General features: G+C 37.1%; 2 protein-coding genes across 3 annotated transcripts; one reads left to right on the forward strand and one right to left on the reverse strand.

The window, feature by feature from the left end:
• Positions 1-52419: 52419 nt before the first annotated feature.
• On the reverse strand, positions 52420-83149 carry LOC140508006 (uncharacterized). The gene is made up of 4 exons (XM_072615772.1): positions 83144-83149; positions 79717-80429; positions 78909-79071; positions 52420-52542 (listed from the first exon to the last, which is right to left on the reverse strand). Exons 1-4 carry the CDS (start codon positions 83147-83149, stop codon positions 52477-52479), a joined length of 948 nt encoding a protein of 315 aa, XP_072471873.1. The 3' UTR covers positions 52420-52476.
• On the forward strand, positions 79882-112686 carry ETS2 (ETS proto-oncogene 2, transcription factor). Of its 2 annotated transcripts, none has more exons than XM_072614994.1 (10): positions 79882-80012; positions 90579-90650; positions 95700-95820; positions 96963-97082; positions 97637-97837; positions 105110-105193; positions 106137-106361; positions 106769-107036; positions 110018-110132; positions 110996-112686. In XM_072614994.1, exons 2-10 carry the CDS (start codon positions 90579-90581, stop codon positions 111209-111211), a joined length of 1422 nt encoding a protein of 473 aa, XP_072471095.1. In that variant the 5' UTR covers positions 79882-80012; the 3' UTR covers positions 111212-112686. The 2 variants fall into 2 exon arrangements, with proteins under 2 accessions (XP_072471095.1, XP_072471096.1); XM_072614995.1 differs by lacking the exon at positions 79882-80012 and adding an exon at positions 87556-87801.
• Positions 112687-144179: the final 31493 nt, after the last annotated feature.

A 144179-nucleotide genomic window follows, 5' to 3' on the forward strand; every position in this document is an offset into this window, starting at 1 on the left:
GATAAAAGGGAGGGTACATTGAGGGAAAGAGCAATCAGAATGCAAGGTATTAGGCAGTGGGGGGAGGGGAGTGATGGGGAGAAAAATTGGACATATTACAAAGTGAGGTAAAAGCAATTAGTGTTAAAACAATTGACTGAATTAGTTACTGAGAATAAGCCAATGACATCTTTAGTTTGGGGAAAAGAATTTCAGTCTAAATTTCCTAGAGGAAGGTAATGGGTAAAATTTGGCATTGATGGAAAAGTTAAGATTTTAATGGTAAATTTGATTTTATGATTGCTATTTAATCAGGAACTAGAACATGTATAGAAAGGCATGTAAGCCACTTAAGACTTGCCTCAAAAGATGTTCCTTAGCCAAAGTGAAATTATAATCATATTTGAAACTTGGTTATTGGAACTTGCCATTTTTAGATGCTATGGGACTATTAAGCGACTGTTCTTCTGATTCTAACTCCAGGTATGGGTAGCAAGAAAGGTGTTCTGAGCCTCCAATCCATGATGTCAGTAAGCCTGTGAGATGCTGGTATGAACTGCAAAAGGTGATCTCATGGGAAGGGTGGGAGAGCAGCTGTTCAGCCTGGGCTGAGGTAGGATTCTCCTGACTCAATTTCCCCACTGACACCTGGCAGACTTTAAGTCTGAATGAATGCAAGTGGACAATCTACTCCTGCCTGGAACTGACATGAAGTTGGGGAGATATTGGTTCCCTGCAATGTCCCTACTGTTAGTGTCAATTTCCTATAGTCAAAAGGTTTGTAAGCTTAATACCAGATCTATTAAATTATAAATTGTTGGTAGGGGAGCATAGGAGTTTAAGTCTAAAATTAAGCTATTAGACTTAGGAGTTTAGATCAACAACAATAAGTTAGGGTCCTTTAATTCTTAGTAATACTGTGGAAACAATTAGTTCAAGGGCTTGTGAAGTTAGCATACATAAATATTATTTGTGTCTCGGTTAATGGTTAAAAAAAATTTTTTTTGTCATCTATATTGTAAATACTTTAAAAAGAAGTATCACCTGACCAAAAGTTGGAATTGTTTTATGCAATATGAACTGTGTTAAAAATGAAAAAGAAAATAAAAAAAAGAAAAAGAAAATATGCTCAGTATGCAAGCAAAACTTACGGATCTCAAAGACAGGACGAGCATTGGCTACTTCTATCTGTCTATCTAGATATGTCTCTGTATATATGTATGGAAGTAGATGGTGTATTTTATTATTAGTCTTCTAGAATCTTGATCAGTCATTACACTGATGAATAACTCTTTCAAAGTTGTTTGTCTTTACAAATTGTCATTCTATAAATTTTTCTCCTGCTTGTGGTTATTTCACTCTGAATTAGTTCATTTAAAAAAATTCCCAGTTTTCTCTGAAGCCATCCTTTTCATCATTTCTCACAGCACAATAGTATTCTGTAGAGTTTATATACCATAATTTATTCATCCATTCTCCAGTGTATGGGCATCCCTTCAGATTGCCTTTCTTTGCTACCTTAAAAGATGCTGCATTTTTGTATATTGTTGGAATATGTTTTGTTTAAGAAAAATTCACCCTTAATTTAACTTCTCTCTAATTGTCCTTACTCCATCCTTCCTCCCACTTATTTTCCTGTTGGGTGAAATGTCTTTTAGTATTCAAGTGTATGTGGGGGGTTGGGGGGGAACCTTGGCTACTTGAGATAAGATAGTTTGTCAGCTACTCCCTCCTTGTTAATATCAATGTCTACATTGCACTTCTTTGTAATGTGAAATAATTTTCCCAACCTTCCTTTCACTCCCGTCCCTATTGTATTCCTCTTCTCTTTCAATTCTTCTCTTAAAATCATCAAGATATAACAGAACAGCTCCCAGGCTTTCTGTTTCATTAGATTTCCTCTATGACCTCTCATGATGATAGTGCTTATAAGGAGATATATATGTGTGTGTGTGTGTGTGTGTGTGTGTGTGTGTGTGTGTGTGTGTGTGTGTGTGTAGGGGTGTGTGTGTGCGCATATAGTCTCTCCATATGTCAGTGTAAGAAATTTGTCCATGTTTTGTCCCTTAAATTGCTTTTTACCATGTTCACCTTTCTATATTTGTCATGTTTTAAGAAACTTCTCAGAGTTTCTATAAAGCTCTGGTCTTTTCATTAGAAATGCTTTGAAGTTTCCTATTTTATTGAAGATTTATTTTATCCCTTGCAGTTTTTCTGGGTAAATTATTTTTGGAAGCCTGTTATATTCTTCTGCAATATCATCCCTATTTCTTTATGGTTATGGCTATTAAATCATGCATGATCCTGACTGTGGCTTCTTGATACTTCACTTCTTTCTTTCTAGTTGCTTATAGCATTTTACTTTGACATGGAAGGTCTGAGTCTCAGCTATAATGTTCCTGAGAGTTTTCATCTCAAGATCCTTTTCCTCCATAAAAATTAGCATAATTGACTGAAACATTGAGAAAGTCCAAAAACATGTGCAGCGTGTAACCTCTGTGAACCTACCACTTCCACCAAGTAATAGGTTAGAGGTGTCTTCTCATACTCAGTTTAGTCCTGCTTGCTCTTTATAATTCTGTTACATTTACCTTTTTTGGTATCATCGTTATTTACACTTACATTGTAGTTGCTTTGTACATTGTTTTCTTGGTTCTGCTACTTCACTCTGCATCAGTTCATAAAGATCTTTCCATGCTTAAGTAGCTTCTATTACATTTATGAAACACAATTTGTTTACCATTCCCAGTTAATGGGCATCTACATTATTTCTAATTCTTAGCTATGGCAAAATGTGCTGCTATAAATATGTTGGGAGTCTGTGGGAACTTTTCTCTTATCAATGGCTTTCTTAGACTGTGGTTCAAAGTGTATGGACATTTTAGTCATGTTATTTGCATAATATCAAATTGCTTTCCAAATCATTGTACCATTTCACAAGTCCACTAACAATGTGTGCCTATCTTTCTGCAATCCCTCCAACATTGGCTATTGCGATTTTTTTTTTTTGTCATTTAATAGTGCGAAGTGAAACCTCAGAATTGTTTTGATTTGCATTTCTCTTATTAGTTATTTGGAGCACTTTTTTTCATGTGGCTGTGAAAACTCAGCAGCTTTTTTGAGAGCTGTTTGTTCATATACTTTAACGATTAATCTATCAGGGAATAGTTATTTGTCTTATATCTAAGACCAACGATTCTTAATTTTTTTCTCTTCAATCTCTTTCCCAAATCAGTTGTTTTAGCTATAAGATGCTATACATCTTTTCTATTTTTATTTAGAATTTTGACTTTGTTTTTATATTTATTATGGTCTCATGGAATCACTGACTTCTATTTGGTTCTTTATGATTTACAGAGAATTTTTTACTTGGGTTTGTATTTCTTGTGCCAGTCTGCTTCTTCTCTTTCTGATTCTTTTTTCCCATAATTCTTATTTCTTTTCCATTTTTCTCTGTAGTGTTCTCATTTTAATTTATTTAAATTTTTAATTTTTAAAAAAAAACTACTTCATCTCTTCCAGGAATTCTAATTGAATTTATGCCAATTTTTCCAACAAAGTTTTGTCTATAGATATTTTGTTATCACTCATTTCTGAGTTTTTGTCTTGAGAATCCCTTTTCCCCATGACAGCTTTTTGTGATGGTGTTGGGTTTTTTGTATTCTCTTTCTTCCAGTTTACTTTATGGCTTTAGATTTCATGTTGATACTGGGCCCTGTGCACCACTAGAGAGAAGATTTGGGCTGGTTCCATTACTGCTTTCTTGAGGTATTGAGAATTGTGTTGCTCTGAGATCTTGGGAAGAACTCAGACTTGGGACCTGCAAGCTTTAAGTGTTTCCAAAGTGGGCTAATCAGGCCAGATCATCATGATGCCCCCACCCCAGTCTGAACTCCTGACCTGAGTTTGGGTCTAAGGTAATAGCCCATTGATGCTGGCCTTAGCCACCATAAACCAGCTGGGAAGCTCTGCAGCCTAAGAGTGACAGAACTACAGACACAAATTTGATATGACATTCCTGACCTGATTCCTCTGAAGGCTTCAGACTGAGCTAGAAGTTGATCAATAAATGTTGATGAAAACTATAAACTAATTTATGTTCTTCTCTGATACTTTTTAAACAGAATGAGTAAATTTCAAAAACCATTTAAGCACTTACTATGTGAAAAGCATTATTGCTAAGTAATGGATATATAAATGGATGATTTAAGAGAGTCCCTGTCCTCAAGGAGATAATGTTCTAATAGGAAAGATAACACATATAAAAGGGTTCAAGTCAGATGGAAAGACCCTATGGCCCTTCAAGTACAGTGGCAAAGTGGTTTGTAATTTACTTTCTTTAATGACATTTCTTCTGATAAGCCACATTTATTTCTGATACTGAACCATTTGATAATACCACTTTTCTAGATCTTTATTTGCTATTATGTCTGAGGGAGCGGATTCTGTAGAATCTGAAGAACCAATTGCCAAATAGCAGCTCCACAAGGATTCATTCCCTGGATGATGATCATTAGGGCTGTACTGGCACTCTTGGAGCTGCTGCTCTTTCTGGAGCTCTTATGCTCAGAGTCCTAAATTATCTGTATCAGAGTCTAAGGAGAAGTGGTTGAGATAGGAATGGTGGATTACCTGCTCTAATCTTCTCTCTCTCTCTCTCTCTCTCTCTCTCTCTCTCTCTCTCTCTCTCTCTCTCTGTCTGTCTCTGTCTCTCAGGATAGGTTATTGTTTTCAGTAAATTGACTTTCATGCTTTGTAGGTGAGTTGTCTGGCAGTAGGTTACTCCTAGGATGATTGCTGGGTTTTGGGGGGGAAAGAGAGATGGGGAGCTGGCCTGGAAACAGGAAAGCTTGGACAATGGTACTCTTCCCAAGAATCTTCAGAATTCATTTTATGGAAATGGTAATTGATCAGAAGTTGGTACTGGGTAATGGTGAAAACGGCAGGTTCATTTTCAATCGTGGTTGCTCCTTTTAATGAAGGCTTCTAAAATAGAAGCAGGGTCAGTCTGGGAGACACTGCTGCCCCTAGGGTTAGTGGGCTCAAGATCTTGGATTGTTTCCATTAGGGTCAGAATTAGGTATATAGGGAAATAAACACTTTCAGATGTAGCTAATGTTTGGATTTGTTTTGTTTCATTATACTTGTTTTGGATGATAAGGGAAAAGTTGTTCTGTGGGTGGAAGAAGTCAGGTTGGTGATGGTGATGCCAAAACAAAAGAAATAAAGAAAAAAGTGTTAATGTAATTTATATATACATACATACATACATATATATATATACACATACACACACAAGAAAAGAATGAAGTTCAGAAGGGATCAGAGATAAACAGATCAAGTATTAGTATGTAGTAATAAAAAGTAACATTGGGTTTTTTGCTTCATTAGGCTAAAAAGATTTTACATGAGTTGTTATCAGATTTATTTATTATTGCACTAGTATTGATTTCAAATATGGTTTGTCCTATTTATTGTTAAAAATAAGACTGGACCTAGAAAAAAAATAGATAATACTTGTTTTCCACACTTCCTCATTCAGGGTCATCTGAAAACAAATGGCTCCAGTAACTCTCCCAACACTCTTCAGGCTTCCAGTTCCCTCATAGCCTCACCTCCCGGATGCCCAAATCTGATAAGATCATTGGCTAATAATTTAGAATCAGTCACAAGCAACTCCTAGGACCATAGATGGAAGCTTGGAAGGGACCATAGAAGTCACCTAGCCTAACAATGTTATTTATACTTGAGGGCCAAGGAGGTTAAGTAACCTGTAAAATTTGACTCCAGATTTAACAGTTACCACTTCTTCACCATGTTTCTTTCCATACCTTTAACACTAAAACTTCATGTAAAAAGACAATTTATGGAAAACATCTGCTTCTTCCCAGTGGCTGGATGGAAAGACCAAGTTTTTCTAAAAGTATTAAAAGATGCACCTTATTCCGTATATACCTATACATTTTTATTAAAATTTATTCCTTTGCATAACTATATATGACAATTAAATATGTCATTTGCCAGAAAATCCGTGTATTAATACAGCTTACTATAAGCAATAACAAAAATATCTTAAATAATATCATAGTGTTGGACTTTTTGTCAGAAGAGTTTGAGTTCAAATCTAGTCTTTCCTGCTTAATTCCTACGTGATCATGTACAAGACAATGAACTACTCTGAGCTCAGTTTCTTTTTGAATAAAATGGATGTGACAAAATCTGTAGTACCTACCTCAAGGTTGTTGTGAAGTTCAAAGGTGATTTCATATTAAAATACTTTGCAAATTTTTAAAAAGCTAGATAAGCGCTAATTATTAGAAGTCAAAATTCTGTATTAAAAGTGTTTCATTTTCATATCATGCAAAACTCCTCCACAGTATATATCACATGTATGTATATTTATTAGAATCTTATCAGATATCTTGTTGCATGATGTAACAACAGATATAATTTGTTCAACAATATTCTACTTATTAGTATAAACTAAACCATGAACTAAGAAAACATACATTCGTCATTATTATGAAGGATATTCTGTGCAAAATTCCAGTGGAAAATGGATTCCCCACAAGTGGCTAGTTCTTCCAAATTATCCTGTGTAGATGAATTGTATTGGTTGCATCAAGACCTATACACAGCACATTAAATCTACAGCCACTCAAAAGAAATTTACTTAACTACAGGGGAAAAAGAACTAAATGAATATCTATTGTCTTCAATATACCATGCAATTGTACAGACAGACCATTGATCTAATTTATCAATTTATAGATTTTGATTATATACTGTAGTTGCACAAAGAGCTAGGAATTAAGAGAAAGAAAAAGAACTTGTTTACATTTGAGAAATAATACAGTATTTTTAATTAATTATGCTAAACTACTCCATGACTAAAAACCCATTTTCTTAATTCTTACATCTATTCAGTAACAAGATATAGCTTCAGATCATTGTAAAAAACATTACCTCAAATGAATCAGACAAGGAAAAAATTACACCCAAAGGAAAATGCTGGGCAGACATACATAGGCTACAACATTTTATCAACCATTTATGGGCAAGAACCAATATGAAAGATAGCTCGGAGGAAATATATGATAAGAAAAGGAGGTGATCAATTATGTAGTAAGGGCAAGGGACAGTAAACAGACAACTTGAATAATGTACTAGCCTCCACGAAATATTAAAATATCTAAAGGTCCTTAAGCATTTTAGGTAGCAGCTGAATGATGAAGTAGATCTGGAGTGAAGAAACCTTGAGTTCTAATTTAGCCTCAGACACTTACTAGCTATATGACCCTGTTCAGGTCACTTCATGAATTTGCCTCACTTTCCTCAACTATAAAATGGTGGTAGTAATAGCACCTATATCCTGGGGTTGTTGTGAGGAAAGTGAAAAGTGCTTAGCATAGTACCTGAGAGAACTTGGATAAGAATCCTACAAAATAGGAAGGTAAGGATGAGTTGTATGAGATCATGGATCTTTTTGAAATATATATACTAACACCTTAGAATGATGAAGTAGTAAGTTTGTATTCACGTATACATTAGTTGTTGGTAATCAATTGACTGCCTGTACTTAAGATCATTTTTTTCTACCAAGAGAAACAGTGATTTTCCATTTACTAGGTTTTAGCATAGTTTATTATATTAAGAGATGGATACATTTCATCGGGGTGGACTGGAGCTAGCTTGTCAGTTTCTAAGAACCAATCATTAAATGTTCTGTGTAAGTATTTGTACCTCAGAAATCAACAAATACTATGAGTTGAGACAATTGTTTTATTCATTTCTAGACTTAAGAAAGTGATGGAGAAAATAACTAAAAATGCAATTATTAATGAAATAATGATTAATAAAAATTAAATTAATAATGCAAATTAAACTTTAAATTGTGTTGTGCATACTTTTTTGGAGAGCCAGTTGTTAAACATTCACCAGAAAACCCTTGCATCTTATCATAATTCTCACTGTTTTGAAATCTTGAACAATGCTTGTTGTCATTACTTGAACAAAACAAAAAGATCATTGTGTCACTTTTGTTCAACTATAAATTTATATGAAATATAAATTACTATAGCCAGTTTCTTTTAAAGATTGTTTCAAACTATGTTCATTTTATTGCTGCTTGTTATAAAAAGCAATATAATTTTATGTTTAACTTCCTAAATCCAAATATTCCCACAAATATACATTCCAAATTCCTTTAACTTCCCTTAGTTTTTTGGTATTACTTAGTTCAGTAACTTCCACCAAAATATCAATAATAAAATACATTTTTCCTACCAGTTATATAAAGTAATAAAAAGAAATAGTGACACAATATCCAAAGAAAGCTTTCCTCCTCTGTAATTTAGTTCAAAACTATGATGCCATTACATGCATTTAAAAATGTAAACTTTGAGAACCTTGGCACAATCCATAAGTAAAATAAAAATATAAGCTTGCTATCCTAAAGCAATCATCCTAGATTTTGTTCCTTTGTTTCCTGTATCATAAGGATGGTGATTTTTTCTGGCTGGAATTACTTTACATCTACAAAAAAGATAACATGATAACAAGAAAAATGTCTTCTAAAAACCTCCAGAAATATAGGTTATACATTAGACACAGAATTGTTTTTGAAAGATCCGTCTTGGATCCATTCTGTTTTTCTCAGGATCAAATACTAGTTTTCATTCCTTAGAGTCAATGTAAGGACTTGAACCCTCCTGCGTTTTTGTTGATTATAGAGAAATTCAGGTGAAGAATTGCCATGAAGGCTGGGACCTCCTCTGCAGATTATACTCTTAAGGAGTTGCCTTGCGCAGTAAAAGGTTAAGTGGCTTGCCCAAATTCACAAAACCTATGTATGTCACAAATGAGACTTGAACCCAGTCTTTATAGCTATGAAGCTAGTTCTTTATCCACTATGCTAGGCTCACTGTAAAAAGCCATAAATTAATTTTAAGTAGACTCCTTAAAATGATTTAAGCACATATTTTGTAATTCTCATATGCACTCATCATTATTGTGAAGTAGTAAATAGAAGTAATTAAGAGGGTGAGGTGAATGGAGTGCTGGACTTGGGAGACAAACATTTACTAGTTTTGTGATCCTGGCTAAGTCACTTAACCACTACGTCTCAGTTTCCTCATCTGTAAAATGTAGTCTTATTTCATAGGGTTTTGTGAGGATCAAATATAAAGTTCTTTGTAAACCTTAAAGTCCCATGTAGGTGCTAGCTATAATCAATAATATGATTATAGTAAAAAGTCATACAATTATAATTTTCTTGACTACTTCAGAACACATACCAAGTCTAGGCCCTTACTTTAATTGATCAAATACTGCTTCATATATGCAAACTGGCATTCAAGATTATGTCATACTTCCAAAACTAGAACTTAAAAGTGATTCTAAATAGACAAGCTCAGTCTAGAACTTTGTTTTGGGAAGCATCTTTTAATTTGAGGGGATTGTCTACATTTTGCTTATACTTAAATTTAAGAAATTAATTTTACATAGTCTGGCTATGCTTGCCCCCAGATTAATAATGAAATATTGTGCCTTATCTCTTGATAAAATTGCAGAAAGATAAATGAAATGTCAAGTTAAGAAAATATTTACTTTGTACTTTCACCCCACTTCCCCAAAAGAATCTTGTAATCACACCATTAACGGTGCTAAACCAAAACTAAGGTTTAGGAGTCATTTTTTGTATTTTTTTTTTTTTTGGCTGCTGAAAGTTGTGAGTATATTTATGGAAGTTGTTTGTAATAAATTAATTGCCTTTACTTAAGATCAAAGCTCTTTGAACCAATTGGTGGAAAAAGTTTACATGATTAAAAGAAAGCTGATTTGGGATTCAGGAAGACCTGGGGTCAAATCCTCCATTTAACACATACTCTGACTATGGGCGAAGAGGCACTTAGCCTCTCCATGACTGGGACAACAGTGAAAGGTGTTTTCCCAATAGGAGTTCTCTATAATAATAATACTATACATCTGAAAAATTTTTAAATGCATAGCTAATAAACCTTTTGTCTAAAAGTCTAAAGTTATGAAGTTAGACATCGAAATACTAAAGACCTTATTTATGGGTACCTTGGTTCGGAGGAAGAACATTCAACTAGAACTGGATTCTACATCCAGTTGCCTTTCATTCATTGTGTGGTTGTCTTAACATTTCTCTAGGCTCCAGTCTCTTCATTTGTTACACTGGATTAGATCATTTAAAAATGGTTCATGATGCTAAATTGTTCAGTGGAACTCCATGAAATCGTTTTTGTTGTAGAATAATTAATCTGCCTTATGAAGCGCCACCACTAAGGTACAATTGTCAGTTTTTATTAGATTCTGAAGTCACAAAGTACTTTTCATGACTTTTTTAAAAGAGAACAGTCAGTACCTGTTCTCAACAATACAGTGATCCAAGACAATCCCAAAAGATGAATGATGAAACATACTATCTGCCTCCAGAGAAAGAACTTCTATTGTTTGAAGACTAATACACGGTACTTTTAATTTTCTTTCTTTCATTCTTTTTCTTTTATTCTAATCTTCTTGTACAAAAAGACTAGTATGGAAATGTTTTGTATGATTGCATATGTATATCCTATATCTGATCACCTACATTATCAGGGAGGGGGGAGGGAAAAGGGGAAGGGAAGGAAGGATAGAATTTGGAACTCAAAACTTTTTTAAAAAATTTTAATTGCTTTAATATGTAATTAGATAAAAATAAAATAAATTAAATTTCAAAAGGAGAGATCAGTATAATTTTCAATGATTCAGATATTTTTGTAGTGACAACTAACTTTTCTATATAGTCTAGAGTAACATTTTAAATAGTTTCAGATTGTTTAAAAATGGACCATAAAGTAAAATTACATTTTGAAAAATTGCACCTAAAAAGAGAGCATGTCTTCAATCACAACCAGAAATAGAGCAAATAAAGCAGTGTTCACTTAATAAGTTCACCTGATGACTAGAAGGCAGGCAACTGCCTCAGAAATGAAGTGTAATGATTCAAAGGACTTTTAAAAAAAAAAGATTTTAATTCAAATGCTTTTCAATTGATTGATTGATAAAAGAAAAATGTCAAGTCAATCTGGGGTTGGAAAAGGGGTTCATAATCTCAATCACTCTTGGTTTCACTAATAAATATTTTTCTTTTTTTAAGCTAATTTTACCACATATTGTTTACCATGAGTGATATGAATCTATGTATTCATAAGAATGTAAATTCCCTTATGTGAAAACCAACAGACAACCTTGATTAATATCAATATGATACATATTGTATCCTGAGTAGGCACTGGAGAAAGACTAGGAAAGAGGCAACCTTGCTATAACAAGAGTTGTTGTGTTGTTACATGCTTTTATATTATTATTATTATTATTATTATTATTATTACTTAGAAACCAATGAAAATCAGTACTAATGCTGATTTTTAGAAAACAAAAGATAATTTTCTGAGATTTTTTAAAAATTCCTAACCTATAATATAAGAAACCTGATGTGGTATATACATTAGAAATAAGGTGAAAACCAACCTTGAAATTCTCACTGTGTAGCATTTTTATCTTTTAACTTATGATTTGTATAATTTCTTGCCTTCTGTTTGGATTTCTAAAAATTCCCAGGTAAAATCTGATACAAGCATATTTTTAATGTAAGTATTTTAATACTTTAAAAAAAACTTTGAAAAGTAGGAAAAATATTTATATCCAAAATCACAAGTTTGGAAAAAGGACAACATACATTAAAAACATATGATTATAGGAAACATTCATTGGCCAAAAAATACTCTTAGTAAAACTCATAATGATTACTCACTAAAAAAATCAACAGAATACTTCTTTCAACCTTTTATTAAAGTGAGTGAAATGAGCTGTTGTAGAGGAGGAAACAAATAGACATTTTTAAAGTGTTTGAATTATATTAATTCACAAGTATTCATAAACTGTTTAGCAATTTATATTTAGAACTAGTTCCTCATTTTAGTTACACAGAAGCAAACTGATTAAATTACAAATTTATAAACATATCACAGTATTTCTAAATTTTTTCTTTATGAACATAGCCTTACATGTTATCAATATGCCTATTTTTTTCTATTAGTCCTAGATTATTGTTTCAACAATTTTTAAATAAATTCCCATATTGTATGATGATCAACTGTGAATGACTTAGCTATTTTCAGTAATACAATGATCCAAGATAATTCTGAAGGATTTATGGAAAATGCTATCCATCCCTAGAGAAAGAATTAGTGGAGTCTGAATGCAGATCAAAGTATGTTTTTAAAATTATTTTTCTTGTTTTTTTTAATTTGATCTGGTTTTTCTTTCACAATATGATTAATATAGAAATATATTTTGCATGATTGTACATATATAACCTATACCAAATTGCTTGCCTTCTCAATAAGGGGGGAGGAGAAGGAGGGAGAGAATTTTGAACTCAAAATTTTTTTTAAATCTTAAAAATTTGTTTTACATGTAATTGGGGAAAGATAAAATACTAAATAAATAATTTTTAAAATAAATTCCCACTCACTTTGAGTCTTATTTTTCTCTTTGGTTTAGCATGCTTTTTAAAAGTAAATTTTCATTACTACAACTGCTAATAATAATAGCTAGTGTTTATATAGCCTTTCAGGATTGCAAAATACTGTGTTTGTGTTATATCATTTTAACCTCACAATTGTGAGGTTGCTGCTTTTATTTTTCCCTTTTCACAGATGAAATTGAAGATGAGATAGGTTCACTAATTTGTCCTGGATCACACAACTCTTAAGTGTCTGGAGTAGGATTTAAATTTATCTTCCTAACTCTGAGTCCAGCACTCCTACCCCCTGGGCTACCTAGCTACTACTGACAGCACCAATAGTCTACTGCCAGTTATGTCCATAATATATTGAAAGTGGAGTCTAAGGAATGTGATAATTCTTTACACATAATCTCTTAGAACTAATACAATATTTTGATGGACTATAAATTATTCGTATAGAATGTAAGATATGAAAATACTGTTCCACTAATAACATTTATGGTAATAGATGTTCCTTTGGGTTCACTTAAAAAATATTTCAGATTAACAGATTAAAATTTTCTGAAATGTAGAAGAATTTAACATATAACTGGCATATGCTCCTATACGACATAAGAAATTTTATATTTGAATATTAAATTAACTTCTTCACATAGTAACAAACTTTTACTAAGTCCATACCTTAATCTTAATCCAACAATAACAAAAAAACTCACACTATTCATTGGTTTAGATATATTCTAATTACATCCTAAACTTTCCATTACATTAATTGCATTCTTAACTTTATTGTTTTAAGTTAAATCTTAATCTATAATATTTTACAGGGTCATTATGTGTTTCCAAATACAGATATCCTCATTCTCATTCAAATGTCAAGACAGATGCTATATAAAACAGTGGATGAGAAATAACATAAACCTGACCCTAATGAATTAGGTGGTAGTTAATCACTAATTACTAGGAGGGAGGAGTACCTCTAAGATCAAGAAGAAAATGTGCGAGATTTGAAGTCAGAATATCCCAGTTCAAATCTGAACCCTGCCATTTACTACCTATAGGAGTTTGGGCATGTCTCTTGGGTTTCAAGTTTCTTCATCAGTATTATAGGGATAGAGTAGTACAGATAATTTTTAAGGTTCTTTTCAACTACAAATCTATTATGCCATAAAGAGTGTGCATGATCATAGACAATTAGAACAGGTCTAAGAGGACATCAAGTCCAAATACTTCATTCTACAGATCAGCAGAGAGGTAACAGAGAGATTATGTGACTAAGTCATGGTTGGTTGCATATGGTGTGATATTCAGAATTTTAATAGAGGGTATCTGACTCCAACCCTTGCTGGATATTTTTTCTTTCCATTACACGACTGGATGAAGGAAGAAAAGGAGAAGGAGGAAGGGGAAGACAGAGAATATGAAGACTATCTGTCGTGAAACTATTAAAAATTTTAGAACAAAGTAATTGACCAAGACCTATGATGGAACTAGGTGGTGCAGCGGATAGAACTTGGGGCCTGGAATCTAGAAGACTCCTCTTCTTAAGTGCAAATCTGGCTTCAGACATAGCTAGTAAGCTGTGTGACCCTGAGCAAGTCACTTAATGCTGTTTGCCTCCGTTTCTTTATCTGTAAAAATGAGTTGGAGAAGGAAATGACAAACTAATCCAGTATCTTTGCCAAGAAAACTCCAAATGGGGTCATGAAAGAGTCAGACTACTGAAAAGACTGAACAACAGCTTGGTCTTATATATAAGAATATAGGTTCTATGTAAAAGAAGTATATAGAAGATAATAGTAGGATAATCATATAGTTTAAAGGAAACTTTCTTTCAACCAAGGAAGAATGGTAAGGGTAGAATCATCCTTACTGTCAGGTCAAAAAAGAACCAAAAAAAGAACTGACAAACCATCTATTATATTGCCCTGCTATGAGATTTCTTACCTTTTCCAAATAAGCATGGAATTTATATTTTCCTTACTGGACTGACCAAATCTGTTCCATATTTTTGTGCTGTATTTTGGGAAGCTACCCTTTTTCCATCACATCCTAGCAAGCTTCTCAGGTCACTCTCCATTCTTTGTGATGGAAGAAGGTAGTGAAAAAGGGAAATTTTTCTTATTTCTTCCCTGAACTGTGTGTTAGCTTGCCCAAAGGAAGAAAACTTGCTTTTCTACCTCTGACATCTATAGGAGGTCCGAAGTGATGGAACACAAACACACACACACACACACACACACACACACACACAGGAGCAAACTACTGGATGAAGCTGAGGGCAGAGAAAGACTAAACTTAATTGACTCTGGTTCAACCACTGTCATTTTAAGGGTGAAGAAACTTTGGCCCAGGGAGGAGTCACACAAGCAGCAAGAAATAGAACTCGAACACAGATCCTTTGTGCCCATAGTGGACACCTACCGAGACTGAGCTGTCTTAATTGAAGTTAATTAAGCCTTCAGAAAGTGGAAAGCGCAGTTTCACTGTTATTACGCAAACATGCCGGTGCTCACTGATTTAACAACGCAGCTCAAGTTTTACTTTGTTTCCCAGAGGCATCCTCATGTTCTAGCCCCAGTTGGACTAGAGAGGAAGGGAGGGAAGGAGGAAGAGAGAGTGGTCATCTCTCGTCCTTACTCCACCCCTACTCCTGCCCCCTAGTCTGAACCTGCAGTCCTCATTCCCACCAAGAGATCCTCTGTCCCAATCTTGTTTTCTCTCTCAAAAGACTTCAGTCTCACTCCAGCCATCTGTCAAAACTTTTCCCTTACTCTTACTACTTAGGGTGATGGGGCAGGAAAGAGAGTGGTAGGGAGGAGGTAATGGGGACGGAAAAGGGATTGACATGGCTTAATTGACTTCCCAGCATGTTGCAAGTAGGAAGAAAAAGTTGAAGAGGGTGAGAAAAAAGACAGGCAGGACTTACCACCGGAAGAGCAGGGACCTGGACTGAGTGAAAAGCGGAGATGCTGCTGCAGCCGCCCAGGGAAGCATTGTGGCTGCAGCCAAGGCGCGGGCCGGTGGGTTTGGAGGGCTTGGGTGGGGGAAGTGTTGGCCCCGGGCTCAATGAGTCTCTTTCTTTCTCCAATCATGGATGAATGCAACTACCCAGACTCTCAACTCTCATTACCAAAGTGTAACTTCCAGGGACGGGATGTGTGTATGTGTGTGTGTGTGTGTGTGTGTGTGTGTGTGTGTGTGTGTGTGTGTGTGTGGACTCATACATGTGACAACTTGCTATATGCTCTATTAATAGCTCAGAAGAAGAAGAAGAAAAATGAACTCAAAAATCTGCCAAACAAGAGTGGCGAATCTTTTTCTCTCTGAAAGGGATAAGAAGGGCAAGAGACACAGCCTGAAACTGAAATCAAAGTTTGAAGGTTTGAGAGGAAAGCGAAGGGGGTGTAAAACTGTGGGTGGAGAAGCTGAAAGAACATGTTGACTAATACTGGTGTTATATGACTTGTCTAGTTAAGCCTGGATTTCTATAACCACCTTTTGTTATAAATGACAGTGTCCATAAAACGACTGGTGAGAGGGGAAGAGATAAGTGTAAATGTTTTCCTTGGAGAAGGAAAGGAAGAAAACATAGGTACACACACATATATGTAAGTAGCTCAATAGTATCAGCTTTTCTGAGAAGTAATTATGCATATGTACACAGAATTTTTTTAAAAACTGAAAACATAAGAAGTCAAACTACTCAGATTATGAAAAATTTTCAAAGAATTATCCTCATTTTAAAATAAATTTTAATTTTAAAAGTTTGCTTACCTATATATTTCTTCATTCATTTTCTGAGTGATATCCAAATCATTCTGGGTGATATCCATATCAGTAATATAAGTTCCAAGTATTTCACATTGTCTACCTTCCTGTCCTGACTAAATGAAGAACTAGCAGTGTTGGTATCTGAACCCAAACAGCCATGAATAACTGCCAGAAAAGAAAGCTAAAAGGAGAAAAAGAAGGGAAGAGGAAAATTAGGCACTCCTTTAATATAGAGAAATAAAACCCAAACTGCTTCAGCTTTTAAGGCAGAGCAGCATAATCTATTAATTGGTTACTATTAACATGCCTCTTTTTTTTACCTTAGTACATAGAAGTCTGATTGAGAGTGAGGAATGTTTTCAATGAAAGTAGAGTTATTTTAGCTGCAGACATGTTTACATTTCTGTGGTTTAGTCTATAACTTTCTCTTTTTCTAGCTTACGAATTCTGCTCCATGAAGCAAAGCCCTTAGCTCCCAGACATTCCAAAAAGTCTGCCAAAATAATAGAAAAAAAGAGAGAGGAAAAGCGCACACACACAGACCCCCAAGTCTAGGTCAAGATCAGAGTTGATTTTGAATATTGTGAATAGGCCTCCCTCTCCACTCTCTTTCCAGTTAAGAAAATTTTCAGGGCTCCATTTCCTGTTTGCAAGGAAAAAAAAATAAAGTGGGTGTAAGTATTGACTTTTTTTTTAGAATGCCTTTTCTAGGACCTATAGTTCTAAGGAAACCTTTAACACTATAAATGCCAAAAATACTTGCTAATTTGCAATTCTACCATGCCCTTAAGTTCAATAAATATTTGTTAAAAGACTCACTAAGTAAAAAAAGCACTACAGGATACTGAAGACACTAGGTGGGGGAAACCTTCCTTTTTCTAATCAAGAGTTGTTAACTCATCTGTGTATAAATTTGAGGGGCTCTATGAACATGGATGAAAAAAATACATTATTATTTTCACTAATATCCAACTGAAAATTACCATTTCCTTCCATTGTTAATCCAGGCAACAAACCACAGTAGAAGAAGCAGCTCCTGTGACTTTGTCACAATAGAATCAGAATTTCCATGTGACGTTATAATTGAAAAACTATCAGATGTCCAATGGGATGTGTTGCTTTGTCAAAGACCACTCCAAAGTTCAATATTTTATTCAAATTAAGTAACAATAGCCTCAAAACTAATGTCTTAAAAAATAAAATTTAACTTAGAATTATCAGTATTTTAGATGCATTGTCCAGAGATTTAGTGAATTAATAAAGAAGCATATCACAAATTTGTTTTCTAAGTATTTCTATGATTATGTATCATTAGAATTGGTTTCCTTTGCATCCTATGCATTTTATTCTAGGATTCCAGAGTGCTTAAAGAGAGCACGACACAGAAAAGATTAACTGTACCTATTTTAGAATCTCTGTCAATTTTGTAGTTCAGGTGGAATTACTTGAAAGAATTGGAATAGCAGAGTGCTATGAAATGATGTGGATCTACAGCACCTTGGGAGTATATGGCAACAAAGATCATTTTTTAAATGACAAAAATAATAGCTACCTGGCAGATAAAGTCAAAAAATCAATAACTACTTACAATGTGTCAGATACAAATTAACTAGACACCAGGGATACAAAAAAAAAAATCAAAAACAATCCCTGTCCTCAAGGAACTTGTATTCTCATGAGAGAGACAACATGAAAATAGCTGTGTAAAAAGAAGATACACAAAAGATAAATGGTACATAATCTCAGAGGGAAGATACTAGCATGAAAGGCAATTTGGAAAGACTTATTGAAGGTAGGATTTAAGCTGAACTAAAAGGAAGCCAGGAGGCAGAAGTGAAAAAGAGCATTCCAGGCCTGGGGGTAAAGTGCAAAGGCCCAAAGTTGGGAGATGAAGTATCCTATTCAAGAAACAGTTTTTTAAAAAAGTGTTGCCCAATCAGTCAATATTTATCATTGTTGTCGTTCAGTTATTTCAGTTATCCAATTCTTCATGATCCCATTTGGGGGTTTTCTTGGCAAAAATACTAGAGGGGTTTGCCATTTCCTTCTCCAGCTCATTTTATAGATGGGGAAAGTGAGGCAAATAGGGTTAAGTGACTTGCCCAGGGTCACAAAACTAATAAGTGTCTGAAGTCAGATTTAAACCCAGGAAGATGAGTTGATCTACTGCATCAAATGCCAGGTACTGGGCTAAGTGCTAGGGAAGCAAAAAGAGGCAAAAGACAGTTCCTGCTCTCCAGGGGAGACAGCATAAATACAAAGTAAATGCAAAGCAAGCAAAGAAATACAAAGTAAGCTACATAGAGGACAGATGGAAAATAATTAACAGAGGGAAGGCACTGGGATAAAATGGGATTAAGAAAGGCTGTCGAGGGTAAGGTTTTAATTGGAACTTTAAAGATGTCAAAGAAGTCAGTAGTTGGAGTGGAGGAGGGAGAGCGTTCCAGACACTGGAGACAGCCAGAGAAATAACTTCGAACTGAGAGGTAGAGTATCTCGGTTATGGAAGAGCCAAGAAGCCTTGGATTAAAGAGTGAGCACAGTGTAAGGACCGGAAAGGTAGGAGAGGGTTAGTTTTTGAAAGGCTCTGGATGCCGAACAGAGCATTTTCTGTTTGCTACTGGAGGCAATAGGAAGCCACTGGAGTTTATTAAGTAAGGAAGTAAGATACTTAGATCTGCACTTTAGGAAGTGGGTTGAATGGAGGATGGATTGGAGTGGAAAGAGAATTGAGAGAGGCAGACCCAACAGCAGGCTATTGCAATCATCCAGGTGTGAGGTGTGTAGTAACAGTGTCAGAAGAGACAAAGAGACGTTGTTGGATGTTGATGGTGGAAAGATGAAGTTGAAAGGGGAGAGGAATGGAGAGAGAGAGAGTGAGGAATCTAGGATGATTCCTAGGTTGTAAGCCTGAGGGACTGACAAGATGGTGTTGCCCTCTATAATAATAGAGAATATCAGAGATGGGGAGGGTTCAGAGGGAAAGATAGTAAGTTCCATTTGGGGCATGTTATGTTTAAGATGTCTACTGGACATTCAGTTTGAGATATCTGAAAAGCAGTTAGAGCTGTGAGATTTGAGGTCAGCAGAAAGGTTGGGACAGAATAGGTAGATTGGAGGATCATCTGCAAAGAGATGATAATTAAATCCTGGAGAGCTGATAAGATCACCAAATGAAATAGTATACAGGGAGAAGAGAAGAAGACCCAGGACGGAACCCTAAGGGACACCTATGGTTAGAGGGTATGGTCTGGTAGAAGATACAGGAAAGGAGACAGAGAAAGAACAATCAAATAAGTAAGAGGAATACAAGGAGACAGAAGTGTCCGGAAAATCTTGAAAGAAGAGATTATCAAGGAGAAGGTGATACATGGTGTCAAAGGCTGCAGAGAGATCGAAGGACAATGAGAACTGAGAAAAAACCACTGGATTTGGTGACCAGAAGATGATTAGTGACTGGAGAGAGCAGTTTGGTGGAATGAGAAGGTCAAAAGCCAGACTGTAAGGGGTTAAGAAGAGAGTGATAGGAAAGAAGTAGACTGCTTATTGTAGACAGCCTTTTTGAGGAGTTTAGGTACAAAATGCAGAAGAGATAAAAGCCAATAGTGGAGAAGGAAGGTCAAGTGAGGGTTTCTGCAAGATGTGGAAGAGTGAGCAAACAAAAAAAGAACCCCATCATAAAAAGCTATAATTTTGACAGATGCTCTAGACAAGACACAAACCCCAGAAGAACAGAATGATTCTCAAACATCGACAAGCAAAATCTTAAATAAAACTATAAGTTGGGCACAAATTCAATTAGAATTCCTGGAAAAGATGAAAAAATAGGAGAGAGAGCGACAGAGAAAGAGGCAGAGAGACATAGAGACAGACAGGCAGAGAGAGAGAGGGAGGGAGAGGGGGGGAGGGAGGGAGAGAGAGAGATTACAATTGGCATCTGGAGAGAATAGTTTTAGGTGAATTATGAGATCAGCAGACAGAATATAGAATATATAGAAGACAGTAAGAAAAGAAAAAGTAGAGGCACCAATAATAGATGATTTTCTCAAGGAGTTTAGCCATGAAAAGGAGAAAGGTATGAAATAATAGCTGGTGAGAATGAACAGATCAAAAGACAATTTTTTAAGGATAGGGAAAACATGAATGTGTTCGTAGGCAATAAAGAAGCAGCCAGTAAACAGAAAGAGATTGAAGATTGGTAAGATATCATAGAGGATAAGGTTATAATCTGTCAGAGAAGACAGGATGGAATGGGGTCAAGGGGGCATTAGAAGGGTTAGTCTTGTCAAGAAGAAAGGTCATTGCTTCATGTGAGATGGAGTGGAGGTGAAGGATGAGACAGTTGACGTAAATATTTGAGTGATATGGGATTAAGGAAAAGAGGGAGTTCTTGGTGAATGACCCCATTTTTCTCAGTAAAATATGATGCAAGGTTCTCACTTGAGAGAGCAGGGGAAGGGGTACCATGGGACTTTTGAGGAAGGATGAAAAGGTGTGAAAAAGCTGCCAAGGTGAATGGGATAGTGAATCAGTTAGTAAAGTATGAGCTCTGCCTTGACGTAGTGAGATTATTGTTGAGATTATGTAACACAGATCATAGTAAACCTAGTCTGCACAGTATAAGTTTTCTCCAGCTCTTTTCAGTAGTACATAAATAGGAATTAAGGCAGCAGATGATGGGAATAGTACAAGGTAGGGGTTTGGCAAGTCATAATCAGTAATGGGAAGAACAGGTAAGGGGCTTGAGTTTAGAGGTTAGTGTAAAGTTTAAGTGGTTCCCTAAGAGTTCAAGATAAAGAAGGGAGGAAAATGTAGAGAATATGGGAGTGATGGTCTGAGAGACAACTGAGAAGTAGAACTGGAAATTATGGTGAGACCAAAAAAACAGGGTTAGAACTTGTGAGATAGTTAAAACAAAGGTGGAATAATGAAAGATGATCTCAGAAATTTCAGATTTCATGGACATGGAAAGTAGAACATTTGTGTATGATAGTGAGAACAAGGGTTTTGTTCTTTGAGATGGAGCAGAAGAGTAGCTCATGGGAAATGAATAAATTGAAGGACTGAGAAGTCTGAGTACTGGAAGAAGTATTAATATGCATGTGGAAGTCCTCAAGTAAAAGGGCAGGAGTTTGGGAGGAGAAAAAGACCTAGCTAGGCACTGAATTCATTGAGGAACAAAGAGGACTGATAGGTAGCAGCTACCAAAATCTTCATTAGATGATAAATGGACATTGAATGAGTAAAACCAAAGACATAACTAAAAGATGGTAATAGAGGGTGAACCTGGAAGTGGCAATACATGTTCTAACTCCCCCACCAAGAGCAATGAGTTAGGGATATGAGTTAAAATGGTATTAGTGTATGCGAAATTCACAAAGGTTAGCCAGGGATTCCATATCATTAGTAGAAAGCTGGGTCTCAGCAAGTGACATAAGAAGGAAGGAATGACCAAAGAAAAAAATGAGTTTGTTATCTATGGAGAAGGCATTTCAGAGAGCATTTAGTGGAGGGGGTGGGTAGATCTGGAGTGGGACAATGGGAGGGTAAGGTTGAGGGGAATGGAAATAAAGGAGTGAGTGGTGGGAATTGGGGAATACAGTATACAATGATAGGAGTTCAGAATCTCTGAGATGGAGAGAATATGGTGGAGTGGCAATATGCCTATTATTAAAGAATGAGATTATCCGTGAGTGGAAAGAAATCCATTGAGGGAGGGAAGCATTCAGACTATTCAGTGCTTCTGTGTTCAACCTTTTGTAGCAGGTGGTGATGTTGAGTTCTGTGAAGCCCAGGAAGCCCCACTCTCAGTAAGAGGAGCAGGCAAAAAGATATAGCCTGGAAGAGCCAGAGCAGAAAACATGATCTACAAATTTAAGATGTAAAATAAATCAATAGGTAAATAAATGAATGAATGAATGAATAAGTAAACAAATAAATAGATGAATAGATAAATAAATAAATAAAAAGAAATTTAAGATGGATCTCATTCAAAAATATCTGTTGCAGCACTGGATATGGCCCTTAGGAAAAAATGTAGGGTCCAGAGGCCTGAAATCTGCATCTAGGGTTGACAAAAAGTATCCTGGGAAGACTCAAAAATGAAGGGGCCATAGGCAGACAGCCTGGTTCATGGCACCAAAGCAATTATTTTATATCTCATACACTGCAGTAGCTTTCCCAAACTCCATAATACATTTAAACATTTCCAAAGAAGACTCTACAAATTTTTCTACTAAAACATATTTCAGTGTCTTAAAACCCTTACAGTTGGGAAAATCTTCAAGTTATCTAACCTAACATCTTCCTTCTATAAGTGAACCATGTTCCCTCTTGTTTCTTCTAGGTGTTAGCTCATTTTTAGTGTAAAGAAAAAAGCAATTTTTCGCCATCATCCAGGTGACCAAATGGTTTTCATGGACAAATAGAAAGAAATTAATTTTGATTAGTTAAATTGATGGAGATAATCAAGGAGCCTGGCATCAAACAAGTCATGAGAGTACTTTAAGTTCTACTTATTTGGAAAATAAAAAATAATTTAATTCTATTGCTCCAAAATAGCTACAAAAGAAGATTTTAAAAAATGCTTCATGCATTTAATAGCATTTGGATATTTTAAGTGTTTCATATATGAAGTTTTCTTATTTCTTTAAACTATGGTGGCATTCCTAAAGCTTTTTTAATTCTCCCTTTCTCCAAAAGATGGTTTGTATTAATTTAAGTATTTCTTTCTGGATAGTGTCAAGCTCTTTCTCAATGAAATGTCTTCATTGGGTTGTCACACCTATTAAATATAAATATCCTTTTCATTTGATATTCTGAGAAGAGCCTTTAAAAGATTATATTCTTCAAGATGGCTATATGACTTTACCTTCAATAAAAATGATTAATATACAGTTTTGGATTGTGGATATTTCAAAGATGAAGAAACTATTGAAATAAGATATGAAGGTTAGAGTTTGAAAAGTATTTAATTTTAATATAATATGTAAGTATTGTGACTTCTTATAAAGCCCCAGTTATTTTGCACATTGGTGGACAGTTTGGGGGGAATTACTTTATGACTTAGGAGTTATGTGAATGTTAAAAAAAAATAAAAGAGTAGTGTGTTTCTCCACAGTAAAACTTCCCTAGGGAGGAAGTCACCAATTTTGTTTTATATAGGGTATTGGAATGTGCTTATACACTGTAATATACTTAAATCTTCAATTACAAAAAAAAAGGCACATGAAAAGGTCCTGAAAAAAAGTCATGCCTTGAAAAGTAAAGCATCATAAAATGTTTAGGCTGTTTCAAATCATCTGCAGCCAGGGTTCACAGTCCCTCTGCTACTCAGTACCACAATAAGACCTGATTCGTTATTGTGAGGGATAAGTGGATGAGACAGAATTGGAAGCATTAGATACAAGACAGATTTGCACAGTTTTCCTTCGCTTTCCCCAATTACTTCCAGTGTTAAGGCACATGAGTAATTTAAGACTCTGTGTGTGTGTGTGTGTGTGTGTGTGTGTTTGTGAAATTAGTGCAACTATTAAAAAGGTGGGACAGTGGTCAATAATTGCTTTCACATTCCACCTTACCATATCTACCCACACCATAACTATTAAAGTCCTCTACTAGTGACTATAAATTGAAACTAAATGCTGCTTAGTTTTAAAAAGTTCAACTATAATTGAAACTAGTCAGCTGTAATGATGAAGTCTGTCACCAAAGAATGTTTAGAAGACATATCTCTCTGTACTTAGCAGAAGTCAGGGACTTTGGGAATGGAATGTCACCTATAGAAAAGGATACGGTTAATGGAGATATTTGTTTTGCTGAACTGATTTTTCCCTTTTTCTTTTTTTTAAATTCTTTTTTACAAGGTTTGGTTTGATGAATAGGGGAAGGAGAAGGATATGTTTAGAAATAAAGATGATATAAAGCAAAAGGTACACACCCTCAAATTTGAAATTCCACATCACAAACATTTAGTAACAATATTATACATTTTGACTGAATATCCTGTAGTCATCTCAAAGTAAGCATATCCTAAACAGAATTCATTATTTTTCTCCTAAAACCCCCACCTCACTCCCATCAATACTTTACATAACTACCAAAATGATGTTCCTAAAATACAGCTCTTAATCATGTCAGTTCTTTACTTTCAAAATCAAATATTAACTCCCATTAGACATTTAAAGTTCTTTAGAATTTTGGCCCCATTATCCTTTTCCAACCTTACTAGACATTTCTCTTATCTATGCATTCTGCTGGCCAGCCACACTGGACTTCTTGCAATTCTTCAAACACAACACAGCACCATGCTCCCATCTTTGTGCCGTAGCACTGGCTGGTGCCCTTGCCTGGAATTCACTCCCTCTTTACCTCTTCGCCTTGGAATTTTTAGTCTCCTTTAAGACTCAGGTACCACCTTCCCTATGAGCTTTTTCCTTGTCCCGCTAGCTACATGATAGTTTTTTTTCTTTCTCAGTTACCTTTCATCGGTTTTGTATGTATGTATGTACATACCATCTCCTCTGTTAGAATGTAAGCTCCCTGTTTTGTCTGTCTCCAGTGTGTAGCACAGTGACTGAAACATAACAGGAGTTTAAAAAATGTTTGTTGAGTGATTATTTTGAAAAGACTGTGTAACACCAAAGTATTTACAGAATTAAATTCACTATTTTTACTGTAATCACTATAAACTTTTTTTAAAGTCAGTATTTGGAGTCCTTTTTGCCTAGATGAGTTAATTTCATAAACTTTTCCTTCCTGAAGGACTTTCTTCACATGTCAAATGTAGTTTAGTTTTTCTGTGCACAGATCAATCCTTAGTAATTACAAACATCTCCACAAAATTGCCTAATTCCTATCAAATTGCATAATAAACAGAATAAGATACTAGAGTGTACATTGTAATCTGTTACTGGGCTTGAGCAACGACGTTTATGCAGAATGTATCAGCAAGATTGTATTTATTCTATTTTGCTTTTCATAGATGAACATTTGTCTCAGAATGTTCCGATACTTAATGGTGGTTGAAATGGAGGCTTTCCTTCATTCAATTTCAATAGCACTTCAACTAGTCTAGTGCAGGCCCTTATTTACCCCATTCCAAGACTATTGCTATAGTCTGCTGGTGAGTCTGCCTGCCTCAAGTTTCTCCTCACTCCAATCTGTCCTCCAAACATCCATCGGAGTGACATTCCTAAAATGCAAGTCCAACCAGAGCACCCCTCGCCCCACTCACTGAACTCCAGTGACTCCTTACCTCCAAGATCAAATACAAAATGCTATGTTTGGCATTCAAAGTCCCTTATAATGTAGCCCCTTCTACCTTTCCAGTCTTCTGACACCTTACTCCCTGCTACGAACTCTTCGATCCAGTTACAGGGGCCTCCTGACTTCCACAAAGAAAATCATTTCTCTCAGTTCAGGGCATTTTTTTTTTGACTGTCTTGCATGCCTAGAATACCAGCCTCAGCTCTGCCTACTATTTCCATCTTTCTTTAAATCCTAACTAAAAGCCCATTTTTTACAGGAAGTCTTTCCCAATCCTTAATTTTAGTGCTTTTGTCTCTTAAATATTTCCTATTTATCCTTTATACAGGCTGCTTTATGCTTGTGTGTGTGTGTGTGTGCGTGCGTGTGTGTGTGTGTGTGTGTGTGTGTGTGTGTGTGTGTATGCATGGTGCTTCCCCACTAGATTGTAAACTCCTTGAGGGCAAAAACTGTCTTTTGCCTTTTTTTCATATCCCCAGTTTTATATAGCACAGTGAATGGCATATAATAGGCATTTAATAAATGCTTATTAAATGAGTGGATGAACATAGTCACTTAATTCCTAAGGTTATCAGAAGTTGACCTAGGCAAGGGTGGGGTATTATATTTGCTTACAGATACTGGTCTCTTGTAACCCATTGCTGAAGAAGACTATGCCATAAGAGAAATAATGACATGACTTGCACTTGACTTTGTTTTGAGTGAGGGAGGGCTGTGCAGTTCACCAGTCTCACTTCTCCTCCAGATCCATCTGAATCCAGTGACCAGCCATCAGGATGGCTGGAGATGACCCAGAATGAGGCAAGTGGGGTTAAGTGACTTGCCCAAGGTCACACAGCTATTGAGTGTCAAGTGTCTGAGGTGATATTTGAACTCAGGTCCTCCTGACTCCTGCACTGGTGCTCTATCCACTGCACCACCTAGATGCCCCCATGGAGTATGCAATGTGAAAATAAAAGAAAAACAATATTGCTGATATTAAAAGACTAAAAGAATCAAGTTTCTAAAGTTAAAAAGAATATTGACACATTAAAATTTTTTCTCCCCTCTGCCTCCATCATCAAGGTATTTCCTACAGTATATTAAGAATTCAAATAAAAATCTTTGATACCAGGCTGGGCCTCAGTTGGCAAAGAAGCCTCTCATGTCCTTTAAGTACCAGCCTAGCCTATATAAAACAGCTGTCATTCCCACAATATACATATATATAATGATATATGTGTGCATATATATATATCTTTATATATATATATATACACACACAAATATGTGTGTGTGTAAACACACATATATGCTCTTGAGGGTTCTTAATTAATGCTTTTGAGATTCAAGCGTTAACCTGCTTGTTGTATTCCACATTAGGAAACTAAATAAAAACTGAGAGAGCCTACTTACTTTCTCACCTTCATAAAACTTTCTATGATCTACACTTATAGTGAGGATCTCCTTCATACAAATGTGGGAAAGATCAGGTAGAATTTCTCAAATAATTTTATGTAGCTGGTCATATGTTTATCGTTACACAAATGAAAGGTACAAAGACTAGAGATCCTGCCCTGCTAATTTTCTGTTGAAAATGTTCTTTAAAAATGTCTTGGTAAAAACAAAATAGCTTTAAGGACACTCCTGGCCAAAGATAGACCTCAGACATAGTTTAAGATGCATACATGTATTATGTATATGTGTATATTACACATGTATATATTTACCACTAAATAGTGTTACTAGCCAATATCCTGATCCTATTCAATAGGAGGGTTTTCGATCCCACCTAGGTTGCTTCATCTCTCTCTGATAGATATGTGGTCACCACATTGGGGAGATGTTCTGAGCAAATCACAAGCTGTCCTTTCAGAGAATGGATGACTTTCTCTCCCTTGATGCTACCCCTCTCCAAAGAGTAATGCCTATTAATTATCTATGGGAATCATTTATTTAATCAATCAGAAATCAACTGTCAAGTCCCCAGCTTTGAGAAACTGTTTCTTCCTTGAACTTGCTGTGTTTCTGGAAACTTAGTCAAGAGTATTGGAGATGACACTGGTGTCAACTTCCCATAGAAACAAAGATCAAAAATTTGTCACAGAATTTGAGAATTGGTGGAGAATGCAATAATGATTTTGTTCATCTCATATGTGAAAGGAATTCCCATTGTAATGTTAAGAAGTAATCATCTAATCTATGCTTGAAAACCTTCAAGGATGGAGAATCCACTTTCTATCATGGCAAGCTATCCCATTTTTAGACAGGTGTAGCTGTTAGGGAGTTTTCCTGCCTTCATGCCTGCATTTGAATGCTGGTATCTTTCACAAACTGGTCCTATTTCTACCCTCTTGATCAAACAGAGCAGAAAAACAGAAAAAAAAAAAAACCTAATCCCTCTTCCACCTAAAATCCCTTCAAATACTTGAAGAAAACTGTCATATGCCTCCTGAACATCCTTATATAAGGATTTTTATGTTTTTATACCTAGAACACCTTTCCATACAGATGCACAAAAACAGCACATAATAAGAAAACAGTGCATACAGCAGAATGCAGATTAGCAACTTACATATAACTTTTAGAGGCCCAGGCAGTGATGTGATGATATGATGTGTTTGTCTTTCGTTGCCAAAGAAGATCATGCCATCAGAGAAATAATGATGTGACTTGCACTTGACTTTGTTTTGAGGGAGGGAGGGCTGTGCAGGTCACCAGCCTCACTTCTTCTCCAGAGCCATCTGAATCTAGTGACCAGATATTCATCAGGATGACTGGAGATGACCCAGGAGGAGGCAATTGGATTTAAGTGACTTGCCCAAGGTCACACAGCTAGTGAATGTCAAGTGTCTGAGGTGATATTTGAATTCAGGTCCTCCTGACACCTGCATTGGTGCTTTATCCACTGCACTACCTAGCTGCCCTTGAGGTCCAGGCAGTACTCCAAGACTATAAGTTGAAATGACCTGCCCACTTCCATGCACCTATTATGTGTCAAAGACAAGACTCAGATCTTTCTGGCTCCAGAAGCATCTACAATGCCATGACTTTTCTCTCCTAAGTTAGCTTTAACTATCCATGTGGTCAATGGATGGCTTTGCTTTTGTATCCTTATGATTTTATGTTTATACGTATGAAGTTATTTGTGCTAATTGAATTCCACAGATGCTTCCCCATTTGTTTTAACTTCTTTTCAATATGATTAGAGTTAATACTAAATATTTGATAAGGCACAATCATTTGGAAGGACTCTAATAAACCTTTTTAGTCAAAGACTTAAAAAAAAACCCAGTGCATAAAACAGCTATTAACTGTGTGTCAATGGTTCTCCAGAAGTCCCCAAAGCTCCAAAAGCTGCTTTGAACTCAGTTCTGATACATATAAAGTTTCGTTCTCATATGAATAAGTAAAAGATTATATGCAGTGTAACACAGTTTAAAAATAATGTTCACTCTTATATGAAATAAACTTATTTAGTAGTCTGTAGGAAAACTGTGGTCTTGGGATCCCTGAACTCATTCATTCAAAAACATGGATTTTGGAGAATATAGAAGCTCTTGCTATTGGCGTTTTTCTCACTCTTGGCTTTCCCAGGAAGGTTATCTGACTTCTTACCTCAACTAATCCATCATTATAGCAGGTGAATGAGTTAAATAAGCTCTACTGCACAGAGAATTCTGTCCCTTCCCAGTGAAGCTAGTGCCTCTTTTATCAGTGCCCTACTTGTCATATCATGTCTTATGGTCCTCATCCAGCAGCCTTCCCCCAGACTGGTAGTTCTAGAGAGGAGTAGATGGAATGAAACTCATACTTGTCTACCAGAGAGTTCCATGACCAACTTGATGAACTGACATGGTAGTGAACCTTGGTCTAAGACTTTCTGGATTTTGGTGTCTTCAGGAAGAAGGTTCTCAGTGATTATAGATTCGTTGATCTCAGATTGTTATGGAAGCAGTCATCCCTTTCTTTAGTTCTGTAAAATAGAATTTTTCAGTTGTAGAATGGAGCTTTTCCCTTTTCAGAAGACAGGCCATATTTCGATCACCTTTTCATCCTAGAATTTCACAGTATAAAGTGTACCACATTTGTTATCAAAAGATCAGAGTATGAGTTCTTGTTTTGCTTTTTAAATAAATAGTCATGTCACTTAGTAGCAAGCTTTGGCCCTGCCACATAGCATAAAATCATTTTTCCCTCTCTTAGTCTAGTCCTCTCATTTGAAAAATGGGATTGATAATATTACCTTATGAGGAGGCTCTGAGTAGCTAGCAAATGAGACAATGGATCTGATTACCCCAAAATGAACTCAAAGCAAAGATTATGCCACATGGGATATTAAGATATAGAATTAAATTTTGAGTGTAGTCTTGCAACTGGGACATTCTCTCATAACTGTTTATTTATTTTATATCAAGAGAAGCATATGAATTGGTTCTACATAACTGCTTTTGTACTATAGGATGGTAGGTTGTCTGGTTATTGATTATTAACTGTTTGTTGCTTGATGCCTCTGCCTCCCTTATTGCAGCTGCAGCTTGGGTTGGGCTTAGCTCTCTTAAAGAGAGAGGGGGTGTGTGTGTTGTGACAGAACCTGGGAAACTGAAGTAAAGATGGAAATAGAGTGAAGACAGAACTATGACATTGAAATGCCTTATACAGGATGAGCAGAATCACATTGCATTTGCCAAATACTCCAATGTTGCTATGTAAGACTAGTGTTTTGAGAGAGACCAGTCAGTAGTTGTCAAGAAATTTTAGACACTGGTGAAATAAAGTTAAGAGGTCTATTTTTCTCCAGTCTCACACCCCATTTCCCTTTTATTTCTCTGATGGCATGCAGGGCTCATGTCTGGGAGCTCCTAACTTGCCATTTCCCCCTTTCATTAATTTTTCCACCTACATAGTGAGAGGTTTGGAGGAAATTATCAAGCAAAGCAGCTTCTTACTTATAACATAACATACTTATGTTATGCTCTGACTTTTTTATGGTTTTATCATGTGGCAGCTTTTTCTAGCTAATTTACCTTCTTTGAAAAAATTGTATTGCTATGCAAACTTTAAACATCTGGGTATTATGAATGAGTTTATCTATTAAGAATATATTTCACAAATGAAGGGAGGAGACATAAAAACTTAGAAAAATGTAAACAAATTTTCATTGCTCTTATATTTCATCGAAATTCACATTTCTTTTTCACTAGGGTAAGTTTTTAATCTTCCCAGTATCATGTGATGGTGCTTACAAGTTCAGGGAAGTGAATACTTGTGGTGAACATTTAGGAATACTGAAACCATTGGGAAAGCCTGTGCATACACATTAGCTACCAGCCATGTGACTGGTTGTGGGTAATGCTACCTCCTAGCCAAATTCTATAATCCATTGCTTTCCTGGTAAATTAACTATTGACAGTCTAAATATATCTGTATTCATAGAAATCTGGAAAATGAGCCAGGTATGAGCAGCTATTTTTGTTGCATCACCAAAGATACCTACCAAGTGAGCTCTTAGTTTACATGACCTGCCTGTCACAGATGTAAAATAGTTTGTAAATGTCAGTTGTTATTACTCCTGTTGCATTTATATTCTATATACTATGGCAACTGATAACATATTTTATACTTCCAATTTTTATTATTTACATAGCACTTTTTATAGAATTTACCCTGCTAAAGGGGAGGGACAACTCAGCATCAGGCACTCTTAATACTGTTTAGCAAATCATCCTTGGTCCTTGCATGAAATAATAACAGCTTCTTTGGTTGGTAGATCCGATTGCTCACAATTTTATTAAACTAAATGATGAGTTTGACAAATAGTACCTATAGGATTCCAACCATTTACGTGTTTCCGTATCTATTTGTACATCAAAGAGAAAGATAAAGTATATTTTGTTGCATATTTTATTGTATGCCTGTGAAGTCTAACTTATCCTGAGTATCCAAATTGGGATATCTTGGGGCTGTTGAAACAAGATGGTTGCCGAGGCAAACATCAACACTTAAGGGCCACCTAAGAGTCATAGAGATCAAGCTGTTTTCCATGCTTGTCTGATGCTTCCCTTACTATAAAAAGAAGTGGAGTATTTTATGGTTACTAAAGACAGTGAAGCAATTTGTTAAAAGGAAAAAAGCAAGAGACTAAGACTGCTTCAAGATTAATGAAGAGTTTTTAGAATGGAAATACTTAAGCTCGCTTCTATGGTTCTTTGTTAAAGGAATTCTCAAGTCAATTATTGTATTCTTCTACTTGAAAATAACCAATTTTCTATGATTCCTTTAGTGATATGTATACAGTGGATCTTCAATAGATGTTATTGATAAATAAATTGTTTCTAGAGCATGAATTCTTAAAAATTTTGTGTCATGAACCCCTTTGGCCATCTAGTGTAACCTATGGAGGCAATTGGGTTTAAGTGACTTGCCCAAGGTTATACAGCTTAAGTGACTGAAGCTGGATTTAAATCAGGTCCTCCTGACTCCAGGGACAGTGCTCTATTCACTGTGCCACCTAAATGCCCCAGAATGATGCTTTTAAATGCATAATATCCATAGGATTACAAAGGAAAATAAATATATAAAAATACATCAAAATAATTTTTAAAAAACAAACTCATAGCTTAAGAACCACTGTGAATGTAAAGTATTGATAGAACCATTAGAAGGAGGGAAAATGCTTAATATCAACAAAATTATGTAGGTTTTATAGTAATGGCTCCCAAATAGTTTGCAATAAAAGTTCTTATACTTTCTAATGTAACTTTTTTCAATTTAGTAATAGAAGCTCATCAGCATGCATAATCATATTGTAGATTTTCTGAAGACAGCAAGGAATGGCAGGTGTTTTTTTTTTTTCAAAAAGGAAGAACAAGTAATATTATTATCATTAGGGAGCTATTATTTTTCTTGAGTCACTTAACTAGAAACTTTATTCTCTCAAATCAGTATCTCTCCTGTTTTCCTTTTGATTCATTTTGAACATTTAATCATTTTCAGAATTTGAGATAATGGAAATCTATTAAATACAATAATATTTTCATTCTTCAACCTCTCCATAATTATTATTTCTTTTATTTGAAAATTATACTGATGGGTAGTACAAAGAAATATACCTCTCTCTAAATGACTAATGAATTCTATAAAAATAAGCAAAATTACGATTACAAGTTTAACATCCCCTCCTCAAAATCAGCACTGCTCTTTTTTAGTCATATACTTTCACATAAATTAAATCATTTTTGGATTCTCATCTTATTAACAGAGTTTAAATAGATTTAGTTGTAAGATATTTTTAAAACCAGAAGGTGCCTGAACTAACTGCAAAAATAGGAATCTTAGTGAAGACAGATCTCTAACAGATGATACATATAACTTATGAAGAGAGAGTGAAACAATTTCAACATGGATTAAAAATAGGAATTGTGTAAGAAATCAATGCAGATGAATAGAGAATTCACCACCCAATTTAGATTTTAGAAAAATATATCCAGAAGATGGAACAAGTGCAGATGCCAGAGGATCAATATTAACAAATATAAAATGAAAGTCTAATATTTTCTGGGTAGTGTACTAGATGCTAGTGATTCAAAGACAAAAAATGAAAAAAAATTTATATTCTCAAGAAGTTTATGTTCTTTATTGAGGAACAACATATCCACATACAAATATATAGAAAAGGAAGAACATTATTAGTTGTGGGCACCAGGAAAGGTTTTGTAGAGAAGGTGGTGCTTAAACTGAGTCTTAAATGAACAATTTTATGAGGTAGAGGTAAGGTAGAAATGCATTTCAGGTGTAGCAGTTCTTGTGGCAATGCTTGGACTAGCTAGACAGTGGAGAGGGGGTCTTTCAAAGGGGCCTAAATCAATGGGAATTTTATTTCCTTGAGAGTTGTATTTCTTCCCAAAACCAGTCTTTTGACACTTATCACAGTACTGGTACTGAAGGGCTAAGTTTTATGATACAGTTGCAGTTTTTAAAATATCTCTAACTAAAGATTCCAGAGAAATTAAGATGAGAGATAGAAAAAGGAACAGAGAGACAGAGACAGAGACTTTCCTGGAGACTAACTCTAAGCTTTTTCATGTTTAGAATATTTTTGTTTACATGACTTTCAGTTTTATTTTTTAAAAGAATTCAGCAGACAGTGACTGAATTTTGGTTTCTTGAAGAAACCACAAGAACAATGATAAAGCCACTCCACTCTCCATGTCTCTTTTTTGTTTTGACATGTTCTGAGGGTGGCAGTGTTTACTAGGAGTTTACTATTTATTACCTCAAGTTATTTGCATTTTCAATAATAGTATGCTAGATAAAGATAAGAATTTTAATGATGTTCTGAGTTTGTGTTTTTGTTGTAGAGAGAATGATGAGAGGGGGGAAGTCTATGGGTGATTGATTAAATTAAAATAGCTTGGACAACACCCCCATTGATTGGGAATCAACAGATTGCCTGGGGACTCAGATAGTTTTTGTGAATGCTATTTGCAATTTATGTTTTTAAGTTTATTTAGCTCAGTACAGAAAGGAAGCAGCGTGGAACTGAAACTTTCATCCTAAATTAAAATTTTCATGAGCTAATCTGATTATCTTCAAGCTGACAGGTCCCCATGTTTCAGAGGCCTTTGACCTTTTTTCTACCCTCCAAAGAGTAGAGGAGGAGAAGTAAAGACCTCAAGAAAATGCCATTTCCAGTAGCCATCACAGTAGGTGGAGAAAGGTGGTGTCAATTGCTTTCCTTGTCCCTGAACCAAGAGGCTGGAGAGTGCGTCTTATCCATACTGTTCTCTAGTGACCTCTGCTGGGCAAGACAGGAATAGGAAATGGCCAGTGAAAATACAGGCAACAGGAGATTGAGTACCACATGTAAAGAGCAGAAAAAGTTAATTTCATTGAACTGTGGAATGTAGGAAGGGTAGTAACATGTACATAAGAGTGGAAAGATAATTTGGGGCCAGGCTGTGAAGGATGTTCAAAGCCGAACAAAAGCGTTCATTTTCACCCTGGCAGCAAGAGGGAACCACCAGGATTTACGAGGTACAGGAGTCGTATGGTCGAGTTTGTACTTTAAGGAGAATAAGCTTGGCAGCTATTGTAGTAGTCTAAAAGAAAAGTGATGAGGGCTTGTAGGACTTATAGGATGCAAATAAGACTGCTGCAGAATAATGTAAAAATAGTTCCAGGAGTACTAAAGCTTAGAATGATCTAAGACTGAAGAGCGTTTACAACAATAATATGAAATTTTGTTTTCAACTACATTAGGAAAATAAAGATGATTTTTAAAAGGTATAGGAAGGTTATTTAGGTGGATAGGATAATGATCATTGATAATTAGGAAAAAAATCAGTGATTGCCAATCATCTGTGTGTGTGCGTTTGTTTACTTTGCCAAGCAGAATGATCTTTGTACTAGAAATGATGAAACAAAAATGGCTAATAAGTAACTGATACCCAAGAAAAGTGAAGAGGTAGTTGCCCTTGATGAATTCAAATCATTGAGTCCGGAGGCATATAACCTTAGTTTCAGAAAGAATTTAGAATTAAGATTAAGAAAGTGATTGCTAAACTACCCTGAGTGATCTTTATTTGAAAGATCAAAAGAAATGTGAAATGTACCATAGAACTGGAGAAAAGTGTGTATGAGCCTGATTAGGAGAGAGACAGACAGACAGAGACAGACAGAGACAGACAGAGAAAGAGACAGAACAAAATTAAAAAACTAGACAAGTGAACTTGACTAAGTCCTAGGAAAATTCTAGAATGGATCAGTAAAGAAATCCTTAGTGTAATGCTGACTAACATGGGCTTCACAGCCTGAATGTCAAGAAAGTTAGATTTTATCCCTCCCCCAGGATTCTCTGGGGGAGATTTAGGATCTCTGTAAATGGCTCCAGCTCCCATTGATTGTATAGTTGCCAAGTATAGGAGCAGGTCCGCCGAAACCCAGTTTCATTTAGCCGCTTAACAGTCAAATTAACTATTACGAAGGAATATTTAGATATAATTCCAGAAGCTATATTCACAAATATACCACTTACTCCCGCAATTCGTGAAAGCTATAATCCACCACCTCTCCTTGTACCATGTCAGGCTCTGGAGAAGGGAAAGGATTATTAGGTTCATAGTTTGGCTTGGTCCAATAGAGCACACAGTCCCAAATTCCAAGTACAAAATCCCTTTCAGGTTTGAATCCTAAGAACTCTGATTTCTCTGATTTCTCCAGGCTTCTGTGCTGGGCTGGCTAGCTGCAACATCTCACCCAGGAATCCTGACTCCAAGGTCACTGTGGTTCAGACTCCCAGATCTGATGGAGATCACCACTGGCACCTAAAACTGAAGACAAAAGAAACAGAATAAGACATTTTTCTTGGAGCCTGAGTAAAAGAAAGGGGGGCAGGAGAAGGTCACTGGTTTCAGTCAGGACACTCACTCTGAGTGAACTATGATCTTCACCCTCTGAATACAGCAGGAAAGAAAATGCAGGAAGGGACACTACCCAGAAAAGAGAGACTGTCTCTTAATCTCATCATTTTTAAGGTAGCCAATCAAATTACCTATGTGGTAAGGGACTCAGATCTTCTTCCTCGTTAGGTAATCTGGGAATGCTCCAGAGACTCCTCAGAGTAATTTTGGCATTCTAAAAAGGCTTTGTTCCATTAGCAAGTATCTAGGTAAGAAATGGTGAGCCAAGATGACTTTGTATATATTCCATATATACTTCTATATGTACTCTTTTTTTTCTCTTTTGAGATAACATAAGTTTTTTTAATTCAGAGACTGTTTCATTTTTGCTTTTAACCTTACTGCTTAGCAGAGTTCCTGACATGTGGTAGGTGTTTAATAAGTTAAAGAAAGTCTACTCCGGAGAAAAGAAGACTTGGTGGGAATGGGGGCGGTGGGGAGAAACATGATAGCTCTCTCCAAGTGTGTGAAGGGCTGTCATATGGAAGAGGGATTAGATTTATTCAGTTTGGCCCCAAAAGAAAGAATCAGGAGCCATTCTAAAAGTTTCAACGAGAGAAATTTAGTCTTCATGCCAGAAAAAAAAAAATACTTATTAATTAAAACTCTCCAACTGCCCAACGATTAGGCTCTCTTGGTGCATAGTAGCTTATTTGGGGGAGGGGGGGTGCCATGTGAAAGGGTGGGGATGGTTCAGTCTTCAAGCAGAGGACCACTTGTGGGGAGAGTTATAGTTAGGACTTCTTTTGGATATGAGTTGCACTAGATGATTGCTAACGTCCCTGCTCTAAAATCATTTGATTCTATGATATTTTAAACCAAGGATATGCATAACATAAGAATCTCAGTGTTTTCTTATATGAAATATCTATACTTTTACTTGAATTATAAACACAATGAACAAGATACATACCAAAAGCATCACGTAAATTTTTCACTCCTCCAAAGTAGTCTTACAAGACAATTACACTTCAAAATTCATGACATTTGAGACAACTTAGTTTTTATTCCATTTCTCTTTCTCCACATCTTTTCCTCTCTCATCTGCCCATCTGACCTGAATAGCACTGCTCTAGAAATATTTATTTTCTTAATGAAAGCCACATTTAAAAAAAAAATTTACATGCCCTGATGAAATGCCTGCACAGTTTTTCATGTCAGTTTCAGATGGTTCATGTCTTATTGGAAGTCTGGGACCTTATTCTTGTCTGTCCTAGAGAAATCTGCCTCACATCTTTATGAGAGAGGACAAAACTTCTGGTTTGGGTAATTTATATTGGATTCTGTGTTAAGCTAAGAAGGGAAAAAATAGCAACTTAGTCTAGACAGAAGAGACTGGGTTGAAATCTGGAAACCATTCACCCTGGGTAAGGCAATGGCAGCCCTAGTGAAAGAAAGGATCAAGTTACACTACTAATTACACTCAAAAATGTTTGCATCACTTTTCTAAAATGTTTGGGAAAATGGTTGTTCACATGTCAATTGTGAATACACTGAAGTAGTGGCATATACTGTATTTTTGCATATGTTGAAATGCACAAATACCATTTCAAAACTATAAGAGTATTTTATAACGTTATAGATATGAAGGGAGTGCTATAAAAGGGTTATTCATAAAATAAATCTCAAATTAAATTCTAAATTTACCAAATGTTCACATTATGAAGAAGATATTTAGATGTTAAAATGGAACACGTGGGATGAAAGTATGCCCTCATATATGCTAAATTCTATATAATTATACAAAATATTAGTGTTAAAACACATATACCAGGTAAGAAAGGTCCTGGAAACCTCTACCTCTTGAGTTCTCTATATTTTGAGTGGTTACAGATTTTTTGCTCTGAAATTACAAATAAGACTTCTTAATAAATTAACAGTTATCTGCTATAACACTGAACTTCTTGAGTAACTATTTTTTAAAAAGAACAATGATAATATATATCAAAAAAATTTAAATACAATGCATAGCATTTCTGAGAAGAAGAGGAAAATGCCAGGGCTTAAAGTCACAGGGAATAGGGTATGTGTACAGAGTTTGATTTGTCACTTTTCAAAATGAGCAAGGATAAGGAAAAGAGATTTATAAGCACATTCTCATCTCAAATGAAGAATAAAAGCACCCGATCAATTGTGTGTGTGTGTGTGTGTGTAACAAAAAAAGAGAAGTAGAAAGCCTGACAAATTTGCCCAAGGTCATGCACTGAAGTGTGTAACAGAGCCAAAAGTTGAAATTAGGTATTCTGGTTTCCTGAACTTTCCACTCCATGCCAACCTCTGTCACTGGGCAAACAAAAATGAAAACAAAACAAAATATTTTTGTTTGAAATAAATAATATGCACGATATATCTACTCTTCCTACTCTTTACACATTTTTATGTGTGTATCAATATAAGTCCTTCAGAAAATGTGTAACAAACCTTAGTTTTTTGAAGTCTGGGGCCTTCATCAGCTCTGTGATTTGAAAACTGACTCAAACTTGATAAACAGAGTTGTTGCTGTGCCTTTATGAACTTGAAGGTTACATAATGTAATTGTGTCATTGATTGGACAGTAAATTATATGAACTTTACGAAGTTCCAAATGATATTAATGTAAAGTAACATGAGGATTCTTCTTTTTTTTTCAAATTTAAGTGCATTTTTAAATTTTTTTCAGCATTCTTTCTATTTTATTTTTTTCCACTTACATATAAAAATCATTTTTAACACTTGCCTTTTAAAATTTTGATTTCCAAATTCACTCTCTCTCTCTCTCTTTCCCCCTTCTTGAGAAGGCAAGCAATTTGATATAGATTATACTTGTGCAGCAAAATATATTTCCATGTTAGCCATGTTGCAAAAGAAAACACAGACAAAAAATAACAAGAAAAGTAAAGTTTTTTAAGAGTATGCTTCAGTCTACATTCAGACTCTTTCTGGGGAGGACTCCTTCTTACAATTTGGATTCAGTTCTCCATATATTTGAGAAGTGATGCCTTTATCTGAGAAACTTGCTGTAAAAGTATGTTTCCCAGTTTTCTGCTTTCCTTCTAATCTTGGTTGCATTAAGATTTGCTTCTGTAAAGTCTTTGTTAATTCAATGTAATCAAGACTATCCATTTTATTTCCGGTATTCCTCTTTTGTCACAAATTCTTCCTACTATATATTGAAAACACAATGGAGAAAGTTATGACATGAAAGGGATAACTCTAGCAACATTACCAGAGCAAACAGGGGTAAAGCCAGGATAGCCCTCCAACTCTATTATTTGACATAGTTCTAGAAATGATAGAAATAAGTCAACAAAATTAAAGGTATAAACATTTGCAGAGAGGAAACAAAATTATTCCTATACTCAGATCACATGATGCTGTATTTATAAAACCTGAATCAGTGAAGAAACTATCAGTCAATGATGACTAAAAGCTTCAGTAACAACTAAAATAGAAAACAAATATGCAAAAATCAGCAAAATATCTACTAATTACTTATAGAAATACAGGGAGAAATTACAATAAAATTAGTCCCATGCAAAATAAGTCTGAAATTTGAAAGTTAATAATTAGCTAAATAAGACAAATACAACATAAGTATATAGCTACTTATATAATATATTATATAATATATAATATACAACTACAAATGTTCTTTAGAGAAATAAAAAAGACTTAAAAATGGAAATGTTTGCCATTCACATCTGAGCAATATCAACACAGAGTTATTATGCCATCTATATTAATTTGCAAAGTTAATGCTATACCATTCAAATTACCTTGGAGTTCTGTTGTTGTTTTTTTTTAAAATAGGACTAGACCAAAAAACAATACAACTTATTTGGAAAAGATAAAGGTCTTTAGTAATCTCAAAAGAAAGCATGGGGGGAGGGGGGGAATATGCCTAAAGAGGGGATCACATTACCAGACATTATACTATATTATAAAGCGAAAGATATCTAAAACATTTGGTACTCATTTAAAAAGCAGAAGAGATGAACAGTGGAACAGACTAGATAAACAAGAATGAAAGCAAATGGCAAATGTTTCCTAAGACAAATAAGATAAATTATTGGGAGAAGACATCATTTTTTTATAACAACTGATAAAAATAAATGTGGTGCAAATTAGGTTAAGACTAAGAAATTATTCCATATATATACACATACAAAGGCAAAAAGGGATAACTTTCACAACTTTAGTTAGGGGGAGAATTATATTTTTAAAAAATTTATTATTTATTCGTTTTAACATCTTTTTAATTTTAGGTTCTGAATTTCTTCCTCTCTTTTTCCACTCCCATTATGAAGAAAAGAAATATTATATCGAGTATACATGTGATATGATACAAAAATTAATTCCATGTTAGTTATGTTGAAAAAAAGGAAAAGAAAGATTTTTTTTTAATTATGCTTCAGAATGCATTCAGATGCCATCAGTTCCTTCCCTGGAAGTGGATAGCATTTTTTATCATAAGTCCTTCAGAACTGTTTTGAGTTATTGTTTTGTTCTAAGCCCTTCAGAGTTGATCATCATACAATATTGCTTTTATTGTGAATAATGTTCACTTGATTCTGCTTACTTTACTTTGCATCAATTCATATGTCTTTCCAGGTTTTTCTGAAATCATCCTGTTCATCATTTCTTATAACACAAGAGTATTCCATCATAATCATATACAACTTCTTCAGTCATTCCCCAATTATTTCAATTTCCAATTTCCAAATCTTTGCACCACTAAAAGAGCTGCTATCAATATTTTTGTATACATACAAAATCTTATCTTTTATCTCTTTGGGATACAGATCCATTAGTGGTCTTCCTGGGTAAAAGAATATGCACAGTTTGATAGTCCTTCAGGGAGAAGTTACAAATTGTTCTCTAGAATGGTTGGATCAGTTCACAACTCCACTAAGAGTTCACTGGCATCAATTTTTCCACATCCCCCCTAACATTTATCATTCTCTTTTTCTGTTATATTAGACATTCTGATAGGTGTGAGGTGGTACCTTAGAATTGTTTTAATTTGCATTTCTCTAATCAATAGTGATTTAGAGCATTTTATGAGACTACTGAAAGCTTTGATTTCTTCTTCTAGAAACTTCCAGTTCATATCCTTTTACCATTCACCAATTGGGAGATGGCATTTTTTATATATATATTTGGCTCAGTTCTGTACATATTTGTGAATTGAGATCTTCATCAGAAAAACTTGGTGTAAAATCCCTGCCCCCCAATTGCCTTCTTTTTGCCTAAACTTGGCTGCATTAGATTTGTCTGTGGAAATTCTTTTTAATTTAATGCAATCTAAATTATTCATTTCACATCCCATGATCCTCTCTACCTCTTGCTTGATCATAAATTCTTCTCTTGTATACAGATCTGACAGATAAAATTTCCCATTCTCCCCCAATTTGCTTATGATATCATCCTCTAAGTCTAAATCATGTGCTCATTTTGACCTTATCTTGGTATATAGTGTGAGATATTGGTTTATGCTTAATTTCTCCCAAATTCCTTTCTAGTTTTCCCAGCAGTTTTTGTCAAATAGTGAGTTCTTGTCCTAAAAGCTTAGATCTTTGTTTTCATCAATCACTAAATTACTATGGTCCTTTACCACTGTATATTGCATACCTAATGCATTCCACTTCAATTATTACTGTGCTTTGTGTACTTAATTTATTCTGCTGGTCTACCACTCTATTTCTTAGCCAGTACCAGTTTGTTTTGATGATTACCATGTAGCAGTACCGTTTGAGTTCTGGTACTGGATTCATCATTTTTAATAATAATAACAGCAATTGACTGCACTTTTAAGTTCACAAAGCACTTACATATACTTCCTCATCTAAGCCTCACAACAACTCTATAGGAAAGGTACTATGGCCAATATTAATGCAATTTTTTCAGATAAAGACATTGAGGCTCAGAGAGGTCCAGTGAGATGCTTACTTTCAGATAGGCAGGGGTCTGGAAAGTCAGAACCTTGGACCTCCCATACCATCTACTGCTTCATATGTCATGCTGCTTCATAAGTGCTTACAGCAGTAACATATTTTTGTTTCCAACTCCAACATTTAAATGTACTCAAAAATGTATTTTTTTTAAACTAACCTGAAAGGAACTGAAGCAACTTAGAAATTTTCCAGGTCTAATAAAACCTCCCTTGCTCTACTCTCCGTGCTCTTCTCTTGTACTTTTGACTCAAAGAAAGAATTCCAAAATTCACATTTTGCTCTGGGTGGAGATTTACAAAGATGGTAGAATCTTATTGATTTAGCATTAGGGTTAAGAACAGTTTCTTTCTATTTTTGCTGAACAAAATGTTTTGAGATAGGTGTTATTCACATGTTCCTATAAGCTTATGATGTAGTAATGCAACTGTCTCTGAAAGGCAAGAAGTTGGAGAAGCATCTGAAGAAAATAAAAGTCTAACCCTAACCCAAATGCGCTTTGTCATATAGATCAAATTCACTTACATCCAGTTGTTCATCCTTCATTTTCAAAGAGGACCAATGACATTATGTGAGAGATGTCTTGATTTGCATGTGAATTGGATTTAAATGAGGCAGAGCAGCACAAAATCATCAGCCTCACTTTCTCTTCCAGAGTCATAGAAATCTAGTGTCAAAAAAAGTCTAGGATAAAAGCCAAGATGATAGAAGATAGCTCAGGTTGTAGTGAATGACCTTGAATCTTCAATATCTGACCAAACTCTCAGCATTCCACAACTTCTGCTTTAGCTGCCTTCAAGATCTTTGGAACCAATTGCTCTGATCAATCCATTCCCCCAGGGGAAGGTTTCACATGCTTGGGATAGACAGCTCCCTAATTTACCTATGGGTTTGAGGCTATTAGTTTAAACCTGATTTAGCCAGTCTGTAGAGATGGTTTTACCAGGATATGACCACTGTACATCCTATAGTTTCTTGGAGCCACAGGTAAGAGGTGGACACCAAAGGTGGATGAGCTGCCCTAAAAAGGCAAGCCCCTTCATACCAGAGGTGCTAGTCCTCCCTAAATACCCCATACACCTTTACATTTAATAATACTATAATGAAAACTCAGCAAAACATAAAGATTTTTGAACCCACATGTCCTTTCCATTTTAAATTTTCCTAAAGTCAAAGAGTCTATTCCGGCCCTCGGAGTGATCATTGCAATAAGGTTTGAATTGCATTTAACTCATTTCTCTTTGCATTTAATTCATCCCCCTATATCAAGAGTAGCAATATATATGTAAGCTATGTATGTATGTAGTTGCTCTCTAAATATGAAGATAACTCAGCTAACATGTGGTAAGGATAAATATCTGACACAACATCTGTCCCACCTCTCTCCAAGGAAGAGTGTGATTTCTGCCCTTGTGGGGAACAAAAAAGAGAATTGTGGTGAAATACTTGCTCCTTCCCCTTCCTATCTCCAAAAGAGGTATTGGCCTAGAACTATATTTATCTACCACACCTCAGATACTGGTAGTCTAGAGATACAATATTTTGGGAAATCCAAGATCAATGTCACTGTCTCTGATAATTCTCAAGAGTATGGACAGGTGCGGGGGATGTAGGTGGGGAATATTTAATTTATTATCACCACTTTAGCTTCCTCCCACAAAATGATGGTTATGCAAACAACCATCATAAAAATCTAGTAAAATCTCTTTATCAAAGTAAGCAATAAACAGAAATTAAGGAAGTTATACAGATTACAATAGAACAAATAGGAGTAAGTGGGCTCTTGATTTTGGAATGGCTAACAAATCATGTCGTACATGAATATGTTATTTAAAAAATTATGAATATGGACACATTCTCTCACACACACACACTCTTTTGCAATAGTGGAGTTCCAGGGGTATGGAAAATCGCACATGTTTTCATACTTTTTCAATCAGTTCAATCAGTTTTGCCGATTTTTTTTCTCTTTTATTCTTTAAAAAAAAAAATACTTGGTATATGGGATGACTATCTGGGAAGATGTATTGGGAAAAAGTAAGGTGATGACAAAAGTCATCAATAAACATTTCTTCCTAAAAAATAAATGTATATTTATGAGAATAAATGGGCTTTTTGACTGGAAATAAGATAAGATATCAGCTCAAACTAGGAAAGAGAAAGATATTATTCAGGGGAAGTCCACTTATAGCAGTCCCCAGGGTTGCAATCACAGGAAGGTAAGCAACATGTTGAGGGATTGGTAGGAGTGATCAATTTCCTCTCTGCAGCACTGAAGTCTCCCACTAGACATTCAAAGGTCAGCACTTGTCTCTCCAAGGCTTCCAAGCGATCTGACAAAATTCTTACTTCAGTCTTGCAGGTATGCAGTTTTGCAACTCAGTTTTCTCTAAGCCAATCAGAAATCATTCCTACCTCTGAATAAGTAGGGTAAAGGGCCCAGAAAAACCAGCCCAGGTTTGCATAGATGTGAAATTACACATATATTGGATAGGGGAAGGAGGCTTAGACTATAAAAATAACAATATTATCTTTAGAATAATTCTGGAAGTGGTTGTTATGCTATAAAAAGACAAAAAAAAATCCATAGTGAATAATATAGATAGAGGGTCTACATTTTTTTATGGAATTCAGCATGTGAAAGGCACTCTGCTAGTCTCTGGGAATTAGGAAGACCAACAAAAAAAAAACTGAAATAAGATTAGTGAAATAAACTAAATAAGAATGATTCAGAAATGACTGGATATTGTAGTCCACTGTTTGACAACCATAGATATAAACAGGGGGATAGATTCTCTCTGACCAAGCACCACTGGATAAATTGGAAGGCAATTTGGCATCATTGAGATTGGGACCAGATTTTTATACCAGATAGCACAAAATATTTAAATTGATACATGATTTTAATGTAAAAAGTCACATCACATTAAAAAAATCAAAGGGAATTAAAGGAGGAACTATTTGAAACTGAGGGGCAAGGAGGTTGTTAATGAAAGAAGGCCTAAAATGACTGTGATTTATTCATTTGGAAATTCCTTCTGATGATACATAGATTATAACTCATCTAATTCTAACCACACTGTGAAATTCTTTTCCATGCACTCCCATCAGTTTGTCACCAAGAGCTAAGCCCGGTATACTGGAGGCCTTCCTATACATGATGACAAAAGAGAAAATAGACAATTTCAACTACATAAAATCATATGTTTTCAATTTTTTCTTTATTTTTTAAGTTTTTCCAATAAATAAAAATCCACCTATCACTATCACTAGCCTACTGTGCTCATTTGCTTCTTTGTTGTTATTTGATCTGTTCTATTAATCAGCTATTTCTTAACCAATATGAAATCATCTTCATTATTACTGCTTTGTAGTGTTATTTGAAATTTAGTAAGGTTAAATCCCCTTCCCACTTTTCTCATTATTTTTTTTGAGACTCAATTTTTTGTTCCTCCTGATGAATTTCATTATTATTTTTTTCTAGTACTACAAAGTAATCCTTTGGTAGTTTGAGTGTTATAACCCTGAATAAGTAAATTAATTTAAGTAATGTTATTACTTTTATTATATTGGCCCAGCCTACCCACAAACAACTAATATTTCTCCAATGATTTGTGGCTTCAAGTAATTTCTCCAGTGATTTAGATCTGTCTTTATTTGTAAAAAGAGTGTTATGTATTTATGTAATTCCTATGTGTGTCTTGGCAGGTGTACCCTCTGTATCCCACTCTCCCTAATTCCTCTTCATCCCCCTCTCTCCCTCCTGTACTGTAGCACCTTTAGTCACTTCTGGACAGTACTCTCAATGGAACAGAATGCCAACCCCATACCTGAAGTCATTAGCTCCTTGGGCGTTAGAAGGTACTGGCAGAGGGCATAAAGAAAGTACAGATCCAGGACTGTCTAATTGTTGTTGGCCAGCCAGTAGACTGTTAGACTGTCAGCACAATTAAGACCGAAATTTGTCAAGGCCAGTTACAAGCAGAGACTGAGCTAAGGAGTAATCAATGAAAGATGAAGGGGAACTGATGGAGTTGGTTACACCATAAAAGAAATCATGCTAATGCAAGTGAGAACTGACAGACCTCAGGCAGGAACCAAAGTCTCCAGTTCAGAAGTTTTGCTGAATACAATAATGAGATCAAAGTCATAAAATTTGAAATTAAGAACAAGAGTGAGGACAAGTCTTGAGAACACTCACCAAGCATAAGAAAGTCTGGGGTTTATCTTACTAACTCATTACAGGGTGATTTGTTCCACAGAGAGAGCTGGGAGTGGGTGGGTGGTCATCATTCAGTTGTTTCAGTTGTATCTGGCTCTTCATGACCCTCTTTGGGGTTTTCTGGACAGATACTTCTCCAGCTTATTTTACAGAAGAGGGATTAAGGTAAACAGGGTTCAGTGACTTGTTCAGGGTTATACAGCTAGTAAGTGTCTGAGGCCAGATTTGAACTCAGGAAGATGAGTCCAGGCCTATCCATAGTGCCACCTAGCTAACAACCACAAAGGTGGGTGATTTGCTCCACAGAGGAAGCATGGGCAGACTTTTACCAAGAAACAATTGACAAGGTTGAAAGAGAATTTCAGACAGTAGCCTGAGCAGTTGCTGTTGAAGCTTTAGTTCTACAGGGTCAGTTCAGAGACACACTCCATGCAAAGTTCCATAGGCTTGGGGAGTTTTCCAAAGATTTATTTTTGCAGTCAGCTGAATCAGTTACATGCTCCATATGGAAAATGCCCTTTGTTGTTTTTTTAAGTGGGAACTATGCATACCTGGTGCCATAAAGATGAATTTCCATTGTAACAAGTTCCCCATGGAAATCTTCTAGGGAGTGGATGAAGTTCCTAAAGGAAAAGGTTTTATAGATTGGATCTATGCAGCTCCACTTCCCCAAGGTTTGACCCACCCTCTAACTTATTGCCAACCTCAGAGAGAGGAAGCAATTAGATCTCTGAGCCCCACCTAAATGGCTGGAGGCTTTAGATATGGATCTCCTGTGACACACTACTATACAATCTTGTGTTAATCAGCTGATAAATTTGAGCATAATAGAATAACACTGAAAAATTATTGTCAATATGAATAAGCCCTATGTGGATCAAGGAAGAGAGTACAGAGCCCACAACCCTTTTTGGTGGGCTATAATACTGTCTCATAGAGAAGTGAATTCTCTTTCCTCTGTATCTAAAACAGAAGTTTCATAGGAAAGCTTTAACAAAGAAGATTGATGGCCTGCCTATAGGGGTACTAAAAAAACTGTACGGTGAAATCCAGGACCCAGGCAGCTAAGATCTTTTAGCCCCACCCAAGCATAATCCCCTAAAGACCTGCCTCATTTGGATTATCCACAGAGGGATGCTTTTGGGGGGGGGGGGGGGGGGGAGGGACTTGGGGGGGGAACATTAGCTGCTTAAAAAAAGATAGTTCACAAAAAAAAAAAAAATGAGGGTAGAAGCTGTCTCTCCTTTTAAACTTTTTAAATGGATGCTGTCCACTACAGCAAATCAGTTGTAAAGTATCTGGCATATTTGTGCCTATCCTTGCTTCCAAAAATATCCCTGTAATCCTAGAAAAGATCAAGCATAGTCCTTTCAAGGTCTTCCATTAGAATATCTGGTCACTGGATTCAGATGACTCTGGAGGAGAAGTGAGGCTGCTGACCTGCACAGCCCTCCCTCACTCAAAACAAAGTCAAGTGCAAGTCATGTCATTACTTTTCTGATGGCATGGTCTTCCTTGGCAATGAAGGACGAACATACATTAGTACCTTCCACCAAAGAGTCCCAATAAAGTCCATGTGTGACATATTGACCTCCCAAATGCAACATAAAAAGTTTCTAGTAGTCTCTCCAGCCACAGTTCTTAGATAATTCCACAAATTGAGTCTTTAGGGAAGGTCAATGACCACCACTTATATTAAAAAGGGGTACTAATGATCATTCTCACTTTCAAATACAAAAATTTGCAAATTCAACCAATAGCAACCAATGTCCTTGCTTTCTACATAATGACCATAGTCCATTGAAATGAGTTGACTCACAAGGAATGGGCAGCTAGATGGTACAGTGAGGAAAGTACTAGGACTGGAACCAGGAAGACTGATCTGGCCTCAGACATGTACTAGCTGTGTGACCCTGGCCACTTTGCTTCAATTTCCTTATCTGATACTAGAGAAGGAAATGGCAAACTACTCCAGTATCTTTGCCAAGATAACCCCAAAAATGGGGTAATAAAGAGCCCGACATGACTTAAATCATTGGTCAACACCAACAATAAGTAATATGTATTGAACCATAAAAACTATAGCAAAAGTTCCTTTGTCAAGGAATGTGCCAAGGCACCTAAGCCATTGCTTGATTCTAGTACACCATAGAGAGATCTTCTTGAAAGCTTTCCAGTATTATTCTGAAAGACTGGGTCATCTTCATAACTTAAAACTTGCCTGCCTCAATATTCCAGTGGGTTCATTGAAAATAAAGAGTAGTGAGGCACAGAACCAAGATGGCGGAGTAGAAGCATAGACTTGCTAGAGCTCTTCCTGCCAAGTCCAGCCAAATACCTGTAAAAAAATAACTCCAAACAAATTCTGGAGCTGCCGAACCCACAGAATGATGGAATGAAGCAAATCTCCAGCCCAAGATAGCATGGAAGGTAGAAGGGAAGCATGTATCAGTCCATGCTGGGAGCAGAGGGCAATCCAGCATGGGCCACACTGGCACAGACTGGTGCTTTGGTGGTACTGACTCTCTGGCACCTGTGGCAGTTTCCAGACTTCGCAACCTCAAAACACAGAGGACAAATTGGAAGGTCAGTGGAAAAAACCTGTAGGACCTGTATGAGAGAGTAGAGTGGACCAGCCCCAGCCCCAGGGTGGTGGAGGGAGTGGAGAAGCCTAGAGCAGCCACAGCAGCGAGAAAGACAGTGGCTGTTTCTGGAGCTCTAGACCCACAGATTGGGGGTGGGAGGTGTGGGGGATCAAGCAGCTGACAGTATATCCCCCCACCCCACTGGAAGCAGAGAACTACTTTGACAAAGAGCTCAAAAGTCAAGTAAATGGCTAGGGAAAATCATCAAAAAATAGAAAAAGAATCAGACTACAGAATCTTACTTTGGTGCTAAGGAAGACCAAAATATACAAACAAAAGAAGACAACAAAGTCAAAGTTCCTCCATCCAAAGCCTCCAAGAAAAATATGAATTGGTCTCAGGCCATGGAAGAGTTCAAAAAAAGATTTTGAAAATCAAGTAAGAGAAGTAGAGCAAAAATTGGGAAGAGAAATGAGAGTGATGCAAAAAAATAATGAAAAACGAGTCTACTGCCTGCTAAAGGGGACCCAAAAAATGCTGAAGAAAATAACAGCTTAAAAATAGACTAACCCAAATAGCAAGAGATCCAAAAAGTCAATGAGGAAAAGAATGCCTTAAAAAGCAAAAATGGCCAGATAAAAAAGAAGGTCCAAAAGGTCACTGAAAAAAATAATTCCTTAAAGATTAGAATGGAGCAAATGGAAGTTACTGATTTTATGAAAAATCAAGAAGTTATAAAACAAAGGAATGAAAAAACAGCAGATAGAGTGAAATATCTCATTGGAAAAACAACTGACCTGGAAAACAGACCCAGGAGAAACAATTTAAAAATTATGAGACTAGAGGTAGGAGCCAAGATGGCAGAGTAGAAAGATACACATATGCTAGCTCCAAACCCACAGCCCATAAAATACCTGTAAAGAACTCCCAACAAATTCTGGAGAAGCAGAAGCCACAGAACAAAAGAGCAAAGGAGATTTCTGTTCCAGAGAGACCGGAAAAACTAAAGCCAAAGGTCCGTCGCGCACTGGACCCGGAGCAGAGCCCAGCCCTGCCTTGGCCATGTGGCACCGAGGGGAGCAGATCTGAGCAGACTTCAGGGACAGAATCTCCAGCAGCAGCGCAGGTCCCTCTACCCACAGGCACCAAAGGTCAGTGAGACAGTCTTTTTGGGTGGCTGAGAGGGGAGCAGGGTGTCTCCATAACCCAGGCCTCCTCGGGAGGCAGCAGTGGAGGCAGAAGCAGACAGGGGCTCCCAAAGCAGGCAAGAGCTCAGATCCATTGTAGAAGGTCATTGAGTAAACCCACTGAGGGAACTGAGCCCCGATGGTGGCCCTGCCCCAACCTGAGCACCTGAACTTAATCTCACACTGAATAGCAGCCCTGCCCCCACCAAAAGCCCTGAGGCTGGGAAGCAGCATTTGAATTTCAGACCCCAAGCACTAGGTGGGCGGATCTGGAGGCCAAGTGGGTGTGGAAAGGAAACTCAGAAGTCAAATAACTGGCTGGGAAAATGCCCAGAAAAGGGGAAAAAAATAAGACCATAGAAGGTTACTTTCTTGGGGAACAGATATATCCTCCCTTCCTTTCTGATGAAGAAGAACAATGCTTACCATCAGGGAAAGACACAGAAGTCAAGGCTTCTTCTGTATCCCAAACATCCAAAATAAATATTCAATGGGCTCAGGCCATGGAAGAGCTCAAAAAGGATTTTGAAAATCAAGTTAGAGAGGTGGAGGAAAAACTGGGAAGAGAAATGAGAGAGATGCAAGAAAAGCATGAAAAGCAGGTCAACACCTTGCTAAAGGAGACCCAAAAAAATGCTGAAGAAAATGACACCTTGAAAAATAGGCTAACTCAATTGGCAAAAGAGGTTCAAAAAGCCAATGAGGAGAAGAATGCTTTCAAAAGCAGAATTAGCCAAATGGAAAAGGAGCTTCAAAAGCTCACTGAAGAAAATAGTTCTTTCAAAATTAGAATGGAACAGATGGAGGCTAATGACTTTATGAGAAACCAAGAAATCACAAAACAAAACCAAAAGAATGAAAAAATGGAAGATAATGCAAAATATCTCATTGGAAAAACAACTGACCTGGAAAATAGATCCAGGAGAGACAATGTAAAAATTATGGGACTACCTGAAAGCCATCATCAAAAAAAGAGCCTGGACATCATCTTTCATGAAATCATCAAGGAAAACTGCCCTGAGATTCTAGAACCAGAGAGCAAAATAAGTATTCAAGGAATCCACCAATCCCCTCCTGAAAGAGATCCTAAAAGAGAAACTCCTAGGAACACTGTGGCCAAATTCCAGAGTTCCCTGGTCAAGGAGAAAATACTGCAAGCAGCCAGAAAGAAACAATTTGAGTATTGTGGAAATACAATCAGGATAACACAAGATCTAGCAGCTTCCACATTAAGGGATCAAAGGGCATGGAATATGATATTCCAGAAGTCAAAGGAACTAGGACTAAAACCAAGAATCACCTACCCAGCAAAACTGAGTATAATACTTCAGGGGAAAAAAATGGTCTTTCAATGAAATTAAGGACTTTCAAGCATTCTTGATGAAAAGACCAGAGATGAAAAGAAAATTTGACTTTCAAACACAAGAATGAAGAGAAGCAGGAAAAGGTAAACAGGAGGTATTTACTAAAGTTGAACTGTTTACATTTCTACATGGAAAGATAATATTCGTAACTTGAAACTTTTCTCAGAATTAGGGTAGTTGGAGGGATTATATACATATAGACAGAGGGCACAGGGTGAGTTAAATATGAAGGGATAATATCTAAAAAATTAAAATTAAGGGGTTAGAGAGGAATATATTGGGAAGAGAAAGGAAGAAATAGAATGGGGTAAACTATCTCTCACATAAGAGAAGCAAGAAAATGCTTTTTCAATGGAGGGGAGAGGGAAAGAGTGAACCGTACTCTCATTGGATTTGGCTTAAGGAGGGAATAACATGCACACAATTTGGTATGAAAATCTATCTTACACTACAAGAAAGTAGAGGGAAAGGAGATAGGGGGATGACAGAAGGGAGGGCAAATGAAAGGAGGGGGTAATTAGAAGTGAATATTTTTCAGAAAGGACAGGGTCAAAAGAGAGAATAGAATAAATGGGTGGCAGGACAGGATGGAGGGAAATATAGTTAGTCTTTCACATCATGACTGTTATGGAAGCGTTTTGCATGACTACACATGTATAGCCTATATCAAATTGCAAGCCTTCCCAGTGAGGATGAATGGAAAGAGGGGAAGGGAGAGAAGTTGGAACTCAAAGTTTTTAAAGTGAATGTTAAAAGTTGTTTTTACATGCAACTGGGAAATAAGACATACAGCCAAAGGGGTATAGAAATCTATTTTGCCCTACAAGAAAATAGAAGGAAAGGGGATGAGAGAAGGGAAAGGTGTGATAGAAGGGAGGGTAGATTGGGGAAGAAGTAATCAGAATGCACAATCTCTTGGGGTGAGCAGAGGGGAGATGGGGAGAAAATTTGGAACTCAAAATCTTGTGAAAGTTAATATTGAAAACTAAAAATAAATAATTTTTTTTTAAATGAATAGTTGTTCTGTATCTTGTCTCCCTGTAAAATAGGGCCAGGACTCTACTGGGAAAGAATGTTTCCCTCTCTGTGGAAATGACTCCACAGAGAGACAAAAGTCTGCTGTGATACCAGGCATTTATTTCACTTCACATATTCTGGCATTATCAACAAAACAAGTTCATTAAGCTTCCATTAGCATATCTTTGCCCAAGAGAGTTCTTCTCCTTCAGTAAATATTCCACACAAAGGAAATACTTCCTGTCAATTAATGGAAAGAGAAAAAACTTAATTAGAGTGAAAATACAGCTGGAAAAGTTGATATTTATTGTAACATCTTAGCTCCAAAGAAAGAAAAAGATTTTGATGAATTACAGTTTTACCATTTGAATAGCTTATCTCATTATATATGGTTTCCCTTTGTATCCATAACTGATATTCAGTTACTAGTTAGGGCAAATTGAAGAAGTCCTCTAATAAATCGTGAGGTGTCCCATACTATCCTTCCTTGTAGCATTAGTCTTCGCTGTGTGGTTGGTATTCCATATTTCAATTGGAATGAAACCATTGAGTTTCATGTCAATTACTTTATTGCAGCCTTGAGTGTGCTTTTCCATTTCAAGAATGTGTTCTTCAGTAAAAACAAATAGATTTGATATGGTTCTATTAGATAAAGAATCTTGAACATGCATGTAAAGATCTCCTTGCTTTCTATGTTCATCACCTCTCTCTCAGGAGGTAGATTGTATATTCATTATCAGTAGTCCATTGGAATTTCATTTGGCAATAACATTCATCAGAATTCTTAAATCTTCCAAAGTTGTTTGTCTTTACAACATTGTTGTTATTTTATAAATTGTTTTGATTTTGTTCAAATCACTGTGCATCCATTAACATAAGTCTTCTCAGGTTCCTATGATACTGTCTTTTTCACCATTTCCTATGGTGCAAAAATATTATATACAATAATTTATGTAAATATTCCCCAAATAATAGGCATCCCTTAGCTTTCAGACCATTGCTATTATAGCAGCTACTATAAATATTTACATAAGTTCTTTTCTCCTTTTTTTATCTCTTTAGGGTAGAAAGCTAATAATGGGACCAATATATTGAAAGCTATGCACAGTTTAGTGACTTTGGGGCAGAGTGGGTTGAGGGAAAGACTGGGTCTTTCTATCTTGCCTAGGCTAGAAGTACAGCAGACACTCACAGACTAATAACTCTGCTGATCAGTATGAAAGCATTAATCTGCTCTGTTTCCAACCTAGGTCAGTTAGCCCCTTCTTTGGCAACTTGGTGGAACCCCTGCTTCAAGGCTCATGGTGTTGATAATAGCCTTAGGGCAAATACTGATTGATTTTAGCCCAACTGTTGCTCAGAACATCATAGCTCAAGTGATTCATCAGCCTCAGCCTCCCCCAGCAAAATAAGTTACAGATATGCACCATTATAACTGTCTTATATTTTCAAATAAAACATTCTATAGGCATGGTTGGGCAAAAAGAAAAAAACTTTCAAAGCTATTTTAAGGAACTAGAGGAAAACACATAAGGCATTTGCCCTGTATTTCAAATCATATCTCTTTCCAACTTTCGTGTTACAACAACACCCACAATCCCTTGAACTTGCATGAACAAGGCTTGCCAAACTTTACAAAATCAAGGCAGTCCTTAAATTAGACAAAGTTGAGGCAAAGCCAAGATGGCAAAGTAAAGGCAGAGGCTTGCCTGAGCTCTCCCAAATTCCCCCAAACAACTTTAAAATAATACCTCAAAATGATTTTGGAATGGTAGAACAAACGAAAATATGGAATGAAACAATTTTATAGCCCAAGACAACTTAGAAGGTTGACAGAAAAGGTCTGTCTCACTAAAGTGAAAGCACAGTGCCCTCCAGTGCTGGCCATGCTTGGGCAAGCCATCAGCAGGCCTGGGGTGGGGAGGCGGGGGGGGGGAGGGGAAGAGAGAAGAGAGGGTGCCGGTGATATAGGCCAGTGAAAAACACCTTCATGCTTGGGACAATTTTAGAATAGAATTTTTTTTAATTTATCTATTTTTAGTTTTCAACACTCACTTTTATAAGATTTTGAGTTCTAAATTTTTTCTACCTCCTTCCTCTTATCCCTCCCCAAGATGGCATGCAATCTGATATAGGCTATACACATACAATCATATTAAATATATTTCTCCATGAATCATGTTGTGAAAGAAGAATCAGAACAGGTCTGTGCCCTCTTTATTCTGGGAGCAGAGCCTAACTTTAACCTAAAGTTACATGTCAAAAAATAGACTGGAAAAGCAAACAAATAACAACAAAAAGGAACCTGACCATAGAAAGTTACCATGGGGACAGGGAAGATCAAAACATAAACAGAAAAGACAACAAAGTCAAAACAGTTACTTCCAGAGAGGATTCTGGGAAGATGGTGGAGCAGGGTTGAAAATACCAACCTCTCCAAATTTCTCCCACAAACAACATGAAATATCACCTCAAAGTAAACATCGAATGGTAGAAATAATTAAAAGTCAGAGTAAAACAGTTGTCCTCCTAAGACAACTTGAGAAGACCTTGGGAAAGACCCACCCTCAGGGCAGAGGTCTGACCTGGCAGACTCTGCTGAATCAACAAACAACAAACCCTGAAGGCAGTTGGACTGGGGCAGCCTGGGCCTCAGGAACTGTGGTGTGGGGAACATGGAAAGACCCTCCACTGTCCCACCATGTCAAGCCCAGTTATGCTAACACCCAAGCTGTGACTGTGGGCAAGGAGCAAGCACATGCCCAGTGAGTGTGGTAGCAGAGGGACAGGGATCCTACTGACTTTGGACACTTGCAGAAGAATGGAGTTCCTGCCTTCAGTTCCAGGCCATAGAGGAGAGCTGAAGCTGCAGCTGTGGGACGGACTACAGGATGCACTAACAGCTACTGGAGGCCCTGACCATGGCCCAGGGGTGGAGAGGGCCTCCAGACACTGCTTAGAAAACAACAGTACAGAAAACTTGAAGCCTGAGCACATTTTGGTACTAGAACCTGACTATAATAATAAGCCACTAAAAAATAATGCTAATGAGTGTATGTGTTCATCTTTCGTTGCAAAGAAGACCATGCCATCAGAGAAATAATGACATGACTTGCACTTGACTTTGTTTTGAGTGAGGGAGGGCAGTGCAGGTCACTAACCTTACTTTTCCTCCAGAGTCATCTGAATCCAGTGACCAGATATTCATCAAAATGACTGGAGATGACCCAGGATGAGGCAATTGGTGTTAAGTGACTTGCCCAAGGTCACACAGCTAGTGCGTGTCAAGAGTCAGAGGTGAAAAAAAAAAAAAAGAAAAGAAAAAAAAAAAAAAGAGTCAGAGGTGAAATTTGAACTCAGGTCCTCCTGATTCCTGCACTGGTGCTCTATCCACTGCACCACCAAGCTGCCACTTTAATGATATGACTTGCACTTGACTTTGTTTTGAGTGAGGGAGGGCTGTGCAGGTCACCAGCCTCACTTCTTTTCCAGAGCCATATGAATGCAGTGACCAGATATTCATCAGGATGACTGGAGATGGCCCAGGATGAGGCTGTATAATGCTAATGAGTAAGCAAAGGAGAGAGAACCAGATCATTGATAGCTACTGTGGGAATAGAGATTTGAGTTCATAATGAGAAGAAAATAGTGAAGTTAAAAAAGCTATTCCTACTTCAAAGAAAAATGCCAAATGGTCACAAGTCCAAAAAGGAGTTCTTGGAAGAACTTGTAAAGGACTTTCGGATTTATATGAACTGATGCTGAGTGAAGTGAGCAGAACCAGGAGAACATTGTACATAGTAACAGCCACAATCTTCAATGACTGGTTTTGATAGACTTAGCCTTCTCAGCAACACAAGGACCTAAAACAATTCCAAAGGACCTCGTAACAGAAAATGCCATCCATATCCAGAGAAAGAACTATGGAGTGTGAATGCAGAACAAAGTAGACTATTTTCTTTTTAGCTTGTTTGTTTTGCTTTGTCTTTTTATGGTTCCTCCCATTCATTATAATTCTCCTATACAACATGACTAAATGTGAAAATATGCTTAATAGGAATGTACATGTAAAGCCTATATCAGATTACAGGCTATCTTGGGGAGGGGGGAGTAAATGTTGAAAACTAAAAATAAATAAATTAACTTTAAAAAAGGGTTTTCAAAGTCAGATAAAAGGGACTGAAGAAAAATTAGGGGGAAAATGAAAATTATATATATATATATATATATATATATATATATATATATATATATATATATATATATATATATATATATATATATATATATATATATATATATATATTTATATAGTCAACCAATTGGAAAAACAAATCCAAAAACTTAAGAAAAACAAACTCCTTAAAAACTAGAATTGGACAAGACATCAAGAGATAATAAAACACAATCAAAAGAGTGAAAAAATAGAAGAGAATGTGAAATACATCATTAGAAAAACAAGCAATCAAGGTGAGATAATAAAAGAAATGTTAGACTACCTGAAAGTTATGATTAAAAAAAAAGTCTAGACATAATATTACAGGAAATCATTAAGGAAAATTGTCCTAAAGTTCCAGAACAAGAGGGTAAAATAGAAATAGAAAAAAAAAAAAGCGAGGGTTACAACCAAGAATAATTTACCCAGCAAAGCTGAGTATAATCCTGAACGTAAAAAAAAAAAAAAAGGATATTTAATGAATTAAAGAACTTTCAGGTATTCATGACAAAAACACAATGGGAATTTTGACATATAAGATCTAGAAGAAACATAAGGTAAAAATTAAAGACCAATTATAATGATCTCAATAAGGTCAAACTGTTTATTTCTTATATAGGAAAATGTTAACTGTAATCTTAATGTTATCATTACTCTGGTAATTTGAAGGAGCATATAGAGATAGCATGCTTGGGACTGAGTTGAATATGATGTGAAGGGAGAGGTAAAATGGAGTAATTCTCTTATAAATAAGATGTGAATGGAAGAACTGTTGCAATAGAAGCAAGTGGGAGTGGAGGGCTAGTAGTGCTAGAAACTTACTCTCATCAGAATTGTGATAAGGTAAAAAAAAAATTCTTCTAAATTTATAAAGAAATAGGAGGGCAAAGGAGGCAGGACAAGGGAAGAACTTTTAGAAGGGGTGTAAACATAAGAAATAGGAGAGTGAGGGAGAGGATAAGGAGGAATTCTTAAAGGAGTGAATAGAATGAGGAACAGGAAGGTAAAGGAAGAGGATAAGGGAGGGATTAAAAGGGTGTGGATTAGGGAGGTTAGAAATAAATCAGACCTGTGAGAAGGAATAAGGTTAAAAAGAGAGGCTAAGGAGGATAATAGAGAGCAAAAACAGGAGAAAAATACCCAACTAGCAATTATAATTCTGAATGTGAATAGGATGAACTTACCCAATCAATAGCAGAAAGGATTAAAAATTAAAATCTGACAATATGATGTTTACAAGAAACACGTTTAAAAATGAGAAATACACACAGTTAAAATAAATGGATGGAGCAGAATTTATTGTGCTTCACCTGAGATAAAAAAGAAAAAAGTAGGGGTAGCAATCATGATCTCAGACAAAGTTAAAACTAAAATAGATTAGGTACCATACAAAATAAAGCAATAGCAATACTAAACTTATATGCACCAAGTGCTATAGCATCTAAATTTTTAAAAGTTAAATGTGAAAAAGTTACATATGAAAATAGATAGCAATATTATAATAATGGGTGACTTCAACCATCCCCTCTCAGAATTAGATAAATTTAACCAAAACATAAATTAGAAAAAAAGTTAAGGAGGTGAATAGTATCTTGGATAAGATAGACATGATAGATATCTGAAGAGAATCAAATAGGAATAGAAAGGAATACACATTATTTTCAGTGATACACAGTACTTTTACAAAAATTGACCATATATTAGGGCATTAAAACTTTATAGTTAAAGACAAAAAAGCAGAAATAATAAATACATCCTTTTTAGATCACAACATAACAAAAACTATATTTAATAAGGGAGCATGGAAACAAGATTAAAAACCAATTGGAGACTAAACAAGCTAATCCTAAAGAATGAGTGCATTAAAAAACAAATCACAGAAACAATCAACAGTTTCATTAAAGAGTATGACAATAATGAAACAACATATCAAAACCAATGGGATGCATCAAAAGTAGTAATCAGAGGAAAAATTATATCTTAGATGCTTATATCAATTTTTAAAAAAAATAGAAAGGCAGCCCAATGAATTGGATATGCAATTAAAAAAACTAGAAAAAGAACAAATTAAAAATGCCCAATTAAATACCAAATTGGAAATCTTAAAAATTAATGGTGAGATTAATAGAATTGAGTATAAGAAAACCACTGAATTAATAAATGAAACTAGGAGCTTGTTATGAAAGAAATAATCAAATAGATAAATAATATCATTTTTTAAAAAGAGAGAAGAAAACCAAATCACTAGCATTAAAAATGGAAAGTGTAAATGTCCATTAATGAAGATGAAATCAAAATAATGCTAAGGAGTTATTTTAGCCAATTACATGTCAATAAATTGGGCAATTTAAGTGAAATGGAAAAATATTTACAAAAATACAAACTATCTAGATCAGCAAAAAAGGAAATAGAATATCTAAATAAACCCATTTTAGAAAAAGAAATTGAAGAGGTCATAAATGAGCCTACTAAGAAAAAAGTATCAGGATCAGACAGATTTACAAGTGAATTCTATCAAACATTTAAAGATCAACTAATTCCAAATCAATGATGCACCTGAAGGAAGATGCTATCCACATCCAGAGAAAGAACTGTGAATTGATCCAACCAATCTGGAACTATGCACACTGTTATAAAATTGTGTATACCCTTTTACCCACCAATACCACTATTAAGTCTGTTTCCCAAGGTGATCATGGAAAAAGGAAAAAAATCTCTATGTTTTAAAATATTTATAGCAGCTCTCTTTGTGGTGGCAAAGAACTGGAAATTGAAGGGATGCCCCTCAATTGAGAAATGACTGAACAAGTTATGGTATGTGATTGTGAAGGAATACCACTGCACTGTAAGAAATGATAAGCAAACTGATTTTAGAAAAAGTATACTTGCTTGAAATAATGAAGAGTGAAATAAGCAGAACCAAGAGAATATTGGATGTAGTAATAGAAATACTGCTCAAAGAATAACTATAAATGGTTATTTTGAGTATAATAAATATTCAAATCAAGTACAAAAGATGCTATCCAACTCCAGAGAATTGTGTGTGTGTGTGTTTTGTGTGTGTGTCTGTCTGTCTGTCTGTGTCTGTGTGAAATGATTCCTTCCGTTCCACGGAGGGAAAGGAGGGAGACAACTTGGAACTTAAAATGTAACAAATTAATTTAATTTCATTTTTAAAAGATATATTAGTTCATAATTGACTGAATAAATATGAAAGTTCATTGGAAGAGAGCTTCAGTCTACCAGTTTGTCTTCTCTTGGAATTGCTTGTTGGTCTGTTTCCCTCACTCATTTGTGCAGGAAAAGCAAAAAACAGAAAGACAAGTTTTGCGATTGCTTTTCAATATAAGAATTGATACTGAGATTAAATTTACATTGACATATCTGGGCTATTCTTTCTTACTCAGAGACTAGACATGAACTAATTGGTAATGAGATGTTTTGGCTATAAGCTGATAGGATAACAGCATCTTGATGAATAATTAGAGGGCTGATGTGCTCGAGTTCTTTGGCTGAGAGCAGCTGTTAGCCAATATAAAGGTGTAACATTTTTCTAAAATCTTTTTGAGTGTGATTATGAATTTTAAACAATGATTCATTGGTTCAAGACTAGAAGAAAACAGTAATGATCAGAAGGGGCTCAGGAAAAAAAGTATCTTTGGGTGGTGTAAATGTTCCTGAAATGGAACAATGTTAAAAGCCTGCAGTCAAATTTTGAGCTACCCTGAGCACATGTGTTACTTTGCTGGTTTCTATAAGTATGTTTCCACTCTCTCCAACAAAAACTAAATATAAGAATAGTAGAAGATGCTTTATCAAAAGTCTTGCTAAAAAAAAAACCAAGTAAACTTTCTAATCGTCATTCCTTACATCTACTAGTTTAGTTGTCCTACCAAAAAGAAAGAAAGGAAACAATGTTAATCTGGTATGATTTGTACTTAATGAAGTCCTGTCGGTGTTTCTTCATAATCAATGCTTCCCAGTCTACATGTTCCCCAACCCTTTAAAAAATATTGCTGTATTAATGCATTGTTAGGGGAGTTATGAATTGATCCAATCATTCTGGAAAGCAATTTGAAACTGTGTCCAAAGGATTATAAAACTGTGCATACCCTTTGATCCAGTAATACCACTTCTAGTTCTGTACCCCAAAGAAATCATAAAAAAAGGGAAAAGGACTCATATGTACAAAAATATTTATAGCAACTTTTCTTGTGGTGGCAAAAAATTGGAAATTGAGGGGATGCCCATCAACTGAGGAATGGCTTAACAAGCAGTGGCATATGAATATAATGGACTATACTGTTCCATAAGAAATGATGAGGAGGCAGATTTCAGAAAAACGTGGAAAGACTTACATGAACTGATGCTGGATGAAGTGAGCAGAAGCAGGAGAACATCGTACACAGTAACAGCTACATGGTGAGATGACCAGCTTTGATAGACTTAGCTCTTCTCAGCAATACAGTGATCTAAAAAAATTCTAAAGGACTCATGATGGAAAATGCTATCCACATTCAGAGAAAGAACTATGGGAGTCGGAATGCAGATGGAAGCATGGTATTTTCTCTTTTTTTTCTTTCCCATGGTTTTTCCCTTTTGTTCTGATTCTTCTTTCATAGCATTACTCATGTGGAAATATATTAATATGATTGACCATGTATAGCCTATATCAGATTGCATGCCTTCTTGGGCAGGGACAAGAGGAAGGAGGTAGAAAAATTTAGAACTCAAAATGTTATAAAAATGAGTGCTGAAAACTAAAAATAGATAAATTTTTAAAATATTCTGTTCTAAAATTGTCCTAGGCACGAAGGTGATCTTCATTGACCTATATTGTGCATACCCAGCTCTCTTCCCTTCTTTTGAAAATCAGAGCAACATTTCCTTTTCTCCAATCTTGTGGGAATTTTCCATTGATCTTTCAAATATCATTGATAGTGACTTTGCAATAACATCTGCTAGTTCTTTCAGTATCTAATGATATAACTTATCAAGGGCTCCTACATGTTCTCTTATTATCTCCTTGCTTGTTTGGTATGTCATCTATTATTCATTTCTATCTGTCATTTCTAGCATAAAAGTCATTTACTTTACAGAGGAAAAAGAAAAAAAATAAAAGTTTTGCCTTCCCTCTGTTGTCACTTAACCTCATTCTACCCACTGCAAGTAAATAAGGATTCCTTCTTTGATTCTCTCAGTTTTTTCTACTGTTTAACTTGATTGAGATTTTATTAAATATTTTTGTTGTTAACTAATGTTTTTAATGTCCTCTGGGTGACTAGGAAAAGCAAAACACATAAGTGAACTTTGTCAGCTATAGCTGGGAGAGAATTCTAACCAATGAAGTGCTACTTTTGTGTCTTATCCAAATTATTCATTTTGGAAGTCCTATTTACTTCAAGGATTCATTTGAAGATCGACTTCAAATCTGACTTCAATTGAAGTTATTTTTTTAGACAATGGACAGTAGAAAAAATACAGTAGATGTATCTGTGTTTATAGAGGCCAGATCATTCTCTTCAATGTAAGTACTGCTTGTGCAAGCCAAAGTGGCATTGAAAAATTACTTTCTATTTTACTGTTAATTAACTATCATAAAAAAGGAAAAAATCAGTTATCTAAAACACTGATGTGTTTAATATTGCAGTTAGAGTCACACAGAAGATTGCTAAATAAAAGAATGTTCCTAACAAGAAGGACAAGGCTAATGGGAGTGCCTCCAGATTTTAGGAAGATACGTAATATGCTTACAAGACAATATAAGGAAAGAGAACAAACCTTGTGTGTTTTCTGTCAATTTTCTGAACTTATTGACTATCCTAAAAGACCTGGTAAGAATTGAGTTGAGGACAGTTTCTTTTTAAGCTGATCACTGTAGAGTGCTAGTAGCAGAAAGAGGGAATAGATGCAGGAGATATTATGGACATAAAATATACAGGAGTTGTCAACTGATTGGATGTAAAGATAAAGGAAAGGGAAGAGTCAAAGATAAAGAACCTAAATGCCTAGAAGAATTGAAGTGTTATTAACAAACACAGAAAAATTCTAGAGGAGTAAATTTGCAGGGACAGATTCTGGAAGCATTGAATCAAACATGAAGGTGAAATATCCAAATGAAAATATTCAATGGATAATTGAACTAGACTACTTCTAAGATTTCTCTCAGCTCCAACACTATATGATTCTATAGATCCCAGGGTTTATCTAGAGCTGGAAGGGACCTCAGAGTCTATCTAAAGTATTCACTTTATTTTACAAATGAGAATACTGAGGTTGGAGATGTGAATTGAAATAATCATGGTAACTTGGGTAAGTAGCAGAGCTAGCTAGGTTATTAGGTATATGATTAATAGGTATATGACATGATTTTACAGGTTCCAGGAAGGTCACCAACACTACTTCATACCAGAAAATACCTGAAATTCTATTAGTATAGATTCATTCATTTGGAATACAGTTTTGTACTCTGCTCAAATGGAAATATCCTCAAGGTATATTTTAATCTTATTGGTTATTTATATTTTATTCCTTTGCATAAGTATAGAATATAAGAAGGTTAAGATCTCCCCTCAATAAATACCTTATTATCTATAGGTCCAATATAAGTCTTTTAAAGTTCTTTATAACCTAGCCTCTTCCTATTTTCTAACATTCTTGCATTTTACTCCCCTCTACTCATTCTACCATAAGACCAACAACAACAATATTAATAGCTAACATTTGTATAGCACTTGTTATGTGTCAGGTAGGGCAGTTAGGTGGCACAGTGGATAGAGTGCCAGACCTGGAGTCAGGAAGACTCATCTTTCTGAGTTCAAATCTGGCCTCAGACACTTATTAGTTGTGTGACCCTGGGCAAGTCAATGAACCTTGTTTGCCTCCATTTCCTCATCTGTTAGACACAAATGAAACAACTGAACTACAACAACAAATATGCCAGCACTGTACTAAGTACTTTACAACTGTTGTTTTCTTGTTTACTTTTCACATCAAACAAGGATGGTTGTCAGTGCTATTATTATCCTCATTTTACAGATGAAGAAACTGAGGCAAAGTGAGATGCCCAGAATCACACAGCTAGTAAGTGTCTGAGGTGGGATTTAAACTTAAATCTTCCTGATTCCAGGGCTAGTGATATATCTATGGTATCACCTAGCTATCTTACATGAGTAGCTAGGTGGTACAATGGATAAAGATCTGAGCCTGGAATCAGAAAGACCTTAGTTCAAATTTATCCTCAGACAGTTGCAAGCTATGTGACCCTAGGCACATCATGTAACCCAGTTTACCTCAGTTCCTCATCTGTAAGATGAGCTGGAGAAGGAAATGGAAAACCACTTCAGTATCTTTGCCAAGAATGTGACCCAAATGGGGTCACAAAAAGTCAAACACAACTGAAACTGAAACAACTCAATAACAGCTACCTTACTTAGATAAATTGATCTACTTGCTGTTCTCACATCTGTGTTTTTGTACTGGCTGTCTTCCATGCCTGAAATGTCCTCCTTCCTCACCTATGTACATCTTAGTTTCTCCTTGTTGTTGTTCAGTCATTCAGTCTTGTCCAACTCTTCATGACCCCACAGACCATAGCATGCCAGGTCCTTCTGTCTTCCACTATGTCTCAAAGTCTCTCCAACTTTTTGGCCTCCATGGCACTATCTATTCATCTAATGCTCTATCATCCCTTTTTCCTTTTGCCTTCAATCTTTCCCAATATGAGGGACTTTTCCAGGGAGTCCTGTTTTTTCATTATGTGGCCAAAGTATTTAAGCTTCAGCTTCAGTATTTGACCTTCCAGTGAACAACCTGAATAATTCTTTAAGTATTGACCGATTTGATCTCCTTGTTGTCCAAGGGACTCTCAAAAGTCTTCTCCAGCACCAATTCAAAAACATTGATTCTACACCCAGCTTCCTTATAGTCTATCTCTCACAGCCATACATAGCTAATGGAAAAACCATAGCTTTGGCTACACAGACCATCGTTGGCAAGGTGATGTTTCTGTTTTTTAGTAACTGTCCAGATTTGCCATAGCTTTCCTTCCAAAGAGCAAGCATCTTTTAATTTCATGGCTACAGTACCATCTAGAGTGATTTAGAGCCCAAAAATCCAGCTAGGTACAGTGGATAGAGCACCAATGCAAGAGTCAGGAGGACCTGAGTTGAAATCTCACCTCAGACACTTGACACTCACTAGCTGTGTGACCTTGGGCAAGTCACTTAACCCCAAATGCCTCATTCTGGGTCATCTCCAGTCATCCTGATGAATATCTGGTCACTGGATTCAGATGGCTCTGGAGGAGAAGTGAGGGTGGTGACCTGCACAGCCCTCTCTCACTCAAAACAAAGTCAAGTGCAAGTCATGTCATCATTTCTCTGATGGCATGGTCTTCTTCGGCAATGAAGGACGAACACACACAGAGTCCAAAAATCTAATATCTGACACTGCTTCCATTTCTTTTCCCTCTATTTGCCAGGAAGTAATGAGACACTTGCCATGATCTTAGTTTGTTGTTGTTTTTTTTTTTAAGTTAAGCTTCAAGCCAGCCTTGATACTTTCTTCCTTCACCCTCATCAAGAGGTTTCTTAATTTCTCTTTACTTTCTGCCATCAGGGTTGTATCATCTGCATATCTGAGACTGTTGATATTTCTCCAGGAAACCTTAATTTGAGCTCTTGATTTATTCAGTCTGGCATTTCACATGATGTACTCTGCATATAAGTTAAATAAATAAGGTGACAATATACAGCCTTGTCATACTCCTTTTAGTTTCTCTGGCTTCCTTAAAATCCCAGCTCAAATTCTATCTTCTACAGGATGTCTCTCCTATTCCTCCAGCTGCTAGAACTTTCACCTCTAGGGTTCTCTTGCATTTCTTCTATATGTGCCCTGTTGATATCTATTTATTTACATGTCTCCCCTACCCACATTAGAATAAGAACGCCTTGAGGACAAAGACTATTGTTACCTTTCTTACATCTTAGTACTGTGCCTGGTATATAGCAAGCATGTACTAGATGCTTTTTGTCTCACTGAATATGAAAAATAAATGTATGCATAAAAATACAAGCACCATTTAATACAGTGAAGATCTAATATAGTATGACATCTGCTTAACTTATAAAAAGGAACCCTAACTGTCCCCTGAACATTGATTTTGATTTTTAAGTTAAAAAAGTTATATTGCAGACATCTTTCAAAAAGTGTTGACTGGCAAGATTCTATCTAACCTACTTTTTTCCCCCTTAGTTCATATTATTTTTCCCCTTAGTTCATATTATTCTCCTTCATATTTTCTATATGGCCTTCCAAGTCTTCCCTCATTTTACCCTACATTCTCTTGTCTCTTAATATTTAATTGTGCTTCTCAAAGTCATAATTAGCTACTTTTCCACATGGGGCAAGAAACATGAATAAATATCCTGAAGTGGGAAATGTAGCTAAAAATTTCTCATTTTAATTAATTATTCTTGCCAACTAGACGCCAGCTAAACTTTTGGTTGTCTGGACCAAGGATGTCAAATGTATATGTATGGGTGGTAATAGGTCTCATATTTTCATTCTAACTTAACTCTCTACCTGTATTTCCTTCTTAGCATTTACTGTGGGTGAGGCAAAAGTGCCCCTGAGACGGTCCTTGACAAATGGTTCCCAATGATTGAGTTGGGAATACCCTGCCAGAGCTGATGCATGGCAATGTGGTACTACCCCACATAACATAATTGAGAAAGGGATGGCAAAAGGGAGTTTCAATTCAAGGGTATTCCCTCCTTCAGATGTTTAAGCAACCTTCAGATATTTAGTTGCAGGCATCCCACATGATCCTCCAAACTCTTAGTGTATCCCCTAAGAAAGTGTATCCACAACAGAAAGGAGGAGAACATTTATAGTAGCTGAGCACCTATTTCATTGACCCTCTTAACCCACTCCTGCCTGGTGCAAACCTTCCTTTTCCCCTCCTCTCTATACTCAAGTTTGTCAATGGAGAGATTTGAAAGAGGCTACTAACCATTCTCATTCCCATTCCCATTCCCATTCCCATGTCCCTCTTTTAAGCTCCTGCTTAAGTGAGACCACAGGGAAAGGAAATATCTAGCTCCAATTTCCCAGATCTTGGTGGTAGTGGTCCTTTAATAGGCAAAACCAGAGGAGCCAGGCAAGGTGGACTGAACCAGGTATGTAAACGTAACATAGAAGAGTCATGACAGACATTTAAGTCTGGAGAGGTGGCACTGGTGGTCCTAACCTTCCCTACTGTCATCCTCTCGTTCTATGACTGCTCCTCAATGAGGATTTTCTTCTGGTTAGAGGTCACTAAATCATGTGCCTCCTAAATTAGGCACTTGAGCAGAATTCCAGTCCCCTGACGCAACTCTGAGATTTCTTCCTGAACCTGGATCATACATTTGATAGCTCTGTATGTTGACATCTTCAAGGTTCAGATTAGATGCTACCTCCTCCATGAAATTTTTCATGATTCTCCCACTCTTTTTAATTTTGCCTAGAGATTTTATCTGGATCTTTTCCTTGCTGTATCGCATTCTACTTTGTACTGTTCTTATTTATGTGACTGTCACATCCCCCTTAATAAACTAAAAACTTCTTGAGAACAGACTTCTCTATAACATTATATTTGTACACCAGGTGAGTAACAAAGTACACATCGCAAGCTTTTAATAATTGTGTTTAAGTTGTTGGGTTTATTGGTCAAATCTGGATTTTTACGATATGGAACAAAACTTTTTACCTTTTTGTATTTGTTTTCTGGGTGTACATAAACAGATATTATATTATTGTATCCTCCTGGAATTTTACCTTTTTCCATATAATTTTTTTACATCTTGAAGAAAAAAAGAAAGTTTTGAAGCTCTTAAAAAAAAACAATTTGTTATCAATATATCTCCTTGTCTCGTTCATATGCCTTCTAATTCTTAATTTCTTTCTAGTATCTCCAAATTTTTAATCTGAAAGCTCATTTTTATTATGTTTAGCTTACCTTAAAGCAGAGTGATACTTATGACTAGGGGTCAAAAGGGTCAATGATCACAGAACTTCTGTGTATGAAACACAGAGCATCTATAACAATCAAACAATATTGAATGACATAATAAAAAGGAGATAAATGTTAGGAAAATGTGACATTTCTTCAGAAATGGTTATTACTATCTAGTTAAGGGCATTATAGAATTTTTCTTTTTTTTTCTTTATCATAAGGGATAGATCTCTGGGAAGGGAAGAGAAGAGGAACATATTGGGAAATATAGTTGATGTAAAAACAAACAATATCAATATTTTTTGAAGAGCATATGGCATGACCATATGCCATATAGTCTCAGAATGCAGACTGGTACTTTTTTTTTTTTTACCATGGCCAATACCAGAACTTGTTTTAATGGAGGTTTTACTTTTCCTTCTTTCTGAATTGGGGGAAGGGAAGGCGAGAAGGAGAGAAAATGGATTGATATTAATGGAAAAATTAAAATTCAACAAAAATTTTAAAGGACAAAATAAAAAGGGCTTACAACAGTAAACCTTGCTTAGTGTAGAGGTTGCTGGAAGTAGTTTATCTTCACAGAATCACAGAATTTGAGATTTGGAAGAAACTGTCTAGTCTAACATATCTAATTCCAAATACAAATAATATAAAAAAGCTCCAAGGAGAGAGTACCCACCAATTCTCCAGGCAAACCATTCTGTGGCTGAACAGCTCTACTCACTAAGAAGGTTTGCTTCACATCAAGTCCAATTTGCTGAAGCTTTCACTAGTTCTGACCTCCAGAACCAAATAGAATAAGTCTAGTCCTTCTTTACATAACAGCCCTTCAAATACTTGAAGACAGCTATAATGTCATCTTTTCTCCACACTAAACATGCCTCATTTCTTCAACTAATCCTCATATGCCAGGTAGTCAAAGTTCTTTGCTAACCTTGATTACCTTCCTCTGGATACTCTCTGCCTTATCAATGCCCTTTTTAAACTGTGAGTCCCAAAATGTAACTGGATTCTCTGGATCTGATTAGGGTAGAGTACAAGGGGGCTATCACTATCACTTCATTAGTCTTGGAAGCTATGTTTCTCTTAATGAAATCCCAGGTCACCTTAGCTTTTTTGGCTACCACATCACAGTTCAGGCTCATATTTAGCTTTCAGTATACTAAAGCCCCCATATTTTTCATGTTTTCAAAAAAAATCACTGTCTACCTATGAAGTAGGTTTTTTTTTTCACTCAGTTGAAAGACTTTACATTTTCACTACTGAATTTCATCTTAGATTCACTCCAGTGCGTCAGTCTTTCAAGATCCTCTTGGATCCACATTGTCATCCACTTCCCATATTTCTATCACCTTCAAACTTGATGACCATGCCAACTGTGCCTTTATCCAAGGTACTGATGCAAATGTTAGCACAGGGCCCAGCATAGATCCCTATGATATTCGACTGGAGGCCTTCCAACCAGTTCTAAATCTATTTGATAGTATTATTGTCTAATTCATATCTCTCCTTCACAAGAATAAGATACTATATCAAAAGCTAAAGCAATTTCTTCATCTAATAGTTTACTAATCCTAAAAAAAAAAGAAAAGAAAAGAAAGAAAAGAAAAGAAAAGAAAAAAAATAGGGTTTCATATTCAGGAAGCAAAACCTAGAGAGGTAAGCTGCCTCAGGAGGAAGGGAGGCAGTATAGAGTTATAGAAAAGCTCTGAAGGGAGGGTCAGAAAATCTGGAGCTTGATTTTGCAGCTGACTAGACAAATCACCTTAGGCAATTCATTCATTTCTGTTGGCAGCAGTTTTCTTTTCCACTGTATAAGGTACTGAAATAAGAGCTATGATTTTAATTATAAAACTCATCTTGTATTAGATTTTCCAATTTAGACAGACATCTAATATATTTTTTTCATATTTTTCACTAGCACCATCATAAATTGTTATCAGTGAGACATTCTATACGAACTTATTCCTACAAAGTCTTCTGCACCACCTCTTTCCCAACACTGGTTTTATAAGTCTCATATGATTAAGCAGTAGAGGCTCTGGGGCCCTTGGTGCTGAGTTTACCTCCCCATCCCCAATCTTTCAGTACTTTGTGTGCCTTTGGCTCCTTCCCAGAAGTATCCCTGGATTTAAGGAACTCTGGCTTTTGGGTTTCTCTGGGTGGTCTGCACTTGGTTTGAATGGCCATGGACATAAAGACATGACTCACATTGCAACTAGAGAAAAGAAAGACTGGGGCAGGGGTGGGGAGGAAAGGTGGAGAGAGGTAAAGGATCTGGTCCTGAATAATTGCAGCTCAGGAGCTTTGTCCTCAGATTTTTACAACACTGAGTTTCTGAGCATGATCCAAATCAATCTGCTGGTTTTAGACAACTTTTTCCATTATTAGCCAGCCGTAAGAGCTGAAGCTGACTGCTAACCACATATGGGGGCCTGGAGGTTCTGGACAGATTCCTAACCCAATCTACTTGAACTTCAGTGGGAATAAAATCAAGGACTTCAATATTCCAGAGACCCTGAAGAAGTCGCTGAATTCTTAGAACCTAGGCCTTTTAAATCTCAAAGTAAACATGCTAATGAGTTCCAGGTCATTTACTTCATTGTCTATATTGTCAATGACAAGAAAGTCTCCAACTCTGACCATGAAGTTGGTAGTAAAGGGCCCAGAGGATGACTAGCATGACATTTTCCCAGAGAAGAATGATAAAGATACAAGTAAGAAAGAGGATGAAAATGAATTCAATGCTGTCATCGATAATGAAGATGACAAAGATGTTGATGGAGAAAAGAAGGGTGGAGTAGAGGATTAAGAAGGTTAGGAAGAAGACAGAAATGAAGATGAGGAGAAAAATAGAGAAAAGTCCATCCAGGGAGGGAAGAGGAAAGGAGGATCAGCCAATGGAGGCAGAGACAAAGATGAGAAAAAACAACTAAGCCAGTTACAAATGGTGGCCTTTTGAATGTTTGGTTTGCCCTTACCTTTAGTTCCTTCAGCTTCAGATCTTAGGGTCAGTTCTGTTCCAAAAGGGATCTTAAAGGACCCTTATAGTTAGCCAATGGATACAGTGACAAAGTTGTCTCCATTTTCAGGGATGTTTAGTATTATAATTTGTTGGATCAATTTTTTCTAAATTCTTATTTCCATGAAAAATTCTGGTACTTTCTCAGAATAAAATTTTGATTCCCCCTCTTTTGTGGGGGATTAAAACAGAATTAAACTAGAATTAAAAAATAAAACTGAAAGTCAGGTCAGAGTTCATCTAGGATTGAAGATTTAGAGATGGAAGGGGCCTAAGAAGTCATCTAGTTCAGCCTCTTAATTTTACAGTACAGGAAATGAGAACCAGCAGGGTTAAATAATTTATCCAGAGTTATATAGGCAGTAAGTAGCAGAGGCAGGAGTCAAACCCACATCCTCTGATTTTGCTTTACACTATGCCATTCTAACTCTCTTATTCTATAGGTGAGGAAACCAAGGCCCAAAGAATTGAAAAACGATCAAGAACTGGAAGTGACCTTTGGAATCATTTACTCCAAACCTCTCACTTTACAGATAAAGAAACTAAGGTCCAAAAAGTTTAAGTAGTTTGCCCAACTTCAAATACTACAGGATTCAAATCTGTCTCTTGCCTGCAAATTCCACCCAACACTTAAACTATGGGTGCTAGCATTAAAAAAAAAACACACACACACACATCCTAACCCCGAGTCATTCCCATCTTTACCTCCCAAGAGTAAATGGATCTTAGTGAGTCAGAGACAAAGTATTCAATGTGTACCCTAAGAGCACATACTTTATGCTCTACTACACTATGCTCCTGCTTTTTATTTTTAGCTAAACTTAAGGTCAATGACTGTATCAATTTCCTTCTTAGGACCTCTCAGGTACAATAGTAGTATCCAGATGGGATGGGGAACCTGCGGACAAGACCATGTGTGACCTTCTAGGTCCTTGGGTGCAGTGTTTTGACTTGTGCCCAAGTTTTATAGAACAAATCCTTTTAATAAGGGGATTTGTTCTGTAAAGTTTGGATTCAGTCAAAAGGCTGCACTTGAGGACCTAGAGGGCCACATGTAGCCTTGGGGTCAAATGTTCCCCAACTCTGACTAGAGAAACAGTCGCTAAATTTGCAAAAGAGTCAGTATTTTCTACTGACAACTGAACTATGAAGCAATTAGATTGACTAAAAAAATTTCAATATAAGACTCAAATACAATAAACTGATCCATACGGCTTACTTCAGTTTGTTTTAGGAAAAGAGGGTGTGTGTGCTTTGTATTAAAATACCTAGAATTATTCTAAATGGATACATAATCTTAATAATCTTAATATTAAGATCATATTGTGAAAATACTCCTGAGACTAACATGTCTTTTTTTTCCATGAGTTACCTTACTACATAGATGAAGTGGACACAGAGTAAGCCTGTTTCCTGAAAGGAGCCAATCAGGTGCCTTCAGTGAGCCAAAAGTCTTGCTTACTCCCAGATGCCTTTGCAAGTTGTCTTCATTGGTTGACCTTCTGGAGCAGTGCATTTCAAACTGGCTTAAACCAACCTTGTGGTCAACTATTGCTGCAAAACATCCTGCTTCTGCATTCCACCTATTTCTGGAAAAGACTGTCTATTCTCTACCCTAACCCTTCTCTGAACCTCCCTTTTGTGGTTTTCAAACATAAATTGCCCCTGCCTCTCCTAGGCTGTGGGCTCCATTACCTAGTTGTCTCAGCATGCATGTCTAATATCTTTCCCTTTTAATAAATAATTTTGTTCCAACTCGACCAGAACTCCTTCATAGTTGGGGGATAGATTTTCACTGCTGACATTCTAGAGTCAGAAGTGGGATTTGACAATGACAGAGCTGACTACAAACTTCATTCCAAAGGTGAGGCTAGGTACCAGCAAGGTACACCTTTGTGTTCAACTTCTCTCTGTATTTTGGGTTTATTTTTTTTATTGGTGGGTACTGTGTTCGCCACTCAAATCTCAAATACCTTTTTGGTCAAGTTCTTTATTAAAAGGGAAACCATATGTCCCACAGGCAGAAGGGGAGAAAAAAGAAAAAATCCCCATCCCTGGAACTCCCCATCACTGAAAATTTATAAGCCCCCTGAGCAGTGAGGAAGAAATTTATAAGTCCTGAAGGGACAAGGAAGAAAAATCCCCATCTCTGGAAATTTAGAGAGCTCTCAGGTGATCCCAGCCATGTGCTTGAAAGCAAGTACTGTTGCCACATCACTACAACATGTCCCAGAAATCTGCAGGTATTTAACAGAATTAACGAAAGCAGAAATTAACCAAAGATGACCCCCATCATTGTTGGCCAACTTAGGGTACTTTGAGATTGAGATAAAATAAATTACCTTAAGAAATGTCTTGATGAAGCCAGCAAGAAAATGTAATATCCCAAATGGGATGCTTTTACCAAATAGCTAATTGAAACCACAAGTGAGAAGCTTAAAGTAATTTAGTCTCTGTTAAAGAAACATCAAATAAATTGAGGAATGAAAAGGAAAAGGCTATCAAATTTGTGCCCTCAAAGCACCAAACTCTTTCCCTAGATAATCAGAATTGTATTGTTTAATTAAAACAGGAACTCAGTGCTTGCTTATCAGACCAAGCAGCCTCTCCCAGAAAAGATTTATCCACCTCTCATTTCAATTCACCCTCTCATGTCCCTCTCACAACTATGGGCAAAAAGACATGTTCTTAATTAAACAAGAATAGAGGCAATTACAAAAGATAAAAGAGATAACTTTTTTTGATACTAAAAGGTTTCTGCACATACAAAATTAATGCACTTAAGATAAGAAGGGAAGTGGTTAAATGGCAGTGAGCTTTCTATTAAATATCTCTGACAAAAGTCTGCTATTCAAAATAATATATATGCATATGTTACATATACATACATACATACATACATACACACACACACACACAAGACTAATAGCCATTCTCCAATAGATAAGTGGTCAAAAGAAATGAACAAACAATTCCTAAAAGAAATGCAAAATATTCCCAATCACATAAAAGAATGCTCCAAATCACTAATAAAGAGAAATACAAGTCAAACCAATCCTGAGGTTTCACTTCCCACCCTTCAAACTGGCAAAAATTATTATAAAACGGCAATAGTCTACCTTGAAGGGGTTGTGAAAAGATAGGTACAGTAAGACAGTATTAGTGGAGCTGTAAATTGGTACAACTATTTTGGAAAGCAATTTGGAACTATGCAAATAAATACTTTTTAAACAAGGGACTCCATCAAAGGACTTATATCCTAAGGAAGCCATTAATAAGAGGAAAGACCTCATTTAAAAATATTTACAGCAGCACTTTTTGTAATAGTTAAGAATTGGAAACAAAGTAGATGCTCATCAGTTGGGGAATGGCTAAACAAATTGTGGTACATGAATGCAATGGAATAATCCTATGTTACAAAAAAATTGTGTGTGATAACTACAGAGAAGCATGGAAAGATCTATATGGAACAGATGGAGATTAAAGTATGCAGAGCCAGGAAAATAATATATGCAGTAACTATAACAATGTAAATGGAAAAGACACCCCAAAAAATCAAAAGTAAATGAAACAAAACCATAAAGATCAAGTGAGACTAAAATGAAGAGATATGAGAAGACTCCTCCAATTCACCCCTTTGTGGAGATAGAAGGTCCACAGGTGTTATACATTCTACATGTTTTGAGACTTTTTTCAATGTATTTATCAATTATGCTGACTTTTTTTTCCTCTCTAAATAATACTGTTTATCATATGGGTTGACTCACAGGGAAGTAAAGGAGGAGGGGTACATGTAATCTATAGTCAAAGACTATCCATAGACAATTATGAATAACCTACAATTACATATATACACATATGTAATATATATATATATATATATACATAAATATATTTAAATCTCAAATTTTTATAGCTGTAGATGAGTGCCTGGTTTTAGAAATAAAAATAATTAACTCCAACGATTCAAACCAGAATGCCTATGTCTCTCACCATTATGTTATGAGAAAATATAAATAAAGCTGTATTTAGATAAATTGATTTTACAACCAGAGTGGGCTGGTTATTCAGACACAATAATGTTCTATTGGTGGAGCTGTGATTTAGTTCAACGAAAAGCTAAGAAATCAATTAAAATGTTTATACCCTTTGACTCAGAGATCTGTTAGGTATATACCCCAAGTAAATAACACACACATTTTTCTTAAAAGCCCATATATACTAAGATAGTTTTGGTACTTTTTAAAGTAGCAAAGAACTTTGCTGATATTCATTGTTCAAGGAATAACTTTAAAACAAAAAAAGCTGCAGTACAGGACTGGCATACGATCATTATTTCCTGGCCAAGTTTATCTGGTACAGCTTTCTCCCCTCCAAACAACCTGACTTTCCTGATATAGCTTCCTGGTTGAAACGCATAAAAAAATTCAGTTTGATAGTCTGGATTTCTCAGAGGTGGTGGGTGCCTGAGACAATGCAAGTCTCCATATCCTGATGATTTACTGATCAGAGGCATTTTAGGATGGAGATAAGTAAACTTAAGTGCCACAGTATACTTGCTGTATATCCTTGCTGTACTAGGGCGAAGATTTTGTATCATTTCCCCAGTGTAGCTTTCAGGGATTGGTTTTGGCAGCTGGCCAGGAAATAGTGGGTAGAGATGCAGAGAGAGTCTTGGTGTCAGTTTAGATCCCTAGACAGGTAACAATGCATGAGGCTTATGATCTCTTAGCCATTTTACTATAGATGATCCTGATGCATGATGAAGAATTGTTGACTGTTGCCAGAAGGGTTTGTGCAGAGGTCTTGATGTTTCTAGAGAGCCCTTCCTGCTCATTGGCACTATCTCACATCAGAAGAAATCCACATCTCTACTAGAGGTGTTATCTGTGCTATGACTCTGGTTCCTGTGGGGCTACTCTGGTCCATCATCACCACTTTGTATTAGAAGACCAACTCTGAACTTCAAAAACTGTGTGACTTTGAGACTTAATCCTTCTCAAGGAGGAAGAAAAGGCCTAGAATTTCCGGCTTCTTTTTTTCCACATTTTCATTATTTTTTGGTTTTTTTCCTTTTTCTCTTAGTCCTGCCCATACTAGGAAGACTATCCATTAAGATTTGAGAATTGCTTCTTCAGAAGTGGGGGAGAAAAGACCTAAAATTATTGACTTTTGTTCTTCACATATTTTTTTCTCCCTTAGTCCCACCCATGACAAGAGCACTAGTAATAACACTATAAACATTTAGGACCTTGCCATGAACGGGTAGTATGTAATAGGAACAGTATTTTCCTGGCCTCAGTTTCTCCAACATAGTTCTTTCTTCCCACACAATTTCTTCAGCCCCAGCTTCCCTAGTGACTTCTCTGGTTTCAGTCTTCTCCCAGCCATGCAACTCAACTGGCCCAGTTTCTCCAACCCAAATTCCAGGTCAGAAGGCATTTTTAAAAAAGTCCCTCAGATTCGATAGGTACCTGAAACCATATGGAGTTACCATAACCTGGTAATGTACTAACTAGATTTGTTTCAAGTTGGAGACAAGGGAGTTAAAGGGGTTATGTCCAAAGAATGTAAGTGCTACAGTAGCCTTGGTGTATATCTTTGCTATGTTAGAACAAAGTAAACTGCTTCCTTTGTTCAATGTTCAGTGACTAAGAGTCTTTGAGTACCTAGCCTACAACAAGTACAATGGATTATTACTGTGTTGTAAGGGGGATGACAAAAAAATATATATATATAATATACATACACACATATACATACATACATGCACACACATAAATATACATATACACATACATAGAGATATGTGACTTTCAGGGAAGGAGAGGGAGGACAAATACAGTAGAAATGTAGATGATGCTAAAAACATATATCAATAATAATGTATTTTGTTTTTAAAAGAATTCATTTCATCTATACATCTGCCATTATGATAGTCCTAAAACACAGTTGTGACCATGTGTGCCCTCCTGCCACTCAAAAATTTTTAACAGCTCCTATTTGTCTCTAGAAATTATTTTTTAAAAGTCCTCAGTGTGGCATTTAAAGCCTTACACAATTTGGCTCTCCTTTACTTATCCTGCCTTATTTCATATTAGGATACCCCTCCTCTATTCTCTACCCAGTCAAATTGGCCCTGTTAGCCCTGTTTCCTGAACAAGACATTCTATCTCTGGCCTCCCTGCTTTTATACCCAAGTGTGGAACGCAGTGCCTTCTCACCTTCATCTCTTAGAATCTCAGGCTTCTTTCACAGCACAGTTCAGCTGCCATCCCCTATATTGGCTATCTCTCTCTTGAAATTACTTTGTATTATTTTCTATACACTTCATACTTATTTACTTGTATACATGCTACAACCACTCTCCCCTGGTTTTCCTCCTACCTGACTGCTCCTTTTTCTCCTTTGCTAGGTCGTCCTCTAGATTATGTCTCCAACAATGTGTCCCTCAAGATTCCCTCTTAGTCCCTCTTCTCTTCTCCCTCCGTATTACTTCCCTTGGTTCAGCTCCCATTGATTTAATTACCATCTCTATGTCAGACAACTGAAATTGAAAGTCAGTAGATATCTTAGACTAAATACATCCAAAACAGAACTTATCTTTATTATATAAACCCTCCCTCTCTCCTACCTTCTTTATTAACTGTATATGGCAACACCATCCTTCCAGAATCATTCTGGACTCCTCATGCTTTCTCACCCCCTCTCCTCCATATCCAAGCTGTTGCCAAGACCTATCAATTTCATCTTTACAACATCTCTTGCATATACACCATTTCTGCTCTGCCACTGCCACCACTCCAGTGCAGGCCCTCATTACTTGACGCTTTGATTACTGAAATAGCCTACTGGTGGGTAAGCCTGCTTCAGGTCTCTCTCCACTCCAATCCATTGGCCAATTCTCCCATCCACTAACACTGGCCTTCTGGCTGCTGCACAAACAAGACACTCCGTCTCTCACCTCTGGCTGTCCAATATGCTTAAAATGTTCTTCCTCCCCAAACTCCCCACACTACTGAATTCCCTGGCTTCCTTCCAAAATCCCAGCTTCTACAGGAGCCCTGCCCTAAAAGCCTTCTTAATTCCAGTGCTCTCCCTCTTATTTCCTACTTATTCTATACATAGCTTGCTTTCTATGTATTTGCTTGCATGTTGTCTCTCCTATTGGATTATAAACTCCCTGAGAGCAAGTACCGTCTTTTGTCTCTTTGTTGTACCCTCAGTAATCCGCACAGCACCTGGCACACAGTAGTCCCTTAATGTTTCTTGAGTGAACGTCCTCTACTCTCGGTAAAATGTAAATTTCTTTGAGGGTGGGGACTGTTTCTTTTCTACCTTTATCCCCAGTACCAAAGACAATGCCATATAAATAGCCAGTATGTAATAAAAATCTGTTCCCCAGTACCTATGCCATACATGTAGTGAGTATGCAATAGAAATTTGTTGAATACAGGGAATTTGGAGCTGTTAGTGGTACATCATTGATCTGTCGAAGATGACGCTTGCGGAGCATCTGAGACAGTAACTGCTGAAACGAAACATTTGTCCAAAAAGGAATGGAGGATATTTTTTTTCAAATTATGTCTCTGATCGGTAAGAATGAGGGAAAGGTGCAAGGATGCAAAGCTGAAAGGGAGGAAGGGAGGAAGGAAGGAAGGAAGGAAGAAAGGAAAGAAGGAAGGAAGGAAGGAAGGAAGGAAGGAAGGAAGGAAGGAAGGAAGGAAGGAAGGAAAGGAGAAAGGAAGGAAGGGAGGGAGGAAGGAAGGAAGGGAGGGAGGGAGGAAGGAAGGAAGGGAGGGAGGGAGGAAGGAAGGAAGGAAGGAAGGGAGGAAGGAAGGAAGGAAGGAAGGGAGGAAGGAAGGAAGGAAGGAAGGAAGGAAGGGAGGAAGGAAGGAAGGAAGGAAGGGAGGGAGGAAGGAGGGAAGGAAGGAAGGAAGGAAGGAAGGAAGGAAGGAAGGAAGGAAGGAAGAAGGGAAGGAAGGAAGGAAGGAAGGAAGGAAGGAAGGAAGGAAAGGAGAAAGGAAGGAAGGAAGGGAGGGAGGAAGGAAGGAAGGAAGGAAAGGAGGAAGGAAGGAAGGGAGGGAGGAAGGAGGGAAGAAGGGAGGAAGGGAGGGAGGAAGGAAGGGAGGGAGGAAGGAAGGAAGGGAGGGAGGGAGGAAGGAAGGAAGGAAGGAAGGAAGGAAGGAAGGAAGGAAGGAAGGAAGGGAGGGAGGAAGGAGGGAAGGAAGGAAGGAAGGAAGGAAGGAAGGAAGGAAGGAAGGAAGGAAGGGAGGGAGGAAGGAAGGAAGGGAGGGAGGGAGGGAGGGAGGGAGGAAAGAAGGGAAGTATAGACCTATAGTTAAGACCGGAGGTAACAGTCCAGCCACCTTAATTGTCCAGGAAACTCCCCAAGCTGGAGGCTCGGTTTCGTGCCGGGCTTTTGGCCTCCTGGAGAGGAAGGCGAAGACAATAGAGACGCCATTGAGGTTCAGTATTCCGAGCAGAGCACGCAAGAGGGATCGACGACGTGGAGGACTCGGGGTTCTCTGTCTTGAGTGAAAGAATGAAGGGGAAAGAATCGAGAGGGAGAGAGACTAGAACCAGAAGGAAAAACTAGGGAGGGAGAGTAGGCGGGGAGGAAGCCGCGAAGCTCCTCCCCTTTCCTCCTCCTCTCCCCCCCGCCCCCTGCTCCTCTTCTCCCTCCTCCTCCCTCCCTCCCTCCTCCTCTCCCCCCGCCCCCAGCTTCTCTTCCCCCTCCCCCTCCCTCCCTCCTCCTCTTCCCCGCCCCCAGCTCCTCTTCCCCCTCCCCTTCTCTCCCTCCTCCTCTCCCCCCCGCCCCCAGCTTCTCTTCCCCCTCCCCCTCCCTCCCTCCTCCTCTTCCCCGCCCCCAGCTCCTCTTCCCCCTCCCCTTCTCTCCCTCCTCCTCTCCCCCGCCCCCAGCTCCTCTTCCCCCTCCCCTTCTCTCCCTCCTCCTCTCCCCCGCCCCCAGCTCCTCTTCCCCCTCCCCTTCTCTCCCTCCTCCTCTCCCCCGCCCCCAGCTCCTCTTCCCCCTCCCCTTCTCTCCCTCCTCCTCTCCCCCGCCCCCAGCTCCTCTTCCCCCTCCCCTTCTCTCCCTCCTCCTCTCCCCCGCCCCCTGCTCCTCTTCCCCCTCCCCCTCCCTTGAAGAGCCGTAGGAGTAGGTGACGATCGAGTTACTTCCTCCTAGGGCGAGAGCTTGGAGCCCAGCGCGCCCGGGGCCCGGCTGCCATTTCAGGTCCAACGCCGATCGCGGGACGAACCCCTTCGCTTCTGGTGCTGACCCGCCCGCCTCCGCCTCGCCCCCCGCCTCCGCCGCCGCCTCCTCCCCCCGCAGGGCTGGTTCTCCGCGGGTCCCGGATCGTGCTGCGTGGAGCGTCCCGAGCCTCCTGGGAGCCCCCCGGTTTTTGAGGCAGGGGTGCCCCGAGCTTTGCCGACCGCGGCCTGCGCTGGATCTTCTCGGCCCCGCGGCCCAGGTGAGTAAGCGCGAGCCTCCGCGGCTTCCCCGCCCGGGCCGAGGGGAGGGTTGACTCCGGGGAAGGCAGGGGCTCCGGAGCGGGGGACCGGACCGCCCGGGGCCAGGACTTGGACGTCACCGCCTGGGCCCCGAGCCCGGGGAAAGCTTCGGGCCGGACTCCGGCCTGCGGGCTCCTGCCAGTCCGCCTCCCGCCCGATCCCGGGGCAGCGACCGAGGAAGGAGGAAAGCGGGGCCCGACACCCCACCTGACGGGGACGGAGCCGGGGTGATTGTGGTAGGGGCCGGCGACGTGGGCACGGGGCCGAGCTCTTCGGCGGCTGGAAACCGCCCGGCTCCGGAGCCTCCTCCAGCGGTGCTGGGGAGGTTGGGGGGCCCGGCCAAGGCCCCCTCCCCACCCTCCCCACTGCTGCGCTTCCTACCGGGGTGGTGTAAATTAGCTTCCTCCTCGCTCTCTCCCGCTGCCCTCCCTCTAGACTTGGAAGATCATGAGACGTGGGGTGGACGCGGTCTTAATGAGGCTCCCAGCGTGGAGCCGAGGTGGCCGGTGACCCGAAGACCGAAATGAGGACCCTTGGCCCCCCGGCTCCGTGCCTGGAAGGCTCCCCCTCCTCGCCTCCGCAGCCTGCCTTCCTTCGGATCCCCAGCCCCAGCCACCCCCGGTGCCTTAACTTAGAGATTACCTGCCACCTACGGGGGGTGCTCCTCGGGGTACGAAGCTTCTGCCACTAAAAGGTGCCCCCCTTCGCGGCAGAACCCGCTTTCTCCCGAAGCCTTTGTATCCCAGCGCGTAGCTCGGAGCGCGTCTTATCTGAAGAGGCTAATTCCTAATTAGTGCTTGTGGACCCATTGATTAGAAGGGAAGCGGGGCACCGAAGCCGCGGGCAAAGCAGGCTTTCCTTCCCCGACGTTTTCCTCGGGTTTTGTTTTTAAAATCAGGACTCCCCTTTAACCTTGTATTATTTAATATTATCCGTATAGAGAATACTAAAATTTGCCCCGAGGAAAGGAGTGAGAAAGGGGAGAGAATCTACGATTTCTTTAGAGCCCGGCTATAAGTGGGTTGCAATGGAGTGATTTTAGCCCCTGTGGTCCTAGGCTGGTTTCACGTAGTGCGTGCACTATGTACAGTGTGCCTAGGATGGGGATGGGGGAGGCGAGGAGTGCTGGGGTTTTTCCGTTTTATTTTGAGGAAATACGAACCTAATGTGTGTGGTAGAGCCTTTTTGTCTGGAATTTCCCCTGGTAGACTTGGAATGCAATACTTTATGTGATAAAACACCAAAAGTAGGTTAAAATAGCTTTTAATGATTTAGGGATGAATGGGCCTTATCCCATCAGCCTTATGCATATTCATTCAGGTAATCGAGAAGCATTTTTTAAGTCCCTACTATGTACTTGATATTTTTAGGCACCGGGGATACCAATACAAGGAATAAAACAGCCCCTACTCTGACGTCTGACCCTCTTATTGTTTAGAATTAGGCCGGATCGGAACGCTGCTATTACTATGACGTCACAGGATGAAAAATGCTTCCCGGATTTGGGAGGGGCACCAGGCCAGGGTTTTTTCCCCGATTTTGATTTTGTTTTTAATTGAACGAATATAACTTTCCATAAACATGCTACATGTCGGAATTCCTCTTTCAGCCCCCTTCACTACCTCCAGGTTTTATAAATCACAAAAGTTTACTTTCCTTTCTTACCTGGAACCTCAGGAAAAGGTCATCGCCCAAAGGAGCTGAGCAAAACCTGGGCCCTAGTTAATCAGTGTCTGAACCTGTCTTCCCTACTTAATTCCACCCACACTCCTAGAGAACAGGCTGGCTGGGGAAGGGAGCTAGTGAAGAGCATTAAAGCTCTTTTGATTTATTAATTTTATTCTAAGAGCCACCCAGTCCAGTTAGACTCTCAGTACTTGGGCCAGGAACAAGCTATTTCCTCAGACTGGGAATGATAGCCTACGAGTGGAGTGTTTTCATTTCAACAGTGAGACTTTTTAATGTAAGTCTGGGCCAAATTTCAGGTTAGAATATTTTTCCAGTTAATCTTTCCTTGAAAACACTTCAGCAACCTTCCTCACCATCCCCCAACCAAAAAAAACACGAGTCACATTCCACACCAATCATGGTTCTAATTAGAAATTGCTAACAACTTCAGTGGTGGAGCAACAGTGGGGAGGTGAATTGGTGGGCTGCTGCCATCACACTACACTATGACACATCCAGTATAACAAACACTAAAATCACTTTAGATGCAGTGGATTTTAGACTTAAAAATGAAAAGTCTACTCTTAAGAAAGGAAGCAATTTATTCTGATTCACCAGTAGATCATGGTTAATCTACACAAGTGAAATAACACTATTTGAATTGAGAGGACTTTTAGCTTCAATCCTCAAACTGTTATTTACTATCTTGAACAACCTTGTAAGAAACATTCCCCTTACCTGTAGAATGTTGGGTCTGGATCTTTCAGCTTCTTCCCTTCCAGCTCTAGCATTCTTATGGACGCTTTGTTTTTCTATTTTCTCTCACCCCTTTTGGGGGGATGAGGGGAGGATTCTTAAGTCTTAGCTTTATGTTAGATTTTTTTCAGTTTTATTGACTGAGATAGACAGAATCTGGAAGTGTGTTCTGGCTTTTAATAACAAATACAAGGAGAAAAAGCTCCCTACCACTCTTACCTAAAGAGCTATGATTGCTAACTACAAAACAGAATTCTTTTGTTGTCCAGTTCGTAATGAGTCTTGTAAAACCATGGAGCATCTAAGTGTCCTAGGAAATACATTCAGATATTCATAACCAATCAAATTACTTTTTTTAACTCAATATAGCTTGTTAAAATATAACACACATCTGGTATCACCACATCAGTTTTTGTTGCTGTGTTAACTGCTTTTGCCTACCCCCAAAAAAGAAAAAGTGCTAATAGTTACATAATTACATTTTAAAGCAAGGTAACAACTGATATTCAACAGTGCCCTCTTTGTAACACCTGAATGTACAGTTATTTAAAATTAACATTTATTTTTACTGAGTAAATTTGAAAGAATAATGTACAATACCTTAAATTTATGTGAAATGAATGATTAGCCATGAAAATGAGATATTTAGCTATAGAACATAACATACCTCCATTACTTTGTTACACTATTACTAATTGGCAGTAAACTTTAATTTAAGAGATTTATTACACTGATCTGTTTTGAGAATACTGATAACACATAAATTTCGCTTATATAGATTAATCAGGATCTACTGGTTAATTAGAATAAACTGCTTCCTTTCTTCAAAGTGGATTTCTCATTTTCAACTTCATATAATCTACTGCATTGTCATCTGAAATGTTTTGCATAAAAACCTAACTGGAAAAACACTCTACCCTGAAATTTAACTCAGACAAACATTTAAAAGTGTCATTATTGAAAAGAAAACACACCACCCAAGGTCTCTCCACCCACTCAAAATAGTTCATGCCATTCACCATTCATAGGCTGTCATTCCCTTTCTGAAGAAATGGTTGATGTCTTTGCTCAAGTACTAGTCAGTGAATTGAGTGGCTCTTAGAAACAGAAAAGTTAGTAAATTGAAAGAGTTTTAAATGGAATAGTAGAAATTAGTTTTAATGGAAAAGTCAAAGCCACAGCATCTCCTTTTGACTGATCTCCTTTCTAAGGGAGCTAGGTTACTCTCAGTCTAAGTAAGCTCCCTTCCCCAGCTAACCTGCCTACTCTGGGAGTGTGGGTGGAACTAAGCAGGGCAGACAGGTTCAGACACTGATTAACTGGGGCCCAGGTTTTGCTTGGCTTCTTTGGGCAGTGACCTGGACCTGAGGTTCCAGATAAAGCAAGTGGGCAACTGTTAAACCAGATGAAGGAAAGTAAATTTTTACAAGTTAAAGAGCCTGGGAGAAGGGAGAGGAAACTGAGAGAGCAACTCTAGAATGTGGCATGTTTATGGAAAATTCTGTTCAGTTCACACAGCTAGCTAGTGAAAATACAAATACTTGTCATTCAAAATATCAGTCTTTAATAGCCTCTTTTTAAGTCAGATAAGAACATTTATATAAAACAAATTGCAAGATTCTTCAATTTGGAGATACTTAATAGAATGAGGAATAATCAATTGGAAATAACTATAGCCTAATAATATTCTACTTGTATTGTTTATCAGTCACATGGTGAAAAGATGCCCCACTGTGCTTGTAATAAATATAAATTCTAAATTAAACTTGACATAGACAAACTGGGCTGCCAAATGTATATTTTGGTTAAATTTTGCTACTTCTAATCTGGGACTGATACAGTTTCAATATGCATTTTTAAAACCATTTTCTATTTCATTTTTCAAAGTCAAATCTTGATCGTTTTAACTGTGGCCAGTGGGTTATTAATGATTTAAACCTGGAGCATCATGGTCAGTTCAGAATGCTACAATGGAGAGTGTCCAGAGAAAGGCAACCAGGATAGTGAACGATCATGATTACTTGTCATATGAAGATGCAGTGAAGGAACTAGGCAGGTTTTTAGCCTGGTGGGAGGGGGAAAGAAAACAAAATGATTCAGGGGAAGATGTGATAGTTCTGTTCAGGTATTTGAAGGACAGATGTGGAGGAGGTGTTATACTCGATCTGATGTCAAGAAAAACAAAACTTCCTAACAGTTTGAACTGTCCAAAATTAGAATAGCTTGCTTCAAGAGGTGGTAGGTTCCCCCATCTTGGAGATCTTCTAAAAAAGGTCAGATAACCATTTGTCAGTTTTAGCAGGGGCATGCCTTCATGTGTGAATTAGACTAGATGGTTACTGAGGTCCCTACCAACTTTCAAATTTATGATTCTGTGAACTAAAATTTTGGGTAGCTTGCCACATCTTCTAGTTCCCTATTGTCCACATCTATTATAGCAGATGTGCTTTAATGATAATGTTGTTTATGAAGAAAAGCCAAGAAATAAACTTAAAAGACTAAGAAAAAACCTGTATGGGAACATATAGGTTTAGATATGCAGAGAAATTTGAATGAATCCTACTTCCGAAGTCCATGGCCACGTGAACTTGGGCAGGTCATTTAATTTCTCTGAGTCTTAATTTCCTTATCTTTAAAATGGGAATAATAATACCTATGGCTTCTGTTTCACAAGATTGTGGTCAGGCTCCAATGAGATAATGCACTGAGGCACTTTGCAAATCTTAAAGTACTATATAATTGCCATGTAGCCCTCAGGAGCATACTAATAATGCCTATTGTATTATAAGCAATTAGTGTTCTCCAATGTGGTAGAAGCTCTGTTTCTACCAAAACTTTGAAGCAGGAGGTTGAGTAATATTCCTTAGGGTGAATTATACTACTACTGTGTGTGTGTGAGTGTGTATACACTACTGACAATAATTCTAAGTAGTTGGAAATTATCCTAAGTATAAATGTAGTTGCAATTTAAACTATTCAATTTCGTTCACATATTTGTGGCATATTAGAGACAATTAGCATTGTTTTAGATGCTAAGGAGCATATTTCAGTACTTCCATGGATCCATTATAGAGACTTCTTCCATTTGTGTATAGCTAAGTGATAAGGTTTTGGAGGTCTATTAGGTTGAAAGTGAAGAAGGAGCTAGCCACTCCCTCATACCTGACCCCCAGCCTTTGGAATATCGATATATTTATCCTTGACCAGCTATTCCCCATCTCTTACACCAGGACCTTCTATATAGTCATTTGACTCCTGTGGAATGATTTCTTCTGCATTTCTGTGGGAACATAATGGAGAAGGAAGCATGACTCAACAATGTCTAGGAAGAAAAATCCTTCCTCCTTGAAATTCATACAGAGTTTTTCTATCTTCTCCGTTTATCTCTCATACTTTGCCAGACACTGCTTCTCCTGTCACCTTCCCACTCTGATTTTCCCTTCACAAATAATGAAATACAAAACCAATTACGATCGATCCTTTTTCTAGCCAACTAAAGCAGAAGGTTTAAATGCAACTTTAGAACAGGAACACAGTCTCCCTGAAAGAAGGAAAAAAATATGAGAAGTCAAGGAGAATGCATCAAAACCATCTACTTCAGCAGAATCATATAGCCACAGTGTTTGTCATCTTGGGCCTTGATTAGCCTCCTGATAATGACCATATCCATGAGTGATCCTCCATCTCCTCACTAATCCAAAAGTGAAATTCTGGCCCTTGAATTGCTAATCTTTGATTTCAGAATTGTACCTTTAGCTTCCTCACTCCTTCCTAGCTTCTTATGCTTCCCCACGTATGTGAGAACTGTCTGTAAGACTTACAGTGTGCCTCCTATCCACAGAGTGTACCGACCCAAATATACCAAGGCTTACATAAACAGCTATAACACAACCTTTGTGGTTCTTGCCCATGTCTTCCCAACTTTTGAGGATTTAGTCTCTTAACGGGAGTAACATGTACACAAATAACTATAAAACAAAGTAAAATATAATATCAGTATAAAAGATGATCTTGAGAGGTCAAAGGAAAGACTTGATTTGTAATTGGAGGGATCAGGATGTACTTCTTGGAGAAATGTTCTGCTATATAATTTTACCAATATCTTCAGAATGAGCTATTATAACCAAAGTTATAGAACCTTATGATATGGTTTCAGAATTCACATTTTAAAAAAATTTGATTGGTTGAACCACTGAAGTGCTATGCCTAAAATTTACTTTTGTGAATTTGAGCAAGTAACAGAATCACAGTGAATTTGATTCCCACCTAATTTTAGAAGTACGTGTTTCTAGAGCTGAAACTCTTATGTAGAAGTAGATTAATTACTTAACCAGCAAATATTTATTAAGCAGTTATAATGTCACAGCACTCTGCTAGCCCTTGAGAATGCAAAAACTAATAGTACCTGCCTTCAAAGGGGAGAAAAGCATGTATATATAAGTAGATCATAGTGGTACTGTATGTCTTAGGGGGGCCCTTATGAGAAAGCTCAGAATGCTTCTGTCGGGGCATATCAGCACATTTTAGTCCATGTCTCATGCAGTAAATACCAAATATAGTGATAGGGAATAGACCTATGATTCAGTTGGTTTGAGGAACCCCACAGTGAGAAAACTTCACCTCCCAATGCAAACTGTCATCTTCTCTGCAATTTATGGTCTTAGTGACTTGCCTAGAACAGAGACAACTGTTGCCTATAACAGTGTCAAACACTAAGCCAGTAACACTCCCATGTGGGCAAGAATCAGATTAAAATGTGGTGGAGAAATATTTAACAAAATAAATCAAAATATATTACAACATAGATGATATTAGCATGTGGTTTTCTAAGTCAACTTGAAGCTTCAGGAATCCAAGGTTTAACAGCCCATGTTTCTATTTGAGTACCACTGGCTTATAACACTAGGCCCTTTGACTGAAAGACCACACTTGAAGACCTACAGGGCCACATATGGCCTCAAGACCAAAGGTTCCCCACTCCTGACCTAAACCCACCTCCTTTTGGCTTTGAGGCCAACTGTCTACCAAGCCATACCACCCTTTCTGAATATAAATTTAAAGTATATATTTATATATAAATATAAACTTATGCCAAGTAAATATGGTAATTTGCAGGGTGGAAGAGGCACTAGCAGCTAAGGGATGAGGAAAGGCTTCATGGAGATGAATCTTGAGCTGAGATCGAAGAAAGTATAAATTCCAAGAAGTGCAAGTGAGGTAGAGATACAGTCCTCACTTGGGGAAAATCTTGTATAAAGGCACAGAGGCCAGAGTAGAGTTGGGATGTTATATGAGAAACAGCAAGAAGACCAATTTGATTAGAAGGTAAAGTATGGTAATTACATATAATGCATATGAAAAGGTAGACTGGAGCCAAGTTGTGAAGGGCCTTAAATACCCAATAGAGAAGTTTTAGTTAATCCTAAAAGTAGTAGGTAGCCACTGAAACTTCTTTAAGCTGAGAAGTAACAGTCAGACCTTCCCTTTAGTAATATCGTGTTGACAGCTGTGTGGAGGATGGATTGGAGAGAGGAGAGACTTGAGGCAGGGAAACCAATGAGATTATTCTAATTGTCCAGGTGTGTAAAGTGATGAGGGTCTGACCCAGGTTGGTGTCCTTGTGAGTACAAGGGTGGTGATAGATGTGAGAGATACCATGGAGGGCGAATCAAATAGAATTGGCAACTAACTGGATTTGTGGGGAGAAGGGAGAGTTGAGGATATGCTGAGGTTTCAAATCTGGATAAATAGGACAGTGGTAGTTGTTACTGTTCAGTCATTCAGTCTTGAATGATTCTTTGTGACCCCATGGACCATAGTGTGCAGTCTCTTCTATCTTTCACCATCTCTTGAAGTCTGTCCAAGTTTTTGTTTGTTATTTCCATGACACTACCTATCCATCTCATCCTCTGCTGTCCCCTTTTCCTTTTTGCCTTCAATCTTTCCCAACATCAGGATCTATTTCAGTGAATCCCATCTCCTCATTATGTGGCCAAAATACTTAAGCTTCAGCTTCAGTATTTGACCTTCCAGTGAATAGCCTGAGTTAATTTCTTTAAGTATTGACTGATTTGATTTTCTTGTTGTCCAAGGGACTCTCAAAAGTCTTCTCTAGCACCACAAATTGAAAGCATAGATTCTGTGGCACCCAGCTTTCTTTATAGTCCAGTTCTCCAAGCCATATATTGCTACTGGAAAAATCATAGCTTTGACTGTACAGACTTTTGTCAGCACAATGATGTCTGCTTTTTAGTATACTGTCCAGATTGGCCATAGCTTTCCTTCCAAGGAGCAAGTGTCTTTTAATTTCACGGCTACAGTCACTATCTGCAGTGATCTTTGAGTCCAACAATATACAAACTAACGTTGCTTCCATTTCTTCTCCCTCTGTTTACCAGAAAGTGATAGGACCAGCTGCCAAAAATTTTCGTTATTTGTTTTTGTTTTTGTTTTTGTTTTAGTGTTAACCTTCAAGGACAGTGGTGCCCTGTTCAGAAATAGGGAGGTTCAGAAGAGGGGTGAGTTCTAGGAAAACACACTCAGTTCTTTTTTGGGTATACTGAGTTTGAGGTACCTGTGGACCATTCAGTTTAAAATAACCAACTGGAAATAGTGGTGCAAGATTGACCTTAGAAGAGACTTGTAAAGATACATAGATCTGGATGTCATCATCATAGAAATGATAATTGAACATGAGAGCTGATGAAATCACCAGGAGAGTAGATCAAGAGAAAAGAGAAAAGGGTCCAAGAAAGAACCTTGTGTAACTCTAAAAAGGATGGTTTGAATTTGGAAGACTTTTAATTCCTGTCTCTCTCCTTTACTGTTCATTTAATCTTTCTGAACTTCTCTTATATGTAAAGAGGAGATAATATACTGATAACTAGGGTAGTAAGGTTAAAATGAAATAATGTATAGATGTCTCCAAGTATATACTAGGGCTATGTAAACTGAAGAATTATACAAGCGTAAATTATTGCTGTATTTCCTTCCCACATTCCTTCCTTAATCTGGGCCCAAGGAGAGCCTCACCTCCCAGGGCTGATTGGCCTCCAAGGTCTGTAGCCAACAAAACTTTTATGAATCACTTTACAAGCACCATAAAGCTGAAGTTGAAGCCACAGCTGTCTGTCTAGAAGAAAGTTCAGTGAGTGATTTGATCTGCACCTGAAGTCATAATCCCAACAGACCAAAATCAGCAGTTGGAAAATTTGTTTACCTTTGAATCCATTTCCTCATGACTGAATGGCGATTTTTACCCACTGACCTTCAGCATATCTAGCACAGCGAGATTAGCAGTCTGACCCTTTCCTTATCTCTACCTGTTGAAATCTTTTTTCTTCAAGGCCAACTCAGGTGCCATTTCTATCCATAACTCCCTCCCTGAACCTCCTAGCTGAAAATAATCTCCTTAAGTATTCCTAGAATCTTTTCTGACATTCTTCATCGCCTCTATCACATTCTGCCTTGAGACAGATTTATTTATGCTACAACTGTTTGAAAGTACAGTCTATGTCACATTTCATCTTTGTATTTCCAGCAACTTATAGGATATCTTACATGTATTTAAGGTATGTAATCAATGTTGAAGGTAATTGAATTGAATTTCTCCATACCTCCCTGGCCACTTTTTCAATTTGGGTAAAGTAAGCACAGCTGAGGTCAGAAGTGAGCTCCCAGAATGATCCAGGAAGTAATCCTGAGGTTCTTTCCTCTCTTTTTTTCCTTTCCTCCAGATGATTTAGAGAGTAGAAACTCCCTTAACTCAGATGTACCCAGATGCAAAAAACTGTTTCATAAAGGCTTTAATAGGACTTAGTAAATAAAATTGAAATTGTCACTCTTTAAAAAAAAAAAAGGCTGTTTCTTTGCCATGTATAGTGAGAAACATATTAATCTTAAACTCCATTAGAAGAAATAAGTTTTATGAATTTTCAGTATTTTGAATTGTACGTTCTGCACAGTACTCATCACATAATTAATAAGTGCTTGTTAAATGATGTTTGTTAAATGAGTATTAAAGTTATTACAGTTCTAGAATTGTATTTGTGTGACCAAGTTATGAGTTCTTTTTAAGTTTTAAAATTTTGTTTGTTTTTAAGATGAATAACTTTGGAATCAAGAACATGGACCAAGTAGCCCCTGTGTCTAACTATTACAGAGGAACACTTAAGGTGAGTGGATGCTTGTGACAACAAAGGAGACAGATAAACTGGGAGACAGATAAGAACTCTTTCCTTTTTGTAAAAATGTGTAAAATTGTATTTAATTCTGCACTTCTAATCCATCCTTTCATGATTCTCTGGAAAAGTAGGTGGTCGTTGCATGGTAGGAATGGTGGTTGGTTATTTCACTGATAATAAATTGTTCCGTCAGTACTGTTTACTCTTCATCAATTCATACAAGTCTTCCCAGATTTCTCTGAAATGATCTTTCATTGTTTCTTATGTCACAATAATGTGCTGTTACATTAGTATACCATAATGTGTTCAACCATTCCCTAATTGACTAATTTCTAGTTCTTTGACGTTAAAAAAAAACTACTATAAAATTCCTTGGTCTTTGATCTCTTTAGAACATAGATGGTATAACAGGGTCAAAATGTACACACAGTCTATTGACTTTTTAGGCAGAGTTCCAAATTGGTTTCTGAAATGGCTAGACTAATTCATAATTCCACCAACAGTACCTTAATGTGCTTTTCCCCCCAGAACCCCCCCAATATCTGTTATTTTCATTTTTTTTATCATTTTTGCCAATCTGATGGGCATAAGGTGAAATTAATTGTGATTTGGAACATTTTTTTTTTATATAGCTGTTAATAGGAAGAATTTCTTCCTTTGAGAACTTCTAGTTCACATCTTTTGATTAGCAATTGGGAAGTGACTAGAAGAATTCTTTCCAATGTTTTTTGCCCTCTCATCAAGTGTCTGCAAATGCTGCTTGACCCACCTAACTTCAAAAAGAGTTCTTAGTATTAGAATTTAAAAAAAAAAGTTAAAGGATTTTAGTATTATAATGGACATAAGGGAATAGTACCAGAAGATGCTCCTGAACTATAAAACTGATTTGCAATGGTTGCTTACTTCACAAGGTGCATTCAGTTTATGCCCTCTGGGACGTAATAGAAATTAGGCCATAATTAGTATGGAGCTCAGTTGTGTGCCAGTATCCCATATGCTTTCCCATATGCTTTTAATATGCATTAAATATGTCTTGTGTTTTATAGGAGTAAGGGGGAAAAAAAACATTTAAAAGATCCTGCTCTACCTAAAACATTTGACCATCTTTTCCACTTCATTTGAACATGTTTTTAGTTCCATTTATCTTATACCAGCCCATCTCTCTTTGTTGTAAAAATAAAGTGAGTCAAACAGTGCCCGAGCAATATTTTTAGATACTAAGGAGGTGTGGATGAAAACTGTTCTCATTTTAACATGAGAAACTGATTTTAAAAGATTATAATGCAAATGAATTTCAAGTAAGTTTTTTATTTATAGGATCATAAATTTAGAACTTGAAGGGATGTTCAAGATCATCTTGTCTAATCCCTTCCAGTTACAGTTGGGGAAACTGAGACACAGATTTAACCAAGTTTACACTGATAATAATAAGTGGCAGAGACAGGATTTGAACTCAAGTCCTTTGTCTCTAAATGTAACACACGTTCCATTGCTCCTCACTTCTTCGCCAGATTCTCCGTAATAAGGACCATTGAAAACTAACCTGAGGAGTAACATGACTGACTTTTTATGCTATGTTATTTTTTTCCAAATCTCTGTAATAGTCATAATAGTTAACATAAAGCTTATGAAGGTTCATTGGATCCTCACAAGAGTCCTGTGATGTAGATGCCATTATTGTCTCCATTTGACAGAAGAGGAGTTTATAAATAGTTTGCCCAGGGTCACAGAGCTAGCTAGCAAGTATCTGAAATGGGATTCCTTCACTGGTGTCTCCAAGAAGCTCTCACAGTCAGAACGGCAACGACCCAGGAAAACTTTCTCAGAAGACTGGGCTAAAGTAGGCTGAGGGTAACCTGTCGTTTTGAGCACTTCATGCCTCATCAGTGAGTTAGGGGGATGTTAACTGAAATGAGTGGAAGAGAACAATTTCTGTGAACAGTCATGATGTGGCTGAAGTAGGTGCTACGGGCTGCTTAGAGCTTAGTCAGACTTCAAAGGTGCTGAGGTCATCCACTGCATTCTGGGCCATCTCCAGTCATCCTGACTTCAGGACTGTGGAAGAGAGAGTGAGGCTAATGACTTTGTGCAACTCTGCCTCACTTCAATCCAGTTCACACTCGAGTCAAGACATTGCCCCATGATGTCATTGATCCACTTTAAAAACAAAAGACAAACAACAATCTGAAATGAGATTTGAACCAAGCCTTCCTGAATCCAAGTCTAGCTTTCTTTCTACTAGGCATAGGCTGCTTTCCGTTGGAGGTTCTTATATAGTTGGCCTTGTTGAGAAATGTGAAGATTAACATTTCTGATTTGCTGATCTCCATTTTTTTTTTTTTACCAAAGATTATAGTTATTTATTTACAGGTTGTTTTTTGGCTGGGCTTCAACTTTTACTGTCTTGTTATGTCATATTCATAGTATTACTTTTCTGAAATAAGAGAAAACATAAAATTTTATTTTCTATTTGATTAGTAGCCTCGATGCATCTTTCCTTTAATTAACTTAACAGATGGGTCTTCAAGCTAAACATGGTATAAAATTTGCAATTTATATAGAAAAAAATACGGCCTTTCTAAATAAGTTAAATAAATTAAATTAATGTATTATCTCTTACTTATGGGAGAAAGAAGATGTCAGCATTCTTACATGTCTGGTCCAATAGTGGCTTCATTTGTATCAGACATTATTTAAAGACCACTGCTAGTTTCTTCTTTAATAAACCAAAAGTTTCTCATTTAACATAAAGAGCCACTTTAGACATTGAAATGACAGTTAAATAAGAAAGTTACATTCATTCATTTTAGTATAGATTAATAGGAATAGAAATATACCTTAAAATTTTAGTTTCTTATTTGTTATTTTGTCTCAGGATTCATCTTTTCATAAAATTAGCCTACTTTGTCTATAATTTTAAGTATTGATAAAATCCCATCAGCATAACGAGATGCTGTTATTTGTTAACATAAAACTTTGTACACTAGTATAATTGTAATAATCCTATTAGTAATGCCAAGTCCTTTCTCTCAAGGAATTTGTGTTTTAATGGGCATGTATAAAGTGTACAAAATGGTTGTAGTGCAAGGGAAACTGAGGAAAGAGAAATCAGTAACAACTGGTGAAATTCCAAGAACCTGAAATGAGAGAATACCTTCTAGCCTTTGGGGTGAATAAATGAGGCCAGAAGACTGACTGTTGGGTTTAAGAAGCAGTTTGGCTGGAACGTAGCATTGGTAAAGGGAGGCATTATGAAATAAGGCCAGAAGCATAGATAGGAGCCAGATTGTGGAGGGCAGCTTGTATTTTATTCAGTGGCAGTGGGAAGCAACTGAAGATTTTTGATCAGGAGAGTGACATGATCACAACTGTGCTTTATTTAGCAGGATTATTTTTGCAACTGTGTGGAAGATGCATTGGAGAGAGGAGAGATTAGATGCAAGAAGTATCCAGAGCAAGATGTAATGAACACCCAAACCAATGTGGTAGCTGTAGGTAAAGAGAGAGTGAGAGATATCATGAAGCTAGAATACAAAATAGATTTGACAACTGATTGTTGTTTAGGAGTAGGAAGAGGGAAGTGTCAAAGATCACTCCAGAGTTGTGAACCTAAGTGACTCACAAGGATGGTGATGCTCTCAACAGAAAGAGGAAAGTACCGAGTATAGACGGTTTCAATTTGAGGGACAGAGGAAACAGGCAGAATGAGTTTTCTTATGTACTTGCTGAATTTAAGGTGCCTGTAGGGACTCCAGGAAGAGGTATTCATATATTTCTAAATATTGTGCTGTATTGTGTACTATGGGAAATGACTGGGCAAAATCTAACTGTAATCCCTGAAGAAGCATACAGAGTTAAAGATGAGTAAACTTGTTGTCACTGGATGTATTTCTCAGTATTGTTGTTCTAGATGTAGCAGTTTCCAGACACCAGAAATCTGCATAAAGAAAACATTTTAAGTTTATTGGTAATATACAAATGCTAGAATCTCATGAGTATCTGCTGACTTTAAATAATTTTTAGTATCTCTAGTGCCTGAACTAAACTCTGTCTTCACTTCATTTATTTATTTCTTTTACAAAGTCTTAATTCCTATGAAGTAGTGAAGTCTTGTATTTCAGTTTCTAAATCTCATTATGAACTTGACAGTTGTCAAAATACTATATTGTTAAAAATACAGAATGAGACTGTTTTCAGTTTTCATGTATTTATATTTCTCCAAAATTTTAGCACCTTTTTTTCCAACCATATAGCTGTTTTGAACCTGACTATATCAAAAGACTCTCTTAGTGCACTAATATTCAATATTTTATTATTTAGGCTTATTATATATTTTGCTTATGATTTTTATTTGGATTTCAGAATAACCCTTGACATTATAATAAAATTATGTCCGTCAATGAATAAGCATTCACTACATGCTTACATGTTGTTGAGTTGTTTCAATTGTGTCTGACTCTTTGTGACCCCATTTGAGCTTTTCTTGGCAAAGATACTGAAGTGGTTTGCCATTTCCTTCTCCACCTCATTTTACAGGTAAATAAACTAAGGCAAACAGGGTTAAGTGACTTGCCCAGGGTCACACAATTAGTAAGGGTCTGAGGTTTTATTTGAACTCAGGTCCTCTTTACTCCAGACCCAGAGCTCTATCCACTGTGCTACCTCCCTGCCCTGCTTATTATGTGCCAGGCACATTATTATGCACCAGGGATACAGAAAAGAAGGCAAAACCAGTCTTCTCCTCAAGGAGCTTCCATTCTACTGGGGCAAGGGGAAAATGTATAAAAATCAGTACATACAAGATAAGATATATAATAAGAGCCTTGGTTATTTTGGCCTCCGAAAAGCTTATTTAGGAGTACCACATGGTAAAGTCAGTATTATTCCTCATTACTGCTTGGTAATTGATTCCCACAGAATTTCATAGCAGCCATTTTGTTGTCAATTCAGTCATTTTTTCAGGCATGACCAATAGTTTCAAGTAAGTTAAAAGTAAATCAGACATTGTATTTTAATTATTATAACAATTTACTTTTGCAGCGTCAAACAGCTTTTGATACCTTTGAATGCACAGATTCACTGTTTGAAGGATTTTTCCCTTCACTAAATGAGGAGCAGACGCTTCAAGAAGTACCAACAGGCTTGGATTCAGTTTCTAATGGTAATTTTCTGGTCACAATTCACGAATCATGTGTAATTGTCTCTAGTTAGGGTAAAATGTAGATGTGTACTTTAACTGTTTCTCCTTAGATATTTCAACTTAGTGAAAATATTGTCACATCCATATAGGAATATAGAGTTCATTGATTTTGATGTTGTAATGAAGCTTGTGATATTTTGATTTCGTTATATATTGAAGCTGATATATTTAATTAAGCAGTGTTTATGTCACTGAGTTAGCAGATGGAACTAATTGATGGAAACTTTCACGTAGGAAGTTGATGCTTCTAAGCCACTGTCATTTGAAATTTGGTTGAGATTTTGTTGTTTGTTTGTTTGTTTGTTTGTTTTTGGAAAGATGAAAGATTTCAATTGATTTATCCTCACTGAAGGCTTGTGAACAGTTATTTTGAGAGACAGATACTATTTAGCCCTGGGTTCTGGTTTTGATTTTGCCAGTGACTATCTTGAATCACTTCAGGCTCATTTGGGAGGACCCTTTGACTGATCAAGTAGTTAAATGGAATTTATGTTTGCAAATTAGATTTGCAATAACTTTAGACCCATTGTACTTCTTGGGTTACATTAATTTTTATATATGCCTCATATAGATATTTTGCCTATATAGATCTAGTCCATTAAGATCAGCTTGAAGGAATTATGACCAATAAAATATGTTACAGCATATAAATGCATCCTCTTGTAGAGAAATGGGAAGAGGAGAAGAAAATAAGCATTTATATAGCATCTGCTATGTGTCAAGCACTGTGCTAAGCACTTTTTACAATTATTATCTCATTTAATTCTTACAACAACCCTGTAAGGTAGGTGCTATTATTATCCCCATGTTATAGCTGAAGAAATTGAGGACAAAATATATCAATGTATATTTCCTGCATTTTTATCAGTTTTTCTGTTTTTGTCTTTGAGTGTCTGGTACATAGTAGACCTTTTACTAAATGCTTATTGATAGATTGATGTAAAAATTCATGGTCAAGACTGCTCTTTTCTGATAGGGGTTTTGTGTGTCTGTGTGTGTGTATTGTCTTTTTAATTTTAGTATTATATATATATTTGCCAACAAATTCTAGTTTTCTATTACAAACTCATGTTTTAAATATGATTGTGTTGTCTGCTTTCTAGAGCCTACCAATTGTGAATTGCCCCTGCTAACTCCATGTAGTAAGGCTGTTATGAGTCAAGCTTTAAAAGCTACTTTTAGTGGTTTCACAAAGGAACGGTGTCGTCTTGGTATTCCTAACAGTAAGTGCCTGTTTTTGTATCTGGTTTTTGTTGTGTAAAATAAAGCTAAGTAATCTATCTTAACCAACCCCACTAATGAATTAAATAACTTTGATCTGAACTTATTTTGAAAAGAGATACTTAAGATGCTTTTCAAAGACTAGCAGGTATAGAGTTATGCTAAAACAATCATTGAGTTGTTGGTAATGATGTTTAACTCTCCAGATTTTCCATAGTAGTATTTTAATGGCAACGCACCTTTAAAAAAATCTATAATAATATGTTTGGATTGCATGAAATGAGTGGTTTATATTACCAGTGATGAAATTTTAACATTTCATTTGTAATCTCCCTACTCCTGCAATAATAACATTTATCTAATCCTTCAAGGTTACAGAGTACTTTTCTTGTAACAAGCCTATGAGATTCAAGTGGTATTATCCCCATTTTATAAATGAGATTAAGTGACTTGTCCTTATTCACACAGATAGTGAGTGTTAAAACTGGAATTCAAGGCTTCAATTCCAGTGTTCTTTCTGTTTTGTCTCCCACTGATCCTTTTTTTCCCCATGTAGATCCTTGGCTCTGGACAGAAGAGCAGGTACGTCAGTGGCTTTTTTGGGCTACCAGTGAATTCAGTCTGATGGATATAAACTTCCAAAAATTTATCATGAATGGTCAAGTCTTATGCAATCTTGGCAAGGAACAATTTCTGGAACTAGCACCTGACTTTGTGGGTGACATTCTTTGGGAGCACCTGGAGCAGATGATTAAAGGTATCTAAAGAATAGCACGTCTTATCTCCTATAAATTCTTACTTAGTTCTTCTACCAGTGAAGACAGATACTGAGTCCACATTTTAGTGACAAGTTGGGAGAATGAGAATATTAGATTGTATTAATTGACACTAGATGTTGAATACACATGATATCAGATCTGTTGGATGTATCAGTTTGCTTTGTTGACTTGTTCCCTCCCACCACCCTTTTTGATTCATGGCTCATAAACTCCTTGTGAAAGTTATTCATTACTTCCGGTCTCACTTTCTTCTAAACCCTTTGTTTGGATTCTCTCCTACTAATTTCAGTTGAAACTACTCTCTTCAGAATTATCTACGAGGGTTTCAATTGCTGAGTCTAACGGCCTTTCTCAGTCCTCATCCTTCTTGACCCCTTGGGAGGGGAAGAATCGGGTTATTCTAATTTTATTTGTGTGTGTGTATGTGTGCATTCTATATTATCATTTCTAGGCACTGTGTTTTGTATTTATAAACATTACTTCATGTGATTCTCACAGCTGTGAGAAGTATCTCCTCTTTATAGTTGAAAACCAACCAAGGTAAAGTGACTTGTCCAGGGTCACAGTAAGTTTGTGAGGCCAGTTTTTTTAAATAATTTTTTTTCCCAAATTGCATATAAAAACAATTTTTGACTTTTTTTCCAACTTTGAGTTCCCGATTCTCTTCCTCCTCCCTGAGATGGTAGGCAATTTTGTTTAGGTTATACATACGTAGTCATGCAAAACATCTCCATATTAGTCATGTTACGAAAGAAAACGCAAACCAAAAAAATGGTTTGTTACAATTTGCATTCAGCCTCCATCAGTTCTTTCTGTGGAGATGACTAGCATTTTTCATGAGTCCTTTGGAATTGTGTTGGATAATTGTTGAGAAGGGTTGTCATTCCCAGTTGATCATTGTAAATATTGCTGTTACTGTACAGTGTTCTCTTGGTTCTTTGAATCAGTCCATGTAAGTCTTTCCAGGTTTTTATGAAAGTATCCTGCTCATCATTCCTTATAACACAATAATATTCTATTACAATCTTATGCCACAGTTTGTTCAGCCATTCCCCAGCTGATGTTCATTCCCTCAGTTTCCAATTCTTTGCCACTAGAAAACAATTATAAATATTTTTCTGCAACCAACTCCTTTACCCGTTTTTATCTCCTTAGGGTACAGATCTAGTAGTCATATTGCTGGATCAAAAGGCACAACTTTATAGCCCTTTGGCCATAGTTCCAAATCGTTCTCCAAAGTGGTTGGATCAGTTCACAACTCTACCAGCAGTGCACTAGTGTCCCAGTTTTCTCACAGCCCCTCCAATAGCTGTCATTTTCATTTTTTTTTTTTTGTTATATTAACCACTCTGATAAGTGTGAGGTGGTACCTCAGAGTTGTTTTAATTTGTATTTCTCTAATCAATAGTGATTTAGAGCATTTTTTCATATGATTCTAGACAGCTTTGTTTTCTTTGGAAACCGCCTGTTCATATCTTGTGACCACTTATCAATTAAGGAATGACTTTTTTATATATACGTATATAAATTTTTATTCATTTTGAACTTAAATACAAAAAGACAAAAAAAAGAACATTTCCATGTACACAGTACAACCAAAGAGGGTTCAATATAAAATCATAAATTTCCATTTCACGCTGTTAATTTTTCTTAAAAAATACATAATAAATACTACACATTTTCAAAGATGCCCTGCTTTTCTATACTTCCTTCTAAGTTTTCTTTTGTTCTCTGGTATGCACTTTTCATTACATACTTCTGTTTAACAATTTTTTTCTCCAAATATGGATAGCATCTTCCTTCATAGGTCCTTTATTTGATTTGACTATTTGTACTACTTTTAATGGTAATATATTGCTCCTTGCAAGTACTTTTTTAAACTTTTGCATTAATATTAATTAGGGAAATTGATCTATAGTTTTCTTTTTTTGTTTTCATTCTTTTCAGTTTAGGTATCAGCACCATATTTTGTCATAAAAGGAATTTGGCAAGACTTCTTTTTTGCCTAATAATTTGATAGAATTCACTTGTCAGTCCATCTTGCCCTGGGGATTTTTTTCTTAGGGATTTTATTGATGACTTATTAAATACTTTTTCTAAGATGAGGTTATTTAAGTGTTCTATTTCCTTTTCTGTTAATCCAGGCAAATTATTTTTGTAAATATTCATCCATTTCACTTAGATTGTCAGATTTATTGGCATATAATTGAGCAAAATAGCTCCTAATATTTGCTTTAATTTCCTCTTCATTGGTGGCAAATTTACCCTTTTCATTTTGGATACTAGTAATTTGGCTTTCTTCTTTTTTTTTGTAATAAAATTAATCAGTGGTTTACATATACATATATGTATATGGTTTATCCCCTCCATAAAATCAGCTCCTGGTTTATTTATTATTTCACTGGTTTTCTTACTTTTCAGTGTTACTAATCTGTACTTTGATTTTCAGGATTTCCAAATTGTGTTCAGTTGGGGATTTTTAATTAGTTCTTTTTCTAGTTTTTTTAGTTGCATGTCCAATTCACTGATTTGCTCTTTCCCTCTTTTATTGATGTAAGTGTTTAGAAAAATAAATTTTCCCCTAACTGTTGCTTTGGCTGCATCTCATAAGTTTTGGTATTCTCTTCAATGAAATTATTGTTTCTGTGATTTGTTCTTTGACCTGTCATTCTTTAGGATTAGATTATTTAGATTCCAATTAATTTTTAATCTGTCTTTCCAGTACCCTGTCTTGGATGCAATTTTTATTGCATTATAATCTGAAAAGAATGCATTTAATTTTTTTGCTTTTCTGCATTTGATTGTGAGGTTCTTATGCAATGCATAGTCACTTTTTGTGTTGATACCATGTTGATACCATGAGAAAAAAGTAAATTCTTTTCTATACCCATTCATTTTTATCCGGAGGTCTATCATAGCTCACTTTTCTAAAATTCTCTTCACCTCTTTAACTTGTTTCTTGTTTATTTAGTGGTTAGATTTATGTAGTTCTAAGAGGGGAAAGTTGAGTTCCCCCACTATCATAGTTTTACTATCTATTTCCTCCCACTTCTGCTTTAAGAATTTGGATTCTATACCATTTGGTGCATATATGTTTAGTGCTGATACTGCTTCATTGTCTATAGTACTTTTAACAAAAAATAGTTTTCTTGTTTATCTCTTTACTTAGATCTATTTTTACTTTTGATTTATCTAAGATCATGATTTTACCCCCTGCTTTTTTACCTCAGCAAAAGTATAATATTCTGCACCAGCCCCCTACCATTATTCCATGTGTGTGTCTTTTTGCTTCAAGTGTGTTTCCTGTAAACATCATACTTTAATATTTGAATTTTTAATCCACTCTGCTATCCACCTCTGTTTTATAGGTGAGTTCATTCTATTCACCTTCACTGTAATGATTACTAATTATATTTCCCTCCATCCTATTTTCCCTCTATTGATCCCCCTCCCTCCCTCCCTCCCTCTCTCTCTCTCTCTCTCTCTCTCTCTCTCTCTCTCTCCCTCCCTCCCTCCTTTTACCCTATTCCTCCTCAGAAGTGTTTTGCTTCTGACCACTGCTTCCCCTCATCTGTTCTCCCTTCTATCATTTTCCACTTCTTCTGTTTTCCCCTTCCGCTTCTACTTCCCTGTAGGGTAAAATAGATTTCTATACCCAACTGAATGTTTTATTATTCCGTCTTGGAGCCAAATTCCACTGAGAGTAAGGTTCAAGCATTTCCAGCTACCCCTGCTCCCATCCTACTCCCTGTCTTCCTCTCCATTGTACTAGCTCTGTCATGTCTCTTTTATGTGAGAAAATTTCCCGCATTTTACCTCTCTCTAACCCCTTCGCTCAATGCATCTCTCTTTTTCACTCCTTAATTTTTGAGTACAGTACCTGGCACATAGTAGATGCTTAATAAATGCTTCATGACTTAATTTTTTTTGTATATTATTCCATCATAGCTCACACCCACACTCATTATGTATATTGTCTAATTTCCCTAATAATGATGAATTCTTAAGATAGAAGTATTCTCTTCCCATGTAGTAATGTAAAAAGTTTATCTTTAACCTTATTGAATTCATTATGATTTCCCTTTCTTGTTTAGCTTTTTTATGCTTCTCTTGAGATTTTTTTTTTTTGAGAATCAGATTTTCCATTCAGCTCTGATCTTTTTGTCAGGAATGCTTGAAAACCCTCTGTTTCGTTAAGTGTCCATTTTTCCCCCTGAAGGATTATACTCAGTTTGGCTGGGTAGGTGATTCTTGGTTGTAATCCTGGCTTCTTTGCCTTCTGGAATGCTGTATTCCAAGCCCTCTGATCCTTTCATATAAAACCTGCTAAATGCTGTGTTATCCTTACTGTGGCTCCACAATATTTGAATGATTTCTTTCTGGCTACTTGAAGTATTTCCTCCTTGACCTGGTAGTTGTTGGATTTGTCTTTAATTATTCCAGAGAGTTTATATTTGGGGATCTCTTTCAGGAAATAAGTGGTAGATTCTTTCAATTTCTATTTTACTGTCTGGTTCTAAGATATCAGGGCAGTTTTCCTTGATAATTTCTTGAAATATGATGTCCAGGCTCTTTTCTTTAATCATGGCTTTCAGGTAGTCCATTATCTCTCCTGGATCTATTTTCCAGGTCATTTGTTTCTCTAATGGGGTATTTTGCATTTTATCCTATTTTTCATTCTTTTGATTTTGTTTTATTATTTCTTCTATGTCTCACACAGGTATTAGTTTCCACTTGCCCAATTCTAATTTTTAAGGAGTTATTTTCTTCACTGAGTCTTTTTACTTCCTTTTCCATTTGGCCACTTCTACTTTTTAATGAGTTGTTTTCTTCATTGAATTTTTTCTACATCTTTTTCTATTTTTTTTTTTTGCTTCCTTTATCAAGCAGTTGATTCATTTTCCATGACTCTTGAATCACTCTCATTTCCCAATTTTTCTACTACCTCTCTTCATTGAATTTTGAAAATCCTTGTTGAACTCTTCTAAGAATTCTTTAAGGCTGACACCAATTCACATTTTTCTTTCACACTTCAGTGTAGCTATTTTTGATGTTGTAGACCTTTTCTGATTTTGTGTTTTGACGTTCCCTGTCACCGTATTAATTAATTAATCCATGGTAAGGTTTTTTTTGTTTTGTTTGCTCATTTTCTAGCCTATTTCTTGATTTTTAATTTTATATTAAAGTTTGGTCTCTGCTCCTGGTGTGAAAGTGGTACTGTCCCAAGCTTTACATTTTTCTTGGTGCTGCTTTCAGAGCTAACTCTGGGGGCCTATAAGTTTTCAGTTCTCCCAGGTTGGTGTGATCTAAGAAGAGGTGTGGTCACTGCTTTCCTGGTCTGTGCTCTTGTCTTTGAGAGACTACAGTCACTCTTTTCCAACCTAGAATGGGATCCCTACTCCTCTGCACCCACACATTCTAGTGTGCTACTGCTCCTCCTTGCCCTGGGACTGTGACCTCGACCTCCTCATGAGCCGTGCAACAGTCTTATACCTGGTACAGCAAAGTGTCCACTGAAATCTCCTTCTGACTGGCTGTCCAGCCTCCTTACCATCTGTGGTCTGAGAGCACTGGGAGCAGCAGGCCTGCTGCCACCTTGTGCCTCGGTGGGAGGCGAACTAGGTGAAGGTCATCGCTGGCTTGCCTGGGCTGCCTGCATTGGACTGTGTTTCACTTTTACCTCATCCTTTTATTGGTGCTGCTCTTTCAGAATTTGTTTTGAGGTGTTATTTTTAAAATTGTTTGGAGAGGAATTTGGGAGAGCAGGCACATTGCTGTCTTACTCCACCATCTTGGCTCAGGCCATGTTTTGAGGCCAGATTTGCACTCAGATCTTCCCAACTCCAGGCCCAGCACTTTATCCACTGTGCCACCTTGCTGCTTCACTGACCTCTCATGATTTTCCTCCTACCTGACTTTACTTTTTCTCAGTTTCCTTGAGGGTAGGGGCTGTGTTTTTGCATTTTGTATCTCTGCATCCCTTAACACATAGTAAATGCATAATAAATGGTTGGTTTTAATTGATGATGATGATACAGCTGTAAAACTGGTTTGTGCAAAGGAGTCTTTACTGATACGTAAATCAAGGTGTGTGTGTGTGTGTGTGTGTGTGTGTGTATACATATACATACTTGAACATGTAAATATTTACATAAATACATGTATATGTACATGTACTAGAGAGACACATAAATTTTTTATGAAATAGCTCATTTCAAGTCATGAAGTATTTATTAAGCATCTACTATGTGCCAGGTACTGTACTAAAAACTGAAGACACAAAGAATGTAGAAAAGAGTCCCTCATCTCAAGGAGCTTATAGTGTAAAGGAGGATAATATTAACGGATAAATTGGAGATAAACTTCAATAAAACACTAAGATTAAAGAAGACTGGGAAAGGCTTCTTGCAGTAGATGGGATATTAGCTGAGAACTGAAGGCAGCCAGGAGGTAGAGATGAGGAGGGAGACTATTTTAAGCATGCAAGACCCGCGGTGAAAATGCATGAACTTGGGAGATGAATGCATGAAGTCTTGTGTGAGAAACAGCAAGGAAACCAGTGTCATTGGATTGCAGAATATGTGGGAGGAGTAGGGTGTAAGATGACTTAAAATATAAGAAGGGACCAGGTTATTAAGGATTTTTTTAAAAAATTATATTTTATCTTGTAGGTAGTTGAGAATTACTGTAGTTTACTGAATAGGAGAGTGACATGACCAGACCTGTTCATTATTAGAAAGATCAGTGTGACAATTGAGTGGAGGATGGATTCAAGGCAGGGAGACCAGCCCTTACTGCTAATGTGATAGTCCGTGTGTTGTTAGCCTACACCATTGTGATAGCAGTATTGTGTTTTTGGATCTTTTTTTTTTTTTTTTTTTACTAATCACATTAATTTCCATTTTATCAAGCTTTCCTTACTCTTAGGTGTACAGTTGAATGCATTATATTAAAATCCTTAAGAGTGTGTGTGTGTGTGTGTGTGTGTGTGTGTGTGCGTGTATCAGAAGATTTTACTTTCTTTTTAGATATGTGATACATTTTGGAAAACTGATTTTTTTGCAAGCATGACATATATACTTAATTATTTTCTTTCTTTTTGCATATATAAGTAATGGTGAGTAAAAATATACATATATCTGTTCAAACCTGTATGTGTATGAACATACATTATGCATAAGCACACGCATTATGTCTTGCAATATATGTAATTAAATTTGAACTTTTGAATATTCTTGTTGGCTTTTCAGAGAATCAAGAAAAAGCTGAAGATCTCTATGCAGAAAATTCCCATCTCACTTCAATGCCTCACTGGATCAATAGTAATTCATTAGGTTAGTCTAATTGCTTTTACATTTAAGAATAACATTCAGTTATGTGTGCCTTATCTTAGATTGTGATTCTGTAATACGAGATCTTATCTGGACATTACCATAGCTGGAAGCAGAATTTAACAACGTCATTAACCTTAGTTAGAAATTTAAAACCCAGTGGAAAATAAGGAATCAGAGTTGGCATGGCCAGTTCAGAAAGTCATCTTCAAATATGCTCTGAGCCTTGACATTGTAAAAAGCCCAGAATGAACTTGAAGTCTTTCTTTTTATTTTATACCCTTTTCTCTATATTAATGAAATCAAACTTTATAGAAAGAATAAATACTCCTGGTGGTGTGATCTTAGAATAATTGAATTCAGGACTTCAGAAAGTCATCTATTCAAGCCTCTTATTTTCCAGTCAGTCAAAAGCCTAAATTTTCTTAGCCATACCATCAAGATGACAATCAGCTATCCATCCCCCCCCAAAAAAATCTATATAAATGAATGTTTCACAGCCTCCTTGTATTTTGTAATTCTTAACAATTTCAGGAAGTCTTGGTAGTACTCGTATAGTAAAATAACACGGCAGCTACACTGAAACAAACCAGCTTATATCATTCTGCAGAAAATTGTATTTTCTGTCCCACAGTGACAGAATACCACCCACCTAGGAGAAATAACATCTAAGTTTTAGAATTAGGGAAAACTAGTTGCTTTCTCGGCAAAGTCTGCTTTGGATGAGAGGATAAATGGGTTTTTTTTAAAAGCTTGAAAAATCTGGTGAAATCTTTTTTTTCATTTGTGAAACTGCTTCATAAATGCAGTCGTGTGATTGGATTGTGGCTTTCTGGGATAGCGGATGACAAGGTTAAGGGTGACATTTGGTCTGGAGTTCTGGAAAGTTAAGGTCAAGACAGTATTGTTATTTGGTGTATCAATACTATTCAATGATATGTTACAGGAGGGAGTGTGGATCAGCTGCCGTATGGAATGCAGACGCAAAGTTGTACCAAAACAACCCTCCTGGATAGTTTGTGTCAGTCATCTACGGGACCTCATATTCTGAGTTCTGAGCAGGAATTTCAGTTGTATTCCAAATCCCGACTTGACACAATAAGTGTGAACTACTGCTCAGTGAATCCAGACTTCCCAGGAAACAATTTGAATTTGCTCATCAGTAATCCTGGTAAGAGTGAAATGCTTTTTTTGTGTAAATGTGTTTTGGTTTTGTATTTTAGGAAAACACTTAAGAAGACAAATGAATTATATGGTTGATTTTCTTAATAAGCATGTTTTGTGGCCAGCCACTACGTTAGGAATCAAGTAAGCACTTGCTGGTTTTCTGTACTACTTTGTGCTCTCCCTGTTACTGACTGTGGGTTAGCTCCCAGTTCAGCTTCTGTAATTCATAAAGCTAAAGAAGATACCACTGAGTCATTCATCGTAAAACACTTGAACATTTTTAAGCCGCACATCAGTGGGATTAAAGCATCAACTCAGATACTAAGCCAAATAAAATGGGTGCAGTAATGAAGGAGATTGATCCATTGTGTCATAAGAATGAAAATGTGCATTCTGGTTGTCTTTCAAAAGGTAAGCCAGGAAAACATGATTCTGTTGAAAATGGCAAGGACAGTTTTGAAAGTTCTGATTCTCTGCTACAGTCATGGAATAGCCAGTCATCTTTATTGGATGTGCAGCGTGTGCCTTCATTTGAAAGCTTTGAAGATGACTGCAACCAGTCCCTGTGCTTGAATAAACCTACCATGTCTTTCAAGGATTACATTCAAGAAAGAAGTGACCCAGTAGAACAAGGCAAACCAGTCATACCAGCTGCCGTTCTTGCTGGCTTTACAGGCAAGTGTTGTAACTCCTAGAGCTTGTAGGCTGAGACCTGGTTTGCTCTCCTAATTCCCTGCATAGCTGTATTTCCATGTTTATAGAGGATGTTTCTAGTTTGAGTACATTATTATTTACATTCCATAATTTGTGTATAACTAATCACATACTTGAATTCTAAAAATGAAAATCTTGCAGAAATTATAGGGCATAGAAAGCTAAATGTAATGGATAAAAATTAAAAGAGTATTCCATTTAGGTCAGTTGAAAAGAAAAGGTTTTAGGAAGTACTTAGGTACATGGAATTCTCACTGACTCACTCACTTAAAGCATTTCAAAGGAAACAAGCTGGCAGAGGAGGCTACAAAGTCTGTCTCCAGTGACAGAGGCCTTATTGAACTGTCTTGGAATTCAAACAGTGATCTAAACCTATTTTAAAGTTCTCTCTCATACCCTTCCTACTCTTAGGACCAATTTTAAAGCTACTTTTGTTTTTATATACCAAAATATTTCTAATGCTTCTGCATTGCCTTATTTTTCCCTCTTATATGCTGTATTATCTTCATACATTGGTTAATATAATATAAGGTACCCTAACTATCTAAGGTTAAAATATTTTTTAAAAGCCCACTCTGTAGATTAAAATAATAATTCTCAGTCACCAAACTAATCCTTCTTCTAATAGTAGGTAGAGAGAAAGAGAAAGATAAATTTCTTTCCATAACCAAGTTTTTCAGAGGTACCAAAAGCCGTGTTAGGGCTAAATTACCCTTTCAACCTTTTATTGTCTGTGGTTATGTATTTTAAGAAATACTTTTGCTTAGAAGGCTACCACATCATTACTCGATAATCTTAAATCTTTTTTTCCCCAGAAACATCAATCCTATGATTGAGAACAAGAGTATTTTGGAATGCAGTGGGCTAGAAAAATATTTATTATACCATTACTATATTCCAAGCACTTCGCTATCACTGAGGTTATAAATAGAAGAGCAAGATGCTTCTTGCTTACCAAGTACCTCTATTTTAATTGGGGAGACTATATACTGGAGGATTTAGGTGTAGGGCAGATAGAAAAACCTAGTTATCCTTAGGTTGCAGTGACAGGGCAAAGGAGTTTTTAGGGAATCTAGAGGGCATAGGGGCAGGGTAGATGGTAAAGTGTGTTAGACTTGACAAGGATTAGTCAGTTCATAGGTCTGAAATTCAGTTTCTTCCCCTAATCAGCCCAGGCTCAATCAGAATTTGTAAGCTCCCTATCCAAAATCACACTGAATGACAGAACAAAAATGGATCTTTGTCCACCTAACCCCCTCATTTCAGAGCAGTGGTTACTATCCTACGGTCTTTGCATTTTTTAAAATATTTTAATGAATGTACTTCAAAATAATTTATTTCCTTTCCTGTGTATTTTATGCATTTAAAATGCATTTTTGAGAAAGGTTCCATAAAAAAAGGGAATTGGAGGGAGGAACATGTTAAGAAACCTGATTTACAGGATAAGAGAATAATTAGAGAGAAAGGGGGAAAGTGCCTTTCTTGAAACTAAGACTTGGATTTAGCAGGGAAAGGTTGAAGGTAATGTACAAGGGATAAAGTTGTGGAGGGAAGAGGGGGGAAGTAGGGAAAGACAATAGAATAGAGAAGCAAATGTTCTCTACCAGGAATGGGGAATACAGTGATGAAAAAGACAAAATTTGAGGTTTCTAGGCCCAGCTATTTTTTTATTCTTTATTTCACATTCATTTTTTAAAATTTTGAGTTCCACATTCTCTCCCTTTGCCCATTTCATTGAAGAAGGCAAGAAATATTATTATAGCTGTTATAAAGGAGTCATGCAAAACATTTCTATATTAGCCATGTTGAAAAAAAGGAAAAAAAATTAAATGAAAGAAGTATGCTTCAATATGCACTCAAATTTCATCAGTTCTCTATGGAAGTGGATCACATTTTTCATCATGAGCCCTTTGGGATTTTCTTGTATCATTGTCTTCCTTAGAGTAGCTAAGACTTTCACAGGTGATCATCAAACACAAGTATTCGTTGCAAGGCATGTACCACAGTTTGTTCAGCCATTCCCCAGTTGATGGGCATCCCCTCAATTTCCATTTCTTTGTCATCACAGAAGAGTTGCTATAAATATTTTTTTACATATAAGTCCTTATCCTTTTCCTTTGATCTCTTTTGGATATAGACCTTACTAGTAGTGGTATTGCTGGATCAAAGGGTATGCACAGTTTTATGGCCCTTTGGACATAGTTCTGAATAGTTCTCCACAATAATCCAACTAGTTCACAACTCCACCAACAATTAAGCCCAGCCATTTAAAAGATTTGGTGAATAAGCCTTGTTGTATTGGAGATTTTTTATTTAATATAACAAAGTTTTTTATTTTTTTGTCACCTCACAGCCTGCTGCTCGACTCTTATATTTAAGTTAATCTAAGGCAATTCAGGGTTATGTCTATATATTTCCTCATTAGTTAATAAAATTTTAGCATTGCTCTCAACTATTCACTAAGCTCAGAGCCCCAATTTATTAAAGGTTATTGGTAAATTAGAGAAATCTCTAAACTAATAGAAACCTCATAAGCCATCACTAATAATTTTCTCTGCATTAGAATCCCTAATTTCCTAGCATTAAATAAATTTTAAATTTCCTAGATACACAACATTTAACATTCTAGTCAATAACAAAATGTAAGTTTTACATTTAGCTCTGAAAAAGATTATAGCCAATCAGTTATCCAGTCATCACTATAACTGATTGCTCCTTTCTTTTAAAAACAGTCTCCCATTGAACTCAAGATACAAAATAAAATCTTTTCTCAAGTTTCTTCTTCATTTTCATAAGCTAAAAAAACAGACAGTTAAAAACTGCCCTTTCTATAACATTGCATTTGGCTTTTAAAGTTAACGTAACATCTTTTATCTCTGTGGAAAAGTCTAGTGAAGTATGTTGTATTAATATTTCCTTATTCATATTTTCTTTCTTTCTAGGAAGTGGACCTATTCAGCTATGGCAGTTCCTTTTAGAATTATTAACAGACAAATCTTGTCAGTCATTCATTAGTTGGACTGGAGATGGATGGGAATTTAAACTTGCTGACCCAGATGAAGTATGTAGGCTTTTATAGTATATTCATAGTGATAGGGAAATTTTTGTCCTTAAGCCTCTTGATTTTGTCATTTTATTGATATAAACTAAACAATTCAGCCAGTTAGAAATAAAGATGGATTTTGTGAACAACCTTTTTAAACATTTTCCTTATATGGAGTTTACTTTTCAGAAAACAAATAGCCTAAAAATATTTGTGTATATGAAGAATGTAAAAGCTATCCTTGCCTGCCATAGAGCCGTCATAGTTAGAAATAGTCAGTAAGCTTTAAAGTGCCTGGAACTACCAATGTATCAAAATTAAATGTTTTGTTTTTAGACCTTTGGAAAAATGTTTTTGAAAATCTAGCACTTTTTTAGGCAAAATAATAACTTCTGGATACTAAGCCTAGAATTTAAGCATCTGCCTTGATGTACCAGTACAACTCTATTCCAAGATCTAAGTCAAATTCTAATAGTGTTATCTTTTAAAAATATGTTGACCAACTTATTAGCTGTCATCTTAAACCTAAAGTACAGCTCTCTGACCTGGAGAAACAGGTCAAAGGAAATATATTCACTCTAAAATATCTATAAGAAATTCTGAAGAGTTCTTTATCCTCCATCAAAGGGATAATCTTAATACTGAGATACAGTATCCTAATCATGTTCACTCCATCACACAAAAGGAAATCAATTTGGGCTTGTCCTAGTTCTAAACTTTCTGGTCTTCCCTGCCCCTTTAACTATTAGGCATTTGCAAAGAGAGGAAGAGCTTATTTAGCCCTAGGAAAAAAAAATATGTAACAACAAATTGGAAAATTCACTGAAAAATACAGTTGTCTTGAATCTAAGCATTCCTTTTTTATCTCTTTTCATAAAAAGGTGGCCCGACGGTGGGGGAGGAGGAAAAACAAGCCCAAAATGAACTATGAAAAGCTGAGTCGAGGCCTCCGCTACTATTATGACAAGAATATCATTCACAAGACATCTGGCAAACGTTACGTGTATCGTTTTGTGTGCGACCTCCAGAATCTTCTTGGGTATACAGCTGAAGAACTTCACACCATGCTGGGAGTGCAGCCAGACACAGAAGACTGAGCACTGCATGGGTCTGACCTCAAGTGGCCTTGGCCATGCTCCACATATACTGTGAATGGGATGCCACTGCGGATGACCCATACTGACTGGCTACTCCAGGGAAGGGCAAGTGCTGCAAAATAAGAACCTTAAAAAAAGGAGAAATTTTGTAAGCCCTGGAAAATATAAAAAGGAAACAGTGGATTTGTTTCATCAGAAACCATGGTTCTGAAACAGTCAACTCACTGAGGAACATGGAAGTCAACACCGCTCCTTGCTTCAGAAGCCCAGTGACAAAATGTTATTTATGTTTCTCTTGAACTCATGAAAGATAAGGTGGGAATGCTCTGCTCTCCTGGATGAAAGCATTGCACATAAGGATTTTATTTTTAAGGCAAAAATGTGCTGGGAGGCCACAAGCACTTTGGTTTTGCCTTGCTGAACCAGGTGTAGCAAATGCAAAAGCATTTCCTTCAATAGGGGGAGGAAAAAATAATGCCATTTCAGATGATAGTATTTGTATACTGTTGTATGGCTCTTCTTGAAAACCTCTAGCAATGATATTTAACAGAAATTATATATTGTAATTTAATCTAATTATTAAGTGTGCTTGAAATAGGAACCAGGAAGGACACAGACCTATCCAATGTTTAATCTTTCATTTTAATAGTACCTACAACATTAGAAAAATATTTAATCTGCCAAGGGCAGGCAGAGGAAATTTGTGAAATGTGTATTAAACATACGTAATATATTCCTACATGGAAAAAGGTATAGAAGGTTATTATTTGCCATGGCATTTATCTGGCAGACAGTTTGTATATTTGGGCATTTTTACAAAAAACTATTGTATGGGGCATAACTGATCTTTTTGTGGTTTCTATTCTAATGTTGAAGGCTAAGAAGCAGTACTTTTCCTGATAAATGCTGTGTTTTCCACTTCTCTGCATGTCTTTCAGTAAGTTTATATTCAAGACTTATTTTTTGGTTTAATTGTATTTATCCCATCCTCCTTTCCTCAAACATGTCCTCTCCTATGTGGTTCCCTGTTCCCAATTAATGTTGTTTGATTAAAATAGGAACTCTATTTTTGGAAATATGTAACTCCTTTTCAGAGATCAGGAGGGATTTATGTAGCAGCTATTTTTACTGCAAAAAAAAAAAAATCACTGGAAAATATAATTTGTAAGAAAGTTTTATTTTTATCTTAGCTTCGTGTAAAGTTAAATGTATTATATTATACAGAGCAAGAAGTTCCTGAAAATCAAATCTTTATTAAAACCTCTTGAACATAAAGTAAAATATGGCATGTCAAATTTCTGTTCCTCCTTAAGAAATCTCAAGACTCTATCATCAGCAAATGTATTTCTACTTAATGTCCAAGTTAAACATCCTTTCTAGTGCTTGTGAAGACTTAGAAACTGTCAAAAAGAAAAACAACTGTTAAGGAGAGAATGTTGGCAGTGGCTGAAATAAAAGTTTGGTTTTTGATCTGAGATGGAGACTTTAATATTGGTTTCAAAGGAGCTATCTGTGGTAGTATTAAACTCCTCTTTTAATAGAAGTTACCCATGCAGTCTGATCGTCCATGTAAAATTATTGAATAGCAATGTGTAGCAAAAGGAGGAAAAAAAAGGAAGATAGAGAACCTATTACAAAATAATTTCAAACTACACAGAAGGCTATTTTTAGCATCTCTGTAAGGATGTTTCAACACATAAACATCTCATAAAATTTATTGATTAAAAGGCATTAAAGAAGGAAACATACTTAGATTCAGGGAACTGAGGAATTTGGAAGAGAATCTAGTAGACAAATTGCTCTTACATTTTTTCGTGACAATTACTTTGAAATGTTTATAATTAACAAAATAAAGTTAGGAGCAGATACATATAAGAAAATGCATTCTTTTATAGTTTGTAATGGTTTAACCTCCTACTAGGTGAAACATCAGACTAAACTGACTTGCCCATGTGCATGCTCACTGCCAAAAATAATTGGCTAATGTGTAAATCTATCAAAATTCCCAGAGATGAGCATTCCATTTCACTTCACACTTTTAACATCAGTATTGAAATATACAATGTGGAGGCAGAGTCAAGATGGCAGAGTAGAACGCCACACCTCTACAAGTTCACCCTCCACAGCCCATAAGATACCTGTAAAAAATGACTAAACAAATATTAGAGCAGCAGAAGCCACAAAATGACAGAGTGAGAGAGATTTCCAGCCCAAGGCCGCCTGGAAGGCCAACAGGAAAGGTCTATCGCACCGGGTGCAGAGTGCAGCCCAGCCTTGGCCATTTTGTGGCAGGGACAGGACTGGAGTGGGCTTCAAGGCACCACTGGCAGCAGCTGTGATTACCAGATCCCTCAACCCACAAACGCCAAAGGCAGCTTCAAAGGTTAGTGAGAAAGCTTTTACCTGAGTGAGAAGGGGACCACTGTGGCCCCAGGCAGTGGCAGCTTCCATTTTTGGAGCCCTGGCCTAAAGACCCTGGGGGAATTGAGCTGCTGATCTAAATCTCAGCCCTGAGCGGTGGCCCTGCAGAGAGATGTGCTGGCTGGTGTGGTAGAGCTGATGGAGGCTCTGGAGAGGGAATTCTATTGGCAGATCCTGGGCAGAAATGAGTGCTTGTAGCTCTGAGAACAGTGCAGGTCAAGAGAGGAGTAAACCCCTCTCCCTTCATTGTACCACCTTGAAGAAACTGAGAACTTACAGATCCCCAGGGTATACCCTCCTCTTGACAAAGAACTCAAAAGTCAAGTAAGTGGCTGGGAAAATGCCCCAAAAAAGGGAAAAAGAATAAGACAATAGAAGGTTACTTTCTTGGTGACCAGATATTTTCTTCCATCCTTTTTGGGTGAGGAATAGCAATGCATACTATCAGAGGAAGACCTAAAAGTCAAAATTTCTGCATCCAAAACCTCCAAAATAAATATGTAATGGTCTCAGGCCATGGAAGAGCTCAGAAAGGATTTTGAAAATCAAGTAAGAGAGGTGGAGGAAAAAGTGAGATGAGAAATGAGAGTGATGCAAGAAAATCATGAGAAGCGAGTCAACAGCTTGCTAAAGGAGACCCAAAAAAATTCTAAAGAAATTTAACACCTTTAAAAATAGACTAACCAAATGGCAAAAGAGACCCAAAAAGCCAACGAGGAGAAGAATGCTTTAAAAAAGCAGAATTACCCAAATGGAAAAGGAGGTTCAAAAGTTCACTGAAGAAAATAGTTCTTTAAAAATTAGAATGGAACAGATGGAAGCTAATGACTTTATCAGAAACCAAGAAATTACAAAACAAAACCAAAAGAATGAAAAAATAGAAGATAATGTGAAATATCTCATGGGAAAAACAACTGACCTGGAAAATAGATCTAGGAGAGACAATTTAAAAATCATGGGACTACCTGAAAGTCAAGATCAAAAAAAGAGCCTAGACATCACCTTTCATGAAATTATCAAGGAAAACTGCCCTAATACTATGGAACTAGAGGGTAAAATAAATATTGAAAGAATTCACTGATCACCTCCTGAAAGAGATCCAAAAAGAAAAACTAGGAATATTGTAGCCAAATTCCAGAGTTCCCAGGTCAAGGAGAAAATATTGCAAACAGCCAGAAAGAAACAATTCAAGTATTGTGGAAATGCAATCAGGATAACACAGGATCTGGCAGCTTCTACATTTAGGAATTGCAGGACTTGGAATATGATATTCCAGAAGTCAAAGGAACTAGGATTAAAACCAAGAATCACCCCAGCAAAACTGAGTATAGTACTTTAAGGGAAAAAATGATCATTTAATGAAATAGAGAACTTTCAAGCATTTATGATGAAAAGACCAGAGCTGAATAGAAAATTTACTTTCAAACACAAGAATCAAGAGAAGCATCAAAAGGTAAACAGAAAAGAGGACTTACTAAAGTTGAACTGTTTACATTCCTATATGGAAAGATAATATTTGTAACTCTTGAGGCTTTTCTCGGTATTTGAGTAGCTGGAGGGATTATACACACATGCACACACACACACATACACACATACACATACACACACAGATGGATACATAGATAGATATAGACAGAGGGCACAGAGTGAGTTGAATAGGAAGGGATGATATCTAAAAAAATAAAATTAAGAGGTGAGAGGAATATATTGGGAGGAGAAAGGGAGAAATGGAATGGGGCAAATTATCTCTCATAAAAAGGGCAAGAAAAAGCTTTTTCAATGGAGAGGAAAAAGGGGAGGTGAGAGGGAAAAAGTGAAACTTACTCTCATCGCATTTGACTTAAGGAGGGAATAACATGCACACTCAATTTGATATGGAAAATTATGTTACAGGAAAGTGGGGGAGAAGGGGATAAATGGAGTGTGAGGGGGGATGATAGAAGGGAGGGCAAATGAGAGGAGGGGGGTAATTAGAAGTGTGTTCATCCTTCATTGCCAAAGAAGACCATGCCATCAGAGGAATAATGACATGACTTGCACTTGACTTTGTTTTGAGCGAGGGAGGGCTGTCTAGGTCACCAGCCTCACTTCTCCAGAGCCATCTGAATCCAGTGACCAGATATTCATCAGGATGATTGGAGATGACCCAGGATGAGGCAATTGGGGTTAAGTGACTTGCCCAAGATCACACAACTAGTGAGTGTCAAGTGTCTGAGATGAGATTTGAACTTGATCCTCCTAACTCCTGCAGTGGTGCTCTATCCACTGCACCACCTAGCTGCCCCAGTAATTAGAAGTAAACACTTGGGGAAGAATAAGGTCAAAAGAGAAAATAGAATAAATGAGGGGGCAGGATAGAATGGAGGGAAATATAGTTAGTCTTTCACAACATGATTATTATGGAAGTCTTTAGGAAAACTACACATATATAGCCTGTATTGAATTGCTTGCCTTCTTAGTGGGGATGGGTGGGGAGGGAGGAAGGGAGAGAAGTTGGAACTCAAAGTTACAGGAACGAATGTTGAGAATTCTTTTTGCATGTAACTGGGAAATAAGAAATACAGGTAATGGGGTATAGAAATCTATCTTGCCCTACAAGAAAAGAGAGAAGATGGGGATAAGGGAAGAGAGGGTAGATTGGAGGAAGGGGGTAATCAGAACACGTGTTTTGGGTGGGGGGAGGGGAGAGATGGGGAGAAAATTTGGAACTCAAAATCTTGTGGAAATGAATGTTGAAAACTAAAAATAAATAAAAAATTGAGAAAAAATAAAACTTTAACAAAAAAAGAGGTAGAAGGTAAAAAAGTCACAATCACCCATGTGGCCCTTTTGAGTGCCAGCTAGCTGGACTAAAGACCAAACTGAAAGTGTCTTAACTTGCTGCAAGGAATGCATCTCCAAATAATATTGCACTTCCCCAGAAGCAACAGCAGTTGCAGAAACAATAGTAAGGTCACAGCAGCTTCAGTAGAGGGCAGTTAAAAAGCTGCAAGACTGAGAGGTAGAGAATAGCAGCTTTAAGAGATGAAGATTAAAAAAAAAAAAGGCGGAGCTTCAGCAGATGAGAACTGCAGAGAAGGTGGAGTGAAAGAAAGTTGCTAGGGAGTTCCAAGAACCATGGGAAGTGAAGTCAGTGGCAGTATTAGAAACCAGAGTACTGCTACAAGACAGAATCTGGAGAACTCAGGCAGGGGAAGTATTTCTAGTCATGATGCAAAGCACACAGCTCTGAGCCTCAAATCCTTCTTCACTTCTCAGTATGAATTTTTCTGGAATTTGGTCATTTTCCATTAATATATCAGTCTCTGAGAAATTATACTCATTTATATACGTGATCTGAGAAGAATTCCAATGCATAGTTTTTCTATTTTTTAATTTGTTATTTTTTTAAAATGTATTGCTTCAATTAAACACTTTGCTATTTAAAATAAAGAAATATACAGTGTGACAGCACACAAAAGACTTGACAAATTTGTAATCCTTTCTTCCCTGATATATGCATGCTAAAAACACTGGGTATTACAAAATTTAATAAAATGAATATCCTTTGCCAGCTTTTTTTAAGTGTTATAACAGCACCCTTTCCCATTATTTTACATTAAATAGGGGAAGAGAAGAAATTCTGCACACACTGGTCATTGTTCAGTGCTTCTACTCTTCTAACCTTTTATTAATCTTTGAGTGGGTGATGGAAAAACACTGTAGTAGGAGTCATGGGACCTGAATTATAGTCCTAACATGCTCTGTGAACTTGCGTAAATCATTATACCTCCCTGGGCTTTTCCTTCCTTATCTACCAAATGGGAGTGATTTTAAGATGTTTCTTATCTCTAACATTCTATGAATACATATCTCTTCCCACTTATACTCCCTTTTAAAAAATCATTAATTCACCCAAAGTTAAACAGTAACCAGTGTTAAAATTAAAGCAACCATAGTTGGTATTGTTAACTGGTCCAACCCATTCTGGAGGGCAGTTTGGAACTATGCCCAGAGGGTTATAAAACTGTGTATATGCTTTGATCCAGCAATACCACTACCACGTCTATATCCCAAAGAGATCATAGAAAAGGGAAAAGGACCCACGTGTACAAAAATTTTTGTGGTGGCAAAGAATTGGAAATTAAGGGGATGCCCATCAGTTGGGGAGTGGCTAAACAAATTGTGGTATATGAATGTAATGGAATACTATAAGAAGTGATGCGCAAGCAGATTTCAGAAAAACCTGGAAAGATTTGCATGAACCAATGCTGAGTGAAGTGAGCAGAACCATTGTACATAATAATAGCAGCGTTGTGCAACGGCCAACTTTGATAGACTTAGCTCTTCTCAGTAATACAATGTTCTAAGACAATTCCAGAAGACTCATAATGGAAAATACTATCCACGTCCAGAGAAAGCTATGGAGTCTGAATGTAGATGGAAGCCTACTATTTTCTCTTTTTTTGTGTGGTTGTTTTTTCTTTCTTGTGATTTTTTCCCTTTGTTTTGATTCTTTTGCAACATGACTCATGTGAAAATATGTTTTAGAAAAATTAACACAACCAAAGAGCTGATATTTCTCCCTTAATTCATGAAAAGATACTATTTAGCACACAGAATTCCAATGGAAACGGTAATAGACAGGTATCAGTGTGTTTTACATACTTTTTGCTTTGTGAAAAAAACTTTTCAAGATAGCTTATTAGGTGGCAGTTGTGTTGAGGATTTAAAGTTTGTGAAACAAAGCATCTTTGTTTTAATAGAAGAAAAGCAAATACCATAAAAGAAACTCATGTTGCTAGGATTTCTCCAAAAGATAAAACATTCACTGAACTTAACATAATCATATCATACCAATAAGGCCATCACTCCCCTTTGTCCACAGGGTGGGTCTGCTGCTTGAAAGCAGACAAGAGTCTACTACTGCCAAGGCTTATATCCAAGAGTGAGGCAGGTGGTGAGGAAACGGTGTGAGAAAACTGAAAGAAAGTTGCCTAATCCTTTCCTACTCTGAACAATAGTTTTCAGTAAGTAAGTATTTGTTGAGGGTTTATTATGTGCAAAATGAGTCTTCCCTCAAAGACCTTATAATCAAGTGAGGGACAGAGGGGGAAGATTGGTAAAGATAAAGTAGTAGTGTTTCTCATCCCTTGTTTTTGAAGAGATTCAGTGGCATCGAAAGGTAGTGTCTTGACATGCCTGTGAATTAGATTTAAGTGAAGGAGAGCTGCATAAAATTGTCTGCCTCCCTCTCTCTTCCAGAGTCTTTGAAGACAGAAATAAGATGACTGTCAATGGTTTGGGATACAGTGGATGATCTTGGCATCTTTGATGCTTGAATACGTTGTAAGTACTGCACAGTGCCTGCTTCAGCCACTTTCATAGCCCTTTGGAACAAATTGTTCATAATCGCCTGTTCTGCCAGGAGAAGGCTTCACATGCTTTGGATAGTCACCCCCTATGTTTGAGGTCTGTCCATTACCCTCAATCTGGTTTAGCTCACCTGCCAAAACGGTTTTACCAGGGTGTGGCCAGTGAGCATACTACAGCTTCTTGGAGCCAGGTGAGAGCTGGGTGAGCATTGGACACCAAAGGTGGATATGTATCCCTGCTCAAAGACAAAGTATACCATTGCAACAGAGGAGAATATGATAAATGACATAAGAAAGGTTGTAAGTGCCATGATGGTTCAGAGGATGGTGAAAGTCACATCAGGTAAAACTTTATAAAAGAGATGGTATCTTGTTAATGTGCAGGGAGGACTTTGACAGGTGGAAAAAGCAACAAGACAGGAGAGGCAATATATACAACATAAACGTAAATACAGGTTAGAAAAGTCAGGACCACATGTTTCATCCTTCTTTGCAGATAGACACCAGACTGTGGAACGTTCATAGAATGTCATACTCATTTGATGAATTGATTAGTTTTATAGAAATGCTTTTAAAAATTTTTCTTTTTAGATTTTTGCCACTGGGTACGTTGGTTGGGAGAAATTTATATAGGGAAGTAGGGAGGGTTATACTTATAAACGAAGATAGTATAAAAACAAAAGATCATGTAAAATAGATGTGTATGAATATATATGTATACATATATATGTACAGGTTATGGCTAAGGGAAAATGAGTACAGTTGCCTGAGTATGTATATAGGAGTAGCAGTGTAAGAAAAGACTAGATAGATTAGAACCTTACTGTGGCAGGTCTTTATCGTCAGATTAAGAAACTCTCTAAGTAGTGGGTCATTGTAACTGGCGTTTATATGGTGCTTTAAGGTTTGCAGAATGCTTTACAAGTGTCTCATTTATCCTCACAACAATCCTGGGGTAGGTGATATTATCATTCCCATTTCATACTTGAGGAAACAAGTAGACGGATGTCAAGCAATACGCATATCACACAGCTAATAAATGTCTGCAGCTAGATTTGAACTTAGGTCTCCTTGACTCCAGGTCCGACATTCTATCCACTGTAACACCTAGCTGCCAGTCATTGAAGGGTTTTGAGAAGGGAACTACAAAACAAGATTGTACATTAATATTAACAATCATGTGGTACTTCAAAGTTTGCAAAGTGCTTTTCATCCATTATATTATTTGAATCTTAACACCCACCCTGGGAGGCACAATTGACTCCATTTTTCAAATGGAAAAACAGGACAAGAGGTTAAGTGACTTAGTAACAAGTTGGATTTGAACACAGTTGTTCTTAATTCCAAATCTAACTCTATTCATTTTACAACATTGCTTAGCATGTAAGTGGCGTCAATCCTCAATACAAGTATAATGTAAGTTATCTTGAAATTTTTCTTTCACAAACTAGGAAGTGTGTGAAACACACTAATACCCCCCATTACAGTCTCCATTGGCATTCTTGGTGTACTAATTAATACTTTCCATGAACTGGTTAAGGGAGAAATATTTGATTTGAACTTTTGAAACTTTGATTTCATAGTAGGCAATCCAGAGACATAAGGAGTGTAGGAACTTTGGTGGGGGTGGCAGAGAAAGAAAGGAATGACTATTAGGTTTCAAGCCTGAGTCATTAGGTGGATGATGTTACTAAGAAAAATACAGATCCCAGGGGAAAGAGTGGGCTTGCTGGAAAGATGATGAATTCTGCTTTGGACATCTTCAATTTAATCTGACTCTTTAATGCCCTTTTAAGTGCTTTCTAGTAGATAAACAATCAAAGGGAAAAAATACATTTTATTGTTGGAATAATCAAAGTTTTCTTCTTCCAATTTGAAATTGATTGATAACCTCAAAATTCACCCCTCTTTCAAAATGAATCAAAAAAGCTGATATTTACACAGTGTCTTAAGATTTGCAAAGGATTTTACGCATAAGCTCATTTGATTCTCAAAACAACCCTGTGAGGAAGTTCCTGAAGGTCTGAAAGATGTTATATAGGCTTTAAAGTTTACAAAATGCTTTAGAAGTATCTCATTTGATCCTCACAACAATCCTGGGAGGTGGGTGATACAATCATAATGATGACAACACTGAGATTCAGAAGCCTTAGGTGGCACTGCCATAGTCACACACTAATATGAATCAAAGGGGGTATATAAATTCAGTTATAGCCTGACTCCAGGACTTGCTCCCATATTAAAGTCTATGGGAGTAGGTAGAAAGGAAACCTTTTTCTTGATTTATTTTGGAAATAGTGATTGAGAAAGGTATTATTGTAAATAGAAAAATATGAAGTTTATCCTTATTTAATAGCAACTTGGATCCATAGAATGTCGGAACTGGCTTGGACTTAGAAATAATCTATTCCAGACTCTTTATTTTTCATATGGAAATCCTAAATAGCAGAGGAAAAGTAACTTATCCATGGTCACACAGTCAGGTCTTGGCCAAGACAGCACTAGAACCCTGGCCTTATGATTCCTGCAATAGTGAAGTTTTTCCTGCTATCCCATGCTGCCTTCTCTTTTCAGCTATTTTGGAAATAATAACATTTCATGTCATTAAATGCAGAGAAGATGAATCAGTCCTTAAGGTAGTTTATTCTTATCACCCTACAGTTCCTTGGGTCATCCCTATCTGCTAAACTGGTGGGAACCTCTAACAGCATTTGAGAGGTACAACCAAGGGACACTTACAACTTAATACCATAGATGATGCAATGCATATTGGGCTGATAAGTGAATTATGATTGAAGGAAGGGACCAGAAAAAAATCCCAAAATTAAATGTTTCTTCTCTCAAGAGGATGTTGTATGGCAATAACAAAGCTCACCAGAAAACAATATCCCTAAAAAGCATTTATCCAGTGCCTAGTTGTGGGTTGTGCCAGGTTAAAAGCTATGGAAGGTACCTGGATAGGTAGGGTTGATTTGAAGTCAATGTAATGGCTAGTTTCTAGAGCCTTCCAGCTCCTCCCCCAGCAAAACAGACCTAAACAGGGTCCTTGTGTAAAGTAGACCAAAGAAGCTTTCTCTTAAATGGCAAAATATGGAACTGTGGGCAAAACCATGCTATCTAGAAAAGTAATGGTATGGCTACAAAGGAGACAGTCAAGGATGACAGGTCTACATTCTGTTACAACTGCAAAGAACATGGTCACATTCAGGATAGATGCCCTTGAGAAGAGAGAGTAGTTTTGGTGCTACAGAAACTGAGGTCTAAAGGATCAACACTGGGAAAAGAGGACAGGAAAAAGGAAGATCTTCCCCAACCCAGAAAATAGTGAATATTACCATGTTATTCTTCATTTGTGGATCTTTCCCACATAGGAACACACACAGAGGTGAAAGTGAAGATTATGTAGACTGCATTGCTGTTTGGGACAATTCAGCACAAGTGACCATCATTTTCCAGTCATTTCATAAGAGATATTTAAGAAAAATATCATTACAGACTTTGGAAGGGCTTAGACTTAGAAGACTGAGTGACAAATGCTACCCATTTGTGGGCTACATTAAGAAGAAGCCTGGACTACATTAAGGAGTTATGAATACTTTGGCTCTGGTATATACTGAACCAGAGAATATCTTTGGTGTGTGAGCACTGATTGAAACTTGTTCCAGTCTATTCAAAATACTAGCTACTAACAGGATTCCACAGACAACAAACTGAGACCTAATACCTCCACACTTTGACCAGCTATGCATGCCGCCTATACAAAAACCAGCAGAAGAGTAAAGGCAAGAAGTTACAGTGAACATCATGAAAGTGCTGGTGCTTCAGCCTCAGGAATGGCTCCCGAAAGATCTGATTTTGGTGATTCTTCAGTACTGGAAGAAAGGAAGGATCAGTTTAGCCAGAAATTCAACAATAGCACGGGTGTTTTCTTACTACATGAGTGGTATATAGGATATTCCTAGGAGAAAGCCACAGGATCCAGTTTTTTTTTCTCCTGACCATTCTAGAAACGATCCAGGAAGATGTTCTTTGTCTAATGAATAACTCTAGAAAACATCTCAATGACATTATCATGGAATATCATGGTCGCTGAGTGTCACCTATAGCAGTAGCACATTTTTCCAAAAACATCACTCCTTATTTAATCAATTACAGGCAGGGACCACATGGAAAAGGATATAATTGGTGCATTAACAATGGCATAAGCTACAAAATAAGTTTTATATATAAACTAATTGAAAGTTAGAAATGGAAAATAAAACATTTATCAAGAAAAGCATGCTTTTTAGAGAGTAAATTTACTAATAGAACTAGAAAAGAAACCATAAAATGATCATTTTTACTCCACACAATGATTAATTTCATTTAAAAATGGTTAAATGTATGAAGTATTTACCAAATAATAGCCATTATAAATAATGGTAATAATAGCAACAATACTAACAGTTTCTATCACTATTTGGCCATATATGTAACCCATCAGCTGGAGTTTCCTTATGAAATTTAAGTTACACGTTGATTTCTCGTGTAGTCAACAGGGATGAAATTCAGAAAAGAAAAAAATGTTTCTTATACAATGCTCTTGTCATTTTTAAACTAAGTTTAGACAAATAAGATTATACTTGAAATATAAAGTTAGCCAAGAAAAAAAATTTTGGTCATAGCAGGACTAATGATATTTTCACAGCTAGAATGTACATAGATGTGCTTTCTGTGAAACTGCCACCAAGGATTTCCACAGTCCTACTCAGATCTGAAAAAAAGAAAAGAATTGAAAGAACAGCCAAGATGGCAGCCTGCACAGGAGGTAAACTAGCCACTGCCTACATACCTACTCAAACTAAACCCTGATATTTACACAACACCAAGTAATAATGAAGAGATTCAATGAGAAACTATAGAAAATGACTTCTACTTCAGAACTGTACATTAGATCAGTCAGAAACTTGAGGACAATAGAAAAGCCAGCAAATTCAGCTCCAGTACCAAGAGATCACAATGCCCTCAGGGACAGACCAAAGAGACATGCGACCCATAAGTTTCGGTGTCCAGAGGCAACAAATATGAAATGAAGCATTGAAGTGCTCAGAAAACTATAGGATGGGAACCTTGGAAGTACAGTGTAGGGGTGGATGTAGTGGCAACATTCAGACTAGGACATCCCAGGACTAGGTGTTCCATGGTCCCTACTACCCTGTCCTGAGACACCAAAGAGAACCTTGAGTATCCAGAACTCTGAACCTCAGAAATCCAGACAGCCTAATCTGGGAAAGTGGAGGTCAGTACAGGAACACAGGAGACCCAGAGTGAGACTAAGCAGGGCTGAACACTCCAACACCCAAAGCCATGGTAGTGGGGAGTATGGCCCTGGCACAAAGCCTCAATTCAGAAACTAAAGTTGGAGAAATTGACAGGCAACTTGGACCAATATTTTAGAATATTGTGAACCAAAGACTGCCCAAAAGCAAGAGAGAATAATACTACATAACAATTGCAATCAAAGAATCAAAGGAAAAAATGGATTTAATGAAAAGAACAATATGAAATAAAAACTCTTGAAGAAAAATTAGAACAAATAACTTAGAAGAGAAAGTGGTAGAAAAAGTAATGTACTCCCTCAAAACTAGAATAAACCAAACATAAATCAACGACTCCAAAAGATAGAAAAAAATTAGAATCAATCAAAATATCAAAATATCTAGCAATTATGTAGTACTTTGAGTTTTGCAAAGCACTTTATATATAGTATCTCACTTGAACCTCATAACAACCATGTGAGGTAAATTGTCAACATTATACAAATGAAAAAACCTGAGACTGAGAAAGGTTAAGTGACTTGCCCAGGATCATACATTTAATAAGTGTCTAAGACAGAGTTTAACCCTGAGTCTACCCAACTACATATCCAGTGCTCTATTTACTACACCATTTAGATGCCTAATATGAGGGGGAGGGGATGGAGTAAGATATCAAACAAATTGACCTGGACAACAGGTCAAAAGATCATTTAAGAATCGTTGGACTTCTGGAAAACCATGATTTTTTTTTTTTAAAAGCCTGAGCATTTCCAGAAATCACGAATGAAGATAGCCCAAATTATTAAGAACCAGAAGGCAAAGATAGATACAAAGAAATTACTTGTGAAAGGAAAAGTCCCAGGAATATCATTGTCAAAAGCCAAAGCTCCCAAATCAAAGAAAAAGTACTATAAATGTCCATAAAGAAGACAAAGTACTAGGGAACTATTATCAGGATCACAATCCTGACAGCTTCTAACATAGATGAGAGATGATCTTGGAATAAATATTCCAAAAGACAAAAGAGATAGACTCACAATTAAGAATAACTTACTCTAAAAAGTTATCCTATAGGGGCAAAAAAAAAAATAGAATCTTACTGGAATAGAGAGTTTTCAAGCATTGCTAATGAAAAGACCAGAACTAAGTAAAAATTTCCAAATGCAAACAGAAGAGTCCGGAAAAACCTAGAGAGGTAAATTTATTTGAGTTATTTGGAAGGAGTCATATAATGATGTAGTGCTAACATTATAATAGGGGGACAAAAAAACAAGTGTCCCTTCAGAATCTTCATGTCTTCAAAGAGTATCAAAGGAGTTAAACAATAAAGAGGACTTGGAAGTGTAAAGATTCTGTGCTGATGGTTTGCAAAGAGAAGGAAGGATAAAAGAAATATATTAGAATAGTAAGGAGGAAAAGTGGAATAGAACTTGCCATTTCTCACAAATGTGGTATACAAGTATGGGGGAAGAATATACAAATACAAAGGAAGGGATGGGGAATGAGAATTATATGAGCCTCATTCACTGGAAATGGAAAAAAAGAAGGTTGAACATAATACAGGCAGAATTTGGTATAGAAATGTAACAAGCTCAACAGAGAAGAAAAAGCATGGATAGAGAAAGGAATGTAGTTATGAAGGATAAGCCTTGGAATGGAAGCAAAATATACTTCCTTATAGGATGGGAAAGGAAGAGAAGGAAAGAAAACAGAAGGAAAGATGTTCTTAATGCAAAAGTCTCCAAATGTATTTGATCATGCACCTCTACTAATACATACTCCTAATGTGGATATATTTACCTACTTATAAATTATATGCATGTATTACTGTATTAATAAATGTGTACCTTTAGGAAACTTACACAAAAATAGAAAATTAAAAGAATGAAGTAAAAATAAAATACTATTTGATACTAGAGTCAATAAAGACCTGCTTGAATTAACTGAGTAGGGGAATGACATGGTCAGACCTAAGCTTTAGGGGGAAAATTACTTTTTTTTAAAGAATGGGTCTTCCTACTTCACAGGGGCTACTTATGACCCAGTCCCACTCTGACATGGAAGCTTTGATTTCCTCCCTTTCCAACCTAGACCATAGACCTTCCTTAGACAACTCTCTGCTTCCACCAGGGGCTCACCATGTTAATGTTGCATTAAATTTTCTCAGTCTTCTATAGCTTAGAACTCCCAAGTTCAAGAATCCACCAGCCTTGGCCTCCCTAGTAACCACAAGTCAGGTCTAGGAAAAGTCACTTTGGCAGCTTTGTGGAGGGTAGACTTAGAAAGGGAGATGCTTGAGGAAGTCAAATCTTAGACATACCAATTGAGAGGGAAGGCAAGACAATAAGTATTTATTAAGTGCTCACTATGTGTCAAGCACTGTTCTAAGCATTGCAGATATTTTGTTCAGTCTTTTTTCAGTCATGTGCAAATTTTTGTGACCCCATTTGGGATTTTCTTGACAAAGATACTAGCATGGTTTGCAATTACCATCTCCAGCTCATTTTACAGATGAGAAAACTGAGGCAAACAGGGTTAAGTGACTTATACAGCTAGTAAGTGTGTGAGACCAGATTTTTACTCAGGATGATGAGTTTTCCTGACTCCAGGCCCAGCACTCTATCCATGGCACCATCTAGCCACCTCCACTGCAGGTACAAATACAAGCAAAAAGAATGACAGTCAAGATGGTCCTCAGGAAGATTACATTCTATTGTGAATTGATGCACATAAAAGAGAGCTGGGAAACAGGAGTGGGCCAGATTATTGTAGGGTAAGAAGGCCCCAGGTGCTGAAAGAAGTTACAGGACACAAAGGCATGGTGGCAAAGTCAAAAAGCACAGCCAAGAAAAGAATGAAGCATGGCTATTGACCTGAGCCAATTGTCACCCAAAATGAGGCCTCGAAAGTAAATGACCAATAGGAGAAGGGGACCAACATGATTGAGGAATATTGAAGGATAACAAAGCCCCAGGTACTGAGGGAAGTTCCAGATTGAGAAGGCAGATGAGTTCATAATTAGTGCATACTGTAGTGGCCATATGAATAGAAAGAAGATAACAGGAGAGATTAATCAGATTTAGCAACTGATTAGAAATGTGGGGTGAGGACGAGTGAGGAGTCAGGAATAATATCAACATTGTGAACCGAAGTGATTAGAAAGATAGATGCTGCCCTTGACAATAATTTGGAAATTTGGAACAGGAATTTTTTAGGGGCCTCTGTAGAGGGAGCTAAATAAAGATTCTCCTTCACACCCATCCAGTGATTCAGAATTACCACCAAACCAGCTTAGAGAATCCTTTTCTTTTCAATTTATACATACCTTAGTTATATAGTGACAGTTTCACCTCCCCTGTGCTATTAGAAAGAAAGGCACTATCAACACCTTTCCTTGGTTCCCCAAGGTCTTCCTCGGAGGGAGCTGTCCAAACCATCCCAGAGGGAAAGAAACTTGCCAGTTGAGGAGTATCTAAGCTTCTTCTCCATGATATCTGGACCCTCTGTGGGGGCAAGGACCTCAAGGCCAAGGCAACTCTGGCCTAGAGAAGAAATAAGGAAATGCCAGTGAGGCCATCCAGAACTCTGTCCAGTAACAGTCCATTCTTATCAGGCAAGTCTTCCTAGAAAATAGATCCTAGAAATCACTGTACTGGACAGCTCTTCCCCTTCCTAGGATGGCACTGATTTGCCAGAGACATCTGTAAGTTGGATTATAAGGATATAACTGTGAATTAACAATAGAAGACCTCTTGCCCTGAGTTTAAAAAGTGTCATTTTGCTGTCTAGGAACAGGAAAACGACCACTTTGGTTAGATGGCTATTCCGATTGACACTAGGAGCCCATCTGAGCAGAAACTGCTGCTTTATTCTTAGTTAGGGGAACCATATGGTTTTGTGTCCAGAACAACATGGCATTACCATCCAATGTCCAAATTAGCACTGGATACATTCAAGAACTTATGCTGTTCTTGTACTAGCTCCAACCCAGTTGTTTACCATATGATGTCTCCCAAGAGTGTTGACATGCCCTATAAATAACTATAAACAATGAAGGCAATGGTAAAATTCCTCCATTGGATGTGATTCCAAATGGAAAATCATTTGTGCAGGTCAGTGCTCTCCAGGTCCTAGGCCACTTGGTCAGATGAGGCACCACCACCCAGGAATTAGTATAGTTTGGGGTATGGGGTGTGTTCAGGAAAGACTAGTACCACTGGTGTGTGGGCTGCCAAGCCCTTCTCAGGGCTATTTGCCACATCTGGTGTCCACCTGACTCATCCAACTCTCACCTGTGGCTCCAAGAATCAGTAGTCACACCCTGATAAACCATTTTGGCAAATAGGCTAACCCAATTTGGGGCTAAGTGAGGCGAGTTAGGAGAGTGTCTACCACAAGAACGTAAAGATTTCCTCTGGCGGAGTGGGGAGATGAGAACAATTTTTTCCAATAGCATGAAGGTCACTGAAGTAAGTGATATAGAGTGCTTAGAGCTTAGTAAGACGTTGAAGATTCCAAGGTTATCCACTACATCCCGAGACATCACCAGTTATCTTGACTTTGTCTTGCCACTGGACTCTGATGACCCTGGGAGAGACAATGAGGCTGACAACTCTGCCTCATTTAAATCCAGTTTATGGGTGAATCAAAAAACATCACCCATACCATTTTACCATTTTTACCTACCTCAAAGTCCTATGATAACAGGCAAGTGATGAAGCAGCAGATGTGGACACACTGGGAGCTGTAGTCACACCCCTGCACACAGGTGGCCCAGGCCAAAGGATCATCTTCTCACTGGATTGAAGCAGCAGTGGAATTTGGCAGCCCCTAGGAATCTGAATAGCCTTTTTGAAGGACCACACTGTGCTCACCTCCTGATGTGAGAAAAAGGCTAGAAAAATAAATTGTCTGCTTCAGCCAACCCTGGCCTACTTACTGTGGTAGGCAAGGATCCCAACCTGTGATTAAAACACACACACACTCACACACACACACAGATACAACAACTTTGGCAAAGATTCCACTCATCATCAGTACATTCATGGAATGTGTGCATGTTTATAAGCAACACCATATCCAGTGGACCTGAAAGACAAACAACTCAGCAGGTATCGCATCCAAATAATCTCACTAAGTGAACCAAGCTGGTAAATGAAGGTCAATTGACCAAAGCTGGAGTTGGATATACTCTTTTCCAGAGTGGCCACAGTGAAGAGGAGCACTACGAAGCTGGCATAGGTTTCACAATCAAAACTAATCTAATCAAGAAGTGTGTATGCATATCAAAAGTAGTGAATAACAGGCTTGTGACAGAGCGATTGTCACTTGCACCATCATCGGTGCATCTGCTCCCACCATGACAAACCCTGATGGGGTCAAAGTAAAATTTTATGAAGACCGGGACACACTCATCATCAATGGGCTGAAAGAGGACAAGCTTATAATTCTGGGTAAATTCAATGCAAGAGTATGAAGAAACTATCAGACATGGCAGGGAGTCCCTAGGAGGAGTGGGATTGTACAACAGTCACTTACTATTGAAGATTAATGCATTTCATGACCTCATCACTGTCTTCAGCTTACTTAAATATAATAAAACTTCATGGATGCACCCCAACAGCAAATATTGGCATTTAACAGACTATGTCACTGTAAAAAGAGACAGACAGGATGTGAGAGTGACAAAGGCTATATGTGGCACAGAGTGCTGAACTGATCATAGACTTACCTTCACCAAGCCAAATATTCACATTCAACAAAAGCTATGGCCTCAAGACATGATGACTCACAGAAAACTTAATATTCAACATAGATCACTTCTCTGAGTAGGAACAGTTTTTGCTAACTTGGAGGGAAAGCTGAATCAACACTTGGTTGGAAAAATGTGGAGCAAAAAAGGAGTGGATAACTTTCAGAGTTTTGGTGTGCAGCCCTGCATTTTCTCATCTGGACCAGAACACTTGCAAACATCAAGATTAGTTTGCCATAAATGATGGGGAGATTAACAACATGCAACTCTGGACAAACGATTGTGTGTGTGATCTGTTCAGTAGCTACAAGGGCCCAACAACTATCTTTCAAAAGTGGCACAAAGGGAAATTTAAAGTTCTAGAAGCCCCTAATAGCCACTTTTTCTAGCCACCTCTTAAATGACTGCCAATGAGTCCACTCAGCCTCGTCTAATATGGAAAGAGACTTCCAAAAGCAGGAGATTTTTCAGGCCATAAGAGCCCAATGGAGAGATTGCTAGATAGTCAAGTTTAGATCTCCCAGTACTTTAGCTTATTCTGGGCCCTACTTGAAAGAGGCGCACTTAAGATAGACTAAACGGGGTAGCCATTAGGATATCCAGTTAAGGAATATGGGTTCTCCAAAACCTGAAGGATCTAAGTCTCTGGGCTTCCTTCTTCAGTTGTGGGAAAGCAAGTATTCTAGACCATGCCTGGAAGCCTCTGTGTTTTCCTAACCACTATACTCCCCAAAAGTTGACTAGAGTCACTTAGTTGACTCTGTAAAATTATGTTCTCAGAGAGATCACCCACCCCATAGAAATCATTTGTGCAGAGTTGCTCAGCATAGCCTCCATGAAACCACCCCTCAGAAGCCATTGCTCCAGAGACTTAATCAGGCTTCAGTTTGAACTTCTCTTGAAACTATCCCAAATCCTTGGTAGAGATCTTGGTAGAGATCCACCACCTGTTGTCTCAGGGCAAGGACTTATTGCCACCATACCTCCTGAGAGCAATGAAAGAATAACCTTGGTGTTTTCTTATTACCAGTGAACACTCCCAAAAAGCCCAGAGCTCTGATTCTAGTAACTGAACATACATCATCATTCAACTGATACTGCTTTCTCCAAAGTTACTATTGATCAAATCTAATTGCCTTCTGTCAAATCTAATGACCTTTTTTCAATCCTCATGCCTTTTTTTAACCTCTCTGTAATCTTGGATACCATCAATCACATTTTTCTCCTTGATAGGAGAAGAAGAGCCAAGGGAAGTTTTAGGAGAGATGAAAAGGTTTCTCTCTTCTCCTTAGGTTTTCATGGCACTACTCTCCCTTGATTCTCCTCCTTCCTGACTGACCCTTCCATCCTTTGCTGGATGTTCATCCAAGTCACATGTACTATCTGTGGGAGTCCATCATGGCTCTGTTGTAGGATTTCTTTTCTTTTCCCTCTATATTATTTCACTTGATGATCCCATCTGCTTCTATGGATTTAATTATCTTTTCTATGCAGATGATTCTACTTTTCTAACCCTAAACTCTCTACTGACCTCCAGTTTTGCCTCTCCAACTGCCTATTGGATACCCCAAACTAGGTGTCCCATAGACATCTTAAACTCAAGATGTCCAAAACTGAGTATTCTGACAGTGGAATTCCTAGTCACTTGAGACATCCATCAAAGACTATCAGAGACTCCCCTGGCAGTGGTGTCCCAGAGACATAGTAGTTGAAAACCAAGTAAACACCTGTAGAAGGAGTTATAAAGAGAGTTTCTAAGATTGATGGCAACTTCAGAGATTGTTACACTACGTAATGGAGATATATGCTGGTTATGGACTCTAGGTACTGATCCATTGAGTCCTATAGAGTGCTACAACCAAGGTGAATCTCAGGGAAGATTCCACAAAGGGAGAAAAGGACTTACAGGGCTAGGAGAGGGAAGGTATCTCTTGGCTACATGTGCTGTCTACACATGTGCCTCACTGCCGGTGTACTTGAGTTTGAGCCATTCTCCCAAAGGACCTTGTGTGTTCCAAGGGAGAGTGTGCCCTGGTTTGGGTAGTGAATGTTTTGTAACTACTGTGTGTGTGTGCACACATGCATGTGTAAAAGAGAGAGAGAGAATGAAAGAATGTTTAGGATAGAGATTGAATAGAGAATAAATGGAGGATCCAGATAAAGTTAGAAAAAAATTTAATAGATCAAGCCACTATGGTTACAGGAATTTTTCCAGTAGCATTTAGCAGTATGTAATTAGGAGCAGAGAATGGGTGGGGGAAAGGATGTTTGGCTCTATGTGGTTGACAATGTGTGGCTGACAACAGGTCAAGAGATTCAAAGGTAATGTATGATACAGAGTTGAATTCTTCCACCATAGTTAGGATTGTGAAGGGAGGAAAAGCGAGATGAGATCAGGGCTTCAGAATTAAGAGAACAGAGTGGGCTGGGAGAACTGGAGGTCCTGGTAAGCATGAATAATATGTGTAGAAGTGAGACAAAATGAAAGATGGAAAGAAAATGTCATCTCCTTATGGACAAAGAGATTTTGTGTTTGTCTTGATCTTATAACCACAGAATATAGCGCAGTGCCTCGTATATATTAGGTGCTTAATAAATGTTTGTCATGTGAGTTGGATTTTGTTGGAGTCTATAATCAGAGAAGGAAAATTCTAGATTAGGAAGTGGCACATTGTGAAGGAAAGAACTCTGAGTTGAAAGTCAGAAGCCCTGGCTTCAAATCCCAGTTCTACTGCTAGGTTTGTGTGACCTTTGGCAAGTTGCTTTATTTCTCTGGACCTCAGCTGCACTAGGTGGCACAGTGGATAGGATGCTGAGCTTGGAGTCAGGAAGATCATCTTCATGGGCTCAAATCTGGTCTCGTATACTTAATAGCCATATGACCCTAGGCAAGTCACTTAACCCTCTTTGCCTCAGTTCCTTGTCTATAATTTGAGCTGGAGGAGGAAATGGCCAACCACTCTAGTATCTTTGCCAAGAAAACCCCAAATAGGGTCACAAAGAATCAGAAAAGACTGAAACAACTGAACAATAAAGATAAGGATGAGTGGGAAAGGTGACTTCTGAGGTCCTCTCCATCTATGAAGACACAGGTAGCTGCAGATCAGTGAAAAAATAGGGCATGAGAATTGAGAAGGCTATAATGAACCAGACTATTTATTGAACTTCCCAAGTATAAGGTCAGGGGTTGGAGGGAGGGGGAAGAAGACTTTGAGCCAGATACTGAATACCTTTAGAAGGGAGAAAGAATGATATGGAATCAAATAAAGACTTGTGATAATGATGAGGTGATATAGATAGAGTGAATCTCAGAAGATATTGTTAAGTAACAGGGAAAAACTGAGATAGAAGCAAAGGGAAGGAGGATAAGAGATGAAGCTGGAATGAAAATGAACTGTGAAATTAGGGAAGAAGAGAGTCCTGCAAATGAACAGCCCAAGTTTTTCTGAGAATTATAAATCAAGTTCCTCTACTGAGAAGTAGGATGCAAGTGGGAATGTTGGTGGCTGGAGAAGAGATAAAAAGGTTTGGAAACACCACAGGAGGAGTTTGAGGAAAAACGTATCATGACAAGTAAAAAGATTGGTGATTAGCAGTAATAACCTAGTTGAGATGGCATAACAAAACTTAAAGTTGTTTTACATTAGCAAGGTTGTGGGGCTTTCTCTACTAGTGTTCAATATACCAGCAGAAGTGGAGAAGGCAGATGATGGGTCTAATCTAGGGTTGGAAACTGCAAAGAGACAAATAGTCAAAGGATGATGAGGCAAAGTATTCAAGGGTCCAGGGCAATGTGATGTTGAATTGTTAAATAAGATGTTGAAGGAAGGAAAATAAGGCCAGAGCAGGGCCTTTGAAAGCAGGGAGAGGTAGAAAGACTAGAGGCTTCTGGTGAGAACAGAGTAGATCTAGCAGATCAGATAGAGAAATTTCAGAATTACGAATTGTGGAGGGGGAACCCATGGGTGATGATGAGGTCAAACGTAATCATCTTTATGTGAGGCAGATGTGGAGTGAAAGTGTAGATCATAAGAGTTGAGGAGGTTGACGCATTGTAAACCAATGGTACTGAAGGAAACATGAAGGCAGACTTGAAAGACCACTTGTGAAAAGCCCTCCATGTCTGAGTAATATTCTATAATACCACATAGGCATATCAGATAGAACAGAAATAGTCTGAAGGAGAGTAATTTGAAATAATTGGAAAGTCTGTGAAGGTTTTTAAATATTAGACCAAGGAGTTTGTATTTAATCCTACATACAAAAAGGAGAGAAAACTATTGCAATAGTCCAGGTGATAAATAATGAGAGACTAAACTAGGCTGGGCTTTGCATGAATACCAAGAAAAGGAGGAAAGCAAGAAATGTTGTTGAAGCAAGATTGAGAAAAAATGGCCACTGGTTGGATATGAGGCTTGCATTAAAGGGAAACAGCAAGAATGATTCCAAGGTTTCAAACATGGGTGACTGAAGAGACCATAGTACTGTGGAGAGAAACAGAGGTTACGCTTACTTGAGCTCCTCTTTATTCCTAAACTAAGTGTGTGTTCGTCCTTCATTGCCAAAGAAGACCATGCCATCAGAGAAATGATGATATGACTTGCACTTGACTTTGTTTTGAGTGAGGGAGGGCTGTGCAGGTCACCAGCCTCGCTTCTCCTCCAGAGCCATCTGAATCCAGTGACCAGATATTCATCAGGATGACTGGAGATGACCCAGGATGAGGCAATTGGGGTTAAGTGACTTGCCCAAGGTCACACAGCTAGTGAGTGTCAAGTGTCTGAGGTGAGATGTGAACTCAGGTCCTCCTGACCCCCCCCTGCACTGGTGCTCTATCCACTGCACCACCTAGGTGCCCCTCTCCTAAACTATAGTCCTACGGATGCAGAGGGATCCAGTAACATTACATCTAGAAGAATGGAATGGAGTGGACCAGAGATCAATTAAAGAATAATCTTTCCTGAAGGTTTGACCTTCCCTAGAATCCTTTATGAGGGACTTTCCGATATTTTCCTCCCTTACAAGTAACCATAGTGAATACTAGGAAGCACTGATAAATTGAGTAGACTTTCATGAGGCTAGCAACAGCTTATCATTCTCCAAAAAAAAGTTGGTGTATAGATATCAATGATTAAAAATTTTAAAGTGCAAAACAAAAGAATACCTTAAGCTTTCCAAACAATGGACCCATGTCTCCATAGCCAAAAAAACCACAAGACTGAATAAATGGGCTCTCCTACTTTCTTCCCACTGACTCAGAAGAAGAAACAGAACAAAAGCATCTTTGTTCATTTGTAATGAGTTAGCTTATATGAGTTTGTCTTATTGAAGGCTAAAGAATTAGGATAAGATTTTCCCCTTGTTCTATATGTTCATTTGATTTTTTTAAATTTTGGTTGACCAATTATGAAGTTTATAATTTTTGAAACAGTTGTTCCACACCTAGATTTTATGTGCAATAAGTACACTTGTCTTTGGCATCAAAACTTTAGTTCATTATTGGTTTGTTTCATTCAAACTGACAAGTCAAATCTCCAGAGAAGAGTCACTACATTTCCTCTGCATTCTCTGGATATCCCTGAGAGGTTTGTTCTAATACTACAGCTAAAAAGCCCCCATTGGTACTCTTTCTGCCATAATTATGAGTTTATATAAATTAAATCAGTTAAGCAATTAGCTTCTAAGAAGGAGCACAACTAAGATAGCATAACTGGTACAAGGCATCCCTCCTCCCAAATTCTGTGATACACTCTCCCACAAGTACAGACAGAGTCTAGAGGAAAGTAGACAAGCTTAGAGGGCATATGTGACAAAGGAGTAACACAACTCCAAGATGTCTTTAGGTAGAAGTCCACAAGATATTTCCCTCATATGTGATGGAGTTGTTCTGAAGGATACTCCATAGAGCTTTACATCTATTTCCCCCACTGGTATGTATGGACTCCAAATGGAGACACTGCTATGAGCTGTTCTGGGGACATTGTTAAATCACTGATGGGAAGGCAAAGTTCAAAATTTTCCAGTCCTCATAAGTCTTGAGGTCTTCTTGGAACAAGAGGAAAGAGTCAGGAAAGGAGAGGAGATTGAGACTTAGACCAAAGTCAGGGCTTTGTTTATGCTTCCACCAATAGATTCTTCCTCAGGGGATTAACTGGAGATTAATTAATTCAGGGGATTGATTTTCCAGACCTCTCCACTGCTAGGGCCTCATATCTCTCAGATTCAAAGTGGTTCAACAGGGGATAGAAAATGTTGTGAGCACTATTAGAGAAATACACATTAAAACAACTCTGAGGTACCACTTCACCTATCAGACTGGTTAATATGACAGAAAAGGAAAATGACAAATGGTAGAGAAGATGTGGGAAAATTGGGACACTAGTGCATTGTTGGTGGAGTTGTGAACTGATCCAATCAATCTAGAGAGCAATTTGGAACTACGCGCAAAGGGCAACCAAACTGTGCATACCCTTTGATCTGCCACTACTAGGTCTGTGTCCCAAAGAGATCATTAAAAAAAGTCAAAAGGGTCTACATGTACAAAAATATTTATAGCAACGCTTTTTGTGGTGGCAAAAAATTGGAAATTGAGGGAGTACTCATCAATTGGGGAATGGCTGAATAAGTTGTGGTATATGAATATAATGGAATATTGTTGTGCTATAAGAAATAATGAACAGGCAGATTTCAGAAAAACCTGGAAAATTTGACATGAACCGATGCTGAGTGAAGTGAGCAGAATAAGGAAAACACTGTACACAGTAACAGCAACATTATGTGATGATAAATCATGATAGACTTCTCAGAAATACAATGATCCAAGACAATTCCAAAAGACTCGTGATGGAAAATGCTTTTCATATCAAGAGAAAGAACTGATGAAGGCTGAATGTAAATTGAAGCACAATATTTTCACTTTGCTTTTTCCTCCTTGCTTTTATCCTTTTATTCTGCTTCTACTTTCACAATATGACTCATGTGGAAATATATTTAACATGATTGCATATGCATAACCTATGTCAGATTGCTCGCTGTCTTGGGAAGGGGGAGGGGAGCAATGGAGGGAGAAAAATTTGAAACTCAAAATCTTATAAAAATGAATGTTGAACACTATCTTTACATGTAATTTGAAAAAATAAAGTACTATTTACATTTTAAAAAAGAAAATGGTGTGAGGATTTACACTTAAGAAATCTGTTAGAATGGAAGCTATTCAGTTTCCTGGCATGGCGCTGGTAGACTGTCCATGTTTCACAGGCATACAACAACAAGGACAGCACAGCGACTCTGTAGACCTTCAGTTTGGTTGTCAGTCTAATACCTCTTCTCTCCCAAACTTTTCTTTGGAGCCTCCCAAATGCTGAGCTAGCTCTGGCAATGAGTGCATCAACCTCATTGTCAATGTGTATATCTGGAAAGTATATTACCAAGATAAGTGAACTTATCCACAGCATTCAAAACTTCTCCATTTGATGTAACTAATGGCTGCACAAATGGATGGTGTAGCTGATAGAGCACCTGGGTTTTCATGGGGTTAGTTATTAGGTGTGGGTTTGATTTATTGTTTTGTTTATTTCCCAGACTAAAGAAGATAATGGAGAAAATATTAATAATGCAGATAACATACGAGTGTATTCTGCTTACATTATTTTTTCTTTCAAAGAGTTAGTTGTTAAACATTTATCAGCAACACTTTTGGATTTTGGTTTATTGTTTGGTTGGTTGGTTTGGTTCATTTTCATTTTGACCCTCCCTAATTTAGGTATGTAGATGATATTTATACATCATGAAAGGGACTTGGAAAGATCCCATTTTTTTCCTGTTTTTGCAGATAGTTATATAATACAGGAATTAGTTGGGGGTTTTAAATGATAGAATTTACTTGTAAATCTATGTGTTCTTGAGTTTCTTTGCCTTTGGTAGGATTTATAAGTTGTTGATTTTATCTTGTTGAGATTGAATTATTTAAATTCTCTATTACTATTTCTATTAGAGTTTTGCATTTTTGTAAATATTCATATAATTTGTGTGCTCTCTGTTTTATTGGCCTACAACTTATCAAATAGATTCAATAATTTCCTTTATTCTATATTTATTTCAAATTCTACTTTTTATTGTTAATATTGTAGATTTGTTATTTCTATTTTTCTAATTGTATTAGCTATAGGCTTATACAATGTTAGTTTTTTAATTATTTAAATTTATCAATTTTCAGTGACTTTATATTTCAATTTTTTTAGTCTCTTTTTGACTTTTGGAATTCCTATTTTAACATTCAATCAGAATTTTTTAAAATTTGTTGATTTTTTATGGTTTTTAAAAATTGCATTTCCAATTAATTTTGATTTTCTCTTTCTTTATTGATGAAAGTGTTTAAAGACATGAGTTTTCCCCAAAAGAACTACCATAGCTGCATCCCCAAAAATTCAGTATATCGTTTCATTATTGTTACTACATTTGTTTTATTTTATTCATTTAAGAAAAATCTATTTGCCTCCCACCTTCATTTCTCTCAATGTAATTTTTAAAAAACTGATATAACAAATATGAATAGTCAAGCAAAATAAATTTCCACATTGGCCATGTCAAAAAATATACATTTGCACTGAGTCCATCACCTTGAAGTTAAAAGGTGGTAATATGCTTCATATTAGTCCTCTGGAACCTTGGTTGATCTTTGCCATGAACAAAGTTTTTAAGTCTTTCAAAATTGCTTATCATTATAGTATTGCTGTTGTATATATTATTCTCCTGGCTCAGTTCCCTTCACTTTGCATCAGTCCACAAAAGTCTTCCCAGTGAGGGAATTGAGGGAATTAAAACAGGAAGTGGTAGGGTGAAGTGAGTGAATCACACTGACTCCATCTCGTGACTCAATTCTGGATCTAACTCAATTCCTTTTGTATTCAGTTATGGGGTCTAGTCTAATTCCTGTCTTCTGAGATAACTTTATTCAAGAATGGGAATTGTGAGAAAACTTTATTGCCTTGTTTGAACCTAGCCTTGCATGACTGAGAAACTGGACCACCTCTGTCTGTTGCTTAGAGACCCTTAACTAAGGACATAGATTGGGCTGATCAGACACCTGGTCAGGCCCAAAGGTTGACACAAGGAGTTTTCTCACAGTTATGCATCTCAAGCAACCTATATATCTTAACTGAAAAGCGGCCCCATTACTGATTAATCAGTTATTGTTTCCTTGTTCCTTTGAATACAGACACTCAGTGAGAAGTGGAACAGTCTCTTTTTCTGATTTCAGAGAATTGCACCTGTTTTCTCTACCCTTTGTAACTTAGAAAGTCCCTAATCTTTTCTCCAATAAGAAATTAGATTACCTAAATTTGTATCCTCGTTTATATCCTGTTAATTATTTTCTTTTAATGCATAAAAATCTATCTTCCCCTGAATTCCCGGTCCAATGTCATGCTGAGTAGGTCTGATCCCAGTTTGTTATTCAGTTAGCATACATTGCTTACTAAATAGATAAGCTCAGAAGCTCAAACCTTTGTTTCCTTGGTCATTTCAAATCAATCTACCTGTCACAATCCTAGAGCAACAAAGATAAGCATTAATTCAATATTAGGTGTCTTTATTAGAGTAAATTTATATGAATTAAATTTTCCAATTAAATTAAATATGGTGTCTGCTTTTTGCCAGGCCATGAAAATACGAAGGAAAAAATAAAATAATCTCTATCCTTAATAAGCCTACCTTCTACTAGTTAGAAATAATCAAAATACATACAAAGTAAATTCCAAGGGATGGAAGAGGAGACAGCACTAACTGGGCAGATCAGAAAATACCTCATGGAGAAGGTATTAAGCTGAGTTTTAAAGGCTATCTATGGAGGCTAAGAGGCAAGGATGAGGACAATTTGTGCAGGGCTTTGGGTGACAAAATTCTCTAAGATGTCATGAGACAGCAATGGTGGTATGACTAGAGGTTACAGTGAAAACTAAGAACAGATTGAGTAAGGGTGAGATACAGGGAGAAATAGAAAGATAGGAAGTTAAAATAAGATAAGAGAAATTTAAAGCTTTGGCTTGTGGAGGTAGAATACCAAGGGTGATGATGAGATCAAGGAAATGACCACGCTATGTGTGGCTGACATGATACAGGCATTTTTTTTTTGGACATCTGCCCTGACTACTTTTCACCCATTGACCTCGTGTCCTTTGAGGTCCACCTCATCCAAATTCTAATAGTAGTTATCTACTTCGCCCCAAGATAATTCTCCTTCTTTCTCAAGGAGAAATCTAGTTCCATGGCCTTTCTTCCTATTATCAAAATCTGCCTTCATGCTTGGAGACTTCCATATGCATGTCCATGTTGCTTCAAATACCATGGCTTCCCAATTCATCAACTTTCTAGGTTCAGAAATCATGCTCTGAATGACTTAAACCTTTCAGCTCTGTAGTTCCTTCCCTGTGGCCTAAGATGCCCTGATTGGTGAGAGATTTGGCATGGCCCACTATATCTAGCTGAATTCAACCATGCCTAAATTTATATACTATCCATTTTCTCATTCTGTGACCAATCATAACATGTCTCTCCCCTAGTCCTGCCACTTTAAGTCCTTGAACCATACCTAAATCAGTAGCATTACTAGTACTACTACCAGCAAAGATACATCAATCTATACCCTTATATCTCTGCTTGCCATTCCTGTGACTTCCCATACTAAAATACCTCTCTCTGGGGCACCAATTCTTTATATGTGTTGTCTTTCCCATTAGAATGTGAGTTCCTTGGTGGCAGGTATTATATCACTTGTATAGGAGTTAGCAGAAAGCAAATGCTTAATGCTTTTTTAGAAATCCATTCATTCATGAGTTGATGAATTGGGAAGTCAAAGTATATGAAGGAATATACACACATAGATTAAAATCTCCAAGCATAAAAGTTGACATTGGTATGGGAAAGAAGGTCATGAAATAGGTATAGGAAAAGAATAATCTTGGGGCTTGACAGATAACTGCTCATTGAAAGGGGTAATATATACGAATGGGGTGAACATCAAAGGACAAGAGATCCATGAGTGATAGCTGCAGGGAGGATGGTCTAGAAGAGGTACTGAAAAGTATACCTGTTCTTTCTCCCCAGCTTAGTAGGACAGGGGCATGAGAGAAGATATATCCAGGACTGGAGATGATAACTAATGATGAAATATCTCATGAGGGGCAGCCAGATTTCTGCAAGTGAAGAAAAGAAAAGAAAAGAAGACAAGAGGAAGAGATCTAACATGAAAGGCAGTCTGTTATGGAATAGAGAATCCAGAGAGTGCAACGGAAAGGGAGGGCAGGGCAGGACAGAAATATGAGAATGGTTGCTGTAGTAGGGTAGACCTGAGACAGACTCACTAATATCTTAGGTTCAAGATTAGATCAAAATGAAACACTGGTACAAGATTGAGGCCAGTTTACAAAAAAAAAAAAGAGGTTTATCTACTCACAGTAGGAGAAGGACATCAATAGATGGGAAAGGATATTTTGCAAGTATTCAGCCTTGGTTCCATGGAGCACAACTTTTCTGTCTTTGGGTTGCCTGTAGTGGTCATCATGCCTTGAGAGCACAGCTACAGGCCCTCATCCCCCTGACCTTTTTTAGTATTCAGGTAATCAGGAAACTGTATTAATGGCTTGAGCCTTGGTCGCCTGGACCAATTAGTTTCAAGGGCAATTTCAATGGTTTTTAAATAAAAATAAGCACAATGTGTATAGGTAGAGACTTAGGAAAAATAGTACCAGCCTATGTGTCATGAAGGTGGGGGCAAAGGGAGACACCTGGTCAAGATTGAAGCAAGTCTTCTTCTTCCACTCATGCTCTGGGTGATTTCTCCTTAGGAGGATTTTAAGAAGCTTTGTTTGCTCCAGTTTCTGCAATTCCCTTACGCCAGTTAAAGAGATGCTTTTATACAGGACACAAAGAGTGTAGTATGTCTACCCATTGGAATAGACTTAATTTTACTTCACCAAATGAAATTTTCAAAGACATTTCATACATAATTGAAATTGAGTATATTATAGTTTAATAATAATATTAATAGCTAGTTTATAGTGCTATTTGTCAGGCACTGTGCTATGTGCTTTACAATTATTATCCAACTTGATCCTCACAATAAGCCTGAGAAGGTAGGTGTTATTATTATATCAATTTTACAGATGAGGAAAACTGAGGCAAACAGAGACTAAATGATTTGCCCAAGGTCACATAGCTAGGAAATGTCTAGACCAGATTTGAACTTGTTTCCTTCATTCCAGACCTGATTGTTCTATCCATCATAGCACCAAGTGCTATATAAGTGAATTAGGGTTAAGTAAACCAAGCAATATATTTTTATTGACATATTTTGATTCTTCATCACCTAGATTTCCTTTTCCCCATTTCTGCAGAGAGTCATCACTTATTACAATTTTTTTAAAGAGGAAGAATATTTCAGCAAAACCTACCAAGACATTTTTTTAATCTGACATTAAACATTCTACACTCATGAACATTACATGAGTTCTACACTCCATCCCTGCAAAAGAGCAGTGGGAAGTGTCTTCTCATATCTCTTCTTTGGGCCAAGCTTGTTTTTATCTTTCTGAAATATTGGATTGCATTTGTTTTGTGGTTGTTCTTTCTATTGAAATTGTTGCAATTTTGTGTATACTCTTGGGCTTATATTTCATAAGAATATAAGCCCGAGAATCTGAGTCTTTTTTTTTTAATCCTGTGATTCCAGGGTTCAGAGGTCACTGCAGGCAGCAACTGAAGTCACGAAATTAAGAGACGCTTGCTCCTTGGAAAGAAAGCTGTGATAAATCTGGATGATATACTAAAAATCAGAGACATCACTTTGCTCACAAAGGTCCATATAGTCAAAGCTATGGTTTTTCCAGTAGCAATGTATGACTCTGAGAGTCAAACTATAAGGAAATCTCTGCACCACAGTATCAACTCTTTTGAACTGTGGTGCTAGAGAAGACTTTTGAGAATCCCTTGGACAATAAGGAGATCAAATCAGTCAATACTCAAAGAAATTAATTCAGGCTATGTACTGGAAGATCAAATAGTGAAGCTAAAGCTTAAATACTTTGGTCACATAATGAGAAGATGGAACTCACTGGAAAAAATCCTAATGTTGGGAAAGATTAAAGACAAAAGGAAAAGGGAACAGCAGAGAACGAGATGAATAAATAGTAGCTTGAAAATAATGAACATGAACTTGGACAGACTTTGAGAGATAGTGGAGGATAGAAGGGCCTGGCATGACCATGGGGTCATGAAGAGTTGGACATGACTGAAAGACTGAACAACAGTAATAGAAAAATTTTCCTTTTTAAAATTTTCTTGTTATGAACTTAAACACTGAAAAAGTGTTTGACAAAACACAAAAGAGGGTTATTTATAAAATTGTTTCTCTATTTCATGCCACTTGATTTTTTTAAAAGTACATTTTTTAAAAGTATAAATTTAAAAGTTTTTGCACAGACAAAATCAATGCTACCAAAATTAGAAGGAAAGCAGAAAACTGGGGGAAATTTTTACAGGAAGTATTTTTGATGAAAGTCTTATTCCTCAAATATATAAAGAACTGAGTCAAATTTATAAGACTACAAGTCATTTCTCAATTGATAAGTGATCAAAGGATATGAGCAGGTAGTTTTCAGAAGAAGAAATCAAAGCTGTCTGTAGTCATGAAAAAATGCTCTAAATCGGTATTGATTAGAGAAATGCAAATTAAAATGACTCTGTGATACTGCCTCACATCTATCATATTGGCTAATATGAAAAAAAAGAAAAATGATAAATATTGGAGAGGATGTGGGAAAACTGGGACACTAATGCACTACTGAAGTTGTGAATTGGTCCAGTCATTCTGGAGAAAAATTTGGAATTATGTTCAAAGGTCTATAAAAATATGCATACCATTTGATTCAGCAATACCATTACTAGATCTCTATCCCAAAGACATTTTTTAAAGCAAAGAGAAGCTATTTGTGCAAAAATATTTATAGCAGCTCTTTTTGTGGTGGCTAAGAAATGAAAATTGAGGGGATGCCCATCAATTGGGGAATAGCTGAAGAAGTTATGGTATATGATTGTAATGGAATATTATTGTGCTGTAAGAAATGACAAGGATGATTTCAGAAAAA

Source organism: Notamacropus eugenii, chromosome 5, assembly GCF_028372415.1.
Source record: "Notamacropus eugenii isolate mMacEug1 chromosome 5, mMacEug1.pri_v2, whole genome shotgun sequence".
Taxonomy (NCBI): domain Eukaryota; kingdom Metazoa; phylum Chordata; class Mammalia; order Diprotodontia; family Macropodidae; genus Notamacropus; species Notamacropus eugenii.

Bases quoted from the DNA above. Each gene is read 5' to 3' on its own strand.
- LOC140508006 (XM_072615772.1), bottom strand. The intron at 79,072-79,716 runs GTAACTCGATCG...CTTTCACTCAAG, and splicing joins AGCTCTCGCCCTAGGAGGAA to ACAGAGAACCCCGAGTCCTC. The intron at 52,543-78,908 runs GTGGCTGGACTG...ATTAATTGACAG, and splicing joins GAGTTTCCTGGACAATTAAG to GAAGTATTTCCTTTGTGTGG.
- ETS2 (XM_072614994.1), top strand. From the start codon at position 90,579: ATGAATAACTTTGGAATCAAGAACATGGACCAAGTAGCCCCTGTGTCT. The intron at 90,651-95,699 runs GTGAGTGGATGC...TTACTTTTGCAG, and splicing joins ATTACAGAGGAACACTTAAG to CGTCAAACAGCTTTTGATAC. The intron at 97,083-97,636 runs GTAAGTGCCTGT...TTCCCCATGTAG, and splicing joins TCGTCTTGGTATTCCTAACA to ATCCTTGGCTCTGGACAGAA.